At 37.2% G+C, this 102,046-nt stretch overlaps 2 protein-coding genes and 3 long non-coding RNA genes across 18 annotated transcripts; 3 read left to right on the top strand and 2 right to left on the bottom strand.

Moving 5' to 3' along the window:
* Window positions 1–5,337: 5,337 nt before the first annotated feature.
* On the bottom strand, window positions 5,338–7,106 carry LOC136258103 (uncharacterized). Its single transcript, XM_066051402.1, has 4 exons — window positions 6,968–7,106; window positions 6,689–6,782; window positions 6,257–6,622; window positions 5,338–6,203 (listed from the first exon to the last, which is right to left on the bottom strand). Exons 3-4 carry the CDS (start codon window positions 6,609–6,611, stop codon window positions 5,338–5,340), a joined length of 1,221 nt encoding a protein of 406 aa, XP_065907474.1. The 5' UTR covers window positions 6,612–6,622; window positions 6,689–6,782; window positions 6,968–7,106.
* Window positions 7,107–13,420: 6,314 nt separating this feature from the next.
* Window positions 13,421–36,563, top strand: LOC136257934 (uncharacterized). 12 transcript variants are annotated; one of them, XR_010702310.1, is made up of 14 exons: window positions 13,421–13,540; window positions 13,731–13,794; window positions 14,021–14,127; window positions 15,233–15,290; window positions 19,337–19,504; window positions 21,450–21,602; window positions 21,663–22,183; window positions 25,071–25,256; window positions 25,400–25,516; window positions 26,036–26,104; window positions 26,241–26,333; window positions 27,853–27,910; window positions 31,423–31,673; window positions 36,279–36,563. It is a non-coding gene; the product is annotated as an uncharacterized lncRNA (long non-coding RNA). The 12 variants fall into 12 exon arrangements; XR_010702311.1 differs by having other exon boundaries at window positions 21,663–22,190; XR_010702320.1 differs by lacking the exon at window positions 21,663–22,183 and having other exon boundaries at window positions 25,410–25,516.
* LOC136257954 (uncharacterized) lies at window positions 34,362–40,587 on the bottom strand. 3 transcript variants are annotated; one of them, XR_010702451.1, is made up of 4 exons: window positions 40,358–40,587; window positions 38,468–38,618; window positions 37,457–37,806; window positions 34,362–35,841 (listed from the first exon to the last, which is right to left on the bottom strand). It is a non-coding gene; the product is annotated as an uncharacterized lncRNA (long non-coding RNA). The 3 variants fall into 3 exon arrangements; XR_010702452.1 differs by lacking the exon at window positions 34,362–35,841 and having other exon boundaries at window positions 37,005–37,809; window positions 40,358–40,582; XR_010702450.1 differs by lacking the exon at window positions 34,362–35,841 and having other exon boundaries at window positions 37,010–37,806; window positions 40,358–40,578.
* On the top strand, window positions 36,918–37,581 carry LOC136257965 (uncharacterized). Its single transcript, XR_010702467.1, has 2 exons — window positions 36,918–37,072; window positions 37,444–37,581. It is a non-coding gene; the product is annotated as an uncharacterized lncRNA (long non-coding RNA).
* Window positions 40,299–100,920, top strand: LOC136257918 (uncharacterized). The gene is made up of 12 exons (XM_066051242.1): window positions 40,299–40,537; window positions 43,137–43,235; window positions 59,724–59,822; window positions 65,338–65,436; window positions 69,674–69,772; window positions 79,044–79,142; window positions 81,781–81,861; window positions 89,374–91,546; window positions 92,187–92,510; window positions 94,427–94,513; window positions 94,660–94,998; window positions 100,691–100,920. The coding sequence occupies exons 1-11, from the start codon at window positions 40,523–40,525 to the stop codon at window positions 94,983–94,985; spliced, it is 3,501 nt and encodes a 1,166-aa protein (XP_065907314.1). The 5' UTR covers window positions 40,299–40,522; the 3' UTR covers window positions 94,986–94,998; window positions 100,691–100,920.
* Window positions 100,921–102,046: the final 1,126 nt, after the last annotated feature.

Genomic DNA, 102,046 nt, shown 5'->3' with positions numbered 1-102,046 from the left:
AAAATACTCTAATAGAACAGTCAACTACTCTAATAGAACATCCATCATTAAAACTATTATTTTCAAGAAGTTACCAGAGTGTAAGCTGAAATTAATCCTATTCTTCCAGACCTGTGCACTGCTACCCTCACCACTGTACCAAACATCCTGCCATATACTAGTCACTTTAGGTAAAAGATTTATACCTTTAATGTATTAAACATCATTAATATTATTGAAAATCTATTCTGAAAACAACTTTTTCTGTCAAATAGTTAGGTTCTACTACAAACCTGATTCTTGGGTTGAAATGCTTTTCTTACAAGTAAAACAATAGTCTTATATATAATAGTGAATTTCATAGCATTTATAAAGTTCACAAGGCTGCAACATCTGAGAGCTCTTTGTTTTCGTTTTCCATACTTGATCAAATCCCATGCTACATTTACCTAAATCTAGCAGCTTCTGGAGTTTGCACTATCAAATCCCTTGAAGCTTTAACTTAAATGACACTGCAGCATTTATGTTGCCATGATCATTGTGAAGGGTTTGTTGTGGTCAAAAATTAGTTGTATTTGTAGGGTTGTAAAACAATTATGCATGAATGGATCCATCATTTTAAAAGTTAGATTAAAATAGCAACCTGCACCATAGAACAGTGGCTAAAAATGAAGTAGATCCAATCCTGTGTTTTAAATATTCTCACATTTAATTAAGTATACACCCTTTATTCTCTTTGACAAGCCACTATTATACATTTTCTTAAAAGTCTATAGTCCTGTTTTTTAATTAAAATTACTTCCAACTGAACTCATTCATCTTGTACCCACATTTGGTTAAAAATAGCTTCTAGATTCAATATCGTGATAGCCATTCTCCAAAAATTTCCAGGGGAGTATGCCACCAGAGCCCTCTAGCTGGAGAGTTCTATACATGCTGAGTGCACATGCACTCCACACACTGGTGAGTCTACTTGCCCTCTCCACTCACATTTACCCTCTGTACTGTTTGGACAGCTAGTGTAGTTTGAGTCTTGAGACTGTAAATTATGCTATATTTCAAAACACTAAAATTGATCATGTATAGTGATACCCATATGTTTCCACTACTAGTTCTTTAAGATGTTAGTCTAAGATTGAATTTTAGCTACTGGCTGTGCTCTTTAGCTATGTATATTGACAAACTGTAGGGGAATAATGGTATCACATAAACAAAGTGACATCATTTTCACTCAAACACTGTGAAAAAAGAGGAATATAATATGGTATATCTAATGGCTTAAACTATACAAATAATCTCAGTATAGCCTTGCATTATACTAACTATCTTATACTTTAGTATAAACCCCATCTTATATTATGGGAAACAGATTATACTTTAGTTTAATACACATTCTTTGTATGGCTTTGTTTACTTAACTAAATGTGATAACTTTTTAGCTTCACCATCAGATCTCATTATTGTCTCATTTTTAGCTTCACCATCTCATTATCACCATCTCATGTGACTTAAGGTTTTTTTTACTGTACCAAACAAAGTCGTGATGATTTTACAATAAGTAGCTACACTTCTGTTAATCACTATAGCTAGCTAACTATAGCTATAGCTTCAGTTTGTTGTGATAATTTCATACGCACACATTTTCATACAGCAAAGCATATAATACCAGTAAAATTAATTATTCAATCTAAGAGCCATACAAATCTAGAGTTTCTTGCACAGTTAGCACAGCTGCAAAAGTTCGTAGTAATGCTTGTTTTAAAATTGAAGGGGAGCGCATGCGTATTACTGATGTAATTAAGTCGCCATCTTTGTCGCTATTGTTGTATCAGAGGTTGTAAATGTGAGTGATACGACGGTGTATCTCGCGGAGAGAGTGTACGCGATCGGCGCCATCGTCTAATGAGCCACGATGATAGTTATGGACCACAACTGTACATCCCTGCTGGCTGTAGTGGTGAAGTGGCACGGCCAAGTGGACAATTCCTTCGATGGCAGCAATCAAAAACAGCTCTAGATGAGTAAGTATTAGACTAAAATGATAGCTTGTACGATAGGTTTAGCCGTATTAAATTGTTTATTGTGTATTGTATGACAATGGCCTGCAAATGATTCAACTTTGGTGTTGCTGTGTACGTATTACATGTTTTATATCCTGTTATATCTCAGCTTATGGCGGATGACGAGTGGACACAGTTCATCAGCCATCAACGGTAAGAGTATGCTTGGTCTGCTCTTACGATTTTGTATATTATCTCTTCAGAGGTACAGTTTCTTGTCGAACCTCTTAGTTCTACAGGCTGTCAGTGTATAATATCTGCAGTGTTAGTTTCCTTCAATGGCAGCTGCTTCCTTTAAAGAATCTGGTAGTGACCATATGTGGACAGTTTTGTTCTTTTTTCACGGAGTTGTTCAACGTCATCTAATTACTTACAGCTGTAAGTGCATTAAGCCTGATTGTGTTTTTATTCATTTTCTTTTCAATGGGGTAGGAATTACAGACTTGGTGATTCTTATTGCTAACATCTGTAAGTAAGTACACTGAGACTGTCCAGTATACAATTTATATTTACCTTCGTTTAGGTTGTGGAAACTGGTCTCATTTCTTCTGGGAACCGGTCTCATTTCTTCATGTTTTTCACTACTTTTTATCAACAGCTGACGGCTGCTACCTTGTCTGGCACTGTACACCTCCTGTCATGTAGGTATTGCCGTAGCTTTCATGTAGTTTAACTAACACTGCATGTTCATTATTTCACTATACATAGTCATAGATAATATATACCTCCGGACACGGGATATGAAACGGCTTCACTTCACACTTACAGTTCGCACCTCGCCTGAGATAAACTTGATGCCACAATCGCTTCTATTGTACACTCCAAGAAGATGGATACTGCTCACGCTGCTGCCGATAGACGAGATACTCCAATTTGTTTGGTGGAGAGCGTCATTTCAGGCGTTTTAACCGATGAGGGATTTACTTTGCCGACAGAAGAATCTAAATTGTGCTTGCAAATTGCTACATCTCTCTCTGAAGCATTTAGCCAGCGCTCACGGAGCTGTTTAGACCACTCAAAGTGGTTGGTTGAGCAGTTGAGTAAACTTATTGATAAAGCAAAAAAGCGTGGTTCTCACTCGCTTAATGAAGAAAGACTGTGGAGTACATACCACCAACTGTGTAGTTCAGACACTTTTGAAGAAAAGTGGGAAAGGTTTCTTGTTGGAGAGAAGCTTGCAAAGGAACCTTTATTTTACCAGTACATCACAGACCAGACTTTTGAGCTCCTCATCAAGAATAAGTTACCAACAAATGAACAAGGTGGTACCAGTGTAGATCAAGAGAAATTGACATTTGAAGAGGAAAATGCTGTACGATATGTCGGAGGCTATGTCATTCGACAGCTAATGCACAAGAGTGTAGATAGTGGTGTTAAGCAGGTGCTTAGTGAACTAATAGATACAGGTGCTTGTACAGCAGAAGGATCAGCTCAGGAGTGGGTCAATGCTATTGACAGGGGAGGGTTGACCAGGATCACCACAGAAGCTTATCGACTATTTTATGCAATTGAAATGTGTGCAAGGCGACATCTGATCACTGATAATCCTAAAATACTGGAGAATATCAAGGATACATTGCAGGCCAATATATTACAAGATAGTGATGTTCTATTTTATTGGTGTCTTGCTGGACAGATTGAAGGTGATGAGGTTGCTGACAAAAGCTTGGCAAAGATTGCCGATTTGTGGATAACCATAAGAGCCAATTCCTTTGCTAAAAATATTTTAGAGATGTACAAGCAGAACAATAAGAAAGGAACTGAAAAGGCTAAATCATTGCGCAGTACTTTGTGTACATAATTACATTGTAATTCATTATTGTGTATACAATAATAATGAAATAGGAATAACAAATCAAGCATGGGTAAACAAAATGGTTACAACTGGGAAATGCAAAATGGCTACTTGCATAGATAGTGATATGCATCAACGAACAGCCGAATCAAAATTTAAACTGTCACTTGGATGTGTGCCTCCGCCTTTTTTTGAGTGGCTCATTCAAATCAACTGACTCTAGATCATAGCTTTTTCTTTTGCATCCACGGCAGTTACCAGTTATATCCTTTAGCCAAATTGAATTGATGACACGGATACTCTGAGTATTCTTAAGAAACTGGGCGACAGTCGGATTCTCATTGCTCTTTCCTTGCTGTCTCTGTATCCCAACAAATTTTTCAAGAGCATCCTGGCTGAGCTTTTCACTAAGGAAACTGCTGACCCCCTCAATACTAAACAAATACAGAATTAGTTCCAGGAAAGAGCAAACTAAAATTATAAAGTAAAATAACACAATGGTAACCATCAAATGCACACCTGTCATTCTAATTCCCTGCTCAGTAATACTGCTGAGTAACATCTGCTTTTTTTCATCGTCTTCACAGTCATCTCGGTCATTAACAGTTTTCTTCCAATGATCCAGATAAAGTATCAGCTCCTTCAAAAACTATTCATAGAACAATCAAATAATTAGATTATGTAAGAGGCTTGAAAACCTACTGTTAGTCTGAAGTCTTCAGCACTTCGGTATGGCTGTAGAAATGGCTTTCTATTTCTTTTGCCAGCAGAGTACGATGACACGTTAAAACAGTCGAAAAACTTGTCCATCTTGGCTATGAAATAAGATGTCTCAAAAGCTTCCCCACCACCAGTGAGCAAAATTGCCTTGGATACCGAGTCACTTAGAACCTTTATGCACAACACAAATGTACAATAATATAAATATGAAACATACACAGACACTAACAAACCTGTACTGCCAAATCCACACGCATCTTCGAAAAACTTGTGAGCTTAATGTGCTCATATGTCAACTTTGGTACTAAGCAAAGACCAGGTGTTGAAGTATTAGCACCAGCATTCCTGTGATAAAGCTCCACAACTAGTTGCCAATCAACCGCACTACCATTGCACTACAAGAAAGGTACACTATAGCAATGATTTAAAAAAATGTATACTTACCCAAAGCTTTCCTCGAGCAAAACAATTCCTAATAGTTTTAATGAGGTGTGAGGGATCAGAAATAAAAAAAAACTGGTGGTTTTCCTTTGCAGAACACATTCATCGTCTTGTATACCAAGCCCTTTCCTCTTCCATGCAAAGAAAACATGCACCGGTTGTCACTGGCTCCGTCACAAGTTACTGACACCACAGTCAATCCAAGGCGAGTCAGACGAAAAATACATTGCCGCAGAAGTGAAAATAACTGAGCACCCTTTGTGCTAGAGGCCGGAAACTGTGCATACGCAAACTTGAGGCTGTTGAAGAGCCCCCTCACCATTATCACAAGCATGCGCTTTGCTAGTGGTCTTGCAAACCACTGCTGGGGTTCTGAAATTTCTGTTCTGCTTCCATCAGTACATTATTGACTTCTCCCAGATCTTCATAGCCCACTAATGTCCCTGTGGCCTTGTCGTACACCAATCCTTCCTTTATATACATTTCATCTATAACAATGTTCACATATTTTGACAGCTGACGAGGCTTTTGCTGCTTTAGGTGGTCTAGAAGTTGTAAATCCGTCGACACTGAAAAACCAACAACAGAAGGAGTAAAGTGTTTGTAATCTTTCAATGTCCTTTCTGATGGTAGCCTTATAACTCCCGAGTTTCGCAAAGTTGAGTAGCATCCACTAGATCTGTGGTGCAAGTAAAGGCACCATCGAATCACTGCTGGATGCCATCGCATGGAACGACTATCTTTTAACGAAGCTGCCTTGAGTTGCTGCTGCCAAAAAATTTCTTTAAATTTAGTATCATTTGCATCGTCACCTGAAGGACTGTGCTTATTCATAATTGTCAATAAATCACTGTGCATGTTACTGTCCACTTTCACTCCTTCCTCACGAATCATATCTTCTACTTTTTTGTGTAAAGATTGTATTTGTCGCTCCTTCTTTCTAACCTCATCATGCAGATTCCTCATTCTCTGATCCTTTTGTGATGATGTCAAATATCTGTAGTTGGTATGGCTAGAGGCTCCAGTCGATTCTGAGTTCGGTTGCTGTAGCTGCTTAAGCAGTCGATTAAGGCCACTGCGTAAAACATTCCTGTACTGTTTGCAGATCTGGCATCTACTTCCTGAAGTACCTTCCGGTAGTTTCCACAAACACCTGACATGACGGATTGTCAGGTGAAGCTGATCGTAATAAGCAACAACAGATGACCCTAATGGACAAAACTTACAGCACATGCCCATGCATGAATTTAAGATACTGTACCTTTATGATTGGTGAAAATACCCTCGTGCTTAATGATTAACGGATGGAACTTGATATCATTATTCCCTTCACACATCTTCTCTGGCTCAGGCAGATCTTCATCCTCAGCCAGTTCATCAAAAGCTTCAAAATCAGTCTGGCATGAAACATCAGCAGTAGTCACAATGGCTTCGACGGATATATTCCGTGCTGTTGGCGAGGCCACCTGGATGGAGTTGCTGGCAGTTGTGACCTCCTCCATGCCATCACTGCATGTAGGTGCATCTTTACAAGCAGGACTACTTGAAGGAGCAGCGTTCTTTGTTGACTTCCTTGAAGCTCCTTTTGGGACATACAGTCTAGTCTTGCGAGGCATGTCCTTAAAATCTATAAAACAATTACACTTATTGTTGGAGGAAATTTTTTCACAGAACTGCACAATGTGATACCTACCTTACTTAAAAACACTGGATATTTCTTCACACCTTGCCCAGTTATCCAAATATGGGTACACAAAGAGTAGCCTCTTTATAACACATATTGCTGCCTGAAACGAAGAAAGAATATTTAATGGAAGTTTCACCGCCACTACCACACACAGTTGGGTACTATTATACTATGAATAAAGTTACAAGTGCGCATCTATCGTTACGAGGGAGTTGTGGGTACACAAATGCTCCCACAGCCACCAAATCTCTCCCAAAAACACAATAACCTTCGTAAAATCCTTACCTGACTTGTTCCCTCAATGGTTGAACGTTGCTGGACGCTGATTCAAAGCGATACACTCACACAAAACGAAAGCACGAGGAAGAAAATTAATTCGCGCAACCGCACCTCTGGTATATTCACGGATACTGTTTCCGTGTAATGGTTATCGACACCTTCCAAAGGTGTTGATAGCCGAGGTGCGGAGTGTATATCAGAATGTATAGTGAAGTACTGCCGTTTCATATCCCGTGTCCGGAGGTATATATTATCTATGACATAGTTAAAAGAAGGCATAAGGATCATGCACTAACAGGCATGCTATACACACACTATAACATTTATGCTAGGCCCAATTCCCAATGTATTATTAATTGTCCTGCATGTAAAGCAGGTACCAATGCTTTTGTTTGTCCTTTACAACATGTTAAAGGCACTGGTAGGGACATCTCATTAAATAATCGAGCCACAGACAAAATAAACTTCATATTTTAAAAGTTAAAAAAAATGCATGCTACCAAGAGTTCATAATATATATATTTAGGAGAGTATCCAACGCCTGTATTACCCCTTCAAAACACACGTGCACTGCGTAATAATTGTGCAACATTGTGTAACATAGCTATCTGAATATTTTAGTATAATTTCAGTAAACTCCAATACATGGCTTTGCCATGAAAGACTTGTTGATAGGCGTTGATATACCAAAGCCGAAGACCTGCAAGCACTTCAAGGCTCTTATAGCCCTTGAAGCAAGTTAAAATCTTTGGTGATGATGACTATTGCATAACATTATTACGCAGTGCGTTTTGAAGGGGCAATACAGCGTTGGATACTCTCCTAAATATATATATTATGTACTCTTGATGCTACTTAGCTTTAGCTACATGGTGTTTAATGCTTGGTGTATGTTTATGGCATTAAAATGTTTTGTCCTGCACATAGGGCAGGTACCAATGCTAGTATATATATATACTAGGGAAGATTTAGAGGGTGCATGTGGGGGTGAAGAACCCCCACTCCAAACTTTTATTGTATGCTAGCTAGAAAGATAGTAGAAGCTACAGTATACAGCTGCAGTTACATCTTAAGCATACATGGGAAATGAAAACATGGAAAGAGTGAGAAGAGAAGAACAATTCTCTTCCATATAGGAATCAACAAGAGGTATCAAAAGGGTAAGACTGTTATATAAAAATTGAAATATTCTAATAAAACAGTCAGCTATTCTAATAGAACATCCATCACTATAATTAATCATAGACCTATTGAACTTTAACTTTGACCTCAAACCATACTGCAGCACTTAATACGCTGTGCCTTTTTTATGAAGTTAGTTACCACAGCTAGAAATTCAAATGGCTCACAATGCTTATTTGATAAGGTTCAGTCCCAAATTCAACCTCAAAAGTTATTGATATGCAAAATTTTCATCTGAGAGCATGCTCCCAGAATCCTTATGTTGAGTGCACTTCTTACACTGTACTAGCTACTGGTTGTATTAACCAGTTGCCACATTTTAGCCCCACTATAGTTGCCCCTGCTTAGCACCCCTCTTGGAAAATCCTAGAAGCAAAGTACTAACAAATGGTTAATTTAAAAGTTATATAGATCATATATAGGCAAGTTTTATAGAGAAAAGGCATACTAAAATTGCTAATCACTTTCTCTACATTATTATGTGCATGTACATATGTATAGCTATTATATGTATGTGTGGGCTGTAGCTGGTAACTGTTAGTAAAGAAAAACAGTTTTATGAATTAATAGTTTGCTTGACTACTTTATTAGACCATATACATTTGTTTGTAAGGATTTCTCACTTGACATAGTTTGCAGCATAATCAGTTACAACATGTTTAAAATCACAATGTTCATAGTATTCCTCATATTAATTTAATATACAATTTTGATGTATCTTATATAATACATCATTGCCTGTTTTAAAATAATTGTCTGCCACATTCCATTTGTATTCCATGGTGGAACATGAGTACTCTATACTACAGGCTAAACTGAGTTGAATTGCTGGATTGGACTATTATAGGCATAGCATTAATATTCTGTGTTTTGGCATTCTTGCAACTAGATTCATGAAATATTTTCTGTAGCTACATTGGAGCTAGCAATGCATGAACATCAAACAAGTTGGTGAAATAAATGATTTTAAAAGTTATTTTTGCCATTATAATCATGTTCTAACTTGCAAGAGATGCTGTACCATAACTATAGCTACTGACCTGTTTGTACATTACATCCAATTACCACTATGTTAATATCCAACTTATAAGGTGTATGACATTGTATACTTGTGATCATGTCCCAAATGTACGTACATGCAAGAATTCACATAATTTTCTTGCTATCATGCTAAAAATTATGACAGCATCATCAACAGCTGTTTAAAATAGCTACTACAAGTACATGTTTAATACTTTACAAGAATATGTCACAGAAGAGTTCACAAATATTATTGTCTGTCACAGATGTTTGGGCACATACTCTGTGTTAGAATATGCTCATCACACAAGGACCAGATTTATGATGGTTTATACACTTCTCAATTGCAATAATTACTTATTATTTTGGTTATTTTCCCTTAATTAAATATGCTGTTATTGTAATACTTGATGTAGTGTGGCAATCCTACACTGACCAGATTGAATACCATGGGATAATCTTTATAATTTTTAGGCTATTTTTAGCTACCTTTCATATCATGTCCTAACCATCATACTATAGGAATATGGGAAGTAACACAAATCTTGCAGGTCTGGTAGTCTTCAGTGCAAAGCCACCACTTAGTGGATTCAGGAACTGACAAGGGAAATACCCATAAACTCAAGCCAAAATTCCTGTGACAGGTGGTTATAGAGGAAAGTTTCCTATGTGAACAATCACATGTGCTGACGCTATAAATTTAATTGGGTGCATGCACTCAGATCGTAAAATTCTTTCTTAGCTAGCTTGAAGGTTTGTGTTGGATACTACTATAAAGTATGTAAGCTAGGCACCAGCCAATTATGCTTTCAGTATGCTCTATGGTCTCTATTGTGCACATAATTAAACTGCTTCAAGCTCTTTACTATTTGTGTTTTACAAGATAATAAGTTAGCAACTGTTTGTAATAAAATGTATATAGACTATATCTTTCTTTTTTGGAAGTAACATTCTGTAATAAAATAGCCATTCTTCTGAGTTACTGACTGCTCTATTAGAGTTTCATTTTAACATGCAAGGATTCACAGTGTAACGTTATTCTTGCTGGCTAAATGCTAAAAATTTATTTACCGGGTGTATTATATCTATACTGTATACCTCATAATGTACTGCATTTGTCAAGAATATGTGCTATGGTATAGCAGGTTGATGTCAAAGCTAAAAGTTTAACAGAAGGGAGTTTCACAGTCATTTACAAGCATAGGATCTACAAATAATAGGAGGAAGGAATTTCAGTTGCTATTTGAAGTCAAGAACTTAGATAGATACTGAACAACCATTCTGGATTAGAAGTTTACTGCAATTGGCTATCCTGTTAACCATTATATGTGACTGGGCCTATGAAAACAAGGCATGTGGACACAAAATACATCCCATCGCACAGTGGATCTACTGGAATAAGATATAATGTGTATTCTGTAACTTGTGAGCAGGGCTGAAATTGTATGTTCATAGTTTCATGGAATAAAAAGTTACCAGTGGTGAAAATGTGATGAAGGAGGCAAATTTTGCAGGCCCAGTCACAAATATAACTAATATTACTGCAGCAAAACTCAAAGAATATGTGAGTAAACAATTACCACTGGATCATGCAAAGGAAAAAATATTTTTGATTATGGGAATTTATGTTCTTAGGAATTTATTTTAAAAAGAAATGGCACAAAATAAAAAGATTTGCTTTATGGGATACATGCTTTATATGTGTATAGCTATAGCACACATGTGTTTGTTGTAGCTGGTAAGGAAAACTGTGCCAGTTACAATACACTGATACACTTTAGCTACTTGCATTTATAATAAAATAATTCTACACATAGTAACTGTATGTTCTATTAGAGTAGTTTAGTTTAGTTGACTGCTTTATTAAAGCATCTGCAAAACTTATTGTGACTTGTGGCAATATTGATTACATCATAGTAACTACACTGCTTATTTTGTGTTGAAGGTGCAGTCTCATTTAAGGGAACTCTAACTGCTGTATAAACACACTACTCAACATGAGTAGCATACTCCAGCTAGATCTATAGATCTGGGATCATGCCACTCACAGAAAATCATTTAGTCATCATGACATTGAATTTGGAAACAAACTAAATGGTATTATATAATTGGTTAAAATCATAAAATAGTTATCACAAAATAAATTGAGTTTTAGTAGCTGAGATTCATTTAAAAATGCAGAGTATCATTTAAATTTTCCAGCAATATTATGCTCAATAATATAGCAACATGTAGCTAAATGCCTCTAAGCTATATCAGTGTGCCACAGAAGGGCTCACATATACTGATATCAGCCACAAATTAGGCCTTCATCAAATATTTCAGTATACTAAAAAGCACAATAGTCCAGCGTGCTATGCTAGCACAATAAGTGGATATCAAACTGTGGAGTTTAATTCCGTGAAAAGAGATTGATACTCTCTATAATAGAGCAGTCAGTGGAAACTACGAACTGCAATAGAGCACTCAAATGCAATGTACATAGCTACTTAGATCAATCCTCTCTATAATAATTATAGAACAGTCATTTTGTAGTGAAATACTCTAATAGAGCATTCACTGATTAATATAGTGAACAACACAATAGGTGGAAATTTTGGGAAATTCCTGAAATCATTTTATATTTGACTCAGGCCTAGCACTAATTTTTAGGAACATATAGCTACTCTCTTTGTTATGACATCGCATACATGTACATTATACATGATGTGATTCTGATACAGAGCTACACTAGCTAACATCTGTATTATTATGGTACTGTACATATTTATACTCAGTAGACAGATGAACAGTGTATAATATTAGCTATATCTACCAGTTGTGTGTTCTATATAGCCCTCTCATGATCAAGGATTAAACATGGAAAGTATACAACAAGCTTGCAGCTTCTGTTGAAACATGAATCTATGCAGTGATCACCACATACATGCAAGTACAGCATACACAGGGGCAGATCTATATAATAGCTGGCAATTAGAGGAAGGGACAAAAGGACAGTTGTCACTGTATAGTGATAATACACTGAACTTCATTATCACGTCAAAGTGACCTAAATAAAGATCTTTAAAATAAACTTTAGCACTGATCCATAGCTATATACACCTGAGGTGTAATACATATACACCACCATCACATGCAACATGAAAATTAATGTTGACTTTAAATTATCTTGGTACTACCGGCGTAACTATCATATAGTTATAGTTACCTACAATATTATTTAGAGAATCTTGATTGTTCATAATACCTACATAATGAATATTTAGTTACATGTGAATTTGCTACTATGGCTATATGCCCTGCATGTATATATATATATCTAATCAAAAACAGCCAAGCCGTAAAAAAAGGTGCGGCCCCCAAAAAGGCCATGGTGAAAAAAGATGTGAAATCCAAGGTGGCGGCCAAGAAATGGCTGTGATGGTAGGTTAATGGTTACATTTTAATAACGACAATTCAGGTGAATTTGGTGCCAAGACCAAGTGTATGTATATAGCTAAAATGAATTGACAGTTAGTATTGACAGCTTTAAATTCTATATAAACGGATGTTTTGCAAATGTCACATGCATAGATGTTCAGTTAAGAAAGCTGGTAACATAAAAATTAATGATCAATTCAGGAAGGGTAATATCCCGAATGCCTCATGCATGTTGGAGTTACCATTATAGCTAATAATTGTAGCTATACAGGGTAGCTATAGCAACCTCTTCATTGACTCTGAATCATTAGCTATGACACAATTTTACTCTTGATGTGCAATATACAAAATGTACTTCAACACCATCTCAAGCACTGGAAGAATCACAGGAGTTTAATCGTATTGACAAGTCACATATTGTGGAGCTAAACTAAAGAAAAACTTTGCTGAAAGACTTTGCATTCATGATAGCTATTACTGAAAAATGGAGTTTTGAGTCACTCGATCAGCTGGTCTGGTAGCTATAGTTCATAGCTAGTATGGTATAGTATAGCTTTTATCAGTGGCTATGAAAATGCAGTGAAATCATATTTTCACAGATGATAACTGAAAATTCGTTTGAAAATTAGTTATCAATCAAAAGCAATGAAAAAGTAATGATTTTTTTTTTTTTTTTGATAGACTAACCGGCTATAATTTTCAAAATAGCCTTGCCATACCTATTTTCATTGCATGAGTTTCATGATTATTATTAATCACTGCATTTTCATAAAGCTAGCAACAGAACTTCCAAAGGTTGTTCATTGGTTCAAGCATATGGTTCAAGTCAGCTCCAATGGTGTCACGTGCTGGCACGTGCGCATCAATCTTCTGATTGATTCAAACTCGGATCCAAAGGATTGACGAGCTGTGGCCTGTCGCGTTGCATTTTCTTGTGGAATATGTGCTTCGTATCAGGTAAGATCACTTGTGTGCTTGTAGCTATATGTCGCTATATTGCTGGTGTTTGTTTTGCGTATTGGTGCTGATCAATCTTCGCGATATTTTTAAGGGTCTGGTAATGTTTATAACTCGCACGAGCTAGTGATAACTCACGAGATTTCATTGTTAGCAGTGTTGTGACATTTTCTTGATATATTCCATATAGTGCCTACCACGCTGCATGAGTGCAAAGCCGTTCGTCAAGCTAGTGGATTACTCTCATTGACATAGTAAGTCTCAGTAACATAAGAAGTTGTTTTTCTATCCATAGTTTCTAGCAATGTTGCTGGAGGATCAAGTAGTTGCTTATTTGTTTAATGCAGTCAAATTTATTTGGCTCTTATGTTCACAAGTTGTTATGTACAATCTGTGTGTAACTGTACATGTGTGCCTACGTGTGTCTGTATCTTGTGAATTAAATGTCTCTGCTTAGTATGTATGTTTAATATTTTATAGATATTTTCATGAGAAGTCAGACCAATAATGCAGCAGACATTAGCTAGGCCAGTAGCTGATGTACTTGCAAGATGTTATAGCTGGAGAAGCTTCTACTAATATTCAAGGTGTGTGTGTGTGTGTGTGTGTGTGTGTGTGTGTGTATGTGTGTGTGTGTGTGTGTGTGTGTGTGTATGTGCACTAGTGTACATGTGTAGCTGTAACATGGGTTTCCAGGGATACAAATGCCATCTGTTCACATCTCACTCAGTGGGTGAAGGTTCAGGTGGGACCTCTCCTCACCTGAGACATGGTATAGCCTCCTGATGGTTGAGCCCCAGGGGAATTTTCCTGTGCTCACTTGTGTCCCACTGCTGGTTCACTGGGTAGACACAGTAGTCAAAGGATTTGCTTTGCCTCGTGTAAGTGTGTGTGTGTGTGTGTGTGTGTGTGTGTCTTTACCTATGAGGCATGGTACAGCATTCTATATCCTCAATGTTGAGTTACGATTGTTCAGGCATCTAGTATAATACTGGTGTACCAAGGGGGAGTACAGTAGGACATGACATTATGGTAATTGTGTGACGTGTACATATTATACATTTTTCCACAGTGTTTTGGTTCTAGTAAACCATGTTGTATTGTCAGATATGTTGAGCTCTATTTAGCTGACAATACTGCAGTGAACTGCACTGTAACAATAGAGCATTGTTGAGAATAAATCTTAGTTATTGTTGGAATTCAATTGAATTATGCAACATGCTGGAAATGAAGTAGTTTGAACATTCAAGATAAAATTAATGATCCATAAGACATGCAATTATATAATGTTTGGTTGAAACGTGTGTGTGTGTGTGTGTGCGCGCGCGCGTGCGTGCGTATTTTCGTGCATAGTCTTTATACTATAGAGTATTTTCTACAAGGTAGCTGTATGTGTACTTTGGTAGAGTTCACTGTATTGACACTTTGGCAAATTCCAGTAGAAACTTGTACTGATCACATTTATTGACTGGCTACACTGCTTCAGTGCTGTCAGTAACTTCAACTTTATCATCAAATATGTTGAACTGCTTAACAAACAAGTGGTACACATCACTTGTTACTGTTCACTGTTATTTGGTGCACACAATCACGAGTTGGTGCTTGGCCCAGATGTTAGACTTGTTAGCATTCATACATAATAGTTAGGACTCTATGATGTCAGTGTTGTCATGACAACATGTCTTTCTTTAGGATGGTGTGATGTACCAGAAGTACAACAATAGAGAAGAAATAAGGATATCACTATTTGGTGAGTATCTAAATGTCTGTTTGTGTTGTGTTTGTATTGCATACATGTGTACGCTGTGTGTGTTGTGTATTTGCATTGTGCATGCGTACATGTTTGTGTATGTCTATGTGTAGTGTGAAGGATAGTTAGTCTTTGGTGGCATGTACTTTTGGCAGAAAATGCAAACCTAAATTTTACTGTTTTGTATAGGACATTACCTTATAAGGAATGACACAGGATGTGGTTATTGATGGTATTATGGCTTCATTGTTGCCATATTTGGTAGTGTTATTCCAGTCATGTACAGAAATTAGCCAATCAGATTACTTGTGTACATGTTAGTCTCATAAGAGACCCTGTTCATTAGGACCGTCTCCTCTGAGCTAAGACCATTTGTTCTCATACCATTACAGTATACGTTGCTATGCTCTTACTAGACAAATGCTAACAGCATCGTGGGGCGAGCCTGAGTGTATATATTTGAAGCATTGATGGCAGAAACAATGTAAGGAATTCTGGAATTGCAGAGTTCATAATATTTTATGGAGGAGAGTGTCTAAGAATCAATATAGCCTGTGCAAAATCACTATGACACATCTGCAAAGCTTTCATTGATGGTATGATAGTTGTTGATATAAAGGTCAAGTCTTTGATCTGAGAGTATTCTACTTAACTACCATTTTTCACGTCATTGCAGCTCTTTGACGCCGCATAAATTCACGGTTTCTATGCCTTCTCCTTTCTGCCTCTTCAGGAGTTTCTGCATCCTTTCTGAGCCTGTACTGCTCCCTCCTATGTCGAAAAAATTCCTCCGTATCCATTCAATAGTTACACGTGGCTCACTCACATGGCATAACAGTAATCTACACCAATAACTCGTGATATGAACCATTACACATACCAAATATGGCTAAGCAGTAGTCTACACCGTTAACTTCCGTGAAATGAACCATTACACATACCAAATATGGCTAAACAATAACCTAACCATTACACATACCAAATATGGCTAAGCAGTAATCTACGCGTTAAGTCCTCCGTGGAATGGACGACTACACGCACTTGTATGGACTACGCACACCGTATATGGAGAATGGTCTGGAAGCACGTGTAAGGTATCCGCTTTATATGGTAATTTATTGTAAACGTGTCCATTATACCGCTGGCTCCCTAGTGTGGGGCTCGCTCAGGCTCGCCCCAATTAGCCTACCAATTGGCTATGCATTACAAGTTACAGATATTCCATTGGGTACTGAAATATGACCTGCTATGTGATGAAGTGTAGTTAGTGATGTCCACATGTCATGTGGCTGGTTGTATATAGTGTAGAATATGTGGGATAATGGTCTCTACCCTGAAGGAGTTACCTGTACTGACTCTTATCACCTCAGTAGTGCACAAGTGTCTCAGTGTTTCTGTGGGTGTGTATACAGCAACCAAAGCCTTCACATGTGCTCTCTGTGTGTTTTAGTGTTGTATCGATAATCTGGTCGGGTATCGGTTTAACCATATATCAGTAAGATTTTTTTGTATATCGGAATCGGATCGGATCGAAGTTTTAAAGTTGGCCGATATGATATAATCACGTGATATTTGTGCATGCATATTATTTCGATTGTTCTTGAAACAAACAAAAGAAAATGGCAAAGAAACGCTCCGTCATTTGGGAGTTTTTTGTGGTGGATGAAGACACAAAATATGCAGTTTGTAATACTTTCCAGGTGAAGGTTTCAAAGGGAGGGAGCAGTACAAAGTCGTATACAACTACAAACTTAGTGAGCCATCTCACTAAACACCTGGACGTAAATACACAAAATAGTGAACGTAAAGCTGCCAAAGAAACTCCACCTCGGAAAGAAACAAGTAAAAGAAAAATCGAGCACCAACTCTCCCTACAGGAAGTACAAGAACTATCGAAGCCTTGGGACATAAATGACACCAGATCTCAGCGTGTGCACAAGAGAATTGGTGAGATGTTAGCAGTAGATTGCCAGCCGTTATTGATGGTTGAAGATGTTGGTTTCAAAAGAGTCCTACAAACTTTGGAACCTCACTACAAATGTCCAAGCCGTAAGTATTTTACAGATACAATTGTACCTAAGATTTCTACTGGCATGAAAGAAGTGTGTAAGCTGATTGGTACAGCCAAGTACATAAGTTTCACCACAGATGTATGGAGCAGTAGTGTTAGTATAATTTCTTTACTAAGTTTAACTGCACACTGGGTTGATGATACATTTGTTAAGGTTTCTGCAGTCCTGCATGCACAGGCAGTGGAAGAATCTCATACTGGTGAGCACATTGCAGCACAAATGGAGTGGATGCTTCAAAACTGGGAGATACCTCGTTATAAAGTGCATATAGTTATAAGTGACAATGCAAGCAATATGGTTAAAGCCATGAATGATGCCTCTTTTTCACATTTTGGGTGCTTTGCACATTCTCTGCAACTTGTAATAAAAGATGGGCTGTTTGTACAAAGGACCATAAATGATATACTTGCAATATGCTGAAACGTAGTGGAACACTTTCATCGCTCTTCAGTTGCCAACCACAATCTAAAAAGAATATAGGAAAGTTTAAGTATACCTCAACATAAGCTCAAATTAGATATCACTACTAGATGGTATTCCACTTTATATATGTTTCAATCTGTCTTGGAGCAAAAAATGGTGCTGGCAGCCTACTGTGCTGAAAGTGGCACTATCCAGCAGCTTACACCCTATCAGCTGGAATTGATGAAGAAATGTGTCAATATTTTGAGCCCCATAGAAGAAATTACACGTTCTATATCAGCTGAATTGGCTCCAATATCCATTGTCATTCCATACATAAGGATACTGGCCAAAGCACTTGAGAAGAATGAAAATGACAGTGGCATCCGTACAATGAAGGGGGAATTACTGAAATCTCTAAAGTCTCGGTTTGCAGGGATTGAAGAAAGAAAAGAATTGGCCTTGGCTACTTTATAGGATCCCAGGTTCAAAGATTTTTTTTTTCGGGTAATATCATCAAGGCTACAGCCAAGGAGATGCTGATTGAGGAAATGAGCAGATTTAGTGATTCCACAAGAGAAAGTGATGAGCCTGGTCCTAGCCAACCAAAGAGAATGTGTCCACTTAAAAAGTGTAGTCTTACTTGATGTAATCTCAGAAATAATTACTGACTCCACTGGTGACACTCCTGCTACCACAACAGAAGTAGAGAAATTCTTATCTGAATTATAAGACCGGAAACCCTTACACATGGTGGGGCCAAAACAATAAACGGCTTCCTATACTGTCAAAGTTAGCACAGCATTACTTGTGTCCACCAGCAACTTCTGTTCCATCAGAACGATTGTTTTCATCAGCAGGCATGATGATGTCTTTACAGTGGAACCTCTCATATCTGGTCCTCTATTTTCAGCCCAAATTAGTTAAGTGGCTTGAGTCTATTCACAATAATGAAGTTTGGGTGAGATGAAACACAAGGAGGGAGCCTAAAGGTTGTTGTTTACCAGTTATTAATAAGTGATTTGTTTATACTACTAGTAACTACCAGTTTGACTTGGTTGCTAGGTGATAATCAACCCAGGGGAGTGACCATGAATACTCTGAAGTGACTTCCTCTAAATTGTTTAGCACTAACTGATAGCAATAACAACATGCATTTAAATTTGTGTGTAATTCTTAGTTGTGGACATCTCTGGGATATGTACTGAGGTTTTGTATCATTGTTTGAATTGCCGTAACAATGGCGTGAGGCATGAGCATGATCGTAGGCTTCCGGGTTTTCCCTGCAACTGCATGCAGTCAAGCACGTCATTACACTCATTCAACAATAGTAGTATATACCAGATTGTTCAAATAAGAGAGGTACTGTCACAGTGACTCAGACACTGATAGCTCATGCCTCCATGACATATTCTCCCTACAAGATGTTATATGTCACACACCATTGTATGATTATATTCTCCTCATACATTACTGGATTATTTGTGTATATCAATTACCTGGGATCCACTGTGTGAATATTTGTACATGTGTTAGTATTTTGGTAGTATATAACTTAATGTTTATTAATAGCAATGATCAAGAAGACATTACAAGGCCAGATACTATGGTGTGGGCTGGAGAGGACAGCTGCTGCAGACAAGTTACATCATCTTGGTCAACAAGCTGAACTACAGATCCAACAAGAAATAAACAAATCATCTTAGTCATATAGCATTGCTTTTGAAGTGTCCACTGATGGTAAGTGTGTATATTGTATAGTGTATGTAGTACAGGATGTGACATGTGTAGTACAGGATGTGACATGTGTAGTATGTGTCTATGTATGACCTTCAATTAAGGTTGACAATGTGTAAACATGTTGTGCAGAAAAAATGAGCTTCAAAAAATCTGTGTGGTGCCATAGACAATGATGTGAAAATCCTATGCATTGTTTAATTTGTGAGAACATTATTACTTAAGAGAAACAAGCCAAAGGTAGATTCTAAGAAAGCCACATCTATCTAAGGTAGCATATAGCAGGATTTTATTGTGAGGACATAGTTGGTTTGTAGTAAGGTTTTTAGCACTTGTAAGACCGTCGTTGTGTTGGAACATTTGCCAACTTTCTTGTTTATGTACACAACAGCTTGTTTATTATTATATATTAGCTTCATTCCCCTACACAACAGGTGTTTCACTGAGCAGCGAAAAGAGCTGCCCTGTTCCCAGCCAACTTCAAGTGCCTACATAAATTCATCATGGATACAGGGAAACACATTTATTTCTAACTAAATTTCATTACTTTCCATCTAGTACGTGAACACTTATTTCAGTGAACAATAAATTTGCACTGGAAATTTAATGTCCAGGATTCTGCCCAGGAATTCCTGAGTTGTGGCCTAAAGTTAACTGATATGCTTTGTGTTACATTAGAGTATATTGCATGTACTTCAGTGATATTTGTAAGAGTTGTACTAGTCGGATTTATGAAGGTACTGGTCAGATTTTAGAGGTACTGGTCTCTCTTGACCACTTCCAACCACTGTGTGGAGAACTCTGTGTGATACAAATTTGTGACTTCATGAGATTGAATGTTGCAGATTAGGTGTTGCATGGTTTCATTGGTGCATGTAAATTTGTCCACAATAAAAACCTGCTACATAGTAGCCCTGAACTGTGGTCTAGTATATTAATTCCAGCCTCGTGTGTAGTGGGGTTTAGTGGCTGGGAAGAAATAGCTTGACATCTAAGTGGACAGACCACATTTCAAAGGAAATATGGTTAATTGTACATAGTTTTGGTTGCATGCTCACCTTATGACTAGATGCCACACTGAAACTTTGCTTCACAGCTCTCTAGCTGATTAAAGGACAAAGGCATAATATTTTGGTCCCACCAGGGGAAGGCAGTAATAGCCGTTGATATTGAGAGGATTGATGTGCGCAATTCTTTGAAACATTGATGCCCATATATTCTGTAAACTTTAGTGCACGGACTTGAAATATGGTTTAACGGATTTGCCACATCATGGCCAGCAAGATGGCAGCTAGTTTTTGTAGTCCCATCTGCTGCGAACTTATAGATGGTTTTGCATGGCAGAAAGTTCCAAGGCTGCTGGCAAAGCTCAGGTCACTGGACGAGGGTGACCATCTTTGAAAAGGTTCGCCAGATCGATTCTATCTAAGAAACTTGTAGCAAAGGTGAGCGATATAGACAATACATGGTTAAAACTAACAATATAGCAACCTGGAAATGCTTTTTAGGATTTTCTCAGGGGCCAACGGGATAATTATATAATTATTAAGCTTTTTGCCACATTTAAAAAAAACGTTTATTGTAATGTCCATGCTGAAAACCTTCAGATATCAATATCGGTATCGGGATCTGTAAGTTTTGCAGCCAATATATCGGTTAGCGGTATAATGGAAAACTTCCATATCGGTGTACCTCTACAATGTATGAGTACCCTAGCTACAATACATGCTTTTACCTCGAAATAAATGATAATTATAATGGTGACAGTAATTTATTCTTACCACATAACACTTGCAATTTTTGTTCAATCACTAAATGATGTCAACCTTGTTATGCTACAATCTGTGTGTTTCTGTACATATGTGCTTACATGTATCTTTATCTTGTGTGCCTGTTATACTAACATTAATATTTCATTGTTGTAAATGCTGTACATGTCATTATACAGATTCTTCACAATGATGCTAAAAGATGTGTACAATATAGCCAAAGAAGATACAATGTATCTATTACTATGATGTCATCACTATACAGCCAGTGCAGCAGGTTAGAGTCACACCGAGATGTTGTTATGGACAGAGAGGCTCTACTAATAGTTGAGGTGTGTGTGTGTGTGTTGGCATTTGTTGTTTCCTTGAGCAAGAAGCTCACATTGCTCCAGTATACTCAGCTGTTTACATAAATGGGGACTAGATGGCAACCTGGTGGCCTGGAGTCAACTGGAGAAGTAGCCCACATAGCTACAACATCAATGGGTAGAAAGCAAATGCCAACTGTCCATGTCTCGCATGGTTGGTGAAGGTCCAGATGGGACTTTGAGTGCTCACACTTCACCTGTGAGACACGGCACAGCCTTGTGTGGGTTACTGGTCATTACTACTTCAAGGATTTTATGAGAGAAATATCAACACAATGATCTAAACTCCCATTTTTTACATGGTACAGGTGTATTTACAACGTAATTCACACTACAGGCTAAGGCGGTCAAGATTGGTCAATTGTCAGCACTAAAATCATGACCATCTAGGTCCTTAGTTATAGCACAACAAAAATTACTGTATTAGTGTCATGTCTGGGCTACCTAGCAGTACATTTCGAGACAAAACTGTGGACCTGGGGATTTGATAACATTCACTTAATGCAATATAGTAAAGGATTAAGCCATCAAGATGAATTCACAAGGTACCTGGTGAGATAGAGATATGTCAAACCTGGCCACACAAACATTGTCCCATACATAAAATTATTAGTTCATGTTACACCCTGTATATGGTATACTATTTAGAGGAGGTGTATGTAATGGGCTTGTTTCAAGCAGTTGCTAAGTCAGTACAAGAAGTTATCTATGTAAATTACTTAGACTTAATGCACAAGGAAGGTTCTGTAAAATATAGGGCTGTAGTGTTCCACTAACTATCTGGTCATTATTGAAGTGGAAGTGATATTTGTTACCGTATAGCGGGAAATTTTCAAAAGGTTAAATTTTCGAAAAAGAGTGCTTGATTGGAAATTCAAAAAAATATTTTCAAAACAATGCCTCTTTATCCTGCCACACTGTAGATAATTAATTCACGGAGGAAGCTAACAGTGGTTGTGTTGATCACATACATAGCTAGAATTTACTGCTTTAATTGTTCAGTATAGCTAGATAAACTGGCTTTGATAGAACCTCGTCTAGCTACCCTAGGGTCTTCCTTTGTAGGTTGAACCATGTTGTTTGGCGGACTTCGCCTCAGTGGCCTGCGGATCGAGCTTTAGGATTGAGCCATAGCTAAGTACATGGCGTTTTTCAGCCCATATATATGTTTGCTGATAATTATAGTATTTCCTAGTAATTTCTGGTTTCTCGAGCTCTTATAGGCTTCAACACTCGTGGTGTCACTCGCGCCCGCTCATATGCACGCACGTGGTAGCTATAGCTATATGGCTAGCTACTTGTGTGTGGCCCAGTGCCTAACTGTAATACATTAGGCCTATAGCTAACTGATATTAGTAGAAACTATGCATGCGTACACTTGCAAAAATCATTTATATATACCTAGCTAAACTTTCTTTGATTGTCACTTCATAGCCAGGATGTACTATAGCAAGTATTTTTGAATTTTTTGGAAATTTAACCTTTCAAAAATATCCTGCTATACGATATATTATCAGTTATGAATTAAGCTCTCCACTCTGATTAGTAGCCACTTATCATCATCAAAGTCATCATAGTCTGGGCTTAACAGTGTGGTCAGACCCTAGTCTCTGTGTTGTGCTTATCAGTTGCTTATAGTATCTGATCAATAAATTCTGCATAGAGAGTAGGGTCTGGCCATGTGAGACTACATAACAGGCTGGCAATAGTGTTGAATGTAACTCTAGCACATAACAGGTACAGGCATTGTTTGTAAAACATATTTGCATGAAAAAGATAGAGGTACTCTAATAGAACAGTCACTACATAGTATCCTATTCCAACAATCGCAACATCTACTAAAACATAACACACAAGTAGCAAACACACGTGTATTTTCTGGTGTTTGAATGCAATGAATTAGACAGAAAATAAGCTCCCACGTTAATACTGATAGTGTTGCGTCATGTCTGCACGTGACGCCTAGTATAAAAGGTTTGTTGTGGTGTGTTATAATTCACTCTAGGCCACGTGTCTTGAAACAGGTTTGACCCCACCCACCCTCCCCTGTGAATTTCTTAACTCACATCAGATAACTGGAGCAGACAGACGGAGAACTTTTGACTTTAAGATATACATGCACAAGAGTGGAGCTTTTTGGTTTTTTTTCCCTGTATGGTCAAAAAAAAAAGAAAAGGGCTGGCAGGTTTTTCCTTGAGTTTCCTTGAGCTGGGTGCTCAAAATTTTTTTTGTTGAGCTTGTTTTTATTTTGCTAGCCCCCACTTCATTACTCATGCAGTTTTTTTCTGTAATGCAAGATCTGATTAAGTAGTAGTTAGTTGTTGTAAAGGATTTGTATGTATGTATGCTAGTGGTCAATCATTATTAATAGCCAACCTTCTGTGGTGGCACAACCCAGTAATGAATTAAGTAGTGGGTGTGTGTGGGTATAGTATGGTGTGGGGGTAGCTATGTACAAGTAAACATGAAATTATATGGTGGCAATTATCAGTATCTTTACTGAAATGTAATGCTGGTTGTATATTTTTAATTGAAATTTTCACTACCTACATAACTGGCAGCCAGGGCTGCCCACAGGATAAGTGGGGAGGGAAAATGGGGCATTTTGCCCTGGGCCCCCATCAAGGGCCCCCGAATAACTGTTTTAAATACTGATATACTCTAATGGAGCAGTCACAATTTCAGAGGAGCAGTGTAGCAAGCTTATGAATAAGGAGATATGGTTGGTGAGGGGTAGTGATTGTCATTGTCAGCATGTAATGACCTTTTTTTTGTCTTCGACTTACAGCTAGGCTGAAGTTGTAATTCAGAGTAGAACCCTCCTTGTCCCTGGGGCCCCACTTTAACTCTTTGCCCTGGGCCTGCTGGCAGCTTGCTTTCAAGGAGGGGAGGGGGTAGGACATGATGTCGTAACGCGTATAGTTTTGCATAATTGAATTGAATTCTAATCATGATGAAAAACTAATGTACTAGCTACTGTAGATGCCAAAGTCGATTGCATTTACTACTAGTGACTAAGAATACAGTGAAGAAACACATGTACCTGAAATTATGATCAGAATTTATTCTAAATAATGCACTATTGCAAAATTCACCGTAATATCATTAGGACTTATTCGGGGCTTAGTATATAAAGTTATTTCTACACTAGTGAAGTACAATTTCCAAAATAAACACAGTGCTAAACTTCATGGCTTACTAGAGTTAAGCTCTGGGAAAATGTACAGTATGGGTACGTCACACAATCATCGTGACGTTATGTCCTACTCCTATAAGGCTGCAGGCTTGAGTTTGATGTAGCTTCAGTCTGAGATGTGTCTTTTTGCCAGCCATAGCAGTTCCATCTTCTTTTTTGTCTACCAATATAAACACACATCATTACAATTATCACTTTAAACTGAGTAACTTTTTTATTTTATACCACTACACTAGTGGCAATAACAAGGACCTGGAGGAATCTACAGAGATATTCTATGATACTCCAGCCAAGCCAACATCTCTATGGTCTTTTCCAAGGATTTTGTGGTATTATAAAGTTGATGTCTGCAGACCATCAAGTTTAAGTGAAGAATTTGATGATGTGGGGAACTACATAACATTTGATGGAGTTGTAACTTGGTAAGCTGTTCTGTGTTAGTGTGTATATTAAGAGGTGTAGTTTTACTTTTATGACATAAAGTGCAATAAATTTTTGACTGTGTCGGTAATCTCCAGTCCTACATTTTACCACTTTCTTACATATGTTACAATTCTCCTTGTAGCTGTTTTCAGTATAACACCTGCCAGATCAGACAGAACGTCACTGGTTCCAGGTAGAACTTCACTGGTTTCTTAATTGTTTATGAAGAGAACATCAGAACAATAGAAAGATCTTACTGGTGAGTGTTAATTAGATTATTTCCTTTGCACATAAATGTTGAGGTTTGGTCAATGTCAGGAAAAGTTCAACACCTCATTATCAATATCAAATATTCTAATATGTGAATTACATGTCATACTGTATGTGTCTCACAGATCTTCCTAAATGACATTCCTAGCTATAAGAAGGAAGTGCTCAATTATGCATACCTCCTGTAAATGCCACAAATAATTGATATTATGCTACTATATGTCTCAGCTGTACAGTCTTTTTGTACTGTTCAAGTAATGGGTTGTCAAAGTTCAGCCTTTTAGTGTACACCACTGATTATTGAATGATAACTATTATCAAACTTAACACACTGAAGGAGATATGCAATAGGCATACATCGATAGAGGCTAAAAAGTATTGAAATAAGGAAGGTCATCTACACCTGCTGATATACTGGTGGACATCCAATCCTTATTTATATAATAATGTTATTCCATAACTCATGAGTGGTGACATGTTATTATCCACACTGTTATCTAACACACAGGGTACTTAGATGAGGTCAAGTCAGGGACCTGATGATATAGGGTAACATTTGATGGAGATGTGTACCTTGGTAAGCTGTTCTGTGTTTGTGTGTAGAAGTTTAGTTTGGCAGTCTATGACATAATTTATTGCAGTGTTAGATTTTTTGACAGTGCGAATTCCAGTCTGGTATTTTACTGCTTCTAATGTTACAATTCTCCTTGTAGGTAATTTCAGTATAACACCTGCCTGGAATATTATACCTCAAACACTTACAGGATGGAGAGTAAAGAATTGTGTTTTATCAGAATATCTTAATGGTGAGTATTAATTAGAGTATCTCCTGTGTACGCACATGTTGTAGTGTTTGCATGTGGATTGGTCACATGTCAAGAAAAGTTCAACCCCAACACCCTCAGTGTTTTCAATATCAACGATAACTGATCTGATAAGTGTACTGTAGCTATTTATATTGGAGGAACCAAATTAGGATGTTTAACTTTATTTTAACTGAAGATGGACAATATGTCACCAACATAATGTGAAGTCACTGAATTGTATGTCATGTTGTGTTTCACAAACCTGACATTCCTAGCTATGTAAGTAGCAAGTGGTCAATTATGCATACAGTGGAACTTCTCTTATCCGGGCAGTCTGGTACATACTACTGTCCGTATCTCAGAAATGTCTGTAACTAAGAAATGCAGGCTAATATGCTGAAGTAACTGTTTTAATGGCAACAATGTTGTTACTGCTATCAGTTTGCACTTTACAGTTTAGTGGGTAGAGAAGAAGTCACTATAGACCATTCGTGGTCATTCCCCTGGGTTATAATGTATTATCACCTAGCAACCAAATGGTAGTTATCATTAGTAGAATAACAAGCCACTTAGCAGGTAAACACTAAACAGCAACCTTTAGGCTTCCTCCTTGTGCTTTCATCTTAGTCTGGCGTAGCCGACCCGTGCGCATAGCACGAGGGTCTGGTGACAGCCGCATTCAGTACCTGTGCAGATGGAATGCAATTAAATTTGAAAATACGTGCGAAACATGTGGACAATTTCCAATAACAGAGCGCGACAGTTACTGTACTTGCACTTGATGTGACGTCTATTTTCTTAGCAAACCCTTACATTTTTGCTGGTTGTGGAAAAGACATAAGAAGCTCGCCATCAATCGGGAATAACATCATAGAATATTGTTAATTGGTCACTAAGCAATCTGATTGGACACACCAGTTTTTTCGTAAGGCTGGCACAGGTACTAAATGCGGCTGTCACCAGACCCTCGCGATATGCGCACGGGTCGGCTATGCCAGACTACTTTCATCTAACCCAAACTTGATAGACTACAAGCATAAGGGAGGTTCCACTGTACAATACTTCCTCACAGAAGTTGATATTATACTACTTGAATACCAGTTGCCTAGTAACCTAGATAGTTTGAATTCCTTTTTTTTTCTTTCTTTCAAATACTGTAATGGCAGGTTGCGTCTATCCCTGCTAGGATTATCCCAGGATTATCCACCTGTAATGAATGATACAATGGACACTTGGGATTGTACCCCTATTAGTGATAGAATATATTTCCTACCAGTATCAAATGGTACATTGGGATTGGCAGAATAACCTTCTCTGAAATACCATTTTTGCTGATCATCTCATCTACATAGTTCAGTATTATCAGTGTTCCAGTTTTACCCTTGTAACTGTAAAATAAAATAATACTGACCATCAGAACCACAACTGACTAGGTGATTCACTACGATACTTTTTATGTCCATAGTGGTGTCACTAGCCTATGATGTCACTGTTGTCATGACAGCATGTCTTACTCTAGGATGGCACCATGTACCATAAGTACAAGAGTAGAGAAGAAATGAGGATATTACTTATTGGTGAGTATTTGTGTGTTTGTGTTGCATAAAATGTGTACACTGTACGCTTGTTGTGAGGTTTGGAACGAATGTACAAATACATCCTCCGAAGCTTCTTTTCAAAATGTTACCGAAGCTTCGAAGCTTTGTTGCAAATGTCATGTCAACTATTAATGACCACAATTGATGGTTCTTAGGGTGTACACTGTAGCACAAATTCCTACATTTTGTTATCGCTCCAGTATAACCATTGTTTAAGCTACAATTACATCATAAAATATGTAAATGGTAGCTTCCACAAGGAGTGATAAATACTTGTGCAACTGGTTTAACATGTTAGTATCCATGGTATCGAAGCTTTGGTGGGATAAAATAGCATCCGAATGTTATGAGACCGAATGAAGCTTCGAAGCTTCAAACTATTTGTCTCAACCCTAGTGTGTGTGTGTGTGCATGCGTTAATTGCATGCATGTGTAGTAGGTGTAGTGTGTACGTATGTGAGTAAGTGTGTGTTGTGTGTGAGTGCGTGCACGTTTACATGCTTGTGAGCGTATGTGTGTGTGAGAGAGTGCACACGCGTGCATGCAAGCATGTGTGTGTGTCTTTGGTTGGCAGAAAATACAAACCCTGCTATTTTACTGTTTGATAGATTCATTTTGGACAGTACCTTATAAAGAATGACGATGGTTGTTGATAATTTTATTGCTTCATTATTGCCATATTTAGTAGTGTTATTCCAGTCAAGTACATCAACAATTAGACTATGGCACACATAGTATGCTTTGAAGTTTAGTCATTAATGAGGTATTTAAAATCCAATAGATACCCGTAGGTAGATGTCTAAACTGGTTAGATACACCCGTGACAATATCGCATCATGTGCTGTGCTGGATTTCAGTCACAACAGCCATCAGATATTATTACTAGAGTGTAGAGGTGTACCGATAATCGGATCGGCTATAATATCGGCCACCAATATAGCAATTTTTACCAATATCGGTATCGGTACAGAACAGCAGGAGGACCGATATCGCTACTGATATTTATGCAGTAGCAATAGTTTGTACATAAACGGATTGTGCATTGGTTTTCTACATTATTCATGTGGCTCTTTAGTGCCAGTGGCTTATTGTTCACTCTGAAACAAGCGCTACGCTACGAGAAGCCATATAAATACATGCGATTCTACTGTCTGTTGCTGGAAAGCTTATCACAGACACAGTCTTTATAAATGAAGCAGTTATAGAGTAGCTACCTTGTAATAAAAAGAAGGGTCACAGGATAACCAAGGAAACTTGCTGTCACAGTACCAGCTTTCTCACAAACCATTAGAATGCAGAAATATCTGTATAAGGCTTCATGGGAGTATACATAAAAATGTTTGTGGGTGCCTAATTGTCTGGATTGCACAATAGAAACCCAAGCTGTCACACTTAGCTGTGTACCACCACAGGCAGAGTATAGCAATGAATACATGCACATGTTGTTGTAGGGTAGGTAAATGTACACTTTTAACTATAATGCAAATATCGGATCGACTATCGGTTATCGGCCTCTTTTGGTGGCACCAATATCGGATATCGGTACATGCCAAAAACCCATATCGGTACACCTCTACTAGAGTGTAAAGAAAACATTGCTTGATCATAAAGATGATTGTGTTCATCTAGGAAGTGTTATTTTAGCACTAATTTGGTATACTTTAGAGACCTTCAGAATAGTACATTATCACCTCGGGCTTTGCTCTCGGTGATTATCGTGCCATTCCTCAGGTCTCTAAAATAGCGAAGTTAACTGGATTTGTGCATACTTAACTAATCAGGTCAGATATTACCTATTTTGTGTTGGGGTATAGTTTAGTACTGAATGGTTTTGATATTTCACAAACAGTACAATATTGTTACAAAATATTGTGGTATAACCGGTATATGCCATTATACCTCTACCAGGGCTCAAACCAGAATATTAACCTAGAGGTGGCGAAGTAAGTCGCTTCAGATTCTAGGGGGGTCTGGCTTAGGTGTAACAATTTTGGTGAAATTTTACTGTGATGCCATTGAATATTGACCATTGGATTATACAACAACTTTAGGATCAATTAAACCTTTCCATTTCTCAAGGCTTTAGGTATACATCTAAGGGGGCAATAGCTAACCCAGAGGTGCCTATATCCCCCCTCCCCTATATTAACCCCTGCTCTACTGCTAGATCCAGATACAGTAGTACAGTACAGTTTCTAAACATTTTTTATATACTCAAGACAGGCTTGTGTTTGCAAGCTGATTGTAGTATAATATTATTGTTATATGAGCACTTTTTATACAAATAGTGAAGCTTTAAAGAATGTTTTGTTTATTCCACGGTATTGCAGTGTTTAGAAATTAGATGGTACCAAAACAGATACCACGGTTCAACTAAAAACTCGGTATATTTCGCAGCACTGGTAAAGTTAGTGATATCACGTGGCTGGTTTTAGTGTGCGTTGTGTGTTATGTGTGTGTGTTGTGTGTGTTGTGTGTGTGTGTATATTGTGTGTGTGTCTTGTGTGTGTGTGTTGTGTGTTTTGTGTGTGTGTGTGTGTCTTGTGTGTGTGTGTTGTGTGTGTTTGTTGTGTGTGTCTTGTGTGTGTGTGTGGCATGTGCTTACATGCATGCATTTGTGTGTCTTTGTGTGTTTGTCACTTCATTATATTATATTATATGATTCCTATGTTTTCACATTCACTCACACACCAGTGTTTCATGCCTTCATAATATATTCTGCCTACACCATTACCACCTTGCTGGTATGATTCCTAGTAGTTGTTGTTCACTAATGCTCTAGTTTCACACGGCTGTTTGTCAGTTTGTACCTGTCCTAGTGTAGTGTTGGCATTAAGTGGCCAGGTAATGGTCTTGTTTCTACCTATCATTGCGTCTTTATTAGCAATATAACACCAGGAGCTTATAAGTACCGAAGGTGCAAATACAACACTCGAAGGCACTTGTAAGCTCCTGGAAACACACATTTACACTAAATTATACAAGATACATCTGCACGTGCATGTTAGCACACACACTATCACAACAGTGACAATGCGTACACATGGAAGCACACGCACACGCACTACACACACTTGTACATTATGTATGATACAGTGCAGCATAGGCGTAGCAAGCACCTCATGGTTGGGGGGCCAGACAGTGGTAAAGACAAAATACAAGCTGGGCATGCTAAACTTGGAATCTGGAGCATGCCCCCCAGAAAACATTTTGAAAACCAGCTCCAGCCCTCTGAGATTGAATTTCAGTGTATTTTTAGCAGTAAAAACATGTTTGAAACATTCCAGCAGTGTATTCTTACTTGTGTAAGTCACAACCACTAAAAAAATTATTTTAGAGGCGCTTGTCACAATTGTTGATCTGAAGCCTTTAAATAGCTAATCAAATTATTGGGGGACATGCTCCCCCCAACCCCCACTTCCTATGCCCATGTGCAGTACATCTGTGATGAATGTGGGGAAATATAAAATTATTTGAGTGTACTTTTCCAGTTACAAAACCTAAGAAGAAGTTGGAATCAAATAATGATCTATTCCAGGGACAACTTCAACTTTGCAGTACATAGTAATTAAGATCAGATGAAAGACTCTGGGAGCAACAACCACCTGAACTGGAGAGGCAATGTTAAGAAGTTAAGAGGGAACAGACACAACTTGTTGAACAATACAAACTATTAGATAAACAGCAACATGAAAGAGAACTATTTAAAAAGTCACAGGGAGATCACCATCAACATAAGAAGGTAAAATATAACCATATAAGGGTTCCTATTTGTATATACATTGTATACAAATATTATGAATCTCTTTATGTCTGGCCAGCTGCTATAAGCGTAATCCAAAATAACTGGGTACTATATTGTCTTGATATGTGGCCTAGCTTAAATATAATCATTACTGTGGTTGACCACCAGTTCCTGTCATTTGCAAATGAATATAATTATGTTGCATAAATACAGATCATCTCAGTATTTAATGAGATTACCAAGCTCTATTATTACAAGTCTTGATACAAAATGACTAGTCGTTCATTTTTTCAAGATACGACTGTCGAATTTCGGATGGACAAGCAGTAGTACAATTGTGCGGAAGCCAGTTTTTAATACTTGCTTCCACCTGGCAGTGGTGAATTAAAAAGAGAAAAAAAACTGTTTCAAACTTTTGTGTGACATGGGTAGAATTAATGCATAAACTAAATACCTGATAGAAAAGGTAGCTCCACACTATGGTAGATAATCAGGTGAATAGTGTCTAACAGCAAATTCAGTCCCACAGGGCCAAGCACGAAGGAAGAGCTCACTCTGAAGGACTAAATTTGTAACTTGCACTACAAGAGAGTCCCTATTTGTTGTAAATAGTAGAGAACAAAATGCTTAATAGATTTCTGTTAGTACAAGGTGCTTCATGGTGACAACTTGGTTGTTTTAGGCCCTGTGAATTTCATGGTGAAGCCATACAAACAGTTAATTATTAGAAACTATGGCTACGTAAATGGGACCATGTGTCCTATAGGTTCCATTATTAGTAAGAGTTTATAAACCCTTGGTATTATGATATCAAGTGTTCGTAATATAAAATGAGAGGAGAGTGTCCTACTACAGTATAGACCGTGTTCTAAATGACGTCACAAAATAAAATGGCTGCGGCTATTTGGGTATTCTAACATTTTCGAGTGAGAGTTCCAATGGGGCTTAATAAAATTCGGATCTCTATTCAATCCTGGAAGACCTAAAACTAACAGGTACAGTTATAAGGGTGTAAAATCTATTCTCTAACTCCTGGTTAGAAATTTTCACCTGGTTTTCAAAGTCTAGAAGAAAAACTATTGTTTCTTTCCTGTAATAACCAAACCTGGTAGTTTCGCCTCGATATCTAGCTTGTTAGCCTCTATACCAATCTTTGAAATCTTGATCGCCATTGGTGATAATACTCGAAAATATAAGAATCCCCAAATAGAAAATTCGTGTGACATCATTTGGAATATGGTCTATAGCTTGTACAAATGTGAATCTCAAAGTTATGATGCAATACCTATAGTCACTTTCAATGTGCTACCGTACGGGTATTTTATTTCGAGGGTTTAAATTTTCGTGGATGACTATTTTCATATCAATTTCGAGGGTTCAAATTTTCGTGGATGGCCGCCACGTAATCTTTTTTTTTATTTCGTGGGTTTAAATTTTCGTGGATCTAACGTGACATTGCACGTGTTTCTGTTGGAATAATGGCTGAGACCACGTTTTACAGTTGTGAGTTGGTTGTTCGTGGCTACCATATCTATCAAGAAATCTGGGAAGCTAGTTGTGGGCAGACGTTTCTGTGTTTACAAGAAGAAGGGAACGCGTTTGATCCTTTTGCCGTGTCAGTTGTGAGAGCTGGTGATATTATAGGCCACGTGCCAAAGATCTCTGCTGCTTGTTCGTTGTTCTTGCGGAATCGTGGCTCTGTTCAGTGCACTGTTACTGGTAGTCGCCAATATTCAAGTGATCTCCCACAAGGAGGGCTTGAAGTGCCATGCAAGCTGACTTTTACAGGGGAGAAAAAGTACGTGATGAAGATTGAGAAATTGCTCAATCCCACTACCATGTCCAGCGCTTCACCTGCAGTCATAGCCCTAACCTCCAGCAGCACTTCAAGCAATGCAGGGAGTAGCCTTACCTCAACCGATACACGGACCAGTCATTCAGCAACCGATACACGGACCAGTCATTCAGCAACCGATACAGGGATTAGCCATTCGTCAAGCAGTGCAGGTACTAGCCATACATCGAATGATACAGGGACTAGCCAGGATGTTATAGCCATCAATGACAACAGTTCAGTGGTATCAGACAACAAGAAGAGAAAGGTTGTCGATGATGAGAATGTTGATGAGGGGGGTGAAGGCATTGGTATATGGATACAAGTTCATGGTTCTTAATTGAAGAATTCTGAAAGGCTAATGCTGTTAATGGGTGATGAGCTTGATGACAAAGTCATTCATGCTGCCCAGAAGATGTTAATTGCCCAATTTCCATCATTACAAGGTCTAAGATCTACTCTGGTACAATACTACTTGGGAGCTTGGACAGATAACTATTTGCAAATAGTTCATTGTCGATCTTCCCATTGGATCACAGTAGGTAGTATAGGATGCCGACGTGGTGAGGTGAAAGTGTATGATTCACTCTACGAAAGAGTTGATGATTCCACTAAGCGAAGGATTGAAAGGACTTTTGCTTCCAAAGTCAATTTTATGGTGCCGGTTGTGTAAAAGCAACAAGGATACAAGGACTGTGGTCTCTTCTCCATTGCTTTTGCCACACACTTGGCTTTTGGAAGAACCAATTTCAAGTTTCAACAAGATCGCATGCATCAACACCTCATTGAATGTATTGAAAAACAATACATTAGTGTGTTTCCATAATCATAAAAGTTAAAGTGTAACACAATTTTAATCAATTTATGCTGTAAAATGAAATACAATGAAATGTAATTAATTTGAATATATCATGTAATATTAACTTAGTTATCATTGTCCAATACAGTCCTTGATGCCAGCAGAACGGAAGCCGCTTACAATTATGGCAGGACGAGCTGACAAATATGAACGTAAGTCTATCACCCACTGGGCAGTCAGTGGTTTCATTACACTCATCCACATATCTACTTGTTCTGTCATTCCTTTGTCTAATTGCTGGCAGATCTCAGTTCCATACCATTGCTGGAATTTGCTTTGCAAAAAATCTTTAGCTGGCTTGTTGACTGAGAGGTCAAGTGGCTGCAGTCTGTCGGTGCAGTTGTTTGGCACAGTCACATAAAGGATATTGTTATCCTCCAGTTTCTTCAGCACTTTATTTGTACACTGTGCTTTAAATACATCAAACAAAACAAGTGCACATTGATCATTGCTAAGGCCAAGCAAAGGTCTTTTTTTGCGAACATAGGGAATGATAATATTTTCTATGTAGGCAATAGAAGTTTCCTCATTCGCCCAGTGGTTGGCTGTGTAGGTAAGATGCCAGTCGGATGGAAAATTGACATGTTTCGGCAAACATTTAGGGGTGGTACCTTGGTATATTAACTGCATGGGCAGAAATTTTCCCCGACAGTGTACAAGCAAAGATGGCTGTTATCTGCCGTTTATCATCCACAGCCGCTATTTCTACTCTCTTTGTGCCCTTTCTTTCCATGGTCCACTGACTCGAAGGGACAATTTTGGTGGCAGTATGATCCCAGTTGATGACCAGGTTTAGTGGTATATCCTCCATTATAACTGCAGCATGAATATCAGTTAGATACTGCTGCTTGATTTCTTAAAGTTAATAGGACTGACTTTACACTTGCTATTAGCCTTTCTCTTACTAAACCCCATCCGACGTAGTACACTTTTAGCCCATTCCTTGGTAAGCTTTACAGAAGTAGCTGTTGTTTTCTTATGCTTCATCAATATTCCAGTGCCAATACCGATGACTACACTTGTTCCTATTGGTGTGCCTCTAGACCTCATGCCAAGAATTTTTCTCTTAGGTGGCAATCAAGCTTCTCGCCCAATAACGGAGGCCTTCCCCGCTTCTTAGATGGTAGCGCATCAATACAAATCTCCTGTCCAACCTTGACTTCCCCAGATTTTAAGGCTAATTCCCGTCGGTACAAATTCCGCCAGTCTCTAATGCTACTTTCTGCAAGTTTGTACGCTTCAAATCTCCTTACAGTACTGGCCACACCATGTTCACTGGAAAACTTTCCAACTGTCGCTCTTTCTTCATCAGATAGCCTCTGGTACGTTCCTCTGCTCTTTCCTTTGCCGCACATATCACGAAGCTCGTCATATTCAACATTGACAACTTTTGGTGATTCATGAGGTCCGGAATGGTCCACTGGGCGAAGAAACTTTCGTAAGGCCATCAATATCTAACACGTGGCTTCGACCTGATATTAAAAAAAGAAATAAATTGCTTACCCATTCACAAATAAAGTTAATTATTTTCGTGGATGTTAATTTTCATGGATCAGAGGTAACCACGAAATCCACGAAAATTTAAACCCCTCGAAATTAAATACCCATATGGTAGTTGGTCAGGGCGTTAAGTTTCGCTGACTGTTGTAGTTATGGCTTCAATAAGCAGTCCACTGATAACATTGTCAATGCTCCTTAACACTTTATGTGTTAACATGATATCCTAAAGTAATCAAAGTTTTACTGTATTACTTTGAGGTTCACATTTATACAGGCTATACTGCAGTAGGACACTCTCCTCTCTTTTTATATTGTGAACTCTTGATGATATGGACCATATATATATGTACATCAACCATAGTAGTGTGTAGATGTGTACATCATGTTTAACTGACTGTTAATATTACAGGTCAGTCTTGATCCAGTCCTCAACATTATCAAGGATCAATGTTATCATCAAGGTTTTAGCAACAGCATTAATGATAGATGATAGTCACAAGTTTCTAGAACATCAGACACTGTTGAGTTCACACCCTTGAGCTCACACTGAGACTCACGTACTATGTACTGTATGTGATTGTGTGTAGACATTTTGTGTGTGATATAATGTGGTTTAGTGGATGTAATGACTGACTGTATATAATTAATGTGTAATGTAATTATTGTGATCTTGTAATGATTATTAATTACGTGGCTTGCTTAATACATAAATTAGAGCTTGTATGTGTTAGAGTAGAACTTTCCATCTGGATCTACTGTTGTTTGTTACCGTTTTACAAGTTTGGATCTACTGTTGTTTTAATTGGCAACCCTTTATGCCTTATGGTGATGATTTTATTAAGAGGATAATGAATTTCCACCATCCACAGTTCCGAGGGAAAACTTTGGGAGTAATTCTTAAACAATACCATTTTAATTTAGCTACTAAGTTTTTAAGGTGAAAATACTTTATTGTGAATTAGGGCCTACGTGTAAAAGATGCGAAAAAATTTTTCCCTCAGAAAACACAACTGTGTAGATGAAAATCTGTCTATATATTACAGGAATTTCTGACTACTTCCATTTGAAGATCTTAAGGAGCTGCTTTACTTGTGCAGGTCGTAGCTATGGGAACGAGCAGAGAAATGGGGGTGGAGCAGTTCCCCCACTTTTAAAGTCAGAGGGGCAGTGCCCCCCTTACTTTTCCAATACCCAGTTGCCAAAGTAAAGTAATTATTATATTTAAATATCAAAAATTTCCTGTGAGGCCCAGACTCCCTAATATTGTGCTAGTGTGCTTTGCACACAAAGTTATAAAACACTTTGTAACTTACAGCCACCCAACGTGACTTGCCCCACACTTCTGTGTACCGTATAGCCTAAAGATTTCAAGGGGAAATTTTTTTTTGGGGTTTACAAACAGTTTTTATCCTTGAAATATTTAAACCTCCATATATTCTAATACATGGGAGAAAATTACCAACATTGCACAACTTCAAAAATTTTGCCCCTCAAAATAATTAGGCTATACTGTACTATAATTATATTTAGAGGTGCTTGTATTATCATAAATCTACACATGTATAATTACACAGGTATGTCACTTACTACTTCAGTTATCACAGAAGTTTCTTTGTGGTGGTTTGTGAAGGATGTGGTTTACTATCGCTGCTCATTTTGTGGTTTACTAATAGTCAAACATGTTGTATCAATTAATAATCAGTGACTTATTATTATGGAAATTATTCTGTGGGTCCTTAACTGTTACTAGTACATGTAGCAGCTATACATACATGAAGCTTATGCTGATGGAACAAATCAGCCCATTTAGAAAAACAAAGTTTGTTTCCATGTCACTGTGTGTTCATGTAACTGATATCTTCTCATTCTCCTCTCTACCATCTGTAGTTATGGTATGTTATACTCTTGGTAGACAATCAGTCCCCACTTATCGATAGCTGCTACAGCAAAATCAAGTATGGCACACAGATAGATCTATACCATATATCAGGAAAATTTTCAGCATAGAAAATTTTTTCGTAGTAAAATTCTGTTGCAAAATATTTTTGTCACTTTCATATGCGACAAAAAAAAGTTTGACAGAATAAAGTTAATGTCCTGTAATTTATTATCAACTCATATTTGTGACCGGGCCTGCAAAAACAGGGCATGTGGGCACAAACTACAGTCCATCACTCTATAGGTCATATCTCAGTACTGGAAAAATATATTTCCATTCTGTAACTTGCATCATGATGCCAATTGAATGCTTACTAAGAGCTGAAAATTGCAATGCCATAACGTAATGGTACAAAACGTTATGAGTGATGAAACTGTGAAAAAGTAGGCAAAAATCATCTGCCCACATGCCCTATTATCGCAGGCCCAGTCACATTTATTGTAGTACATGCATCCTGTTGTTTCTGGCAATACATGTAAAAGGATGAGTGGCATAAACAGTGGATAGTAGCTAATTTGTCAATTATTTGTATGTGCAAATTTTTCATATTAACTAATAATTTTGTCGTTTTAATTTTCGTTGATACAGCTAGCAATGGAAATTTTGATGACAATTTTTTCTTGATTTACGATATGACACAGTACAGTATAGTAGTTTACCTGATGAGCTAACTCAAGTGCTATTACCATACCAACCTACTAAGCTACTTGTCAGCACAGGAGGATCATACAGAAGAGCTGTCTTCTGTACATGATTAGTCCCCATTTCTCCATAGTACCAACAGTGCAAAGTCTGTTATGGCAAACAGGTCTACAAACATAATTAACACATGCAAGTGAAATATAATTAATTACATACAACAGCCAAATTGAACTAAAAATAATGCAAAATTGCAGGGCCAATGAGGTCATCATGTTTGATATCACATTTTAAATCCTACCACATACATACATATCAACTGCTGGCCAGCTGTGTCTGGCAAACTTTTAACACAACAGATAGCCTTAGAATGCACCATCCTAAGTATAGAAGTGATTAATGCAATGCATATAAACAGTATAGTGCTCATTATTTGCTTCCACTTGTGAGTGGTAAACTCTTAAACCTTGTATACACTGAAGTGCAAAACAGTTGTCAAAGATTTGTCTATATACGAGAAGAAGTGGTTTTGGAGTATATTAATCCTTTTCTCATTTTGTGGAAATTTGCACAGAAGAGTAATTTTGCCTACTATTATTAGCATTATGCATGATGCTTACAAGTGTCTATTGCTGCACCAGTAAAATAAAAGGAATTTGTTTTATACTCACACTTGATAATCTTTGTAGTAGTATAATATAATTCCCAATTCCAATTCTTATGAAAACAGTAGTATTGGCCCAATACCAATACTAGATTCCAATACCAATACTAGATTGTAAACAAAGTGATGGTAATGGTATGCACTTTGAACATTTGTGGCATTTCAATATTGAAAAGTTATGCACAAATGTCCATAACACACAACTTCTTGTACAGTGGTAATAGCTAATTGGGGTGAGCCCCACAATAATAATGATGTGGATGGCTGTGATGGATTGGTGTTGCTTGCTTGGAATTGAAGTGTATACCAAAATATTTAATATTATAAGCCATCTAACTGCTAACCAACCAATATACATCACAACCACTAAGTTGTCTAAGCGATAACCATGTCTACCTGTGAACTGTAAACTCTAGCCATTGTTGCCTCTAGGCCCAGGCCTATTATTCTCAAAATAATTTATGTTTTTGAACAGTGCTAAGAATCAAGTTTATTATGCTCAATATTATGCTTTCAACTCAAGGTTATACTCGAGAAATGACTTTTATTACAGTAGCTACATTAGTGTTTCCTGACTGATGTATTAGAGTAAGTGACTGCTCTATTAGAGCATCTTGATCATATTTTTACGAAGTGTGAATAACCAACCAAGAAATGGCTAAAAAAGCAAATCAACCAATCAAGATGTCCGCAAAAGGGATGATAAAGCACCTCTGAAAGCTAACTTTTACCATACACGAGAATTTACTAGTATTTTGCAGTAGACTATCAAGAATCAAGGCTCTTTTATAGGTGAAATCAAGTGATCAAGACAAAAATAATTTCGGCAATCAAAATTCTCAGTGATTCCGGTTGCAAGTGTATCAACTGGCGGTATGGAAGTGACTACCACTTGCCATATGAAGATGGGCATGTGTATAATTGCATGGTAAAGGTGGCCTACTTGCCTATTGTATGGGCATGGGGGCTGTTGCAATTTGTTGTGTCTGCCTATAATAATGTGCAGATAGTGTGGATGTAAAGACCAAGTTTAAAGGTTTTTCTGTCTCCTAGGCTGGCAGGCTGAGATCTACCCTCGTCGCCTAAGCCTGAACCCCTTTGAAATTTCTAGATCCGCCATTGATTTAATAAGTACAAAGAGTTGAAAACAGCCAGCTATGCAAAAAATATACACGAATATACATAAATTTACCGGTACAACTGTAATTTAAATCAAGTGAACATGTAGCTATCTTGCGTAACTAACCTGGCGCCGCACAAGTAATATCATAGAACCTCCCCAGGAACCTCCATCATCACATCCATCTCGAGATGCATCGCCTACCCTTTCGGTAAATCACGTGAAATTCATCGCGGGACGTGGCGCGTAGCTAAAAGCAACTCTCCTTCCGCTGCTTATGCTTCATACAACATGGCGAAAAGAGAGGTTAGATTTTTAAGTAACTCTAATATAGTAAATTTTTGTACAGTATTTGTGCAAGGCCACTTGTAGCCTGCGTGTACAAAAATATGTGTAGCTCAATATATTCACTGGTAAAAGACCTCCAGAATCATTCTATTGATCATACGTTTCCACATATGTCAAATGTAAGGAGTTGTCACTATAGCTTATGACTGTACTTAGGTAGGTCAATGGTCATGCAAGGCAATGAAATCATTCTACATACATTACTTGTGGGCCGGATAAATTCAAAACCCACAATCAAAAACTATATGTGAGTTTGCAGGAATTATATTGCAACTCACAAGAAGTAAGAATCTCCAATAAGATCTTTCAAAGTTCCAGCAGATAACAAGTTGCTATGATTGTAATGATGTTTCTTCATAGCTGTTGGGAAGACACACCAAGAAATTAGCTGGTATTTGACCGGACCTGTGAAAATACTATAGGGTGGGCACAAACTACATCCTGCCACACAACCAGTCATATCTTAGTATATAGAATATTTGCATTCTGTAACTTGTATCAAATAGCCATTTAAACATTTAATAAGGGCCGGCAGAAGAGTACATGAGCATAGCATGATATAATTAAACGTTTTGAGTAATGGAAGTTTGAAAATGTAGGCAAATTTTATGCTACACATGCCCTATTTTTGCAAGCCCACACTTGTTATGGTACAAGTGCCAGTACACATTGGAAAATAAGGAATAAAGCAGTCAAACACTGAAACATTTAAAGTCAAGGTGGATTTTTACCCAGTCAAGACCTTAACTGTAGTTGCAGATCAACTTGCCTATGTCACATGTGTTGCTATTGGCTATGTGAAGTTAAATTAAATGTCTATTAACTTCAAGGAGGGCATGCAGTCCACCTCAGGTTAATGATTAAGTTAAATGTTCAAGAAAACCAGCACCATAAATCTGATAAGAATCTGATAAGAATCTGAACTAAAATAATTAAATTACATCATTCTATGGAATGGTGGAGTTTCTGACTCAACCAAAAAAACACAGTACAGTAAATTTTGGACTAATTTTACGTTCTCTATACATACTCACTACCTAGTGATGTAGCTAGACTTTTGCCATATGCCAGAGTGGACAGTCATGCAACACACATACACATGTATGGACATTTTAAAAATGTGTTATACATCACTACATACTTTGCCTACACTGCTGACTAATATAACTTACTTTATGTCAACGCTGCATGTGTCTTAATATCCAACTAGGAAGAATCTTGAATTAAAGCACAAGGCATTTAACTATAGTGTTCAATCATGTGATGACTGCACTGGCCACTAAAGTTTTTTGCCTACAAACAAACAAGAAAGAAAATAATATTGCTAACTGAACAACCAGTACCTACTTCATATCGTTTGAACTGTCAATAAGCAGTATCCACACTACTAGACTGGTGCACATGTGTCTAATACTTCTAGGCTACTTCACTCTGATCCCACACTGATACATAACACAATTGTGGCGGTGCTTTAACTGGTTTAAAGTGCTTTCTGGTCATATTAATTTGGAGTGTTCATTTTGTATCCATTAAATATTTGTCCATGAAAGTGTTTTACAACACATTAAGACTTGTGTGTAGGAAACGTACAGCACTCAGTGAGTGTCTTGAGGCAAACACAACACTTGGTTTCACCTCATATATACCAGTGGCGGTGGAAGGTGGGGGCTAGAGAGGCTGGAACCCCCCACAACTTTCAGATGAGAGAGGCAGAGTTCCTCTAATAATTACCTTGTGTAACATTATGAGTGTATCACGTGATTAAATACCATCGTGGTTTCAAAACCAGCAGCTCTATAGTAGAAGGATTCATTGTACATATGTTGTACCTGAAAGATTTTAATTGACAATACTTTATAAAAATTGCCACCAGTTTCAATCTCGTAGTACCTATTTTTCAAAAAATATTCTGGGGGGCATGTCCCCAGACCCTGAACTATGCTTTGCATGTTGAGTGTGCTTTGCACAATGTTGTTATCCCTGCAACCATGAACAAGCCTCCATTTCATACAAGTGTCAGTTCAAAAAATTTTGAGTCCCCATCCGCAAATTTTCTACCTTCCTCGCTTCTACATACTGTATTAGCCTCTTGATATACTCCTTCCTGCTGTATTCTCTGTACACATACAGTGGTGCTTTAAATATAAGATAATGTTTTCAAGTAAGGCCAAAGGTCAAACAGTGACCTCTGGAAATGTCACTCATACTACAATTGATACCATACAATGTAATCAGTTGAGGTGGAAAACTTTTTGTGGTTGATAAGGTTCACAGTAAAAACATTCATGGTTGTAAGCAAAATCACAAAATACACAAAAGTTTCCCCCACAGTCTGGATGTGTTGTGTGTTAATACTTTTCTATTTGGATACCTTAGTCATGTGTATTCAATATGTTATGTTATTTTATCATCTCCCATTATGTGTGGGGTAGTCATCCACTTGTTATAGGGATAAAAATTACACCTCTAACTCACCCCACCATGTTGTGTATTGTGTCCAGTAGTGTAGCTGTATAGTACATGACATGTTATTTGTTACATTATATGTACACTATAGTACACCATTGATGGATTATGTGTTGCTGCTTGGGATGGCAGACTCAGTGATGTACAACAACACCTACAGAATGGTGTGGATGTGAATGGGAAGGATAGGGTGAGTTGATACAATGTGTAGTGTGTTGACTGGTATACAAAGTATTCCCATAAGTGTTACCATATATGGTCATCTTTAGCACATATTAATTGGCTATCATTTAAATGGTTAGTATTTTATATTTAGTGTAGTATTCACAAATTAACTACAATGTACCATTCAACATGAGATCCAGGTAGTGTGTTGATGAGTTGATATTGTACAAGTAATGTTGTACCAATAGTGTAATACAGTAACAACAGTGACATTGTTGACAGTTGTCACTGTATACTGGTGTTGTGTGTATTTGAAACAATGATTTCTCAATTAAGGTTTGGAATTTTGAAGAAAGAATTAGCTAATTGTCACAAACTACATAACTTTTTTTTTCAAATTTCCCAAGTACAATGTTACTATTTACATGTACTATTTAAACCAGGTGTACACCTTGTTAGTGACCACAGACTGGTTGTTGGTAATACAATTGTGTACACATTACATCACATTGATGAGTACCTATAGTATGTACAAGTTGAGCTGGATCCTGAAATATAGCTAAAAATTAAAAGTGGATTTTTTTCTTAAGAGAGTAAACATTTCAGTCAACTAGATAATTAATAGTGACAGCCAAGGTGTCAACAACAGACACATGCAAATTGGCTCCGTTACAAGTTCGGAAAAAGGCTGTAAGCATTTTATGGCTTCCCAATAGGAAATGTATGCATGGAGAAAATTTTGATTGGCTGTAAATATTATGTCAGACATTTGAACAAAAGATTTTGAAATATTTTTAGCGGGTCAAGTAGCACTACAAATGAGCCAAATTTCAAGATCATGTGTAATTGCATCCATGAGTTACTAAATGTTTTTGAGGATTCAGCTCAACACGTACATACTTATAATACTATTAATGTACTTGACTGTTAGTACCAACATGGATAAAACATTTTATGTATGCTACAGTGAACATGTGAAAAAAATGTTGGCTGTATTGACACTGAAAAGTCTCTGTAATATTTCTATAACTCTCTATAATGGTATTGTACTGAAAGTATAACAGCATTCACTGCAAATGACATTGTTGGCTTCATAAGCCATCAGAAAGAACATTGGTTGAAATAGGGAGTGTCATGAATGTGTGTTTATGAATTAGCAATATCCTTGAGATGTTTATTGAGGTGAAGCTGAGAGAGCCCCACACTAGTCAAAAGATGGTAACGTCAATCCATTCACATACAATAACAATATTACACAGACAACTTATGAAGCTTATAATACAGTTCATTGTAGGCTGGAAAACTCTTTGTACATTGCCCTATACAACTAGTGCTCACCCTCAACCAAACAAGTATTAGCTGCCATACAGAGTGACTGTCGTATGTTTGCAATAAGTCTAATGTGACATTGTCAGCTGTCAAGCTTGTTAACACTTGTCTTGTTCGTGTAATGAAAAATGGCCATATTAAAGTTATATGAATTTGTACAAAGTCTATTATGTGACCAGAGTTTACAGAACTGATCCAAATTGCACATCAGGCAAAATCAAACTAACACCACCAGTGGATAGCCACACTATCATACTGCTAGTTTTGACACTTAGTACTACTCAGACGACTCGAGGCTGGTTTTAAAAGATGTGTTTTCTGGGTGGTGTAGAGATCTCGAATGGCGGTGTCTGGCCTTGTTAAGAGTCTAGCTTGACAAGAATCAGTGGTTAACTGGTGGATGGACTAAAAATGTTGGCCAGACATTTTTTCTGTTGATTTTGCTACATATCATCTACTAAGGAGCCAGTACAGCCCTATATTCTCATGTGTGGAGTCTGGACTCCAATCAAGGTCTTCCTCCATTTTGAAGTCTATCCGTTGCCCACCCTGCCACTCCCCACCCTCCACTCCTTTGTGAGTACTCGTGGTACTACTTTGTGGCACGTCAGCTTCACGCCCCAAAACATGTGAGACAAACCCAAGCTGTAGTCCTCTATTAATGCTCAGCTGGAGGGTATGCCCAATGCATCCAAAGCGAGGGGTCCGTCACGGGCTGGAATCCTGTACAAGTCATTTGGAATCCCTCGGAATCTCACACAAAATCTGGAATCTTGCCTTGGAATCTGGAATCTTTTGGTTGATTAAAGTCCGTGAATTTCCGAATAATTCCGGATATTCTAATAGCGTGCAACTCGTGGTATGCAGCTCGAGATGCAGCTATAAGCTTGTTGGCCTGTTATAGCTTGCCTTGAGCTGTTAATTTCACTTCGCTTTAAACTTACTGTGTCTATATAGGTGTTTTGTTCTATAAAGGCTTGCATAGGAGATTTGTGTGTTTTCAAGTTTGGTCTTGAGTGGAAATTGGGTCGTATTCTTCAGCTTTCCAGACATAATACAGTGACAAAAAAGTATGATAAACCTTGTAATGATCAATCTGTTGAAGTAACCAAACATATTGGAGTACTGTGCTCATGGTATCAACTTTCACCAGGTTCTGAAAGTATGTTTGAGTTGTCGAAGAACAGTACTATGGACTATCATTCTTTGGAAAGTTATGTATGTACCTTACCAGAGAGTTGTATAATGAAAGATGTTACAAATTCTGATGACACCCTCACATTCAACCATATTACAAAGCCAGCAAAACAGTCTTCTTTGACAGCAAAACAAATTTTCATCACAGAAGACTGCACGAAATTTTTGTTATCTATAGTAGAAACTTCACTTCAATCAAGTGTCCAGCAAAACAGTGTGCCAAAAAGAAGCACCTCAACATCTACAACTGGTGCAATTGTGATACCTGACAATGCTGAAAATGACAGTCAAGCCGAATCCGTAAAAGATCTTTGGACCAGATGTGGAGGGATATTGCTTGGTAGAAGGGAATTACAAAGACTTCTAAATGATAAAGAACTGTCTGACTTGCACATTAATGCCTTCCAAAACCTTGTCAAGACACAATTTCAGTCAATCGGTGGATTACAAAGCACATTATTCCAACAGAAGCAGCTACCACTACAGAATAAGCAGCAAAAGAATTTGCAAATAATCCATGTTACCATCAATGCAGCAATCAAACATTGGGCTGTCTTGGAGATGAACAATGATAGCATGATTTGTTTGTATGATTCAGCCTACACTTCAGGTGTTGGAAATGGCAAAAATATTATTGCCCAGTTGCTAAACACAAATGATGATACCTTTACAGTGAATATAATGGATGTTGGGAAGCAAGTTGGTGCTGCAGACTGTGGACTTTATGCTATTGCTACATTGACATGTTTAGCACATGACAAGGATCCTTGTAGCATTGTGTTTAAAAAAGAAGAATTACGGCCACACTTACAGCAAATTCTAGAGACTGGCCAGCTAAAAGAATTTCCCTCCTCACAGCGTCGCAAGCGTAGATCCAGAATTTTAAATACAGAAGTGTGTGAAGTGCATTGCATATGTCGAATGCCGGATGATGGTTCCAAAATGGTATGTTGTGACACATGTAACAAATGGTTTCATGCTGCTTGTGTGGAATACAATGATCAGATTAAATCGTGGTACTGTGTTGAATGCAGCAAGGAGGAGAAATCTATAGCTAGTACACATCATACTTCTGAGCTATGTTAATGATTAGATTGTGACACGTTTTGTTATTGTAGATTATACTTAAGTCCTTATAATTAATTGTACAAAAATCATGATAAATTGTATACAGGGTTTTTAACACTTCTGAATGAAAGTCGTAGAGTGGCCCGGTTGCGCATGCATGCGTCTGTACTGTCACTGGACATTCTAGGAGTGAAATAACCTGTGTTACCATTTGAAATCCCTATCATGGTAGTTTTCATAGCAAGACGTATAATAGCGTTGTTATTTATAGGCAATTACCGGTAATAGATAGCTAACTAATACCACAAGTAGTAGATAGTATACACACGCAAGAGCAATCGCACTAGCTATGACTTTCGTTCAAGAAGCGTCCAAACCCCTCGCAAAACCCTGTAAAGCAGCTTTCTAGATCATCCTCGTGTTCTACCTTGCCTTCTACAGTATGACTGAGCTTTTCTAGCTGACTGCTAGCCTCGCTGCAAGCTTTGTTGTAACTGGATTTCAGTTATTTAAATATTTCTTGGAATCTGGAATCTTGGGTTGGAATCCGGAATCTTGCCTGAAATTTCGTGGGATTCGGAATCTCGTACAGGATTTTAAGGTCGTGGCGGACCCCTTGATCCAAAGTGAGTGAACTCCAAACTATCCACAGCATTCTTAACATTTCTAGCATTATCAGTGGTGATTCCAATAACTTTGGTGTCCAATTTCCATTCAGCTATAACAGCCGACAGCTCAGCAGCTATATTGTCGGCAGTGTGAGCACTGGTAACCTCACAAGTAGCAAGACAAAAACTCTTCATCTCCCAGTCATCACTGACAATATGAGCAGTCACAGCCATGTAGGAGCGGCTGTGGCACCCAGTCCACATATCTGTAGTCAGTGAACAGCAGCTAGCATTACTTATTGTATCTGTCACAGAGGCCTTAACACTTTCGTACTTGGCAGGTAATAGTACTCGAGTAAAGTGGGCACGAGAGGAAGGCATGTATCTCGGATCCAGTGTCTGTAGTAGTCGAAGAAACGGAACGCTGTCAACTGTTGTAAGTGGTTCCATGTCTTTGCACACATACTCCATCACCAACTCCTCACATTGCTTAAAACGCTGGCTTCCTCGAGTGTAAAGACCTTTCACAAAATAATCCATCGTTTGTTCTTTTTGCTTCGACTTTGGCATTGATGGAGACGGAGTTGACTTAGCAAGAAGCGAGTACTCTTCATCGTGACTATGCTTAAGGTGGTGAGTTAAGTTCGTCGTATTTCCCGAGTACGGTAAAGTCTGCGAGCAAACCTTGCATACCACTTCTCTTCTGTTCAAAATTGTTCCAGTTCCATCAGTTCTAAATCCGAAATAGCGCCACACTTTGCTCTTGCCACTGGGGAGCGGAATTAAGTTAGATGCCATTTTTCCATTGTTCATGAAACGTGATTAGGGCGCATGCGCATGCAGTACCATATCGTGATATAAGCTGTTGGTTAATTGTCATCACGATATTTAAAATATATCGATATAATCGATTAATCGATTTTATCGCACATCACTACTTGAATGGTACTACATTGTACTATTTGATTCAGTTGTACACCCATAATGTCATTGTAATATTATTCAGAAGCATCAACAAAAAATTTTCATAAGTTATATCTATAATTAATGGCATAAAAAATAATTAGCTATGAGAGAAAATCCCAAATTGGCATTGTAACATTGTGGCAAAATGCCCAAGTTAGCATGTTTATCTTTTCAGTGCCAAACTAAAGATTTTCCCACATTGCTACAATGTAGAGATTTTCCCTCATGACTTCCATCACATATTGTTTCACTACTTTATATCGTTGGAACCTAACTTACTTCATAAACTTTTGTTAGAGTATAGCTATAAAATACACATGTGGTTGTGAGGAGAGAAAGCCATTAATCCTTAAATATGACAGTTTTATACAGTATAACTTAAATAACACATGTGAGACCTCAGACACATGTAGCAATGGGTACAGTCCTTATGTAAGGGTGTGGGTATGGTAAGGGTGTAAAAGTAAGTGAAGTTGGCAATTACATAGAGGTTTACAACTAGTCAAAATCTTTTCTCGGAGGCTATGATACTTTGGTAGACAGCATCATCTAAACATTTTTAAACAGATGACTTGAATGTGGCCCATTGCAATCACTTTACAAGCCCTGCGTAATTGCTACCCAATGCTATCACAAGGATACTACAGTCCGTTAAGTACCTAAAATATAATTTTGTATAATCTAAATAAATGCTCTCTCTCATTTAAGGAAAGTATTGATATGGAAAAATAATGCCTTTGTAGCTGGCATGAAGGATGAGATGACTAATTGAAGATAAAAGGAATGGAAAACACAGAAGGCAGATATTTGTTAAAAGGCACATCCACCTCTGATGAGTTTATTGCTGTAATGGTGCTAACTGGTGGTAGTGCTACAAATATGAGTCAAGTTATGTTGAAGACCTAGCACCTGTTTGCAATGTTATTAAAATGTGACCAGATTTTACAAAACCAATCCAAATTGCACATCGTGCAAAATCAAACTACATAACACCACCATTAAATAGCCACACTATCGTACTAGTTTTCACCCTCAGAAATTACTTGAGACTGGTTTTAACAGACGTCTTTTCTGGGTGGTATAGAGATGTCGAATGGCAGTATCTGGCCTTGTGAAGGGTCTGGCTTAGCAAGAATCAGTGGTGTACTGGTAATGTTGGCCAGACATTTTTTCTGTTGATTTTGCTGCATATCAGCCACTAAGGAGACAGCACAGCCCTGTAATCTCATGTCTGGACTCCAATTGTGGTCTTCCTCCATTTTGAACTTGCCCTCCCCGCCAACTCCTCCCTCCACTCCTTTGTGAGCACTCGTATTACTACTTCGGTCGTCCAACTGCTCATATTTCTATCTTATTTGGCAGGAAGCTCTGCAAGCAGCTACAAGAACTGGAAGTGGTCTGAAAGGTAATAGATTGATGCACCTTTTTTGAAAATTTTCATATGCGTGCTTACTATCCTTGGCAAGTTATGCTTGAACTCTTTAAAACTATTTATCTTGAACTTCTAAGATGCGATTTGGATTGTTTTTCCAAAATCCAGTCACAAATGTGGTCTTAAGATATTTTATGTATGTAAATACCTCATTAACAATTTAATAAAATTTTGTATTGTACAGTATGTTAACAGTACCACTTACAGGAACACAACTTGTTTGCACCAAATATTATAAACCCAAACCCACAATTAAATGTGATTTGTCACACTACATAAGTTGAGAGGTTAAATGTGTCAAGGTTAATTAGGTATGACACTATTATGTGCTGTTTAGAAATATTTTAATGTTTTATGATTCTTCTATTATATTCACAAAACAAATTTATCTTTACTTGGTTTCTCTGTTAGTGTATCTATATTGCCTAGTATGAGAGATTGTTCTATTAAGGTGTTTTCATATTCATATTGTTTTGATTGTTCTATTAGAGTACTTCAAAGTTACAACAACTAACTTCATGACTATTCTATTAGAGTATGATCTTACAATGTACAAATCTACAAAAAGTGTGGCTTTATGATGATGTATTAATACTTTTACCGGTGTATGTATCACATTATGTTGAGATAGTTTTATTTGGTATTAAACCTGTTAGTACAGATCACAAGATATCTGTACAATGTGTATGTACTATTACTATCAGTGTGATACATTGTAGACTACATACAAAAGAGATGAAACCAGAAACTAGAAACAACTTTACAAGCCCTCTATTATCTTTGGTACCACTCCTCCAGCTTAATCCACTGCATAACTGAGTAGTGAGATTGAGATACTCTAATACAGCAGTCACAACAACAGTGTATTTTATAGCTATGATCTAACAAAAAGAGTTAACAAATTAGTACAACAAAATTTAATAATTATTGATTTAATAATGAAGCAGGGTTCTAGTGATTAAAGTAGTAGTGTAACAAGAGATGATGATAAATATGAGGGAAAATCCTTACTTGGTATTGTAGTTCCACATTGCTACACCATGTAGAGGTTTTCACTCATAGCTACCGACATCTCTACTGTTTATCACTGAAACCCTACTTCATTTTTAATTTAAGATATTTTTTGTTATACTAGTTTATAAACTTTTTTCATAGACGGATCTAGGAGATACTGCTACAAGGGATGAGGGGGGGGGGGGGGGGGGAGATAGAACAGTGTTTATTCCATTATGAGAATAATGGGACTCTAGTGCACAAGTTACCTTAGAGTCGGGTTGTTAAGCTCAAGCACTTATAATTTCCATAGTAAACTTTTATAAAAATAATACTATCTTGTAAGGCATGTACGCCTAATAAATAATTATGGTGTTTTTAACACTGAATCACTACGTTGTAATAGAGTACACTGTAGTTCATGGTAACTGTGCTAGTGTATAAGAATATTTGACTCCATTTCTAGGTGAAATCCTTGGTGATGACAAGAATTATCACAATTCAGAAGACTGATTTGCTGTATACAAAGCCAGAGAGATAAGCACTCAAGGAGAGATTACTTTTCCAGCATTCTTCCTGTGTATAGCTTTGTCACATGTAAGGCTCACATTGGGCCATGTGCGCTTATCAGTAATGGTTATTCACAAGAAATATGTATGAGCTTAACAAATAATATGCACTTAATAGACACATGCACTTAACAATCTAACTCTATGGTATATTCATTTGCATAACTTTGTCTGGCATAGCTAGCTGGATGAACGAAAGGAATACAGTTTCTAAGACTCTAGTTGGATATCTTCTGAGAAAAAATTTAAAATTAGCCCTCCTATGCTTGAATTCGGGAGCATTTTTGATAGCTATTTAGCTAACATAATACATGCTTTGCAAGGCATACAAAATTGATTATATCAACCTGTTTGATGGTAGAGTGTACCAAACAAAATAAGGTAGTAGCTACTGTTACAAAAATTGTCAGTTAATAGCATTAGAATTGTGTTTGTTCTATTTAAAGTGGTGACTGCTCTATTATTAGAGTATCTCAATCTTTATCACAAAAAACATCAAATTTATTTATCTCATTTTATTCACAGTGTAGCTACAGTTTATAACTATTAAGTTGCTTTATATAACTGTTTTCTTCTATTTGCTTGTTGGCTTTCTGTACTTCTGAATATGGTTTGAATAGATGATTCCTGTTTCTAGTGCCAATATAGTCTTGTAAGTCCAAGGAGGGAAAGAGAAGGACCAGAGGAGCAAAGCCCCCTTGGCCCCCTCAGATCCACCACCTATGACCTTTTTGTTAGAGCATAGCTATAAAATACACTGTTGCCTTGACTGCTATACTAGAATATCTTGATGTCATTACTCAGTTGCACAGTAGATTAAGTTTGGGGCATGGTACCACAGATAATAAAGGGTGTGTGAAGTTGTTTACTATGTTTGGTGGTATCTTTTCTATGGAGCTAGATCATTTAGGGGCGTAACCTCAACAAGTGGTGTCATGAAGTGTTCTGATCATTTCAGGGGGCATGGTCTAATGCTATTATTACAGTATATCAGCTACTATGGTACTTTGTGTCTATATACACTCCATCAAGTAAAGTGTTGATACAGAAATTACTGCCTTTGTATGGTTTCCTGTCATGAAGAAGTAGATGACAATTTAATTGAGAATAGCAAAGTACACAGAAGTTAGACATTCACTGTTACCACTACAAAAGGTGCATCCCACCCATGAGTTTTTTGTTGTGACTTAAAGTGGTGGTGGCCTCTAGTTTTGTGAATGTGGTTTTGCAGTGAGGCAGTCAGGTGGAGGTGGTCAACACTCTACTAAGTAGTGGAGCTAACATATGTGACCAGGTCTGCAAAAACCCCATGTTAGTGCATTTTTGAATTCCATTTTATTACATTTTCTTTATCTAGATAGCCAAAGGGATGGTCAACTAAAGTTTCAGCTCTAGAAGGCAAGAAACTTCAAAGTTACAGTGCTACTAAGTGGCAACAACAGAAAAATCGATTTATACAGTGCCAATATGGAAAATAAACTACAGGTGCTTAAGTAAACAATCATAACTTACGATTGCAGTCCTCTACCAAGATGCAACTTTCACCATTGGACTATCCATGAACAGGCGAATCCATTGCTGCCTTTCCTATGACCAGGGCAATGCAAAAATGTGAGAAGAAACAATCGTGAACCATTCATCCAACACAAGGCAGACTGACACTAAACAAAGATTTTGGAACTTCTCTTGCTTTATGCTATCAAAGTTTAAGCATTGAACACTTTCCTTCAGTGTGAAAAAATGCTTAAAAATTTACGGAAATATTATTTTATGATTTCATAAATACTCCACATTTTTTTTTGCATTCTACTATAAAATTAGGCTTGTGCGAACATATGGGATTCTTGCAGATCCAGTCACATTATCAGCTGCTACTCCTGTAGGTAGTACAGTAACCACTGTAATCACTGCTTGATGTTTGGTCAACAACTGTCACTTAATTACCACAAGACACTACATTCTTATCACCCAAAGTGAAAGTTGAAAAACTAAAATTGAAAAGCTGAAATTGGGTAAATCTTGTAGAACAAGTACTAGTACTCACCTCTGGTTAATTGAGATGTCTATGAGACTAACATAACTATGATTTGGTCTCAGTTAATGAGATCTTTACTTGATGTACACCGTTTAGATCTTTTTATGGCCAAATTCTGTATAATGAAGTGATGTTATTAACAAAATTATAGTATGTGCGTGTTGAGCTGAATCCTCAAAAACAATTAATAACTCACGATTGTTACATTGCATGTGTTTCCTGTATTGCTCGATAAGTAGCACCTCTCAATCAGCTAAGAATGCATTAAAGGTGCTTCATTTGAATGTAAGAGACTCCAGTTATGACACTGTAAACTTTTGCCATACACTTCAATGAGGAAGCCTCTAAAGTGCAGCCCTTTGGTGTTCATGTTGACACATGTTTGTGGTGAACTCAGATGTCACACTCCCACCCTCAACACACATGATTTCACTATCTGTTATGTAAGAGGCTGTAATACACTTTTGCAAGAAAATAAACCAGTTTTTGTGTGTGTAAAACAGAGTTGCATGAGTAGAAGAGCTGAGGCCACTGTTGCATTGTATTCAGAAGATAAATGGCCTACTTACATTCAGGGAAAAGAACTTCTTCAGTCAAAATCTGTTATACAGCATTGGTGTACCTGCAAGTGAGCTGCACAACATGTATTTTACTTCACATTTATCATACAGCTGCCCATCATCTTCTATTGTGAATTTGTCATTTTAATCCTTTTCTCATTACTTCGTCACACATGTACACAACTTTTCCAGCCAGCATTTTGTTTTTGAAGTCACATTCCCACAAAACTCTAAAAGTTTCAACAAACGAAATAACACTGTTTGTATGAATTTGGGCTGATAGTACCAATAGTGACTTCCAAACACTCCTGCACTGATCAAATATACAAGGGATGGTATGTTCAACTTCTGCTAGCATAATAAAGCAATAATATTTTTTTTTTATTAAAGTGCACACACTTACACTTCATCTGTATTTTCAGGTACTTCACAGATTTTACCTGAGCCATCATCAAGTTGCAACACCATTGCTGCAAATATCAAACAATCTTACATCATATGAAGTGAGGTCAGAAGACTTGGACCCACTGCTGCTGCTAGTAGAAGGGTCATCGCTATCACTGTTGATTTGGATGAGGAATTGCTCTAGAAGTTCTTCATTACCCAAGTCTCATCCAAGTACACAACTGGTCTTCCTTCAGTTCTGTTGCACTTCATTCATGATAAATATTTATGACGTTGATGGACTATGCAGGGCTGCTCATAGTATACCCTGTGTATATGTGTAGTGACATAAAGCACAAACTGTTGCAATGCTAACCTCTTGTCATTAATCGTCTTGTACTTAAATCCCATATCGCTCAACACTCTTTTAAGCTATGTTCTACCCCCAGAGAAACACCATCATTCTTAAGTTTGGCCTAAGACGGAGTATGTGACAAAGTTCCAGGATTCAAAATTTAACTTACCATAATCTTTTAGAGTGATAAATTTTCCTTCCTTCCTACAATGAATGGATCTTCCATCTGATTGCTTCTCGGTTGAAACTGTCTGCATCAACACAGACTTGTGAACGTTTTTACCTGGCGATTCCATTGAGCAGTCTTGTGCAAAGTGCTTTTTGTACCTTTACTTGGCATAGATAAGCCGCCTTTCTTGTAGTACTCCATTCTAACCCTTACAATGGATATCTTTGAAATCCCTGTGTGGCATAATGTATGCCAAGACCCAGCAAAGAAGGTATTATTGGTGACCTCTGAGATTCTCTCCTTGATGTTGGCAGAAAAGTTACACTTCTTCGCTCCTTGTTTAAGGTACTCCCATAGTTTCATAAGTAGATGCTTCGTTTGGCTGTTTAATCTCTTTCCAAGGGAGTTTAATTCGCACTCGCTGATGCTGCACTGGATGACATATTCTCAACAATTAAGTGTGCACCTGTAACATGAGCTTACAAATAAATGCATCATGAACATCATGTTTAAAGCCTTTGATCTTGTATGGCTTCTTAATCAACAACCCAGGATTCATCTCAAATCGTACATACTATAGCTAACTAGCTAGCTATCTTATCATAGCAAAGAAATGACTAGCACAAAGCTAATCCACCAGACCCTTTAATCGACATGACAGACATGTGAGGCTATGTACATTAATGTAATTAACTAGATATCCCCATGAGTCAGTATGATGGTCCCAAAACACACTTCATGGTCTTGTAAATTGTGACCATGTGCTGTTTTCATTGGTGTTTCTGCAATGTATGTACTACACATCAATTCATGAAATTAAGGAACATCAGCCCCATGAAATATTTTTTAAATTATCTATCCAGATTAATCATTGAGACTGTTTTATATGTGGTCATGATTCTTAGAAGTGGTCTTAATATAAAGGTGGTCCTTGTAAAGAGGTACTCATTATTAGTAATTTATACGCTTTGACCCCACAATTTCATTTTTCAATTTCTAGTGCTTCCAATAGGCCTTTCAATGTCCCACACATACATCAATTGATAAGTACCTGTCTATTCATGTATACGTGTCTGATAGCACCAAAATACTGTAGATAAAACATTTTATTTGCAGTACATTATTAAACATGTGAAATAAACTACTGCAATTTGCTTTATTTTTGTGCAAAAGTATATATTTTTGTATAATAACAACTGCTCTATTAGAGTTGTTTGATCTTATGTAAAAATTTTGGTGCAAGAGATTTTCAGACAAATTTTGCATCCAAAAATTATTTTACAATGGAATAAAAGTAAATTAAGGTAACACTTAATGATACTTAGTGCTTAATATGTAAGGAGGTACTGATTAGATAATGTTTGGACCAATTTCAGTTTTAAATTTCCAATGTTTACACTTCTCCAAGACAAGTTATAAAACATACAGTATTATACATACAGTACTGTATGTACTTTTCTTGTGTTTACATGTGTCATTAGTTTTCTTGTACATATATAGCTAATCGATTAATTGGAATAAGAATAAAGTAGGCTTGCATGGATTATGTCGGCATCATTTTGGGCATAATAGGTGATGAAAAGCATAAATTAATCACCTAGCATAATGGAGCACAATGGAAAATTTCTGTGACATTATGTATATAACTCCTGCTAACCTGTTTTGGACAGTGAAGTGATTCCTGATGAGTAGTAACAATGCACTACAGTATTAGGAATAATGTTACTCTCGACAAAATGAATGTTTTTCTAGGGTCAGACATGCAGCTAGTACAATGTTTAGTACTATGTATAAAGTGTTATAGCAAAATAACAATTATAGCTAGAGTTTGTGAGTTCTGAACTGTTAATATTATAGAGTAGGGCTGGGACGAATATTGAAATTTACCTTTGAATATTCGCTAATAAAATGTTCAAACATTCGAAGCTTCGGTGCTGGCTTTCAAGTTACAGGTTTTCTTGCATTTATGCACATCCTTCTTAAGTTTTACCTATTTAATAAGTTTGTAATCTCTTCATTGGTTTTGTCCAGTATGTGAATCTACAATGCTCACTAAGCTCTCAAATTCCAAAAGTAAATCACCTGGCCCTCAAGGTATTACTAATGAATGTGAGGTTGCTAATACCATAATTAATGGAATAACAGAACCACTTAAGAACATGATGGAAAACTTAGTAAAGCCAATTATTGAGAGTCTTGAACTATTAAGAGGGCCTTCAAGACCTGCACAAGCTGACACACCAATGGAGACGAATACAACGTCCGGTGATGCCAGACCTTCAGTAATGAAAGACACTCCTGCACAAATCATTGATGGATCGAGAACATAGAAAATGTAATGTTATTGTTCATAATATGGGTGAAGAGTCTTCCACTAAGGATCACGAAAAGGTTCATTCGCTATTTGAAACAGAATTCAATGTACCAAAGTCAAGTGTAACTAATGTGCTGCGGCTTGGAAAGCCAGGTGGTAGTAAAGCAAGATTACTTTTAGTAACACTAAGTGATGAGCACCACAAGCGCTTAGTTATGAAACAGGCTTCTAAACTCCGAGCAACTGAAAGATGGAATAACATCTATGTAACACCAGATTGAACAATTAAGGAGCGGGAAACCAATAAGGCACTTAGAGAAGAACTAAAGCGACGCAAGGACAACGGCGAAAAGAACCTAATAATCAAGAGGGGAAGAATAGTAACAAAGAATGGTGCTTCCCAGTCTTTCAATTGACTAGATAGCAACAGTAATAATATAGCTAATCATAACTTAGAAATTCTTGATTTATGCCTCCAAGTAATTTCCACTAATGATCATAACCACTCATGTATTAAAATTACAAAGTCTAATAAGTGCAGATCTCTTAACATACTATCACCCAATCATTTAACGAAGGGATCCTTCCTAGTAACTGGCTCCAAGCTAATATCGTACCTGTTTATAAGAAAGGGGATTGATCCATGCCAGTAAATTATAGACCCATCTCACTGACATCTGTATGCTGTAAGGTGATGGAACACATAATTTTCCATTCTATAATGTCACACCTAGAGAAGAATAACATACTTTCCAACATGGATTCAGATCAGGACACTCATGCACCACCCAGCTGCTTACCATTATTGAAGAATTAGCTAATAGTATAGATAGCCACGAACAAGTTGATGTACTTTTCTTAGATTATGCTAAGACTTTTGACACTGTACCCCACCAACGCCTGCTTAAGAAACTGCAATATTATGGAATTAACGACAGGATACATTGCTGGATTTCTGAATAGCTGACAAAACAAACACAAAGAGTACTGTTGAATGGTAACGAATCTGATTTTGTTTCAGTTATTTCTGGTGTCCCACAAGGTACTGTATTAGGGCCTCTTTTGTTCTTACTATATATAAACGATATTAACAGTAACATCTTGTCATCTATTTGACTTTTTGCGGATGATTGTGTTGTCTGCCGAACAATTAGTAATGAAGATGACGTGGTTCTGTTGCAGAAAGATATTGATGAAATTTCTAGATGGGCACAGAGGTGGCAGATGAAGTTTAATATCAACAAATGTGTCTTACTGAGATTTACGAGACGTCATCTACCTCTCATAAAATAACTATACTTTAAACAACCAGACCATCAAATCCAGCAGCACATATAAGTATTTAGGGATACTTCTAGACAATTCATTCTCATGGGCACCTCACATTAATAACATTACAAACAAAGCCACCAGGATGCTGAATTTTATAAAAAGAAATCTAAGTAAATGTAACAGTAAGGTTAAATCAGACGCTTACACAACACTTGTGCGACCAATTCTTGAATATGCCACTCAAGTCTGGGATCCACATCAACAGAACTTAATTTACAAACTTGAAATGGTTCAGGGGAGAGCAGCGAGGTGGGTGCAGTCAGATTACAGTTTTAAGAGTAGTGTAACAACAATGTTAGATAATCTTAATTGGACCACACTGGAACAGAGACGTGAAGCATCTAGATTATCTTTATTTCACAGAATTACTCACCAGCAGGAGCCAGCATTACAAATACCCAATTACTTTCTGCCACAATCCACCAGCACAAGACAATACCACCCACTCAGACTCATACTGCCAGCAGCCAACACCAACAAATACCAAATGAATTATTTTTACAGAACTATTAAAGAATGGAACAATCTACCCTCCTTATGCTATGACAAAGACTTTGTAATAAATACACACACTCTAGCTAGTTATCTGTAAATATCCCCAAACCATTTTTATATCTCTTTTCTTTTATTGGATGTAATCAGCATTTTGCTGCCTTCCAATTATCATAATCATAAGCATTGGAAAGTGCATAGCAGCAGTACTGAATGACGCGATCGATCGATTGCAAATGGGCGTGTCCGCTACACTGCAATCGTGCATAGGTAAACACCGAGTAATGGCTAAAAGTACGCTTGCCGTGCATTATCTATCACTTTATAAGGTGTTTTAAGGCTGCAAATATGGTAGCAAGCTGAACTGCGATGGTTTTAAAAGTGGGCGTGGCACATGAAGATCGATCGCGAAGAGACGAACATTGATCACGCAAGAGGATTAAGCAGCTGCAATAAAGAAGACGACGTATATTTGTAATTCTTTCGTACACTATGAGTGCATTACGAAGCTTCGAAGGATACTTTTATAATTTGAAGTTTACTTAACCTTCGAACCCACGAAGCATTCGAAGCTTCGTCCCAGCCCTATTATAGAGTACTATAATATCGAACTTTAAAGATTGTTTCAACCTTACTGTGATGTTACACTAGTATAGAGTATGTTATGACATGTTGTGATTATACTATGTAATTGTTATCATTTTTTCTAGTTTGGACAGACTGCACTACATTATGCCAGTAATCGTGGACACCTGGAGGTGGTCAACACTCTACTAAGTAGTGGAGCTAACATATTAGCTACTAATGATGTAAGTAGTACAGTTACTACCAGTATTATTATGTACTTCTCACATGATTGCTACTTCATATTTTGTTGCTAACTGTCACTACATTACCAGAGGACACTACATTCTTATCACCCAAGTTGGATAGAGTGAAAATTGAACTTGAAAAGCTGAAATAGGGTAAATCTTGTAGAATAGGTACTAGTGCTCACCTCTGGTTATCTGAGATGTCTATGAGACTAACATAATTATGGTTTGGTCTCAATTAATGAGATCTTGACCAGGCATGGGGCGAAGTACTTTGGTACTTGTACTTAAGTGTACTTAAGCACACCTTTTAGAGTACTTGTACTTATATTTAAATACTTTTTGTACAAATGTAATGTACTTGTATTTATACTTAAGTTCCAAGCAATGTACTTAAAGTACTTAATGTACTTAGAAGTACTTATAAGTACTTGAAGTACAATGAAGTACATTTACATGTATACAAACCATGCAAGTGAATAAGTTGTATATTGGCTCAAAGATAATAATTATGTTCCTGGATATGGGATTTTAACATGGTCAGCTTTTGCTTGAAGTTACCTGCCACTTGCTGAGTTTGCTTTGAAACAGTATTTAAAAGGTTTTCCATCCAGCCTTCCCCCATCATTTCTCTGATGATCTTGGAAATAGTGGGACTGCTGTTGGACTGTCAGAGTTAATTTTATTAAGAAGCAGGCAGCTATGGCAGCTATGTCAGCTAAGAAGAAGGTTCCAGCTGTGCTCAAGCACTATGAAGTACCTAAAGTCTTGCCAGCAGAGAATTTTAAGGCTAAGTGCAAGTATTGCACCAAGGAAATCACTGGATCTGTTAGGACTACTACAAATTGGTGGAAGCATATGGTAAGAATGCTGTTTATTGTACTTGCCCATTTTAAAATCTTTTAATAGAGACGAGTACACGTAACTCTCTTGAAAGAACAACAGGATGAAGATGAATCACAGTCAAATTCACAGCAAACATTGACACATTTACTGCAGCCCTAAACAAAATACAGCTCACTACACCCAAAGTAGATTTTAGTAACTGTTGCAGTAGTCGATTTCGTTGCAGATGACCTCATTCCTCTATCTGTAGTAGAGAGCAAGCGATTCAAATCACTGTTAAGGATCTTAGATTCTCAGTACCAGGTGCCAAGCCGTAAACAATTGTCCACAGTTTTGTTGAAGAAGAAATATGTTAAGTTAAAAAGTAGTGTACTAGACAAGCTGAAGAAGACTGATACCATCAACCTAACAATTGATCTCTGGTCAAATCGACAAATGCGATCTTATTTGGGCATTACTGGGCACTATATTTCAGATGACTGGAACCTTAAGTCAGTTATGCTTGCATGCAATCTAGTCAGTGGAAGACATACTGGTGATAACATTATGATGTGGTATGATGAAATCATTTCTGATTTTGGTGTGAGGGAAAAAGTGAAGCACATAATTACTGACAGTGCATCCAATGTAAAGAAGGCGTTTTTGACTCTTCCATGTTATGAAGATGTTGAAGATCATACAGCCAGTGATGATAGTGAGGCTGAAGGCGAGTCAGAGTTTGAGAGGTGTGATAATGTTTCCCTTGATGAGAGCCAAGTCTTATTTGAACATCATGTCTGTTTTGCACATGTGTTGCAGCTAGTGGTAAAGATGGTATGGCAAAGGCAGGTCAGATCAACACAGTCATCAAAAGGTGCTCTAGTTTGGTATCATTTGTGCGCAGGTCAACAGTAGCAGCTGATGTCCTTAAGGATGAAACTAGGCTACAAGCTGATAATACAACTAGATGGAATTCTCAGCTTAAAATGATACGATCAGTGCTTGCTGTTTCAGATTTGGTGTTGTCACAACTTGAAAATGCTCCCAAGTTAACTACTCATGAAAAAAACCTGCTTCAAGATATAGTGGAAATTCTAACTCCTTTTGAAGAGGCAACAGAATTTGTTCAGGTTGGTTGTGTTCCATCTGCAGGTTATGTTTTACCCTGTATTCGAGGATTATATCATCACATTGAAAACATGGTGTCCAAATACCACTCTGGATTAGTTCGTGGACAATCATTACATAGGCGTATGCCATATTACGAGGAAAATGAAACATACATTGTAGCTTGTATCCTAGACCCCCGTTTCAAGCTTAGGTGGTGTTCTGATGATGCTGAAAGAGAAAGATCTTTGGATTTGCTTAAAGCAGCGTTAGAAAGATTATCTCCTGCTGCGTCAACTGTAGCTGTCCTTATGTATATTCTAGACATCATGTGCCCACAACATGTGACAAATAAACTAAACATTCATCAGGTAAATATTCATCAACTCAAGCATCAACTATTCACAGTGTGTGCTAACCCAACACATGTATAACACAACCACTCAAGGATATTGCAGCTGCTTCCTTGTAATAAACCTCAACCTATACAGTCCTTCACCATTTCCACCATGCATCATGTGCACAATTAATCACATGATGCAATACTGGTTATTTGATTGCTGTAATGCGTGTGACTCTCAGTAGTATAAATTGCTTCACATTACTTCACATTGCGAGGTGCATTGGAAGTTTGTGCTCATGGTGCACACTATATAAGGAAAGTATATTATACAAACTGACCAGGGAATTAGTAATTCTCTGCATGCCCATCATTATGTTTCAGTCTTATAGCTCATGGTTACATATTAAACCATAGCCAGGGTCAATTACTTGAATGTGCTACTCAAGAAAAGAAACTACAGTAGAACCTGTATTAACAGTCACCTGAATTAAGCAGTCAGCCATGGTTACAAGGTCTCAAATATTTAGCCATACACGAATGTATGCATGTGTTTTAAGTCTAACATGTGTAATGGCCAGAAACAACTAGTACCAGTGTTGAAACTGGGTCACTACTGCTGACCCGGATGACCCACTGACCCGGATAGCAATCCGGGTCAGATCCGGATTGACCCGGATGATAATTATAGCTGAGGCGTGTGATAAGATCTATGTTCCTGTTGAGTAAACGAACAGTTATGTGATACCTAAACAAGTATAAGTTTTAATATAATTTAAAATCAGTCAGTGGGTTTGGTTCCACGTAGCCACTGTGAGTTTACAGACAGTAATTGGGTGTGGCTTCATGCATACCTAGTATTACAATTTCCCGATATATTAAAATGGGTGTGGCTCGAAAAAGTACTTATCCTGCTGTAAGACTAGGCTATATGCAACTCATACAACAATCGATTAGTGGGCGTGGCTCCACGTAAGCTTGCAGACAGCAACGGACACATTTCCACATCGTAAAATGAATAATTTCGTTTCTCATGTTATCCAATCCGGGTCAGGCCCGGATGACCCTGAGAAAATGTGACCCGAATGACCCGACCTTGTTTCAACACTGACTGGTACAACAGGAGCATCAATGCATTAGAATTGAGTCTCATACAGTGGTCAGAATACACATAACTAGCTACAGTATCTGCAGAGAAGAGCTCTTTTTAGTTTTAAAACATGCATTCGATGTCCAAATCTTTAAGGAATTTCTAGTACAATTCCTGCACCATTATTGTAATGTTCTTCTGTTATAATATTTCACAATATGTTACATCTTCATCGTGGTTCAAGAAATTAAAATCCATTCTTGAAGATATTGTTTGGTACATGACCAGCAGTGCAGCCATCTTGATGATATCAACTACATGTTTGTCATGACAATTTTTCTGCTCCTGTTTAACAACCAACACTTCACCAATGCTAGGTATCCATAGATGTTGATTTGCATGGTAACCACAAAAAACTGAACTAAAATGAATGATTTGCTTGTACTGACAATCCATATTGTCCAGTCACAAGAAATACAGCTGCTAATAACGAGATGGTAGACTCATCTACTTTACAGCTAAGAGTAGAAACACTTTGTCATTGAAGGACATGGATGTACTTAGACTACGTACTAAAATATCACCCCAAGTAGACATCTAGAGAATTAGCAAAAGCGTTCAATTGTGCAGGCAATACTGAAGACAAAGGATGAAAAACTGAGGATTACAAGTGAAATGAATACAACCATCCTCAGGCTAAGGCCCGACATTCCATGTACAAATCACCACTGGCTTGGGAAAAGTAACCGGCAAAACCAGACCACTCAAGTCTAACTGATTTTGATTGTGAAATTAGTTAGTTTATTCATGTAACTTTGTGTTCTTGGTGAAAAATTGAATCTGCTGACATGAGCGATAAGACCAGTTTTCCCAGATCCAGTCACATTGGTGACTGACAGTAAATGTAGTACTCTAATGAATGCAAGGACATCAGAGTAGGCATGACCAATGAGGCCAGCACTTCACCACTTGTTTGATCAGTGTCCAGTTTTATTATTAAGCACCTAGCTAGCTAGCTAACAGTAGCTAGTACTTTGCACAGCCCAAAATTAGTATCTCGAAGTAATTCTCAAAATTTCCTTGATGCATACCCTCTGATCCTCCTTGACCAGAGACAATTATAATTTTTTTTCAAATCCCAGTGAAAAAGTCAGACAACCTAAAGCGTTATCTGACATTGATTTATTTATTTATTTATTTATTATTATTGATTAGCAAAACCCATTGGGTAAATCGCTAATGTACAAAAACAAAATTTTAGTGTCTATGCATTTTGCAAACGGTTTTTGAAAGTAAGTAAGTCTATATTGTCAAGATCTTCCATATCTAAATTGTTCCAGTCTGGTATTGATCCTGGTAAGAAAGAGTTACTATATCGATTTGTTCTGGCATACAACTGTAATAGCTTCAAGGGATGGTTTGCCCTGGTACTTGTTGCAGGAGATAACACTGGCAGATACTGATTTGGAACATAAATTAACTTGTTTAGAAACTTAAACAACAGCATCAGACGTGCCTGTTTCCTACGATCTTCCAGTGTTGGCCATTGTAATTCCACTAACATTTCAGTTGATATATTACTGTTTTATGCAATTTGTCATAATAGGGAAATCCTTATGATACATTGATAGAATAGAGTGACTCATCCTATACAATCACTGTTGTCAAATTGCATTTGACAATGATTCACTATAAAAATTCTATAACTTTCTTCTATTTTGGTCTGACATTTTGTCAGGCAGGTTCCATTATGGTCAGCCATGCATGATATTTGCCTGACAAATGGCCTATGTCAGGCAGTAATAATTGACTCTGTCCTAGACTAAGCCTTATTTACTACTTTCACTTTTACTCTGATGCCCCTAAATGAGTGAAATAACTGTTCATATTATTGTTATATAGCTCTCTGATAATATGTTTCACCTGCTCAATAACTGTACAATACACAATCCTAGTAGTGTAACAACTATTTTGTGTACTGTTGTAGTTGAAACATTAAATGAAAATATTTTACGACATGACATAAGGTATCTGGTATAGTTACATATCAGTGTACAACATTAGGTGGTTATGATTATGTACTCTATATACAGTATACAGTATCAAGTGTGGTAGTTAGTGGTACATGTGATAATTGTTTATTGTTATAGGGTGGGAATACTCCACTACACTTGGCTGTCTACCATAATCGGTATGATGTATGTTTAGTACTGCTACAACATGGTGCCAGTGTGGAAATGAAGAACAAAGTAATTAATGTGTTAGTTTGTTACATATATCACTGTGTGACCTTATTTATGACATCATCAGTTTCTTCCAATTAATTAATGTGTTGAAATTAATTTTTAAATAATGTGCTTACCTGCACTCAGTACTGATAATAGTGTCATTATTGAACAAAACAATATAAAAATAATTTAGGGTTGTATGTTTAGCATGTATCTCACTAATCATAAAAGGAGATATAACATGTTTGAAGCCAAAGAAGAGGTAATAAACATGTTTCTAGTAAATTTGTCAACTTGGAAGTCTTATGGGTTTGTTATTGTTGAGAGCCTTAGCATGAGATATGTAGTCTAGTAGCTGCTGTAGTACTGAACTTCCGTATTTCATTTATTTATCTCTTTATTTTTCTGTATTTATTTGTAATGGAAATACATGATACAAGGTGTTGTGCAATTAGTTGGATGATATAATACAGCAAAAGCTATTTAGCTGTTGTACAGTCCACTAGATGTGAGGAGTTGTTTGATCTGGTGAACATTATTGTTGTTCAACAACACTAGTAGCCTTACAAAAGCAGTGGAATTTAGTATTAAAATTTTAATTAAGGATAGTTTGTGGTGGCCATACAAACAAACTTTCAGATCTAACCTACTTGTGCTTGTCAGTTATGAAAGTGCAAAATGTATTTATAACCATGTTTTGCCAGTGTTATATTTGACTTAAGGGATGAATGAAGAGCTTAAAGCATCTGTTTTACTATTGTATGTACATACTTGAGTAGAAACAGTGTCTACATTGTGTTATGACATTGTAACCTTCTTTTGTGTTCATGAGCACCTAGCTAGCTAGCTAGCTAGCTAGCTAGCTAGCAGTAGTTAGTACTATGCATAGCCCAAAATTAGTATCTCAAAAGTAATTCTCAAAATTTCCTTGATGCATACCATCAGATCCTCCTAGACTGAGTCTTATTTACTACTTTCACTTTTACTCTGACGCCCCTAAATGAATGTAATAACTGTTCATGTTATTGTTATATAGCTCTCTGATAATATGTTTCACCTGCTCAATAACTGTACAATACACAGTCCTAGTAGTGTAAAAATTATTTTGTGTACTGTTGCAGTTGAAGCATTAATTGAAATATTTCACCACATGTCATAAGGTATCTGGTATAGTTACATATCAGTGTACAACATTAGGTGGTTATGATTATGTACTCTATATACAGTATACAGTATCAAGTGTGGTAGTTAGTGGTACATGTGATAATTGTTTATTGTTATATTATGGGGCTACTCCACTACACTTGGCTGCCATCTGTAATCACTATGATGTGTGTTTAGTACTGCTACAACATGGTGCCAGTGTGGAAATGAAGAACTTGGTAATTATTTTGTCAGTTTGCTATTTTATCACTGTGTGAGCTTATTAGTGACATTAGCAGATTCTTCCAATGGATTAATGTGTTAAAATTCTATTTAAATAATGTGATTACCTGCACTCAGTACTGATCATTGTGTCATTATTGAACAAAACAGTATAAAAATAAATCAGGGTTAGATGTTTAGCATTTATCATACAATAAGATAGTACTGTAATGAAGGTGTGGGTGTGTCCCATAATAAAATATTACACAAAATCCTTCCTTGATTTCCCCTCATGATAACATGACAGTACTGGTTGGTTAAAATCTAACCCAAAAGTTCTTTCTGATTAACTCAAAATGTTTTTTTTTTTTTTTTTTAAAGTTCCATAATATTACATACTGAAAACTACAACTATATACTTATTACTACCTATACGTACTTAACTTAACCAATGTCAAAGTCAGGAAATTCGTCCTCAGCAGTACTCAAAATGTATTTTGTCAAGTTGCTACAAAATTATAAACAAGTTGAATTCTAAAAACCAGGCACCTTGCAGCTAGCTAAGTCATCTGGAATTAACCAACTATGTATTATTATTGTAACAAATAGGGTTTTTGATTGTGCAATAATACATTTATTATTAGTGTGTAATTCTCATATTTTGTAATTCTTGAAATGTTCATAATTCTTTTACTTACGTTGCTATGCACTGCTAAGGAAGCACTTGTTAAACAAACCACTTTAGAAGTATCTTCTAAACTGTTGTATAGTTTGACTATTGTGTTTTCCCACAAATTCTCTCTACAAAACCTCAAGGCTACTCTTTTTTTTCATACAGATACGTATAGGGACACACCCATTTTCTAGTCAAAGAGATATGCATTTCCTAATAGCCTAAGAGGCATGCTATGGTGTTCTTTGGTAGTTAAATACATGAAAAGCCCAATGGGATGGTAGTTCATGAAGTTTGTAGACAGTTGCTACACCCGTATTTCAAACCAGCAAAAAGAAACTGCCTCAGTGCAAAAGTTGTCTATGCTCAAGTTTAATACGGGCTTCATTTAGTGTTTAATTTTCATAGCTGACTGCTGCACTATAAGGATTTGCTCACATGGGTGTGTATGGACAAACATAGATATAGGTCGATAGATAGATAGATAGATTGGTACACACACACATTTTACTAAAACAATTTCAATAAACTAGGCGCATGCCCGTAGCCGGCCTTTGGCTTGTGTGTCTGGTTTAAAAATATTCAACAGAGTTTTCTACTGCTTGCCTGCCTGATGCGTTCAGGTTAGCACAGCGGAAAAGTGGCTACAGTTACAATCCTACTTACACAGAAGCGGTTTGAATTCACTAAAGAAGAAACCTTTGGCGTATTAATATCCATACAATACTTGCACTATTATTCTACTTTTAACCTTCCATATAGCAGTGAGATGGAGTGCTTTTGTAATGGTATATATGTACAAACATATATATATGAAAGTAGACTATTGTAAGTGAGTTACATAGTCTGGCATAGCTGCATGTATATATATATATAGGAGAACTAGTCTGGTGGCTATGTCGACCTTGGTGCATCAGTAATACATAGGTGCAGCTGGAATGCAAGTGAACAGCCCATAAGCTTTTAGGAATATAATTATTAGATTCGTGATTGCTGCAGATCATAATCTCACTCATGAATATGAGAATTGTAGCTAGCTTTTAATAAGTGGTTCACAAACAAGTTTAATAAAAGTTAAATTTTAAATTGGAGTAGGGACAATGTAGTACCACTGCAATAAAAAATTACCAAAACAAGCTACATCGGAGTAGTACATAATGTACAAATACTGTAAAACAATAAGAAGTGAATATCCCTACTGTGTATTTTGATTGTAGAATCTCTGTAGCACAGTAGGGATATTCACTTCTTATTGTTTTACAGTATCTGTGCGTTATGTACTACTTTGATGTGGCTCAGTTTCAGTACTTTTTATTGCAGCAGTACTACTACTCTAGTTTAAAATTAATAACTTATTTCTTTTACTTGTCTCACTAATCATAAATTAAAATACATTAACACGTTTGAAGCCAATGAATAACTAATAAACATTTTTATGTGATATTTTAAAGCTTGGAGGTCATGTGGGTTTGTTATTGTTGAGAGCCTTAGCATGAGGCAAGTAATCTAGTAGTGTAGTTTTGAAGTTTCTGTATATTTTTATTTAGTTGCACATGTAGCCACAGCATTTGTCTGCAATGGAAGTGCATGATGCAAGGTGTTGTGCAATGTGTTGGATGATGTAATGCAGCAAGGGTTGTTGTACAATCCACTACATGTGATGAGTCTTTTTATCTGGCCAACTTCATTGTTGTTCAAAAACAATAGCCACCTTACAAAGTAGTGGTGGTATTTATTATTTTATTAAGAAATTTGTTGATGGTTTATGAAGGCCATACAAACAAACTGTGAGTATCAGTCTACTTATGCCTATCAGCCAGGAAAAGGTATCTGGTATAGTTATCCCACAAGCAAGAATCAACTCGTACTTATTTTCCTTTTTACCATCCATTATTAAATTATGGAACACTGCCAGAAGATGTGGTCAATCAGCCATCTATAAACTGTTTTAAGGACGTTTTGTTAAACCATCTGAATTTACTTTGATTGTTTTGTATCTGTGTGTTATACTCCTTGATGGAGTCCTACACAGTAATAAATAAAAAATAAATAAATAAAAAATAGTTACATATCAGTGTGCAACATTAGGTGGTTATGATTATGTACTCTATATACAGTATACAGTATCAAGTGTGGTAGTTAGTGGTACATGTGATAATTGTTTATTGTTATACAAGTGTGGTAGTTAGTGGTACATGTGATAATTGTTTATTGTTATAGGATGGGGAAACTCCACTACACAAGGCTGCCTACTATCGTAGTTATGATGTATGTTTAATACTGTTACAACATGGTGCCAGTGTGGATACAAAGAACAAAGTAATTATTTTGTCAGTTTGCTATTATATCACTGTGTGAGCTTATTAGTGACATTAGCAGATTCTTCCAATGGATTAATGTGTTAAAATTCTATTTAAATAATGTGATTACCTGCACTCAGTACTGATCATTGTGTCATTATTGAACAAAACAGTATAAAAATAAATCAGGGTTAGATGTTTAGCATTTATCATACAATAAGATAGTACTGTAATGAAGGTGTGTGTGTGGCCCACAATAAAATATTACCCAAAAACCTTCCTTGATTTCCCCTCATGATGACATGGCAGTATTGCAGTTGGTTAAAATCTAATCCAAAACAGCCAAGCTGTAAAAAAAGAGTGCGGCCCTGAGAAAGGCTATGGTGAAAAAAGATGTGAAATCCAAGGTGGCGGCCAAGAAATGGCTGTGATGGTAGGTTAATGGTAAAAATTTTAATAACGACAATTCAGGTGAATTTTGTGCCAAGACCAAGCGGCACCAAATTCACCTGAATTGTTGTTATTAAAATTTTTACCATTAACCTACCATCACAGCCATTTCTTGGCCGCCACCTTGGATTTCACATCTTTTTTCACCATAGCTTTTCTCAGGGCCACACTCCTTTTTTACAGCTTGGCTGTTTTGGATTAGATTTCACTTCTTTTTGTATTTGTATGTCCCAAAGCCGGCCTATGGCCGGCTTTAGGGCTTTTTAACCTGTTTTTGTTTCTTTACTACAGGAAGAAGAAAAGATGAAGCAGGGTGATTTCTTTGTAGCTGACCTCTCTGCAAGGTGACCCTTCTAGCTGATCTCTCTACCGGATGACTTGTTTGTAGCTGAACTCTCTACAGGGTGGTTTGTTTGTAGCTGAACTCTCTACAAGGTAACTTCTTCTAGCTGATCTTTCTACAGGGTGATTTGTTTGTAGCTGAATTCTCTACAGGGCGATTTGTTTGCAGCTAAACTGCTGAACTCTCTACAATGTAACTTCTTCTAGCTGAACTCTCTACGGGTGGCTTGTTTCTAGCTGATCTCTCTACAGGGTGATTTGTTTCTAGCTGAACTCTCTACAGGGTGATTTGTTTGTAGCTGAACTCTCTACAAGGTAACTTCTTCTAGCTGATCTTTCTACAGGGTGATTTGTTTGTAGCTGAATTCTCTACAAGGCAATTTGTTTGCAGCTGAACTCTCTACATGGTAGTTTCTTTGTAGCTGAACTCTCTACAATGTGACTTCTTCTAGCTGAACTTTCTACAGGGTAACTTGTTTCTAGCTGATCTCTCTACAGTGTAACCTGTTTCTAGCTGAACTCTCTACTGGGTGATTTGTTTGTAGCTGAATTCTCTACAAGGTAACTTCTTCTAGCTGATCTTTCTACAGGGTGATTTGTTTGTAGCTGAATTCTCTACAAGGCAATTTGTTTGCAGCTGAACTCTCTACATGGTAGTTTCTTTGTAGCTGAACTCTCTACAATGTGACTTCTTCTAGCTGAACTTTCTACAGGGTAACTTGTTTCTAGCTGATCTCTCTACAGTGTAATCTGTTTCTAGCTGAACTCTCTACTGGGTGATTTGTTTGTAGCTGAATTCTCTACAAGGTAACTTCTTCTAGCTGATCTTTCTACAGGGTGATTTGTTTGTAGCTGAATTCTCTACAGGGCAATTTGTTTGCAGCTGAACTCTCTACATGGTAGTTTCTTTGTAGCTGAACTCTCTACAATGTAACTTCTTCTAGCTGAACTCTCTACAGGGTGACTTGTTTGTAGTTGAACCCTCTACAGGGTGATTTGTTTGTAGCTGAACTCTCTACAAGGTAACTTCTTCTAGCTGATCTTTCTACAGGATGATTTGTTTGTCTCTACAGGGCAATTTGTTTGCAGCTGAACTCTCTACATGGTAGTTTCTTTGTAGCTGAACTCTCTACAACGTAATTTCTTCTAGCTGAACTCTCTACAGGGTGATTTGTTTCTAACTGAACTCTCTACAGGATGATTTGTTTGTAGCTGAACTCTCTACAAGGTAACTTCTTCTAGCTGATCTTTCTACAGGGTGATTTGTTTGTAGCTGAATTCTGTACAGGGCAATTTGTTTGCAGCTGAACTCTGTACATGGTAGTTTCTTTGTAGCTGAACTCTTTACAATGTAACTTCTTCTAGCTGAACTCTCTACAGGGTGACTTGTTTGTAGTTGAACCCTCTACAGGGTGATTTGTTTGTAGCTGAACTCTCTACAAGGTAACTTCTTCTAGCTGATCTTTCTACAGGGTGATTTGTTTGTAGCTGAATTCTGTACAGGGCAATTTGTTTGCAGCTGAACTCTGTACATGGTAGTTTCTTTGTAGCTGAACTCTTTACAATGTAACTTCTTCTAGCTGAACTCTCTACAGGGTGACTTGTTTGTAGTTGAACCCTCTACAGGGTGATTTGTTTCTAGCTGAACTCTCTACAAGGTAACTTCTTCTAGCTGATCTTTCTACAGGATGATTTGTTTGTCTCTACAGGGCAATTTGTTTGCAGCTGAACTCTCTACATGGTAGTTTCTTTGTAGCTGAACTCTCTACAACGTAATTTCTTCTAGCTGAACTCTCTACAGGGTGATTTGTTTGTAGCTGAACTCTCTACAAGGTAACTTCTTCTAGCTGATCTTTCTACAGGGTGATTTGTTTGTAGCTGAATTCTGTACAGGGCAATTTGTTTGCAGCTGAACTCTGTACATGGTAGTTTCTTTGTAGCTGAACTCTTTGCAATGTAACTTCTTCTAGCTGAACTCTCTACAGGGTGACTTGTTTCTAGCTGATCTCTCTACAGGGTGACTTGTTTCAAGCTGAACTCTCTACAGGGTGATTTGTTTGTAGCTGAACTCTCTACAAGGTAACTTCTTCTAGCTGATCTTTCTACAGGGTGATTTGTTTGTAGCTGAACTCTCTACAAGGTAACTTCTTCTAGCTGATCTTTCTACAGGGTGATTTGTTTGTAGCTGAATTCTCTACAAGGTAACTTCTTCTAGCTGATCTTTCTACAGGGTGATTTGAATTCTCTACAGGGCAATTTGTTTGCAGCTGAACTCTCTACATGGTAGTTTCTTTGTAGCTGAACTCTCTACAATGTAACTTCTTCTAGCTGAACTCTCTACAGGGTGACTTGTTTGTAGTTGAACCCTCTACAGGGTGATTTGTTTCTAGCTGAACTCTCTACAAAGTAGCTTCTTCTAGCTGATCTTTCTACAGGATGATTTGTTTGTTTCTACAGGGCAATTTGTTTGCAGCTGAACTCTCTACATGGTAGTTTCTTTGTAGCTGAACTCTCTACAACGTAATTTCTTCTAGCTGAACTCTCTACAGGGTGACTTGTTTGTAGTTGAACCCTCTACAGGGTGATTTGTTTGTAGCTGAACTCTCTACAAGGTAACTTCTTCTAGCTGATCTTTCTACAGGGTGATTTGTTTGTAGCTGAATTCTGTACAGGGCAATTTGTTTGCAGCTGAACTCTGTACATGGTAGTTTCTTTGTAGCTGAACTCTTTACAATGTAACTTCTTCTAGCTGAACTCTCTACAGGGTGACTTGTTTGTAGTTGAACCCTCTACAGGGTGATTTGTTTCTAGCTGAACTCTCTACAAGGTAACTTCTTCTAGCTGATCTTTCTACAGGATGATTTGTTTGTCTCTACAGGGCAATTTGTTTGCAGCTGAACTCTCTACATGGTAGTTTCTTTGTAGCTGAACTCTCTACAACGTAATTTCTTCTAGCTGAACTCTCTACAGGGTGATTTGTTTGTAGCTGAACTCTCTACAAGGTAACTTCTTCTAGCTGATCTTTCTACAGGGTGATTTGTTTGTAGCTGAATTCTGTACAGGGCAATTTGTTTGCAGCTGAACTCTGTACATGGTAGTTTCTTTGTAGCTGAACTCTTTGCAATGTAACTTCTTCTAGCTGAACTCTCTACAGGGTGACTTGTTTCTAGCTGATCTCTCTACAGGGTGACTTGTTTCAAGCTGAACTCTCTACAGGGTGATTTGTTTGTAGCTGAACTCTCTACAAGGTAACTTCTTCTAGCTGATCTTTCTACAGGGTGATTTGTTTGTAGCTGAACTCTCTACAAGGTAACTTCTTCTAGCTGATCTTTCTACAGGGTGATTTGTTTGTAGCTGAATTCTCTACAAGGTAACTTCTTCTAGCTGATCTTTCTACAGGGTGATTTGAATTCTCTACAGGGCAATTTGTTTGCAGCTGAACTCTCTACATGGTAGTTTCTTTGTAGCTGAACTCTCTACAATGTAACTTCTTCTAGCTGAACTCTCTACAGGGTGACTTGTTTGTAGTTGAACCCTCTACAGGGTGATTTGTTTCTAGCTGAACTCTCTACAAAGTAGCTTCTTCTAGCTGATCTTTCTACAGGATGATTTGTTTGTTTCTACAGGGCAATTTGTTTGCAGCTGAACTCTCTACATGGTAGTTTCTTTGTAGCTGAACTCTCTACAATGTAACTTCTTCTAGCTGATCTTTCTACAGGGTGATTTGTTTGTAGCTGAACTCTCTACAATGTAACTTCTTCTAGCTGAACTCTCTACAGGATGACTTGTTTGTAGCTGAACCCTCTACAGGGTGATTTGTTTCTAGCTGAACTCTCTACAAGGTAACGTCTTCTAGCTGATCTTTCTACAGGGTGATTTGTTTGTAGCTGAATTCTCTACAGGGTGATTTGTTTGCTGCTGAACTCTCTACATGGTAGTTTCTTTGTAGCTGAACTCTACAATGTAACTTCTTCTAGCTGAACTCTCTACGGGTGACTTGTTTCTAGCTGATCTCTCTACAGGGTGACTTGTTTCTAGCTGAACTATCTACAGGGTGATTTGTTTGTAGCTGAACTCTCTACAATGTAACTTCTTCTAGCTGAACTCTCTACGGGTGACTTGTTTCTAGCTGATCTCTCTACAGGGTGACTTGTTTCTAGCTGAACTATCTACAGGGTGATTTGTTTGTAGCTGAACTCTCTACAATGTAACTTCTTCTAGCTGAACTCTCTACAGGATGACTTGTTTCTAGCTGATCTCTGTACAGAGTGACTTGTTCCTAGCTGAACTCTCTACAGGTGATTTGTTTGCAGCTGAACTCTCTTACATGGTGGTTTCTTTGTAGTTGAACTCTCTACAAAGTGACTTCTTCTAGCTGATCTATCTACAGGTTGACTTGTTTCTAACTGAACTCTCTCTAGTGTGATCTGTTCATAGCGGAACTTTCTGAGTACTGGGTGATTTGTTTGCATCTAAACTCTTTGCATGATTGTTTCTTTGTAACTGGACTCTCTACAAGGTAACTTATTCTAGCTGATCTCTCTACAGGGCAATTTGTTTGTAGCTGAATTTTCTACAGGGTGATTTATTTGAGCTGAACTCTCTACATGATGGCTTCTTTGTAGCTGAACTCTCTATTAGGTACCTTCTTCTAGCTGATCTGACTACAGGGTGACTTGTTTGTAGCTGAATTCCCTACAGAATAACTTACAGTGTAATATAACTGAGTAAATTATAAATGCAGCTGAATGCTTTATTAGGGTGACTGTTCTATTAGAGTATCTCGATCTCACATTTGCTGCACATAGTTGCCTTTCGAATCATAACTCAGTGATTTGTAATCCGATTCTTCTGTACTACTGCAAGGACTTTCTATGATAATTATTCCAGCTACATACTGATTTTCAGCTCGTTGCTCTAAGCGGTTTGCCTGGTAGACACGAAAACTAATAGTTTTTTTATTCATAAAAATCACGGTGGGCGCGCCGGCTTCTTGGGCCGCACGACACACTATCGTGTGTCTTGATCTAACCCAAAAGTTCTTTCTGATTAAATCAAAATGTATTTTGTCAAGTTGCTACAAAATTATAAACAAGTTGAATTCTAAAAACCAGGCACCTTGCAGCTTGCTAAGTCATCTGGAATTAACCAACTATGTATTATTATTGTAACAAATCGGGTTTTTGATTGTGTAATAATACATTTATTATTAGTGTGTAATTCTCATATTTTGTAATTCATGAAATGTTCATAATTCTTTTACTTATGTTGCTATGCACTGCTAAGGAAGCACTTGTTAAACAAACCACTTTAGAAGTATCTTCTAAACTGTTATATAGTTTGACTATTGTGTTTTCCCACAAATTCTCTCTACAAAACCTCAAGGCTATGCTTTTTTTTCCATACAGATACGTATAGGGACACACCCATTTTCTAGTCAAAGAGATATGCATTTCCTAGTAGCCTAAGAGGCATGCTATGGTGTTTTTTGGTAGTTAAATACATGAAGAGCCCAATGGGATGGTAGTTCATGAAGTTTGTAGAGAGTTGCTACACCCGTATTTCAAACCAGCAAAAAGAAACTGCCTCAGTGCAAAAGTTGTCTATGCTCAAGTTTAATACAGGCTTCATTTAGTGTTTAATTTTCATAGCTGACTGCTGCACTATAAGGATTTGCTCACATGGGTGTGTATGGACAAACATAGATATAGGTAGATAGATAGATAGATAGATTGGTACACACACACATTTTACTAAAATAATGTCAATAAACTAGGCGCATGCCCGTAGCCGGCCTTTGGCTTGTGTGTCTGGTTTAAAAATATTCAACAGAGTTTTCTACTGCTTGCCTGCCTGATGCGTTCAGGTTAGCACAGCGGAAAAATGGCTACAGTTACAATCCTACTTACACAGAAGCGGTTTGAATTCACTAAAGAAGAAACTTTTGGCATATTAATATCCATACAATACTTGCACTATTATTCTACTTTTAACCTTCCATATAGCAGTGAGATGGAGTGCTTTTGTAATGGTATATATGTACAATATATATGAAAGTAGACTATTGTAAGTGAGTTACATAGTCTGGCATAGCTGCATGTATATATATAGGTGAACTAGTCTGGTGGCTATGTCGACCTTGGTGCATCAGTAATACATATAGGTGCAGCTGGAATGCAAGTGAACAGCCCATAAGCTTTTAGGAATATAATTATTAGATTCGTGATTGCTGCAGATCATAATCTCACTCATGAATATGAGAATTGTAGCTAGCTTTTAATAAGTAGTTCACAAACAAGTTTAATAAAAGTTAAATTTTAAATTGGAGTAGGGACAATGTAGTACCACTGCAATAAAAATTTACCAAAACAAGCTACATCGGAGTAGTACATAATGTACAAATACTGTAAAACAATAAGAAGTGAATATCTCTACTGTGCATTTTGATTGTAGAATCTCTGTAGCACAGTAGGGATATTCACTTCTTATTGTTTTACAGTATCTGTGTGTTATGTACTACTTTGATGTGGCTCAGTTTCAGTACTTTTTATTGCAGCAGTACTACTACTCTAGTTTAAAATTCCTAACTTATTTCTTTTACTTGTCTCACTAATCATAAATTAAAATACGTTAACACGTTTGAAGCCAATGAATAGCTAATAAACATTTTTATGTGATATTTTAAAGCTTGGAGGTCATGTGGGTTTGTTATTGTTGAGAGCCTTAGCATGAGGCAAGTAATCTAGTAGTGTAGTTTTGAAGTTTCTGTATATTTTTATTTAGTTGCACATGTAGCCACAGCATTTGTCTGCAATGAAAGTGCATGATGCAAGGTGTTGTGCAATGTGTTGGATGATGTAATGCAGCAAGGGTTGTTGTACAATGCACTACATGTGATGAGTCTTTTTATCTGGCCAACTTCATTGTTGTTCAAAAACAATAGCCGCCTTACAAAGTAGTGGTGGTATTTATTATTTTATTAAGAAATTCGTTGATGGTTTATGAAGGCATACCATTATTGTAATGTTCTTCTGTTATAATATTTCACAATATGTTACATCTTCATCGTGGTTCAAGAAATTAAAAGCCATTCTTGAAGATATTGTTTGGTACATGACCAGCAGTGCAGCCATCTTGATGATATCAACTACATGTTTGTCATGACAATTATTCTGCTCCTGTTTAACAACCAACACTTCACCAATGCTAGGTATCCATAGATGTTGATTTGCATGGTAACCACAAAAAACTGAACTAAAATGAATGATTTGCTTGTACTGACAATCCATATTGTCCAGTCACGAGAAATACAGCTGCTAATAACGAGATGGTAGACTCATTTACTTTACAGCTAAGAGTAGAAACTGTTTGTCATTGAAGGACATGGATGTACTTAGACTACATACTAAAATATCACATAAAGTAGACATCTAGAGAATTAGCAAAAGCGTTCAATTGTGCAGGCAATACTGAAGACAAAGGATGAAAAACTGAGGATTACAAGTGAAATGAATACAACCATCCTCAGGCTAAGGCCCGACACTCCACGTACAGATCACCACTGCAGGGCTTGGGAAAAGTAGCCATCAAAACCATACCACTCAAGTCTAGCTGATTTTGATTGTGAAATTAGTTAGTTTATTCATGTAACTTTGTGTTCTTGGTAAAAAATTGAATCTCCTGACATGGGCGATAAGACCAGTTTTCCCAGATCCAGTCACATTGGTGACTGACAGTAAATGTAGTACTCTAATGAATGCAAGGACATCAGAGTAGGCATGACCAATGAGGCCAGCACTTCACCACTTCTTTGATCAGTGTCCAGTTTTATTTATTATTATTTTTATTTATTATTAGCACTTTACAGTGACCAGCACTGAAGGTCTGACAGCAACATGTGCTGCAGCCTTAGGATTACCTAACCTAATTTCAGGGACTTAGATCTAATGACTTGACTTACCGACGGACTGATAAGGTGTAACAGAAAAGGGGCCAAAGTAAGGAAAAAAATCCCTCCAGCCCCAGGATTCGAACTGCAGGTCACCCAATGTCTATTATTAAGCACCTAGCTAACTAGCTAACAGTAGCTCGTACTTTGCACAGCCCAAAATTAGTATATCAAAAGTAATTCTCAAAATTTCCTTGATGCCGTACCCTCAGATCCTCCTAGACTAAGCCTTATTTACTACTTTCAGTTTTACTCTGACACCCCTAAATGACTGTAATAACTGTTCATATTATTGTTATATAGCTCTCTGATAATATGTTTCACCTGCTCAATAACTGTACAATACACAGTCCTAGTAGTGTAACAACTATTTTGTGTACTGTTGTAGTTAAAGCATTAATTGAAATTTTTCACCACATGTCATAAGGTATCTGGTATAGTTACATATCAGTGTACAACATTAGGTGGTTATGATTATGTACTCTATATACAGTATACAGTATCAAGTGTGGTAGTTAGTGGTACATGTGATAATTGTTTATTGTTATAGGATGGGGATACTCCACTACACTTGGCTGCCTACAATAATAACCATGATGTGTGTTTAGTACTGCTACAACATGGTGCCAGTGTGGAAATGAGGAACAAAGTAATTAATGTGTTAGTTTGTTACATATATCTCTGTGTGACCTTATTTATGACATCATCAGTTTCTTCCAATTAATTAATGTGTTGAAATAAATTTTTAAATAATGTGCTTACCTGCACTCAGTACTGATAACAGTGTCATTATTGAACAAAACAATATTAAAATAATTTAGGGTTGTATGTTTAGCATGTATCTCACTAATCATAAAAGGAGATATACCATGTTTGAAGCCAATGAAGAGGTAATAAACATGTTTCTAGTAAATTTGTTAACTTGGAAGTCTTGTCGGTTTGTTATTGTTGAGAGCCTTAGCATGAGATATGTAGTCTAGTAGCTGCTGTAGTACTGAACTTCCGTATTTTATTTATTTATCTCTTTATTTTTCTGTATTTGTTTGTAATGGAAATACATGATACAAGGTGTTGTGCAATTAGTTGGATGGTGTAATGTAGCAAAAGCTATGTAGCTGTTGTACAATCCACTACACATGAGGAGTTGTTTGATCTGGTGAACATTATTGTTGTTTAGTAGCCTTACAAAAACAGTGGAATTTAGTATTACAATTTTAATCAAGGATGGTTTTTGGTGGCCATACAAGCAAACTTTAGCACTAGCCTACATGTGCTTGTCAGTTATGAAAGTGCAAAATGTATTTATAATCATGTTTTGCCAGTATTGTATTTGACGTGAGGGATGCATGAAGCTTTATTAATAGCTTAAAGCATCTGTTTTACTGCTGTATGTACATACTTGAGTAGAAACAATGTCTACATTGTGTTATGACATTGTAACCTTCTTTTGTGTTCACGCATTACCCTGGTGTATGGTTCAAACTAAAAAAATCTGATCAGTTACAATTGTGATAAGAATAGTGAAGCATCTGAGTACACAATACAATGTGAACTTTAAAAAATTAATGAGTAAGGTAAAAGGATGAGTTAGGCCCAAGTTCTATTCAGGCCTCAAGACTAGCTAAAATAAAAGGAAATCCACAGCACAGGTCTTTATTCAACACGACAACACCATTGAGCTGTGTGGTCACATACAGCCACTGACGAGAGCTCCATTATGGCCCCAGACCACATGTATGGATTACTACTATGCTTGGAAAAAGCAGACCATTCATGTTTAGCTGATTTTAATAATGAAATTTCATAATTTAATCATGTGACTTTGTGTTCTCTTGGTGAAAAAAAGCAAATCTGTTGTCATGGGCGATATCCAGTTGCAATGGCCTACACATCATGATCTAGATATTAGGGCTGCACCAATTCTAGTATTGGTATCGGTTTTGGGCCGATACTGCTGTTTTCATGAAGTATCGGAATCGGCCATTATATTGTTGCAAATACCGATTCTTATCACGTGCGAGAATAAAATAACGTTTGTTTGTACTTGCTTATTTTACTAGCACAGTGGACGCCTAAAAGCATCAAGTATAACACTAATAGCTAACTACCGGCAAAATCACTGATCTGTGCTGAAACCTACGTGTGAAAATGCTTTACTGAGAATAAGATCGATATACTCTAATAGAACAGTCAATAACTCTAATAGAGCAATCAGGTAAAAGTGACTTTCAGTATTTTTTTGTAAGCACCATTATGATATTATTATCTACACTTCTCCCAAAGAATACTGGAATATCCACTGGTTAGCATTTCAGTGACTTCCTTCTTTGTGAATCTGATTGGCTACTTCATTATAAACATGAACCATACTGAAAACGTGTACAAGAATACCATGAAATGCAATATACACAGGGCCGCCCAGAGAAATTAAGGGGCCCAGGGCAAAGAGTTAAAGTGGGGCCCCAGAGGCAAGGAGGTTTCCATTCTGAATCACAACTTCACCCAAGCTGTAAGTTGAAGACCAAGGAAAAAAAGAAAAGGTCACAACCTGCTGACAATGCCAATAACTACCCATCACCAACCATATCTCCTTATCTATAAACTTGCTACACTGCTCCTCTGAAGAATACTGTGACTGCTCTATTAGAGTATTTAGATCTGACTGCTCTATTAGAGTATTTCGATCTTTTAAACAGGTATTTAGGGGGGCTTTCATGGAGCCTCCTGGGGTCCCTTTCAGGCTGGGACCCAGGGCAAAATGCCCCAGTTGCCCCCCTGTGGGTGGCCCTGAATATATAATAAATATGTGCACTATGAAGTAACTACTTTAAGGTACTTGGTATCGGTACTTGTACTTGCAGATACTTCCCAGCTGAGTACTTGGTATTTGAAGTATCGGTAAAAAGTGGAATCAGTGCAGCCCTACCAGATATATCTCCCTTCACCACAGTCAATTTACCTGAAAAATAAACACCTTCTCTATATCTAAATATTATTTTCAAAACAATCTATGCATATTTGTAATACACGTGAGGTATACCATGATCATGCATATCACCTAGTCATAACTTATGTGTAACTACATCATTTCAATTCGGCTTCTGGAGAACATCATTGAATGACAGTCAATGTGTCACTGTACTAAGTGTGTAAATATGAAGATGAATGTATCATAATGTAATTTATTTAGGAATGTCTCAATATGTAGCCATGATTCTGAACCAGAAATAGTGTACATATGAATCTGTTGATGTGTAATAAATGTCCATCTCTATTTCATAATGTAGGACAACAATACACCACTTGACATTGCTAAATGGAGAGGATATCATAAGATGGTACAGTTGTTGGAGTCATATCCACAAAAGGTTTCTACAGCATAATTATATATTGTATACAACTGAACCTCTGATCTTTTCATTTGGACACCTCTGTTGTCCAGTCAGCTCAAATTAATAATTGGCTGACCCTGACAGTAATAAAGTTTGAATGAGATCAAAGCACAAGGAGGAAGCCTAAAGGATGCTGTTTACCTGTTAGGTGGCTTGTTTATTTAATAACTAACATTTGATTGCTGGGTGATTACACAGTACACTTTACAGCTCAAAGGAGTGTGACAACAAATATTTTGTAGTAACTTTCACACTGCCTAGTAAAGTGCATAGCACTAACTGAAAGAGATATACTTATAGTCTGTTCACATTCACCTGAGCCCTTGTTTCTTGTTAATAACTCTTATTACATTAGCCAGCTGCCCAAACATTTAGTAGTGTTGTGAAGCTACTGGAACTGTTAATCAAAAAAGTGGTTTGAGAACAAGTGAGTTATGAGGCTTTAAAAATATCCCATAATTTAGTATGGACGATTCAGGCACACAAACATGTTTACAACATGGAAACATGCTTGTTCCAGTACAAAACTATTGGGAGTGAACACATGTTCACCTCTTTGATATTACTATATTTGGTGGGCACAGGTGACAGGTGAACCCATACTGACTATAGTGTACAGTATTTAGCATGTATGTCTTAGTTATGGACATTTTTGAGGTGTAGACTACAACACTGAGAGAGGTTCCACTATATACATGTGATCCTTGTGCTGTGTGTCTGACACTTGATGTTGTAATAATTATGTATTTGTTTAAACCATGTTCATATATTATGTGTCTATCTTGGCAAAAGTTTACACCACTTCTGAATTTCTTTACATATTTTATCTATTGTGTCCAAAGAATAGATCACTAAAGTTTCAACTTGTTGTGATACACTGTTAGTGGTTTTGAATTATAGTGCTAGACAGTAGGAAGAGCAACAAAATCAATTTGTACTGTGACTATACTTAAAATAACCTACAAGCAGTTACATTCATAGCTGTAACTTCTAGTCTACAGCATTGGGATGGATTGGCAGACAAAAAAAAGCTTAGTTTTAGCCTCTACGTAGTCACTGGTGCATATACATTATGAGGGCTTTTCTTTAAAGAAATACGTGACAATCTGTTTATATTTATCCAAATGCATGTGAAATGTATATCATTACTGCTATATACAAAACAATTTAAAACAAAGCTTTCTGAGCTGTCAATGAGCAGGTAAATAAGATGGTGTACTGTACATGTTATTCTGGGAAATAATTGCTCAAACATGGAAAGATGCCAACCTACCCAATTTGGGATATTTTGCACATGCATTGCAGCTTGTTGTGTGTGATGGTGTGTTGTCTCAAAGAACTGTAATTGATGTCCTTACCATATGTGACCGGGCCTGCAAAAACAGGGCATGTGGGCACAAACTATACCCTGTCACACATCAGGTCATATCTCAGTACTGGAGAAGAATATTTGTATTCTGTAACTTGCATCATACAGCCAATTAAATGCTTACTAAGACCTAAGAATTGCATTGCCATAGCATAATGATATAAAAAGTTCTGAGTAATGGAAGCTTGCAAAACAGGCACAAATCATGTTCCCACATGCCCTATTATTGCAGGCCCAGTCACATATGTAGAAGCACTGCTGGCCAATTATTAAAGAATTTAGGCTTGAGCCAATTACACATCGAAAATATCATTCTTTTAGCAGTGCTGACATACCCTATCACAGCCACCTGCAGATGAGATAGAAGGAAATAAACTATTGCTTTTAGCTCTAAGTGATGGTGTTGGTAGTAAGTCATCAGTATAATTACTGGTAGGTGTCCATGAATCATGAAATTTGTCTAAGAATACAGGATTTCAAGCAGCGACTTTGATCTGGTCTAGTACAACAACCATTAAGGCACAAACTTGGGAGATTAGTTGGGCTTTATGCCAGATATTTCTACATCAATTTTCACATGATTCCACTTAGAAGTTTATGAGAATGAGTGTCCGAGTATGCATGATGTCAAAGAATGGATAGTTTACTTTACTAGTGAACTAGTGAATAAATTTAAGCCATGCATGATGTACTCAGATATGACATGTGCAAAGTGTGTTATCTCTTGTATACTGTTACCTGTGTTTTGCTGTTTTCTTGTATGTACACTAGCTTGTTACTGACCACACTCAGCCATTATTTTTCCACAGCACTTCAGTAATAGCTGTTCTGTATTGTGACCATTTTCCTAGGAAAAAATGGTTAAAGAGAGAAGTAAAAAAAAAATAACTGAGCCCCGAAATTAAACAGAACATAAATTTCTTCTTCTTTTCCAAACTTTCATGACTCATAACTGTATAGCTACATATGCCATCTTGCTATGGTAATTTATTTCAGCCCTTATCTAACTCTTAATAAGCCTCACAATACAAACTACAGGATACAAATACTCTAATCCAACACTGTGATATGACCTGTTGTGTGACAGTGTGCACGTGTACTCATGTATCCTGTTTTTGTAGCTCTAATCATAAACAAGCATTGACTCTTTCCTTCCACAAGAAACTGCACTTGTCTATTGACCAAACTATAAAAAAGTTCATTAAAACTCGAGTATAATTCTTGTGTTGCACCGATATCCAAATTAGTCGATTATTCCAATAACCAGTATTAAGCAACAGAATTAGCTGATACCAATAACCGATCCAATATACACTAACACTCATCCTCATCATTATTAAATGACTTATATTAGTGACATAAGTATTGATATACAGCTCATTCTAGGCTAAAATGTAAAGTTAGATGTATACCACAAGTAAACATTACTCATGGTAAACAGGGTTTAAATACATTTTACTACTGCTATACAGCTGAGACAAGTGGCTGGTACTAAAACCTCAGTTTACTGTTGAGCATGGCCTAAACCCTGACAGTTTATTATGGGCATCGCTTGTAGTCACCACTAAACCATCAACACATAACTTAATTAAATGTCAAATAACTTATATCTAGCCTCCCCCACATCATTATACTACACAGTGCAGTGGAAATTAACATCATCTTTGATTTAATCAAAACTGATTAATCAGCCAGTAGCCAATATCGGCAGATACGCAGATACACTGATTACTGAACCAATTATCAGTGCAACACTAATAATTCTAAAGTACCATTCATGTTGAAAATTATTTTCTTGACTTTTGGCTTTAACCGAGTATGAACATTGGAGAAAAAGTTAGTAGACATACAAACACTAAACCCACCTTAATTGCATTTATGTAATAAATTTTTCTATGCTTGTACTTTATAATTCACAGTAGATAGCCAAATCACTCTTATTCTATCATGGTGCCTTGCATGATGCCTGAATTAGAAACTACTCTGAAAAAGAACTTCATGTACTGCTTAGCATAGGTCACTCATTCTGCAGCTGGTGGTATTAATCAAGGGCATTGCTTGACATGATGCATGAAGTGAGGCATGTAGTCTGTTTGTCAAGCTACTGGTGTAACGTGCATAAATTACTTCACTAAAACTATTTCCCTAGAATACTTGCTTGCACAAAGTCTCTGAACTTTAGTAGCTAGGCCACTTATATTAGACTAGTGTGATCATTGTACAGCACAAGTGGCCTAATGCATGTAATGCAGTTAGTTGTAGACAATTTTATAGAGGAGTTTATAATTCTAATTAATAGAAACATCATGTAAGGCACACCATGATGGAGAAATCTTTGCAGGACTAGTTGCTGTAACATGCAGAGATGTCCAGTTCAAGTATAGTATGTACAAACATCATAAAGTACATAATTCCATGAGACGTTGGATCCCAGTTACAGTGGCGCATCCAGAGGGCACATGCTCCCCCCACCCTCCCAATCCCTTTCAAAAAAATTGCATATAAGATCGAGATACTCTAATAGAGCAGTCAATCACTCTAATAAAGCAGTCACAGTGTTCACAAGGCAGTGTAACTTACTTAGCTATGAATAAGGATCTGAATAAGGTTCTTTATATACTTTATAGTATACTAGCATTGGTACCTGCCCTACGTGCAGGACAACGTTGAAACTGGGTCACTACTGCTGACCCGGATGACCCACTGACCCGGATAGCAATCCGGGTCAGACCCGGATTTGACCCGGATGAGACCCGGATTAATTAAAGCCGAGACGTGTTTCGTCCAGTCTCGAGCGAGCGAACGAGTCTACATTTTGAGCGTTCAATTCGTGTTGAGTAAATATTGCAACTGCGATAAGTGGGCGTGGCTCACGAAAGAGCTACGCGATAGCGTTTAGAAGTTTCCACGTCGTCAAACGAACAATTTCGTTTCTCACGTGATCCAATCCGGGTCAGACCCGGATAAATTGTAAACCGGGTCAGACCCGGATGACCCGGAGAAAATGTGACCCGGATGACCCGGATGACCCGGATGACCCGACCCGGTTTCAACGCTGGTGCAGGACACTTTCATATTAACCACCATCATGTAAGCTTATTAATTTAAACACTGAACAGCAGATTTGCATGTAAGCTAAACCAATAATTATCCCAATTATGTGGTGCTGTCCTATCAGGCAGGCATTGTAATAACATGTTGAGTATTTAAAGTAGTACTAATAATTTTCTTGTAGCTATACTGCAAGCAAAGGTTTGAGCAAAATTAACAGTTGCACATTTACTGGCTATAATTTCGGCAAGTAGTTATTATAGCATCACAAAGAATTGGAGTTACAAAGAGAAGGCACTTACTCTAATAAAACACACAGAGAAACGAACATTCACTCAATTGTCCTGCTAATGCCTACCCTATATCTATCAAATGTGCTACGGTATACTTTTCCGACAGTTCATATAGAATTACCAATTACCCAGTTGCAAAGAACTACAGCATACCACACCTTGATCCTGAATCTAATGGAATACCCATCTCTTTTGCATACTGTTGCATGAATATATTTTCTTCTTCACAATACAGTTATAAAATGCAAAGGTAATTGATGAATGTCATACCAATCTCCTTCTGTGAGGTCCCTGGGGTTCATCTGAAGGCTGAAAATAAGTTCAAAACAGTTGATTAGAATGTAGAAACCTTACAAATATCTACTGTGTCTAGTTGATAGTATGTCAGTAGTAGAGCTGACAGATAATCTAAGTAATAAACACTGTATGTAATTATTGTTTGCACTTTATTGTTGGTACATGTTTCTTCTCCATCCAATAAACCTTGTGAACAAGTAATATTTCTATACATTTCTGATGCAGGCAGGCTATAAATGTATGTGTATCATACAGTATGATAGTACTGTATAATAGGGATCATGGAGAATAGAGGTTTTTGCCCAATTATTTCAACCCAAAACCAGCCTCACTTAACGTTCATAACAGCTTGGCAGTATTGGTTAGATGTAGCAAGCCCAAAAATGTTTTCAGACACACTCCAGCATAGTTCTACAAAATTTTTAAAATATTGTATTTAACAGAATTTTCTACTAACTGACTAAATGCCAATGCCTTCAGCCAAGCATAACTCGACTTTGGTTAGAGCTACGAGCTTGATTTCTTCTGAATCACTATTCGATATTGCTTCTTCCCAAGATGTGCCTTTTCGCCAACCACTGTAGCTACTATGAGTGCATCATGGACTAACCTTTGTCCTCCTTTGTGTCCCAATTCTTTTCACTGACACCACAAGGTGTCAATTCACAGTAGCACACTATGGCTTCTCAATAGTTTGCTATGCAAAAAATTGTCTGTATTTTCCGTAGCGAGTGGATTACTCGTAGAGGCAGTTGTCGTACTGTTCTACTAGGAATGCTGTGTAATGTGCTCAACATAGCTTGAAACACAACATAACAGCTACTTCACTTTTCATTAATTGATAGTTGGGGCATGCATCAATTTTTCTTAGTGAGTGATCGTGCTTGTAGAGGCAGTTGTCATACTCTTCTTCATTCAAAATGCTGTGTACCGTGCTGAACATCGCTTGACACAAAGCGTAACAGCTACTTTACTTTTCCTTAATAATGCTGATAGTAGGGGCATGCGTCTAAACATTATTAATAATGTCAGGTACCATTCATTCTTTTGATACGGTATGCGCAGGTGAGCCAGTCATAATTATGTTACAAAAAAGTTTACAAACAAGTACAATGAAAAATTAGGAATTGCAAGTTTGATTAGGGATCATAGAAATAAGAAGTAAGGAAACAAGGGAGGTTGCCTATACCTGCAGGTATGCAATTGGATATTTAATCCCTAATTCAGTTATGGGTATACTGGGTGAATTAGGGAGTAAATGTCCACTTGTATACAGAGGCAGCTTTAGAGGAGTTTCTGGGGTTTACAGAAACCCCCTCTGAAATAGTGCTCACCCCTATGATTCGTCTGGGTGATAAAAATTACAAAGAGTTACACATACTGAATTATATTATGGCCTTTTCTATTGGCAAAACTTCATACTTTTGCCTTTGCAATCACCTTCACAGCATTCAAAACCACTTAGTGAACATTTTTTTTTGCTCTTCAACTTGCAGCTAGGCTGAAGTTACAATTCCAGAGAACCTAAAACCTCCTCTGAAAATTTCTAGATCCGCCCTTGGTATACCTGCAACCTCCCTTGTTTCTTTACTTTTTATTTCTATGATCCCTAATCAAACTTGAAATTCCTAATTTTTCATTGCACTTGTAGTGTTATAATACACACTGGGCTGTGATCTTCATGCCCCTCTACAGCTATAACTTTCAGTCTGGTACAACTTTGGTGAAAGGATGGTGCAGATGTGCAGACAGCGTCTCTCAGTGCCACAGGGGACAGTTGAATACTATCTTTGTACATTGGCGTAGGCCTTCACAATAAACAAAAGCAATTGTCATGATGTATTAGCGATAGTATGTATTCTAACTGCTAAAGGCTGAAAAGTGTCCCAAAAAGATGGAGGAGTTTATTCTACTTACAAAACCATGCATTGTTAATACAACAACCGCATGCCATATGCTTACCTGTTTTCCTGGGCAATTTGTAACTCTATAAGAGTTTTGTTGTGCTCGAGTAGAAGACAGCAATTACATTGTCATTTGTAAATTTGCACTCACTCCGCAGTCTTCGCCGCCATAGTACAAGAGTTTCTGTGGACAAATATATTTTTTGCTTTTACACTATCCCATGTGCCCTGTTGCTCATGAGGCCTGTCGGCATGCATGGTGATACACTTCATATATAAGTATGCAGACACGAATAAACTAAAATTACAGTACGTTATGATTTCACAGACTGTGAAATCAATAAATTCTTAAATGGCTTCAACTTAGTTGCATTGTCCCTTTACTTAAGTAAACAAAAATTACTGGTTCTATTTTGTAGCTGTATGGTTACGTGGCATAATTTTTATATGTTGGCCAGTTTTTGAAACACATATTTGAATTTGGCTACTGTGAGTTAAGGCTACAAATTCAATACAAATACTATCTCAGTTAATTTTTCAGATATTTGTGTTACAAAATCCCCTCTTGTTTTAGAGAAAATCACTGCTGCAAAAAATAAATGAGGCAAAGAAAAAACATGGAACAATTGCAGTACGTTTTATAAAAATATTGTTTACTGGCTCAGGAGCTGCTGGAAAAACAAGTTTTGGTCAACTCCTACTTAACAAAAAAATAAACCAAGAACACCACAGTACTAACATGGTACACACAAGTCATGCTGTGTCACTAAAAAAAGCTGCTTTTCATAAAGATGCATCTGACAAACATAAAGTAGTTTGGGTGGAAATGGATTCTAACCTTGAAATAAAACACTTGCATACTGTGTTACTTTCTGAATCCAAAAGATCGACACCTGAGCATCATAAACAAACCGATGAGAAATCTGATGGAAACTTACCACATGACACTCAGCCAAAAACTAAAGATTATAAATCACAACAGCTCTTTACTGCTGAACCCATACAGAAGCAAACTTCCCTGACTACAGTAGCTAAACACTGGTTTTCTGGACTATTTACTAAATCTGTCAATGTAAAAAACCTGTCTGTTTTCCAGCCAATCTTGACAGACAGTGTGGAATCTTCCAATGATTCACCAACTATGCACCAACCGGGCGATGTCCTGAACATTGTCACATTGTTGGATACTGGAGGACAGCCACAGTACATACACTTGTTGCCCACTGTCAATATCTATCCCACTATCAACTTTGTGATCCATGACTTATCCAAGGATCTCAATGATCAAGTGCTAGTGGAACATAGTCAACATGGCAAGCACACGTTTCAACCTTATCATCTCAGTTACACAAATCTTGACATGATTAAGCTACTAATGTCTAGCAATAATGATTGTTTGGAAAGGCCATCTCTAGCCCCAAATCTACTAACTCATCCTGGTACAGATAAAAATTCTTATTTGTGTTTTGTTGGAACTCATGTAGATAAAGTTAGCAAAGAAACTGTTCAAAAAACTGACAATACACTAACAGCTTTAGTAAACAAAGCCAGTAGTAAAGCATCAGTTTTACAACATGAAGGAAATGTGCTTTTTCCAGTTAACAACACCACTGCAGGAAATGAAAAGACTGAGGATCCTATTGCAGACGTCATCAGAAATAAAATTGAAAAATTAGCTGAAAATAAAAATGTTTATGAATTACCCATTACATGGATGCTCCTAGAACTCGAAATCAGACAAGTTTGTACTAAAAATATGAGCTATTACATCTCTTTCAAGGAGTGTGTTGCCCTAGCTAAGGCAAGCCGGTTAATGTCTAATCCAGAAGAAGTCAAGAATGCTCTAATATACCACCACCTGTTAGGTGTTCTACTTTTCTTCGATGACATCCCTGGTTTGAAAGAGTATGTCATTGTTGACCACCAGTGGTGGTTTGATAAGCTTAGCAACATCATCAGTTTCACATTCCAGGATGACTCCCTTTGTCTCAGTGAAGTCCTCAAGTTGAAGCACAAAGGCATACTATGTAGGGAGGTACTTCAAAAGGTTGAATGGGACAGCAACATTAAGGAAGAGTATTTCTTGTCACTATTGGTTCATCTTAAAATTATTGCACCATTGTCGAGTAAAGGAAAGAGCATAGATGAATATTTTATACCATATATTTTGCCAACATGTTCTGCTCAACAAAAAGATGAGATTACTCACAGATATGGGTACCTTCAAGGGGAACCGCTGTTGATACAATTTCAGTCTGGCCTCCTGCCAAGAGGCTTATTCTGTTGTTTAGTTGTTTACCTTTTGCAGAATCCACCATTAAACTGGCACCCTCATTTTACTACAAGTGATATTGATAGCGCTGTTCACCACACTTTCAGCAATTTGATTACTTATAGCCTACCCAATGGTTTTTCTTTGTTGCTTTTTGACAGTGTCACTCACTTGGAAGTACAAATAAGACACCCAGACCTCACAGATGTTTCTTCTAAAACACATTGCACCATTTTCCAAGAGATCCTTCATTCCTTAGAATTAGTTTGCAAGCAGTTAACTTTTAGCCCCCAAAGATTGAAAGTTGGATTTTATTGCAACTGTGGTGAAAGTTCTGAGCCCCATCTTGCTGTTTTACCGGAAATAACTTCTTCAGTTCTTTACGGAAGGTGTAGCAGTAATAGTGTAAAGCTGATGAAACTTACATCTTCTCACCTTGTGTGGTTCAAGAAAGATGAACCATTTACTACAGTTGGTAAGATTTATGTTTGCACTGCGTGATATGCAGTATATCCTTGACTTACTGTATTTACTGTATGATATTTAGAATGTTAAACATAACTATTATGTGGTTCAGGCATTTGTATTGTGATATATAGGACACCATAACATCTATAGCTCATGCAGTAACTTTGTTATTAGTGTTTATTATGATCTGTGCCAATTCATGTGTTTTAGCATCTTTCTACAACACGTTGTTATGAATGTGTAACATGCACAACAATAAAAAAATCACGATTTTTAAATTGTGCTATTATCAGTTTCTTTGAAAAGAATATTGAAATATGAAATAACACGAATGCATATTGTGCCCATGATAATAGAAAGTAATTATATGCAAGCATTGGAATATTAGGTAGTGCATTAGCTGACACATCAAATATTTAATTTCACAAATACAGTACAAATGTAATTTTGATGGGTTTACCTAATTTTGTGTATCAGACCATACAATCACCATACACAAAAAAAAGTTCTGCTTTAAACATTAGCACAAACAAATATTTGTTTCATGAACAACCAGATGTTCCATTTCTGTGACCAGCCACACATAATTGGTATTACATTAATGCCTGTATAATACAGTTTGCTACATTGAATAGTTTTGCATTCAGCTGTAGGTAAAAGTAAAAATCCATCAGAGCTCAGAGTGTTCAAACAATATTACAGTAAACTGGTGGATTGTTTACCTGCCAAAGAGTTGTCACACTATTTGGTGTCTCAAGGCATAATCACTCTGATGGACAATGAAGATATCACATGTCCCACTACTTCACGTCATAGAGCAGCAGAGTTGCTTCTAAGTAGAGTTTCTACCTTGTTGCAAGAAGACAATGTAGTACCATTTCAGATGCTACTAGATGTCATGCAGAAACATGGTAATGATGCCATTGTTAGTTTATCAAGTGAAATTCAAAGACTACTGAACAAACACAATGGTAAGAACCAAACTCTTTGGTGGTCAAATGTTTGATGTGTGTGTGTGCATGCATACATAAGCGTAACTGCATGTTTGTGCTAGTGCTACAGTATTTTAGCACATTTAACATTTTAATGGCTGAATTTCCCAACACACTGAGTCATGCATTATAAGCCTCACTGAACACTAAACCACTTAGTTACTAAGCTTCTAAAAATAAAAGCTATGGACTAACCATCTTGACTACATTGTTTCTGTTTACGTAAATGAAACCACAATGCATAGGCAGCGGTAAGGGGGGGCTAGGGGGCTAAATCCCCCCCTCAGAATGATACCACGCCGAAGTTATCCTTCTTGGTGGGACTGAAAACCGCGATAAAGCGGATCGAGATACTCTAATAGAGCAGTCACTCTAATAAGGCAGTCACAGTATTAGAGCAGTGTGTAGCAAGCTATGTAAGGATTTCTATGTTGTTTATCAGCTATGAATGCGTAGTTGGTAGGTGGGCAGCTATTGTCAGTTGGTTGCGACCTTTTTTTTTTTTTGGTCTCACCATACCAAACCAGAGACTAAGTCTGGGTCAGCCCAGCCCCCCTTATATTATCTACTTCCTCCGCCTCTGCCACAATGTAATTATAAGACAAAAAACTACAAAATATGCTAAAAACTAATGAGTAGTCAGCTGCAAATAGTCTATAATAAACAAGTGTTACCATGCAGGAAGCTAATTCATAATGACTCCTTACTGAGCGATCATTGTCACAGCTGGCTTCTTCAAGTTTTGTCATAATTCCTGTATCATGCATGTACATGAGTGAATGATGCCACATGTCTGAAAAGCCACCAGCAGTCATTGTCGGTTGTCTTAACGTACCTATATGATGTTGTTCAAAATATAACTTTTAAGTCCATTATTAAGAAACATCCCTACTTCCCCATTGTAAAGAAACCTTTTACTGGGTTATGCAATAAACCTGCAATAATGCGCAAATGATCCAATTATCCCAGAAACAGGATCTCTGTAAACATGCCCATTTCAGGATAGTCGAAGCATCATACTATCAAATGTACAATAGAAATGTTAGAGTGTTAGAATGATACTTAGCGCTGGTCTTATAGCATCATACCCGTGAATGGGTTAAACTTGTATCGTAGAGTATGGTAGTGCTACATAAAAGGGATCATGAAGATTTGTGTTTTTCTGGTACAAAAAATTACCCTAAAACCAGCTTCACGATACTATTCTGATGCCTTGGCAGTATTGGTTTGGTACAACCAAGTCCAAAAGTGCCTTCAGTACGATCCTAAATGCTTCCAATAGATTGCTATTAAATTTAAATTTTATCAAGTTTTCTATTGACTGACTAACTGCCTGCCTTCCTGATACCCGATACTTTTTGACAAGCATAACTCGATAACAGTTAAGGTCACGGGCTTGATTTTTTCACTGTTCGACATTGCTTCATCCCAACAGGTGCATGCCACAGTACGTACAATACATGCATCATGGACACTTCACTTTCGAGTCAGTAATTGATAGTTGCTGCATGCATTCAGTCAAAAATATTACCTCTGGAACAATCCTTTCTTTTGATACAGTATGAGTGGGTTCACCAGTCATAGTAATTTTACAAAAGTCAACAAACAAGTATAAGGAAATATTAAGAATTTTTTGGTCAATTAGGGATCATAGAAAAGTAGTGAAACTAGGGAGGTTGCCTACACCTGCTTATATACTAGTGGACATTTGATCCCTAATTGAGTCATGGGTACAGGGTATTAAATGTCCACTAGTATATCTGTGGGTGACCTCCATTGTTTCCCTATATACTTTTCTATGACCCCTAATTGAACTTTAAATTCTTAATTTTCCTTATACTTGTTATAATATGTTTAATATTGCCATGATTATACTCTGTCTCTGTTTTCCTAAGAATGTACTGGAGATGCACTATACCCTGCTACATCAGAACCAGCTCTACCAATGAATTTGATGAAGACATCTGAGCCAGAAAACATCAGTAAGTTGATAGGATGCACTATCTTTTAGTTTACATATTGTGGAACACCTACATAATTTCTGGGTTACAGTATGCATAGAAAAGCAATGTGGTTCCTTTGCTGTTATGCTTAAACATTTACTAATCTAATGTTATGTCACTGTTAGGTTGCCAATCAGCAGAGTACACTGTTATACTTGAATTCTACAGCAAATTAATTGATGTATTGCAAGTAAAGTCTCTTGCACCATATTTGATAGAAGGACATGTCTTTACACCACAAGATGGGGAAAATGTAGGAACAATTGCTTCAAGAAAACGAGCTGCTGAATTTTTACTTGCTAAAATATCAGCTCCATTGAAAGCGAGTTTTGAAAATTGCTCTGTTAGTTTTTATAAATTTTTGGATATTGCTAAGCAACATGGAAGTGCTGACACTGTACAGTTATGTGATGATATTGAGGAAAAGCTTTTAAAAATGAAATTAAATTAAAGTCCAAAAGAAGGTATATATTGAAACATATGTTATATGTGCATGCTTGTGTTGAGTGTATACCATATTAATCCATAAGATATATCTACTATAGACACCTGGCACTAATTACTTGTAAACCACTAGAAACATTTTGTTGCTCTTTGTAGCAGCTGCTGTTGACATCCTTTTGACAAGACATGGGTTTCATTAGTTGTAGTAAATCTTGTTCTACAGATTAAGCCATTGTAATTTTGTAGCTGTCCTTACTGGCCATTTAGGACCAAGCATTTATTTGAGCCTGGATTTATAGGTTATAATAAAGCACTGCCACATAGAAAATACAGCACAGGGTATATGTTGAAAGGCAAATACTGCACGTGGCTAAGCTGGGTGCTGCATGTACCTTGAGACTCCCCTGAATGCAGTATTTTTTGTACACACAAGCATAAATGGTGCTTTAAGTGCTATATTGTACTTCCTGGTCATTTTGCATGGAGTAATCACCTCCGAGTGCCAGAACCGTTTCAATTTTCGTTGATCAGACTATCAGTAAGTGTCCATGTAATCCATTTCTAGTTGTAGAACCAACTGGCAGGATTATACTCTGGCAATAGTTTCAGCAGCTTTACAATTTCACGCATGTGATCAATTGTGTTGTAACATTCCTTACATAAATGTTCTGCATAACTGTACCGTATGATGTCTTTCCCAAGTGTCCTGTATTTACCCTATCATCCACATAGCTAACTGTACTGTATTTGTCCAATTGCATAACTATATTGTATGACTCATACAGTACAATTAGCTAGCTACTTGAAACTGTGTGGAAAATACAGTTATGGAAACACTTTCCACACAAAGTAAAATGTGGACAAATGCGGGGCACAACAATTATGACTTTGTCAAAGTAAAATTAATAACTGAGTTAATCATGGGGCAACACTGTTTAATTAATATTATTGATAAACTAAAGTATGTAATATTTTTGGAATTTACCAATGCTGTGTAAGGTGATTGGGGTAGCTTTAGACATTTCTGAAGAGACTTTCCAGTTGTAGGAAATAGATCTCAGATGCTGCGGGATGCCCCTGAGGAATTTTCACTATAACAAATTTGCAAAGATTAAAATTTGCTGAAGCGTAATAAACTTATTATGCATAAGTACACAATTTAGCCATTGTATGTCCTACTGTAGAATGGCCAGATTCCAATTTCTGACTTACCTCAATAAGCTAAAATTGCAGTGGATTTACAGTACAAGTTCAATTTAACTACACTGTATACATAGGCATTTCTTACTAAGCTATCCCCACCCATGCATTGCCAATTTTACAGGAACATAATTGCCATGTTTTGTATTACCCCAGAGACAGGGGTCTATTGACTCATAAATTAGGTATCTACAGGAATTAGATACCTGTATGAAATTCGAGTATTTCGCCTTTCTGTGGTCTAATTTATATACATGTCTGAAATATTTGATTATGGCTAGTCACACGTAACTTTGTAGCTACATTTGTTCTAATGAGCAGACAAGTCCTAGGGTTATCACAGAAGAATTTCAGGAGTGTTTAATGTATTGTTTACAATGTATATCAAAAGCTAAAGGAGTAAACTTTATTGTAGAGAGGTTTAATCAGATTGTCTGTAATGTGGGTGTGGTCCTCATTCAAAACGAGCCAAAATGTGCCATAAGACTAGTTTTCACCTTTACCTAACAATTTCCAACTTGCAAGGATACTGAAACGTCTTCTTCTGATTGGCAAGACTCTGATTCATGATAATATAGTCACATGAACATTAATTAATTTATTCCCATAATTGTTCTCAGTCTGAGCCTTTATAGAATAAACAGAACGGTACCACTATTTTTCTTCCACATCAAGACTGTGCTTGCTTTGATGAAAGTGGCTTGCTCTTTAAAAGTGCAACCACTTTACCAGGATACATCTTAATGTACAACAGTGTAGGTATACATGACAATTGTATTCCCTGGAATTCCTTTGTCTGAAGTGTGAAAGTGTTACATGATTTGTTAAGCGACCCTAAAGATAATTATCATGCAACATCAGTATGCATACATTTTGTAGTCCATGGAAACTTGTTTACACGGACTTTCATTTTTTAATCCTTGGTGTAAAGCCGTTAGATTTACACCTTGCAACTGCAGAACTAAGAAATGGGAGTCATTTAACACATTAAAAACCACTTTGACACCTCATATCAAAGGAAACCACAAGGCTATATTTCATGTATTGCCCTGACCACAGGGTGATATCATGATACCACCCTGTGGTTAGGACAATAGCATGATATAGCCCTGACCACAACTGCCTTTTATGCTGAGGCAGTTATAAAGCATCGGAGATCTTTGATTGTTTATATATTTATATAGAACTGCTTAAAGTTTTGCATTGTGGTTTTGAGTTTAACATGTTGGTTTAGTTAGGCTAGGAATTGTTTTGAAGGATATAGAAATGAGTAAGTCATAGTTCAGTTACTAAGCATCACTAAAATGATGATTGCAATGTGGGGATTGTTTTTCTACCCAGTACATATCAACTGCATGAAAAGATGCCTCAGACTTTCCCAACCTATATACTTAAGTATTTATTTTAGCACCTTAGCTTACTATAGGCATCCACAAAGTGGTTATTTGGTTAAAAATAGTATCACTACAACCAGTGAAACCTACAATCATTTCTTTTTGTGCCCACAATTTAAACCCACAATCGATGTTTGCAAACATCTGTATAAAAATGATATGGTGAATGCAGGTTTGTCTTCCTTCACCTACATGTATTAGGCAAGCATACCTGTAAATCATGTTTACTTCGCAGTACAGAGAGATATTCTTACTCTCCATGAACATTGGTATATTAGATATTTCAGTTCATGTATTCCTTTGCTGTTTGCTAAAGTGATTCAAACGTACATACAGTGTAAAATTATTTATGTAGCATCAAGAGTTCATAATATATATATTATGAACTCTTGGTAGCATGCATTTTATAGCCAATATATTTCAATGGCATTTATCCCAAAAAAAAACAGAATTGTGACTGGATGTGGAAAATCGGTCTTATCACTCATGTCAGCAGATTCATTTTTTTACCGGAGCATAAAGCTACATGAATAAACCATCTAATTTCACAATCAAAATCAGCTAGACTTGAGTGGTCTGCTTTTTCTGGCTGCTTTTCCCAAACCTAGTAGCGATCCATATGTACGGTGTGGGGCCTTTATGGAGCTCTGGTCAGCCTGTGAATGGCTGTATGTGGCTGTATGTGGCTGTACAGATCCGTGGTGTTGAATAAAGACCTCTGCTGTAAATTTCCTTTCATTTTAGCTAGTTTTGATACCTGAATGGCCCATAGCTTGGCCTAATTTATCCCTACACTTTCCTTTTCAATTTTTAAAACAGCTTCTTGCCCACCTTCCAGGCCCCCACATCCCTCTCCTTTTGGAACTCATCTGATACAGTCAACACGGTTTAAAAACTATATAAAATGGTGGGAAATTTAGCTGTTGGCTACGTGCACAATAAATGCTCTGGAAGGTAAGGAATTGGTGTAAAACATGTGAAAATTTGGTACAAAAAGCTTTGACCATTGGAGAGCTACAACACACTAAATACTTAAAGCCGGCATTTCTCGATACTTTTAAATAAGCGATAAGACCGGTTTTCCCAGACTGGGTCACAATTATGTGAACAAGTATTTTTCTCATATTACAAAAGATTCTTGATGTAGTAGGAGAAATGGTGATGTCGGTGAGGATTAACAGGGGCAGATCCAGAACCTGGCAAGGGGAGGGGCAAGTTGTAGGTGTTACGGAGAGCCAGATCCTCTTGTTAGTTGCTACATTTTGAAGCAGCAAATAATACATCTCTTAGCAGTATCTAACTGTTGATTTTTACGATTTTGGCCTTTGCAGATGGCTGTGAAGTCTGCTTTAAAGCTCTGAATGTCTTAAACAATAGCAACTCAATAATTATTTTAGAGGTGCTTAGTACACACTAAGGTGCTGGGTGACAATTTCATAACTAGTTTGACTTTGATTCGCTTTAGTTTCAGGTGAATTCATAATAAATGCTAGTAAAATGCATATTTTCGTGAGTTTTATAAGGTGACTGGCATAAAGTTAAGTATTTTAATCAGAACTATGGCTTGTCCACAAAGTGAGGGGGCCGGGGCATTTACCCCAAATTTCCCATCCTGGATCTGCCACTGATGAGAAATTAAGTTTATGTGTCCTTATCATGGCTACAAATATTAAACCTGCAGCATGTAATGTATGTATTACATTATACAAGTATGACTTAAGTAGGGACAAATGTCATCTAGTAAAACTGCAGGTGTAGATGACCTCGCTTGTTTCATTGGCTTTCTTTAACCTGTGAAATGTATTTTTCCTTTCACTTCCACTATAGTTTGTTTACTATTTTGTAGTAACATACATGTGCTTACCACATCAAAGGAAAGAATAACAGCATACACGTTAATCATGTGTCTGGATGTGTGCCCAAATTATCAATGACTAAATGAGAAGTTGCCATTCCTCTTCTTTATCAGCTATATATGTTCTGCCCATTACACAGCATTACAAATGAAGGGCAGTATGAGAAGTGCCTCTGCAATCAATCCAGTCATTATGAGAACATGTGCCTCAACCAAGGGCAGTTGTAGAAAATTTGATGACTGGTTTCCACTCCAAAGTAAAGAGTACCATACAGAAACCAAAGTCATGGAACCTTACTGACACAGTAGGCAATTGGCTCCACTTTGACAAACGTAGCATGTCAAAAACAAGCTAGCAATTGGTAAACATCACCCCACAATATTGTTTTACCATTTAATTTCACCATTCCAGGTATTTTCAGAAATATTTAAGCATAAAAATGCAATCACAATACCCAAAACCCTACAATAATATTGTTAGAGGTGCTTACGCAATTGAAAATGTTGGAGAAGATATTTTGTGTAATTTTGTGATGAAGATGAATAATTCACTAGAAATCACTTTTCATTGTGCAATACATAATTGTTGATGATTTTTTATTAAGCTGACTGCTTTCCGGAAATCAGTACCTAACCTCCACTATCAACTGCAAAGTAGCTGTTTAACTTCAGTTGCAGCTATGTTCTACTCATCATACAGTCTTATACAAATGATTAACAGTACAAGAAGCACTTCTGCGATCAATCCAGTCACACTAAGTGCCTAAGCTATGTCATGTGTTACACAGGTCAATGCCTATATGATAGTGGAGAAAGAAATGGGATGCAAAGAAGGTCCATGATGTATATATTGTATAGCTGCCACTGCAGTTGGTGAAAAGGCACATTATGCATGGGCTAAAACACATTGTTAAGTGAAGAAATTAAGCACATACTCTTATCCATAGTCGATTGACTGGAGGTATCAGTCAGTCAGTCAGTCAGTCAGTCAGTCAGTCAGTCAGTCAGTCAGTCAGTCAGTCAGTCAGTCAGTCAGTCAGTCAGGTAGTAGAAAATTCAGTTAATTTGTTTATTTCATAGAAACTTGTTGGAATGGTTTGGGGTCACTGTGATGACATTTATAGGCTTGGTTATGCCAATATTTCCAAACGGGAAGATGAGGGTGATTTATGGGGTTATATTCCTGGGCAAGAAATCCCAAACCTCCATGGACCCTACTATACAGTAATACCATATTGTATGATATACGTTTATCTATTACAGGTGCCTATATACAAGTAGAGTTTGACTGTTTATTTCTTAGTTTCAGTTATACACACATTAGGTCTATTAATTACACTAGCTGTATATGCATGTAGTCACATTAATTGTACTACACTTTCAATTAGAATGTAGTAGCTACATGTAGTTGTGAACTGAAGTTTGACATGATACCTTGCTGAACTGTTACACTTATGCATATAGAACACTGTTACATATATATGTCATTATGTTAGAGATGTTAATATAATCATGGGCGTAACAACCAGAGGGTGGGGGTAGGAGCTTGTGATTTTCTGATTGTAATATCGAGATACTCTAATAGGTCAGTCAGTTACTCTAATAAAGCAGTCACAGTATTCAGAGAAGCAGTGTAGCAAACTATGAAGTTGTGAATAAGGATTTTTATGTGCTTTATCAGTGATACAGTCTATATTATTTAGTGAAGGGTAGTAGGTGTTGACTTTTTCTCTTTTTTTTGTGCTCTTCAACACCAAACTAGAGCCCCCTATCTAAAAATATCTTGCTACACCTATGTATGCTTATAAAGTGCATACATGTATAATAAGAATGACATGCAGTCACATGCTCCATAACTACAAAGTTTTGAAATGACACACAAAGTTACTGTCTTGATTCATAGCATTTGCAGGCTCAATAAAATGGTTGAGTGCATGAGAATCTGTAAACTAATTACCTTGATCACCATTCAAGATCAAGTGAGCCATTGGTCAGGATGGGCATCTCCAATCCAATGACATTTTGATTAGTGTGAGGAACATAATAAATCAGTCAAATAATTGCACTTGCACTGCCATAACTATGTGTGCAATATTACAATGCAGTATGTGACTAGTAGTCAACTGAACTGTATACTAAATGTACAGACTATATCCATGCTTGCACTGTCTTGTTACTATGAAAGGCATTGAATTTAATTTTTCACTGCATTAACTAGGCTTGAAACTGTATACTCTTTGCAGTCTTTTCACGTCTGATTTTCCACCAAGCTTATTAATAGTATTTTATTAACATTCTAATAAAATTGGAACAGAAAAGAATTTTGTATGATGATTATGTTATGATGGGAAGTTGTTGTCATATAAAGGATAGTGTGAAAGAATAGGAACATAAAAGCAGTGACGTCTTGTATAAACATCATCACATCATCTTTAAAATTAATTGACCGAATTTTGATCACAAAACAAGGCTTCCACAGTCCACACGCATCCAATTTTCTGATTTTCCAACTTAACTTGACTACTCACGATCAGTAAGCACACTTCTATTGTTTCTTCCTACATTGAGTTATGGTGCTTCAGTCATAAAAGTGGACATGTGTGGAAGCCTAATTTGTTT

Source organism: Dysidea avara, chromosome 6 (genome assembly GCF_963678975.1).
Source record: "Dysidea avara chromosome 6, odDysAvar1.4, whole genome shotgun sequence".
Lineage (NCBI taxonomy): Eukaryota > Metazoa > Porifera > Demospongiae > Dictyoceratida > Dysideidae > Dysidea > Dysidea avara.
This window is presented reverse-complemented; position numbering and strand designations above follow the sequence as displayed.

Bases quoted from the DNA above. Each gene is read 5' to 3' on its own strand.
- LOC136258103 (XM_066051402.1), bottom strand. From the start codon at position 6,611: ATGCCTCGCAAGACTAGACTGTATGTCCCAAAAGGAGCTTCAAGGAAG. The intron at 6,204-6,256 runs GTACAGTATCTT...TTTGTCCATTAG, and splicing joins TATTTTCACCAATCATAAAG to GGTCATCTGTTGTTGCTTAT.
- LOC136257918 (XM_066051242.1), top strand. The intron at 43,236-59,723 runs GTGAGTTGATAC...CATTTTTTCTAG, and splicing joins ATGTGAATGGGAAGGATAGG to TTTGGACAGACTGCACTACA. The intron at 94,514-94,659 runs GTAAGTTGATAG...TGTCACTGTTAG, and splicing joins ATCTGAGCCAGAAAACATCA to GTTGCCAATCAGCAGAGTAC.